At 35.5% G+C, this 144,179-nt stretch overlaps 6 protein-coding genes and 1 non-coding gene across 7 annotated transcripts; 1 reads left to right on the top strand and 6 right to left on the bottom strand.

The window, feature by feature from the left end:
- Positions 1 to 9,722: 9,722 nt before the first annotated feature.
- Positions 9,723 to 11,239, bottom strand: LOC112418297 (uncharacterized). The gene is made up of 7 exons (XM_039826655.1): positions 11,098 to 11,239; positions 10,830 to 11,006; positions 10,644 to 10,748; positions 10,488 to 10,551; positions 10,290 to 10,385; positions 10,087 to 10,189; positions 9,723 to 9,979 (listed from the first exon to the last, which is right to left on the bottom strand). The coding sequence occupies exons 2-6, from the start codon at positions 11,000 to 11,002 to the stop codon at positions 10,097 to 10,099; spliced, it is 531 nt and encodes a 176-aa protein (XP_039682589.1). The 5' UTR covers positions 11,003 to 11,006; positions 11,098 to 11,239; the 3' UTR covers positions 9,723 to 9,979; positions 10,087 to 10,096.
- Positions 11,240 to 12,935: 1,696 nt separating this feature from the next.
- LOC120575871 (uncharacterized) lies at positions 12,936 to 18,239 on the bottom strand. The gene is made up of 3 exons (XM_039826654.1): positions 17,711 to 18,239; positions 13,257 to 16,425; positions 12,936 to 13,074 (listed from the first exon to the last, which is right to left on the bottom strand). The coding sequence occupies exon 2, from the start codon at positions 16,414 to 16,416 to the stop codon at positions 13,261 to 13,263; it is 3,156 nt and encodes a 1,051-aa protein (XP_039682588.1). The 5' UTR covers positions 16,417 to 16,425; positions 17,711 to 18,239; the 3' UTR covers positions 12,936 to 13,074; positions 13,257 to 13,260.
- A 39,901-nt stretch (positions 18,240 to 58,140) lies between these two features.
- On the bottom strand, positions 58,141 to 59,244 carry LOC25481430 (albumin-2). The gene has a single exon (XM_013586084.3). The coding sequence runs from the start codon at positions 59,185 to 59,187 to the stop codon at positions 58,531 to 58,533; it is 657 nt and encodes a 218-aa protein (XP_013441538.1). The 5' UTR covers positions 59,188 to 59,244; the 3' UTR covers positions 58,141 to 58,530.
- A 5,278-nt stretch (positions 59,245 to 64,522) lies between these two features.
- Positions 64,523 to 110,123, bottom strand: LOC120580811 (albumin-2). Its single transcript, XM_039834929.1, has 2 exons — positions 109,366 to 110,123; positions 64,523 to 64,709 (listed from the first exon to the last, which is right to left on the bottom strand). Exon 1 carries the CDS (start codon positions 110,064 to 110,066, stop codon positions 109,410 to 109,412), a length of 657 nt encoding a protein of 218 aa, XP_039690863.1. The 5' UTR covers positions 110,067 to 110,123; the 3' UTR covers positions 64,523 to 64,709; positions 109,366 to 109,409.
- On the bottom strand, positions 64,718 to 65,648 carry LOC120580812 (albumin-2). Its single transcript, XM_039834930.1, has one exon. It carries the CDS (start codon positions 65,596 to 65,598, stop codon positions 64,942 to 64,944), a length of 657 nt encoding a protein of 218 aa, XP_039690864.1. The 5' UTR covers positions 65,599 to 65,648; the 3' UTR covers positions 64,718 to 64,941.
- Positions 110,124 to 123,652: 13,529 nt separating the features above from the next.
- Positions 123,653 to 124,804, bottom strand: LOC120580810 (albumin-2). The gene has a single exon (XM_039834928.1). It carries the CDS (start codon positions 124,724 to 124,726, stop codon positions 124,067 to 124,069), a length of 660 nt encoding a protein of 219 aa, XP_039690862.1. The 5' UTR covers positions 124,727 to 124,804; the 3' UTR covers positions 123,653 to 124,066.
- Positions 124,805 to 137,353: 12,549 nt separating this feature from the next.
- On the top strand, positions 137,354 to 137,460 carry LOC120576223 (small nucleolar RNA R71). Its single transcript, XR_005642300.1, has one exon. It is a non-coding gene; the product is annotated as a small nucleolar RNA R71 (small nucleolar RNA).
- The last annotated feature ends 6,719 nt before the right edge of the window (positions 137,461 to 144,179 follow it).

Here is a 144,179-nt window from a genome sequence, read left to right as displayed (position 1 = left end):
TTATCCCTCCGGTTTGGATTTTCGTCAACTAACAACCAGGAAGAGTACGAAGCCGTGATAGGTGGGCTCAACCTAGCCCGAGACCTTGGCGCCCGAGAAGTACAAGTGAAGACGGACTCCCAGCTGGTAGTGTCTCAAGTGAAAGGCAAGGCGTAAGTGAAAGAAGCGCTCCGACACAAATACTTGGATACGGTCAAAGAAAAGATTAACAACTTTGACTCAATAGAAAAAATGCACATCCCAATAGAGCAAAACACAAAGGTAGACGTCTTATCGAAGTTGGTAAGCACCAGAGCAACGGGGATAAACCATTCATTTATGCAAGAAACTCTAGAGAGGCCCAACTACGTAATGAACCTGGAGGTTACAGTGGCTATAGCCGAACATGATCCATGGACATGAATGACACCCATCAAGGCATACATCGAAGAGGGAAAACTCCTGAACGACCTAATGAAGGCGAAAAAGATTAAACGGAGAGCAACCAAACACACCATCATTGAAGGAAGGCTATTCAAAAGCGGGTTCTCTACCCCGCTCCTTAGCAGAAGTTCACAAAGGCATCAATGGGCAACACCTAGTTGGGCGCGCCCTGGAGAGGAAATTGTGAACGGGAGGATACTGTTAGCCCATAATGAAAAACGATGCAATGGAATAAGTGAAAAGGTGTGACAAATTCCAGAGGCACGAAGACGTATTCAAAACCCCATCTTCTTAACTTGGCGCCCTCACCACACCATGACCCTTTGTAACGCCCTCTTTGAATTATTTGATTTATTTGATTGTTTTAATAGGTTTAGAATATATTTATATGATTATGTGATTTATTAAGTGGCTTATTTTATTATTTAATAGAATAGGATTTGAAAATAAAATAAGATTAAGTTGTGGGGGCTGTTTTGGAAATTAGATAAGTGATATTTTGTTATGTTATATGTTGATATTTAGTAGTGAAATATATGTTATTTGTTGTAGAAATATATATGATTTGTTGTAGAAATATATGTTGTTTGTTGTGGAAATATATTCTTATTTGGTGTAGAAATATATATGTCATAGAAATATATTTGTTATAGAGATATATTCGTTATTCGTTATAGAGATATTTTATATTATATATATATATATTAGAATAGAATATTGAGACTTGGAGGACACATTTGGAAATAAGAGAAAATAAGTAGGTTAAGAATTTATATAAAAAAGGAGAGTTAGAATTAGAAAAGGAGGATTTCGTGAAAACTGCTTTTTGAAGAAAAAGGGAGAAAACAAGAGAAGAGGGGAACCAAGAGGGAGAGAGACTGCCGATCATCAATACTAAGGTAAGGGTGGGACTAACTTTCTCTAATTCTAAGTAATTTAATTCTGAAAACTGGATTTAACATGATGTAGGTGGTAATTTTGATGATTAGAGAAATTAGGTTTTGGTTTGGAATTGATTGTTAAAGAGTAGGTAATCCAATGAATTAACATAAGAATTGAAGTTCAGGCTGTAGAACAAATATAGGTTGAGTTTCCTATCAAATTTGGGATTTGGGTTGATGAAATTGGGGCTTTTGGAGTGAAAACTGGTCAGTTCCCGTAGATTTGTCCGTCGCAACTCGCCTGTCACACTGTGACAGCATCCCCTATTTCATGTTCTTTCGTATTTTGCACACGTTTCTGTTTTGAATTGGCCTTTGATGTAAACAAGAAAGTTGTAGGTAATTGTGTTAGCTTTCCAGTGGCTTTAGTTTGACTCGAAAATGATTTTTGGTGTTTGAGATATGATGAAAATACTCCAAGGAGGTCTTAGTGAAATCTTATGAAAATTCAGCATAACCATTTCTAAGTTAATCAAAAACTTATGAGATAATTCCAAAACTCAAAACTAGAAGTACTATAAGTTCAATTAAGGTGTTTAAGAGTATTTAACCTATGTTTTGAGTTGGTCCTTGGGGTAGAAACGAAGTTGTTTATAATATTAATGTTCTTCAGAGAGTCTGAAATTAAGATGATTAATGTTCTTGGTTATGTGAAATAATTATATGCCTTATGTGGAAAATATATGATGTTTAAGTTGTTGATGCTTTTCATTAATATTGTTATGTTGTGAATTGTTTGTGTTGTTTCTGTTGCATATTGATCAAGTTGCAGGTGTTGGTCTAAGTTGTAAAATTGTAAGTTGTCTTTCGAAAGTATTGGAGTCTTAAGTTGTTAATGTTGTCTAAGTTGTTGAAGTCGTAGTTGAAGTTGTTGTTGGTGACTGTTTATGTTCAGATGTTTTGTGAGAGGTGGTGTACTCTTACGTCGTTATTTTATAAGAGGTGGTGTACTCTTACGTTGTTGTTCTATAAGAGGTGGTGTACTCTTACGTCGTTGTTTTATAAGAGGTGGTGTACTCTGATGTCGTTGTTTCATAAGAGGTGGTGTACTCTCACGTGGTTATATTGACAGGTTGACGTTGTCGTCGTCGAATCGTTGAAGTTGTTGTTGATGACAAACCATGGAATGTTAATGATTATGTTGTGTTGCTTATATTATTATGAGATGATGACTATGTTGTGTTGTTTATATTGAATGAGATGATGATTATGTTGTGTTGTTTATGTTATTATGAGATGATGATTATGTTGTGTCGTTTATGTTATAAGATGATGATGTTTATGATGTGTGATTTATGATGTTATATGACGATGATTATGATTTGATTATTATGTGCTAAGTGATGATGTATATAATGCGATGAATATGAAGTTAATAATGATTAGAAGTTGATTGAGTTATTAATGAAATATTATAAGAAGATTTAATGTTATTAATTGACGAAGTTGAAGTTGTTAAATACTTTTGATGAATTATATGCTTATTATTATTGAATGTGAAATCTCACCCCTTCTGCTTGGAAATGTTGCTCTTCGTATGAGTAACTTGCAGGTGATCGAAAATAAGTTGTTGTTAGATTGTTGTCGTGAGTGGACTATCTTCCACGTGTGTCTTTAGGTGCTCTGATACGTAACGGGATGAGAACTTTGTTGCATGCTTTTCTATTCCTTACGTATTGCTTAATGAATTTTCATAAATAAGATGTTGATTGGATTTGTATGAGATATTAATGATGAGGCCTTCGTGCCAAAGAATAAGACTGTTTTAGATGTTTGAATAAATTCCACTGCGAAGTATTAATTATTATGTTGTTGAATTTTGAAGGATAATTAGTTAATTATTCCATTTATGATTTTAGGAAAAGAAGTGTAGCATTCCGTTTACGTGAATAACTCTGATTATTTTATGAAATTTTTATGTTGGGAACACGGGGTGTTACACCCTTCGCCGTGAGGGGGATGGACCTCCTGGGACCATTCCATAAGGGAGTCGATCAAGTGAAATTTCTGATCGTCGCCGTGGACTACTTCATAAGGTTATCCTGAATTTTCATAAGGTTTCACTAAGACCTCCTTGGACTATTTTCATCATATCTCAAAAACTAAAAATCATTTTCAAGTGAAACCAAAGCAATTGGAAAGCTAACTCAATTATCTACAACTTTCATGTTTACACCGAAAGCAAATTCAAAACAGAAAAGGGTGAAAATCGGTGGCCGATTTTCGTCGAACCAAAGCTAGAAAATCAGCTCAGAAATCGGTGGCCGATTTTGGGAACTCGGTGGCCGATTTTGAGCTTCACAGCAGATCAAAAATCAGTTTAACAATGCATTTTTCACTTAAGAATCGCTCTTATTTCACTAGACTCAAACACAAACTCCCAAATTTGTTAGAAAACTTAACCTATGATTATTCTACAACCTGAACATCAATTCTTAACACAATTATCATGGTTTCTACACTTTTCTAATCAAACTCAACAATGGAAAACCTAATTCCCAAAACTAAACCTCCAACATGTTAAACCTAATTATCAGAATCGTAGGCTTAAGAAGATTGAATGTTAGTCCCACCCTTACCTTAACAGAATGAAATCGCAGCCCCTCTAGTCTTCTCTCTTCTCTTGGCTTTTTCTCCCATTTTCTCCAAAATTGGTCGTACGTTCTATTTTTTCTAAACTAGGTCTTTCCTACTTATAACTCCACCATCTATCTTTTCTTATTTCTCTTTCTCCCCCCAAACTTTCTAAAATCTCATAACAACCCCTAAACTCAATATTCTATTCTAATATATATATATATATATATATATAATATAAAATATTTCTATAACATATATATTTCTAAACCAAATAGCATATATATTATACTAATAAATACCAACATATAACATAACAAAATATCACTCATCAAAATAAATCATATAATTCACACAAATCATATAAGTATATTCTAAACTCATTAAAATAATCAAACAATTAAAGAGGGCATTACAAACGGTCCTACCGCAATTCACCGTCCTGACCTAGCTCCGGAAAACCCTTCGACCAGTTAGTTTCCTCCTTTTCGTTACGAATCACCATGATAAGTGTGTGGGACCAACTCTCATAACCCAAGGAAAAAACCATCTCTCCTTCAAACTAAAACTTAGAAGAGGGATGAGAAATGCAAAAACTCAAAGGAAAGAAGATAAAACGTTTTCCAGCGATCAACACCAAGGGAAAAATGGCGAGTACAAAGAAAACAAGGGAAACTCCCCTTTAAATAACCTCGAAGTTGATAGAATCAATAGAAAAAGATGGAGCAGAAACGAAGAGACACGATCTAAACGACTAACAACAACTTTGGGAAAACTAAAAGCAGTCAAAGCTACGCGCGCGCAAACCACCTTCCACGGAGCGTGTGGAACTCACGAGGCTGACACATGGAGAGTAAAATTAATGACTATCCCATCGGGATGAAACATTTCAGTTTAAGGCATTAAATGCCAACTTCTCCCCCTAAATCACAATCGAGAGCCACCACCCTGCGGGCGGACTAAAAATTTCCTATCAAAATGCACGAATTAATTGCTACGGGGCCAATTAACGCGGGTACCCTTTCAAACACCTCATTACACAACTTAAAACATTGTGCCATAAAGGCATCAACGACTTGTGGGGGAAACAAACTGTTATGCACTAGTCAGAAGACCAATCACATGCTAACATGTCGTTTGACTTACACCACCTTTAGCCTCCGTGCTTGAGAGAACACGCCAGCACAACTGCACGTCCCAACCAGAAGCGCGCTCCCACGCGAGGATCATGATACACGTTTCCTATATCGTCCCTAATCATACGTATCATAACTCGGAGACGGTTATACCCAACACGCGCCTATATATTGGTGAACTTGCTTCACCCTGAAGGTATGATTTACTTTTCACAACACTTTCTACGCACTCTTTTTCAAATCCATTACTAATTTGAGCGTCAGAGTGCTAACATGCCTGAATGCACCTTTTGTTCCACCGCAAAGGCTCAACATCGCCGTGCCAGAAGCTGTTACCATCACACCGGAGCATGATCCGCCACTTATCCGTTCTCACCGGACAAATAAATTTGAGTATTTAAGAATTATGTAAATGATATGTGACCCTTACTCCCTGAATAAAACTACTATATATACTTACTAAGAAATAACCGAAAAATAACAGTCACAAACTAAAAGTCTTCGACACATATCTTGATATGCTTCGACGTGTCTTCGACCTTTTTATCTTGCCTCTTCGTAAGCAATTTGAATGTCTTTTGTCGAAGCTAAATGACTTGGTAATCTCCAGTATGCTAAGTACTAACATGATCTATCGAAGCTAGAAACCTTTCGGAAAATGCACACACTAACTCCAACTTGGCATAGTTTTTCCTTGTCGAATCATGCGTGTCGAAAATACAATCTAACAACTACCAAATCTCCAAGTATCATTTCTCTGAAATTGATTCAACTCTTCTTGCATTACAACAATCCATCTTGCATCTGATAAGGCTTCATTAACATAAGTTGTTTCAATCATTGACAATAGTCCACATCATAAAATGTTCATTTTTGAATGCTGATCTTGTCTTTAGGGATCTACTTTTGTTTCCAATGATCAAATCTTTCTGGATGTGATAACTTATACCTGAAGGATCTTCCAGATTTTGTTGCATTTTTTAATCCATCCTTCGCTTATTGAAAGTTATCTTCATCTTGTAGAGTATAAGAAGGTGCAACAAGTTCTGAGCCATTGTAAGTTTCAATTTGTTTTGAAGCATCATAAGTTCTTTATAGGACATAAGATGTTTCTGGTTCTGCAATGATATCAAGATATGCAAGACTATTCATCAACTCTAACAATTTATTGTCTGGATTTTTGACATCAAAATTAATGTGTATTTATTCTTCAAGTATACCAGTTTCAGAATTTTACACTCTGTATGCCTTAGAGCGTTCACAGTATCCCAATAATATACCGTTGAAAATAAGATATATTGGGTCTTATTCCATGAAAAAGCTCATACAATGTTTTGTTCAATATAGGTCTGATATATATATATATATATAGGGTTTTGCTAGAAGACGCTTTTTATTAAGGTGTCTTTTAGTAAAGTTATAACTAAAAAGTGGAAATCACACCTTGGGGTATGGGTTGCTAAAATACACCTTCATGGGTGGCTTCTAGCAAAATCCATATATATTATTTTGAACATAACATGTTGTTTCTACAACTTCTGCCTATAAGTTGCTTTGCCATATCAGTTTCATGAATCATGGTACATGCCATTTCTTATAAAGATATATTCTTTTTCTCTACAACTTCATTTTGATGTGGAGTTCTAGGACAAGAAAAGTCATGGAGAATTCATGTTTTTCAACAAAATTTTCAAATGGCTAATTTTCAAATTCACCACCATGATCACTTCTGATCTTCAAAATTTTCAAATATTTTTCATTTTGCACTTGAATACAGAAGGTTCTAAACACATCATATCACTCATCCTTAGTTATGAGAAACTTACCTAAGTCCATCTGCTATACTTATCGACTATGACTAACCCATACTACTTCCCACCATAAAGACAGTACTTAGTGGCCTCAATGGTCTTCAGGTTGAGACAATGTGTAACACCCCGAATTTTAATCCAAGACATTACTTAAATGTTACTTATTCTTTAGAAAATATGAGTAAATTTGCTTTTAAAAATAAACTAATAAAAGAAAATTAATAGAAAAGATGTTTAAAAGGTAACTATTAAAATAAAATATTAGAAATATTTCATTAAAATTTATTATTACCTAATAGAGAGAATCCACATCCTCATTTTATATGAAGTTAACAAGAAAACTAAAATAAACCACAATAATGTTTTAAATTACAATTTATGAAAAACCCAAATATATTCCCCGCGCGCGTACAAGCTAAACATCATTCTTGCTTCAAATCTTCAAACTCATCAATACCTAAAATGTTGGTTGTAAGGGGTCAGTATTCCTAATCCACAAAAATACAATTATATAGACATAAAGGCACAAGATAAAAAGAACAGTAAAACACTCACCACATAAGAGTCAAAGGCTCGATACAAATAACAGAAATCAAAATACGATCTTTATGCAAATGATGGATGAGATGCAACTTGACCATGATCCGGATATCGCCCCAATTGGCACAAGAATAAATCGTCCGTTCGGCACATAATAAATCGCCCTCTCGGCACAAGAGTAAATCGCCGTTTCGGCACCAGAGTAAATCGCCCTTTCGGCAACCTATGACACAACTACATGCCATGCCATGCATGATGCACACTCTTTGAAATCATCACCATTTTCACAACATCAACTAAAATATTCAAACTTTCTTTCAAAATATTCATCACATTCATCAAAGCATTTTCTCTAAAGCACAAGAGAGTCATATCATAATGCCCTGCTATGCCACAAAAGATGAGACCTTTTCATCAAACATGAAATGCAATAAAAATTATATATTCCATTCTTTTATTTATATTCAAGTCTTCTCATCTTATTTGGATAAGGGCTCTACGTTCAAGTTATCTTATGAGATTATGAATAGATAATTGTACGGAATACCGCCCTTACCTTTAAGTGATTCTCCTTCGACACAAGACGTCCTAGGATTGATTCCGAACGGAACACACAAGCAAGTCTTTAAGGCTCCTAAGACCTTCTAAAGAGTATAGTGGACCGAGACTTAGAATTTTGGTGAGATGATGTTGATGGCAATGATGATGGGCGTAAGCTTCCAAAGCTAAGGATATTTAGAAGGCTAGCTATGTGAGGTTTCGTTTTCTGATTTCTTACACATGCCCTATTGGAATTGACCAAGGGATTTTAAATATATGATAGGGTGTTGTAGAATAATTGAAAACGTATGACATATATTAAGGGTGAATAATTTGGAGTTATGAGGAAATCAAAATGGAGAATATTATAGTATTATGGTTGACTTCATCTAAATCAAGAAGACATTCAATGGCTTCTATTTGGTCAAAATCATAAGGATAGGAAAAGGAGTAAATAGTCAATTTCCTCCCTGAAATTGTAAGTTTCATCAATTACCCCTCTGAAATTAACAAAATTTCAATTACCCCCCTGAAATTTCACAACGTCAGTCAATTTACCCCCTCCGTCAAATTTTTCTGTTAGTGAACATGACGTTTTGCAAATACCCCCCCTGAAGTTTTGCACTTATGTGCAAAATGCCCCCAAACTTACAAATTTATATTATTTTTTTCTTAAAAACAAACAATTAATAGTTAAATATTAAAACTAACTATTAATTTTGGAATTTGGGAAAACTACATTCATATATACATCAAAATAGGGAAAAATGTGTATTTTTAAAGTGACAATAATGGTTATTTCTAATAGACAAATTATTATTTTTAGAGGTTTATAAACAAATTAATAATCAGATTTAAATTTATATTTTCTCCTTCACCATCTTAGTCTTTTAACTCCTCCAATTCCTTCAACAATTTGCTCATACCATTTAAACTACACAACCCCCAATATTAATCCACAAATCATCCCATTATTGTCACTTTAAAATACATATTTTTTCCCATAGGAAAAGATTATACACTTGTAATGAGGGAAAGAGAGAAACCGTTGGATGAAAGCCAACAAAAATGGTTTTCATGGGATTTTGTCAATAAGAGGTAAGAAATTGATCAATCTCTTTTATTTGACATAAATTACGTGGTGGAATAGATTTAAAATGGGGAAGGATTAATATTCTTAATTCAGGCAAGTAACTGTTCTTCAAACTTGGTCAAAGGATCAAGGCTATTTTTTTTTTTGACGGTAAACAATAGCTTAACATTTCATAAGGCAGAGAATATTACAAACAGTTAGTGTTAACATTGAAGGGGTATTTCCCAACAATTTTGAAGAGCCAATATAAGAGAAAAAGCCTACTAAATTGTGATTTGCAGTGCCACTACTAGAGAATGGAGTTTTTACATCAGTTGAAAATGAGTTTTCACATCAGTTTACCACCGATGTAAGGTGTCATGATGTGGTAAGTTCACACCCTTTCACATCAGGTCGCGGCTGATGTGAAATATTGAATTTCTACATCAGTTCCGCTTCCACTGTTGTAATAGACCCACTTTGAAATTTACCACTGAAGTTAAATATGTATATTTCACATCAGTTTTCAAAATCACTGTAGTGAAATAATTTTTTTTTTTTTTGGTGTAAATATTTCTATTAAATGGCTTATCAAATAAGCTTGACACCTGCTCTTTATTTTTTTTAGTAACAAAATGAAAACAAATTATGGATAATTTTAATGCAAAAAAAAAATTATATTATCTAATTGGATATTACATAATCAATCCTCTATTTTCCACGCCAATATTCCAATCTATAAAAGAGGGATATGAATACAATATAGCTATAAATAATCCAATAAAACAACTTTAGGCAGAAATTTCAAATAAAAAAAAAATCCACAGCAAAATCATCATTGTAAATATGCTAAGCTTCAGCTGCAAAAAGCATCTCATTTCATCTCAGTCGTAAGCACCGACAATGTCTCATCTCAGCAACATCATAATCAATTTTCATCTACAAAAAACAAAATCAATTGAAAAAGTTATCTCAACTGCATAAACGCACTTGACACACCAAAACCACCACACATTAAGACATATACAAGTCCGTTCAAAACATACCATGTAAATCCTACGCGTTATACAAGTCAAGAAAACAAGTTGCCCATTGGTTTCGCAAATCATATAAGTCATCTTCAGTTAATGCCGTTGGATCATTGAATACCTACAATGTGTAGGTTAATATAAGTAATTAATATTAATAAGGATATGTTTATATTTGGCAATACATATAGTATAAACATGTTATCATAAAATTAAAATACCTCCATCCAAGACTTAGTAATATTAGCAGAGATGATATCTAACATATTCTTCATCACATAGTATCCACAATCATTGCCATTAGGTTGCTTTCTTGGCTACAAATGAATGGCCATTTTTATATAGTGATTCGTTCATATAATAAAAAAAAAAATTCATTTATTAACGTAAAAAAATGACAGAATCTACACCATACTTACTTTGGGACGAAACCATTTAGCCTTCTTTCTATTGCCCTGACAAAGTTGATGAACCTCTAAAGCTCTGTGTCAACCAAATTAAAAAAATCATCAAAGTTATACATTTTAGTGTTGTAGGAAGTAATATATCAAATACAACGTAAAATATACACTTACTTTGAAACAATCTTAATCATTCCTTCATTAAGATCTCGGTGCATTGAACAAAGGACAACTAAACTATTGTCCTTGGGACAAATAATTATTAACTGCCAGTGTCCTCTGCACACGTAGAAGAACAATTATTAAGGTTTAAGCTATCAAAGATAAATAAGAAAAATATTAATTTAAATATGTACTTACTTAAATAGATATGGTGCTAAGTAACACACTTTGTTCAAATCACGCAACCTAGTTTGTATGTGTCCCTGAACTTTAGATTTAGTACTAGGATCAGTTGGATTAAAATCCAAGCATACTGGGTCCAAAATGCCAAACACTTTCGATCTATTTCTTGAGATACAGAGACGATGCATACACCTAGACAAATTTAAAATTAACACTTAAATATTGAATTGTGGATATACTACTAATCCATATTGATAATAGTAAAAAAGAAAAATGTACTTACGTGCACCACAGTTGTAGAATAGAAAAGTCAAGTCAAGCATTACCCACCAACAACTCTCTAATACACTTTGCTGGAATAAAAAACCTTGCGGTATTTGGCTCATGTTCTAATGGTATGCGTATATCTTCTTCACTTCTCAAAACCATGCATAGCAATTTTTGAACATTGTCGATGGTTAAGTCCTCCTTGTAATTTTCTTGTGCAGCGGTACAAGAACCTTTTGTGCTTCCATGCACATCAACTTTTTGAGGACTACTATGCTCAATTTCTTCATTTATTTGCAAGGTTTGGGTGAAACCCATAGTCTTAAGTTTATCCAGAAATGCTTGTTGCATCAACTCACGTTCAACGGCCATCTTTTGTTCAAACTCTGCATCAAATTTTTCTTTAATCCGTCTTTCGAGATTTGTTTGAAGTTGTGAGAGATGCTGGTTAACATCTATGGTTTGGGAAAGACGTGAAGACCTTCCAAAGTAATTGCTCAGAGTATAACCTGGTCCAACACCACGAACACGACCACCATGCTCTTTTGTCCCAATTGCCCTTGTTAAGATATCATCACGTCCTTGTGGAACAAAGGTGCCTTTGGCAGTCTCTTCAACTAGAGCATCCTACATATTTTGTAAAAAATTGATGGTTTAATTAATAACAAGTCATATCAAATAGAGAATCTAGATGACCACCACATCATCACCTACAATGCAGTAAGCTGCACCAAGAGAATCTAAACTAGATGTGTCAAGCCATATATCAGAAATATCTGCTTTAATCATCACACAATATTAGATATATGTAGCTGGTAATTCATCAGTGTTTAGCAAACTATGTTAACCCTTTAATCTATATACATGTTTTATTTTAGTCCAATTTAAAATATTTATATTTTAAAAGGACAGTGCGAACATGTCAACAAACTATGAGCAACATCATATGCAACTTCTGCCAACTAATTGATAGAGGTAGAGACAGACAGAGCGAACACTACATATGAACTGTGACATAAATATTAGAGAACACTAAAATCACCAACTTACAATTTTCTCAGCAACAACTTTTGCAGCCTCTGATGTATACTCTCCCCCTTTCTTTTGTCTTGCTCTCTTCCATGTATCATGACGTGATGGAGGAGATAGACTTAGATCATCATTTAATATATCATCTACATCTCCTGATTCTTCTAGCACTTTTCTCTTTTCCTTCATCATTTTCTCCTGAAGCAGTTCATATCCTCCACGAGATAATGTATGTCTATAAATATTTTTAGCCACACAGTCCCTGCCCTTTTGACTTTTTGCCTATTATAAATAAAAATCATTACTAAATTGATTTGATTAAATAAAAAAAATGTACAATAAAAATCAAATATAATTACTACAAACCTTAAATTCATCTGTATTTCGAGACTCAACGAACCTCTTCCATATATGTTCTTTAATAAAAGGATACCTAACATACGGAGGAGGGCGTTCGGGGTTGGGATATGCAATATATTCCGATGTGAGTTGTGCCTTAAACCCGTTCCACCGCACCCCCAAATACACCATCCAGTTTTTCTTCAATGGATCATTTTTTGGATCATCACTTTCTGGCATAACAAAATGCTTCTATATACATCAAAAATTTGGAGTTAGTACCTAAAGATCAATAGATACAATAATTAAATAGTAAATGCTGAATTAAAAATACAGCTATAATACCTGAAGATCAACCCAAATTGCATCTTTTGTGCTTGCATCTACCTGTTTCCATTCATCTATTAAAATACTACACTTACTTCGAGCAAGATATGCTGCATAACTCTTAAACTCTGCAGAATTTGGACCATAACACCTCCCAGTTTCTGGATTAAAGTTGACCAATGGTTTCACACCCGATTTCAGAACTTTGGTCATTTTTTTCATCTTGGTGGCACCTCTAACATTTCTTTTTGGAAGTTCACTAGACGAAGGAGGAAAGTTGGTTGAATCAGCCATGTATCTGTTGACAAAACAAGAAAACTTTTTCATAACATATAAAAAGGATGAAAGTTAGTTGAATCAACCATGTATCTATTTAACTCAATTCATTGAATTCATTTACCAAATATAATTTACATGTACACATACACAGATTTTAAAACATCTCATATTACAAATGTGACTATTAATAAAAATTAAAACCTTATTAGTCCTCCCATATCCCTTCTTCATGATCCGAACGAGTAGCGTGCACATCGTCTACTTCGTTCTCATCAATAGATGTAGTAACATTTGTTGAGCAAGAAGGAATCTCAGGGATATCAAGAGTTTCATCACTACCATGAGTATTTTTTGTTTGTAGAACCACTGACCACCTTTTGTTAGAAGGATCCGTGACATAAAACACTTGTTTTGCTTGGGATGCCATAATGAAGGGTTCGTCCCTATAAGCTGCCTTGGAAAGATCGACTAGTGTATATCCTAATTCATCAATTCTTACACCATTGTTAATATCAATCCATTTGCATTTAAATATAGGCACTGTAAATGTAGTATAACCAAGCTCCCAAATCTCTTCAATTATCCCATAGTATGGTGTAGATGCCATTATAGGGTTTTTATCTTTCGAACTAGAGAAGTGCATCGACTCAGCCACAACCATAACCCCACTATTTTGCATGGTACTTTTATCATCCTTTGCTTTTGTATAAAATGTAGTTTTATTAATATCATATGCACTCCAAGTTATAATGTTAAACTTAGGCGTACGTGCCAACCATTTAATTGTATCAGAGGCACTTTCATCATTAGCAAATCTTTCTGTAAACCAATCGGAAAAACTCTTATTATGCTCTCTTAACAACCCTTTCTCATTCATCTTGGGGTAATTTCTCTTTACAATATTTTTGTGAGTAGATAAGTAAGGTTGAACTTCATCAGTGTTATTCAATATAAACAAATGTGCTGGATGGATCACATCCCAAAACATGGTCTTAACATTTAAACCTTGTCCCGTACCTTCAAAACTTTCATCATGACGAGACTTGGGAACTCCTATAGAATCCACATTTGACAAATAGTCTGAACAATGCTCAATACCTTCTTCTGCAATGTACCTTTCAACAATTGATGCTTCTGGACGGTGTAGATTCATCGTATACCCTTTCAAGATCTTCATGTATCGCTCAACTGGATACATCCATCTTAAATAAACTGGACCACACTGTCTAATCTCCCTCACCAAATGAACAATCAAGTGTTCCATAATGTCAAAAAATGAAGGAGGAAAATACATCTCCAATTGACACAAGATAACTGCAGCCTCATGTTCCAACTCGTCTAACTTCAACGGATCAATGACTTTACTACATATTGCATTGAAGAATAAACACAGCTTAGTTATAGTTATTCTAACTTTGTTAGGCAATATTCCACGAATAGCAACCGGTAGTAATTGCTGCATCAAAACATGAGAGTCATGAGATTTTAAGCCAATTACCTTGAGATCATCCATTGATACAAGCCTCTTGATATTTGATGAGTAACCTTGCGGCACTTTGATACCTTGTAAACACTCACAAAAACTTCTTCTCTCTTTCTTAGACAAAGTGTGACATGCTGGAGGTAAAAATGTTCTATTACCTTTTTGTTGTGGAGTTAACTGCTGCCTTATACCCATCTCCTTCAAATCTAGACGAGCATTTAAACCATCTTTTGTCTTGCCTTTAATGTCGAGAAGTGTTCCAACTATACTATCACAAACATTTTTCTCTACATGCATCACATCAATACAATGTCTTACATCAAGACTAGACCAATATGCAAGCTCAAAGAACACCGACCTCTTTTTCCATATATTTTTCACAACAGGCTTCTTTTTTTTCTTTCCAAAGGTAACCTCCACATTTTGTTGTCGTTGATAAACTTCCTCTCCGGTCAAGGGCTTTGGAGCAAAACCAATCTCCGGTTCACCATTGAAAGCTTTCCTCATCTTACGATATGGATGATAACGATTTAGAAATTTTCGATGCCCAAGATAAACAGTCTTGCTTCCATGTTTCAGTTGATGATAACATGTTTCAGTCTCACATATAGGGCACGCTTTATGCCCTTTAACTGTGTACCCACTCAAATTACCGTATGCCGGAAAGTCATTGATGGTGCAAAACAACATGGCACGCATATTGAAATGTTCCCCGGAGTACGCGTCAAGAACATCAACTCCTTCTTCCCACAACAATCTTAAATCATCAATCAATGGACTTAGATAAACATCTATGTCGTTACCTGGTTGATATGGGCCCGAAATCATCATCGATAACATAATATATTTACGCTTCATGCACAACCAAGGAGGTAGGTTGTAAATTATCAAGAGAACGGGCCATGAAGTATGTTTACTACTTAGATTACCATATGGATTCATTCCATCAGTAGCAAGTCCAAGTCTAAGGTTTCTTTTCTCTTTGCCAAAAGATGGAAACAAAGAATCGATTTTCTTCCATTGCAAAGAATCAGCTACATGGCGAATTTTTCCATCACGTTTTCTCTCATCTGCGTGCCATCTAAGGTTCTTTGCGTCCTTTGGATTAGAGAACAATCTCTTGAACCTTGAAATTATTGGTAGGTACCAAAACACTTTGGCAGGAGGACCCTTTGTGCTCGCATCATCTCTAGAATCAACGTCTTTCTTTTTGTAGCGTGACAACTTGCACTTCGGACAATGATCATGTTTTTCAAACTCTTTTCTATATAAGATGCAGTCATTAGGGCATGCATGTATTTTTACATACTCCATACCCATCGGACACAATATTTTTTTGGCCTCGTAATAACGATTCGGCATTGTGTTACCTTCTGGAAGTATTGTTGTCAACAATTGAAGCAATTCTGTGAAACTTTTATCACTCCATCCATTTTTTGCCTTCAAATTAAACAATTTTAAAACAACTGACAAACGTGTAAACTTTGTGCATCCCGGGTACAAAGGTTCTTCCTTGTCTTTACATAATGTATCGTACATATGCGCTCTCTTAAAAGATTCTTCTCCAATATCGTGTATCATGTCTTCCAGTCGATCATCCATATCTGCACTAACGTTCTCTCTTTGGGATACACTTGGCAGTATTGCTTCACCATGCCATATCCATTGTGTATAAGTTTGACAAATCCCGTTCCAAACTAGATGGCCCCTTATTTCTTCCTTAGTAATGTTTGGCTCCCGGTTCCCACAAGAAACACAAGGACACGGGAAAAGTCCATCTTTGTTCGGAAGATTTTGTTCAGCAAACTGTAGAAATTCATTCATTCCATTATCAAACTCTTCACTTAATCGATTAGCTCTCATCCAACTACGATCCATATTGACGCACTGAAAATGAACACACGCTGAATCAAAGAATTGTGATGCCTACATAACTATTAGAACTTAGAAGACTTGGAGTTTGACCAAGTAAAAAACATGGTGCTTAAGCAACGTAAATACTTATGCGGAGGTACGAGATTACTACTAGCTAGAAATCTCTTAGAGGACACGCAAAAACTGCTATAATTTATTAAGCTGAACTAGGTGTAAGACACACCTAAGAACGCAAGGAACCAAGCAGATACAACCGGTAAAAATACGGCGATTCCCTAACGAAATGGAACATATGAATAAAGTGATAAAACACAAACACAAGCAATCAAATTAATCATATTACGATGTTGGGAATATTCATCATATATTTGTTTCAGTATGCTTACTTTCAATTTCATAATACTATGAATTATATCAATAATACAAAGTTTATTTGCTAAATAATAAGATCTGAAGCATTTGATAGTGTTAAGATCTATAACAGTAACATACTATTAAGAGTCGAGTTATATTATAAGGATTTTCATTGTAATTCATAACTTACATAAATTATGACATTCTATACAAGCTACTGTTAGAGCCATCAAACACCAATTAATTATATCAGGTCACAAATTATCAATGCAAGTAACCCCAAAAAGACTTCTACTTTATCTAACTTAAAAGATGTAATATTAATCACCACAAAGCACTGGCATGAACGGTACTACCACCCATGAAGTGCAGCAATGAGTAAAGTGGGTTTGGCTCCATAGAGTAAAGTGCACCCAAACAAATCATAAGACAGATAGAGCAGGTTGTGTAACAAATTTAGAAGGAAAGAAGGATAAGGAATCTTGACAACCTGTAATATCACTAATGTCCCCAAATAAACATAGCTTTAGTTCCAATGATTATAATATCACACCGCAAGAAATAACATAGTTAATTTACAAAAAGTTGCATTATGAATCTTGTAGTTTTTCTTTTCAATTTCAGTAATCTTGTAGTTTTTTCTTTTCAATTTAAGAAGAAAATCAAGTCTCTGGAACTGGAGTCAAAGTATGAATCTGGAACTGGAGTCAAAGTATGAAATCAATAATATCTCCAGAACTTACTATAAACTTAATTAAACACAAATTCTATAACAAGTAAACACATAATTATAAGTATAACATCACGATTTTGAAAAGGGTTAGGGTTTCAAGATTCTTTTTTTAACAGCAAAGGGGTTAGGTTTTCACGATTGAAAAGTCACCGAAGAGAGAGAGAGAGAGAGAGAGAGAGAGAGAGAGAGAGAGAGAGAGAGAGAACTCACGGGAGAGAGAGAGAGAGAATGAGCAGCGACGGTGAGAGGTTCTGATTCAGCAGCGACGGTGAGAGGTTCTGATTGAGCAGCGACGGTGAGAGAGATAACTCACCGGAGAGAGAGTGTTTGAGCAGCGATGGCGAGAGACAAAAACTCACCGGAGAGATTGAGAGAGAAAGCGATTGAGCAGCGACGTTGAGATGTTCAATTGTTTTTTGACTGAGAGTGAAAACTCATGTTTTTTTACAATTCACTGTATGTGTTTTACGATAGAGGGAGGAAGGGATAAGGTCAAAGTGAAAATGTGTTTTCCCTTCAGGCAGTTTTCACCACTGATGTGAAAAAAGTTAGCCATAGTTTTCACCTAAATTGCAAAAATGCCACCGCGTTTTTTTCCCTTCATTTCAATACTCCACTGATGTAAATGTTATATGCTATTAGGATTTCCCTTCATGCACTTATGTCAACTGATGTAAAAACTAACAGTGTGTATCTTTCCCTTCAGGTATTTTTCGTGCTGATGTGAAAACTAAAACACCTTTGATGTTAAATGTATATTTTGTAGTAGTGTGCACCTAAACTTTGGAGACAAATACGAGAATTTAAGCCAAATTACATAACCTAACAACCCATCCATCAACAGCTTCCATCTTCTATACCTGACAAAGGAGATGTGAGAATCCAGAGTCTTTTTTTCTATCCAATTACGGATCATATCTTCAACCACATCACGCCCATTTCGACTACACTTGGTCTCGGATTTGTTCACTTTGTCATGCTGGACAAAAATCAATTGATGAAGTGCAAAGGTAGTGAAACTGGATTCATTCCCATAGAGGCCAATAAAGCTTGTGTGATACCAGCAATTCAAATTCAGTAGAGACAGTGACTCAAAACAAAATAAACTTAAGAACATAACACAACACACAGACTAACATAAAAAACAGACAAGACCCACAACAAACACACAAATGGAAAAGCTGAATTCAAACAAAGCTAAACAAACCCAACCGAAAATCACCCATGGAGGTTTCCGCGGAGGCCTTTCGGTGCCGAGCTCCAGAGAAGAGAAACCAAACTCAGTTTTCTGCAAGGTGGATGGGAGTCGCAACAGTAACGGTCATTTCCGTATGTTCATGACAACTTGAGGGGGTGGCTCTGGTGGTGGCCGCTCCGCCGAGGTAGAGGAGATCGCAGGGAAGAATCTTGAAGGCTTCAACATCATAACACCAAGAGTGAAACTCATAGCCTTCTCCTTTAACAGCTCAAACTTTTTCCAAACCTCCATCAATGGCCAGATCTGGATCTAGAAACAACCACAGTAAAAAGAAAGGAAGAAAAACGAAAACTAGGAGGTGCTGGGGGAAGGCCAGGAGGTGCTGGGAGGAGACCAGGAGGTACTGGGGGGAGACCACCACTTAGCTGCATAGGAAAAACCTAAGCATCTCGGGAGGAGAAGGTAGAGAGAAGTCAGAGCTTCTCTCTCTAAGTTTTCCCCACAGTACCTGTGACATAATAGGATCAAGGCTAATTAAATTATGTTTAATGTTGGAAGGAAGTGCATAGACGGAGTCATTGAAAACAATCAAGGAGATAGAGATTTTTTTTTTTTCTTCTTTTTTTTTAATTTTTTTTTTTAACAATAACAAAATGATATTCATTCATTCAAATCGATAGAATGCATCAGGTACAAACATCGCTAAAAACGTAAAGGGTGAATCTGCGAACAAACTCATAACACCCAAGTTAATAACATACAACAGCAAAATGCCTACAAATAATATGATAAAACCTAAATCACCGAAATACTTATGTTTTCGGATCTGCAACGTTGACGCCCAAACCATTGGTTGAATTTGTAATTGACTAATGTAGATCTTTCAATAGGAACTAAAAAAACACCGCGACAAGATGCGAAATCAAACGCCACATAAGACGACGAACAACAAAATGCCGCACTTAGACGATGAAATCACAAAAACACAAAAGAAAAAACTTGATAGATGTGAAACCACTTATTTAGATTGAAAGAAAAAGGGGAAAAAAGATGTAGAGGGGTGATTCTAGATCAAAAAATGACTTAAAACCACTCCTCCTCGATGAACGAAGGAGAAAAAAAGTTTAGAGAGAAGTTGGAGTTTCTCTCTCTAAAAACCTAAGAGAATCATTGACGGAAATACAAGAGTTCAAGGAGAGAGATCAGGTTTAAAATTAGATTTTTAGGTGACAACGATCAAACTCATGTCAAATAATTGAAGGGTATAACTATAAGGCTTTACAATGTAAACTAATGTAGAAATCCTACTGGCAATTATAAGGAAGTTAAGGTAAATAAAATGCATTGGAATATGATAGAATAAACTATAATTATAAATAGTTAATTTAAAATCTCATAGGTTACATTTCAATAAATAATTAAACTTTAGATTATAAGAATTTAATTAAAAGAAGGGTACTATAATTTTTCTTAATTCTTTGCACATAAAATAAGTTATTTAATAAATAATAAGCCAAGAAAATTACTACAAAGAACATATATAATTTATATAAAATATTGGGTCGTTACACAATGTTCTTAGGTTTAAAAGATGTTTTATTTATCTTACCTTTTTTACATGCTCCGCGAAGAGCATACGAATGATACTTTAAATGTAGCAGGCTTTAAAAAGTTTTAACTTGATAAGTTTATAGAATAATCTCCAACTAGCATGTCCTAAACGTATATGCCATAACCATTTTTCATCATTCATTGATAGAAGGCAAACTACCTTATGATAAGAGAAATAAAAAATGTTTATCTTATTAACATTGTCTTTCCTATTTCCAATGAAGAATATGGACCTGTCAGTTGGATTGATTACGATGTAGTTGTTCTTATATCAAACACTACTTCTTAACAACTGTCACATAATTGACTTATGGTTACCAATAGACCCATAACTGTCACATTTTCAATAGAAGGAGGATAAGAGTTACCAATAGACCCATAAAAATTATATTTCGTCTCTGGTTTCCTCCAAATCCCACACTTTCTTCCTCTTTCTCAGTTAGGGTTTGGAACATATGTTTTTCTCCCGTCATGTGTCATGAGCAGCCCCTGTCTAGGTGCCATGACTGGTGCCTTCCAATCCCGTATATGAATTATCTTTTTCCCACTATCGCTAAACTAAAGTTTTCTTAGCTTTGTACTTGTTTCTTACCTATGTCCATATTTTATCTTTTTGAGTTGGTACTTGTTTCTTACCCGTGTCCACCTTGCTATCTTTCTAAGGGTACAATCAACGACAAGTAGAAGCACGGTGGATGATGATTTGACGGTGTGAACAAAAATCTGGAATTCACTCATAAACGACTTCAACATTAAATGCAAAGGTTTACATATTAACTAATAAACGAGCATAATGACCAAATGTGTAAATTACAACTTCAAGGGGCATACCCATTACATTTGCAATCTTGAATAAAGTGTAACTCCTCCAATATTATTGGGGAAACTCCATCATTTGTATCCAAACGTATACGTGTGTCTCACACTGTGTGTGAGCATTTAAATCCTTCGTCCATTGAAAAATATGAAGGACTCTTGAATTCATGTTATGTGTGCCTACTTCCCAAGCCAAACAGATATCCTCAAAGGTTGCAAAAGATAATTCATAAAAACTTCGTCAGAGGGAAGTTATCTTACAAGGATTGGTTGTTTTCCAATGCTTCAACGATTTAGAAATAATATCCTTGGTAGTGTAGTGCTTGTCTCCTCTATTCGAAACAAGCCTACCATGTAAACTTTGTTTGCAAGCATCAATGCATTTGATACACTGATCCTCTACAATTTCAATTCATAATGCATCTCCTTTGATCGCTCGTTGTGGTAGAGAATAAAAATTAAAAACTACCTTTGATGAAAGAGCTTGTGGGAAGAAATGAGGGTTGTGAATTGTATGTGGTGGAACTGGATGGTGATCCTCCACGCAAGGCAAGGAAACCTGAAGGTCATGTCAATGCAACTACCCTAAGCGACGAAACCTTGTCGGTACTCTCTGATTATTGTGAATCAGCATTTGCAACACATTGGAATCAACACGGTAGTGGTATCACAAGTTTATCAAACTCATGTGCAACACAGAATTTATGTTCATATAAAAATGGTATCAATGTAGAGGAACTGATAGATAATTAGCAAGTGTACTAACTTATATCGAAGTAATAAAATTTATAAGATTCGTATTCACAGGGACTGTTTCAACTTCTACTCGGTAGTAACGTTATTATTAAGGATGTTTGTAAAATGGGGGGTGCCCTGATGCAATTGGTTTGATTTGCAAGTTAAAATAAAATGGTTAAGGTAAAATTGGTTTAAAAAATAATATGGAGAGATGACTAGGTCAATCAATTCATCTGTTCATTGATGGGATAAAACCGCAAGTGCACGGTCTTACCGAAGTAGTAAAAAGATGAGTATCATTCCGACAGGGAGTTATGAATTAAATTAACTTTAGATAATGATTAGACGGAAGGTTTAGAAGGTAGAAAAGTTTGTATTTTTAATTAAAAGAAAATAATAAAAGAAAAGATAAATGCCTTGGAATTATTGGTTCATCCTAATGACAAGTCCTTCACAAACCAAACTATTAAACTTATAACCTTATGTTAGACCTAATTTCTCAAGACAGTTTCTCTTTTGTTCCTCTAGCAACCAAGCCTATTTCGCTGACTTGATTACTATTAGATTTTGGTTCCTCTAACAACCAAGCCTATTTCGCTGACTTGATCGTTATTAGTTCCCTTGAAGATCGAAACTATATGTCTCAAAGATTGTAAAGACTATTTCGCTGCCTTTACAATCTTTGTTTAAATTCACTTGTTCGAATATCAAAGCTCCACTTTCGTTTTATGAATTGATATTTGAGATGATGGATAAACAATTATCAAACCCTCCACTTTCGTTTCCACAGTTTGATAATGGTTGATCCATGTTAAAGCGGTGAATTTAGATAAGGAATCAGGGTTACATAGGATTAAGGTTTAAAGCTTGGTTTGATTAGGATTATGTCATTAGACTTATCCAACAATCCCAAGACAAGAGAAGTATACTCACTAATGTTCATCATAGACAAGGAGAAGAAGAGAGAAAGCATAAAAGTAAATAACAAGAAAGTAAAATGAACTTTTATTAGAAAGACAATTGTCACATATTGCATTCAAAGAAAAGATGAATATTTGTGATGGATGGCTACTCTATTTATAGCATTCAATCGACTTAAAATCTAAACTATTATATTTGGGCTAAAAATAGAGCTTAAAATCTAAGCAAAAGCAGCAAAAGCGACTCTGGAGGGTGGCACGGCCGTGCCAAGGCTAGCACGGGCCGTGCCAAGCTTCTGACTTGGGGGAGACATATTTTTGTCTCTCAATCTTCATATTTTTGCATCCAATCGGCTCCAAGTCCCTTTCTTTTGCTCCAAGACTCAACCAATCCAATATTCATTCCTGAAATATAATAAAATGCAATTTAAAATAAACTATCCTAAAAAGGAAATAATACTAATATAAAATCAAATAAAATCTAAATAAAACTAAACTAAAAAGCATATTAAAATAGTCAATAAATGACTCATCAAACTCCCCCACACTTGAATCTTTGCTTGTCCTCAAGCAAAAGGCATAAACGTAGTAGCTCAAACAATTTTATCAAATGACAATTCGATTAAAGCACATGTCTCCTCAAGGGCTTAAATCCCAAATGTACACTAATTACAAACTCAAGCATTTCTTGTAATTTTTATTCAACCCAACGATCAAGTTTTAAGTGAGTATGTGTGTGAAGTCCAACCCTTTTCTTGCTCCTGTATAAGATAGGCATTATGAGGAAACATGGTCTAATCCTAGCACTAAACCAACCAAGAAAGATTCCTTCTATAATTCATATAAGAAAGATGGGAGTATTTGAGAATCTTTGTTCTTTGCCATTTGCACATATAAGTTCTTTATTTAAGGAACAACATCTTCACATAGGAAGTCGGAGGGCCTACCCCCTTCCCCAATCTAGATTCAATGGTATCCCTTAAAACATCATCTTCACGTAGGAAGTCGGAGGGCCTACCTCCTTCCCCAATCTAGATTCAATGATGCTTTTTAATGTTTTTCCTCAAGATAACAATCATCTTCACGTAGGAAGTCCGAGGGCCTACCTCCTTCCCTAATCTAGATTCAATGATGAGATCTTGGAATTAATTTGGCTTTTTGGCTTTTTATGAACTCCCTTATACTAACTTATACTAGTGTCACTTTGAGAATCTTTAAAGGTTAATGCACCACTAAGATTAAAACGCGTTTCCTTAAAATACCTATTCATACATTTACTCAAGGGAAGCAACTTTGTGTTTTTCTCATTGGAGAATTTTATTCACTTTAAAACAAGATGTGGGTATATCAAGAAGACTTAAAACACAAGAGTTTGCTTTCATGTACAAGAATCAACCAAATAAGAGGAGACAATGAAAATTTTGTGTCATGATATTTTCAATAAAAATTAGCTACTTAACCATGCCTTTTACAATAAAACAAAACAAAAGAATAAAGTTCAAGGGAGTTTGGAAACACTACGACTAATGACACTTTATTAGGCTCCCCCCACACTTAGGAGAAGCATTGTCCTCAATGATTCAAGATAAAAGAAAAATAAAAGAGAAGGAGAGGTAGAAGAGTGAGATAGAGATTGAAGAGATAAGGTGAAAAAGAGGAAGAGGAAAGCTCACATTTTTATTGAGGTCCATAGGGAGGGCCTTGGAGGTTGAAGTGTTGCATCATGTTCCGAAGCATTTGGTTATTTTCTTCGGATATGCGGTTGCCCCTTAGGACATCATTTCTTAGCCCGGATAATTCAACACCTTGCCTTTGTTGCTCGGTGCTTATTGTAACGCCCTAGTAGTATTTTATTTATTTTAGAATTATTTAAGGTCTTTTGTGTGTTGTTTTTAAAGTATTATATATGATTTATGTGGTGTGTGGAATTTATTTATATAATTTATTTAATATAAATAGAGTAATAAGAGAAAATGAATTATTTTAGGAGATTAGGGATTAATTGGAAATTAATGGTAATTAGGAGGGGTTTAATGAAATAAGGGAAGTTACACTTTGAAGGAATAAGGAAAGAAAGATTAGGAAAAACAATAGTACGTGAAAACATTGTGTGTTGGGAGAAAAACTAGAGAAAGCAAGAGAAACCAAGAACAAGGGGAAAACTTAGGAGCTGATTTGCTGTGTTAATTCTTCCTACAATTCTAAGGTAAGGGTGAGACTATCTCTCAATAATCATAATCTGTAATTTCTACAATTGACCTAATTGAATAGTTTTGAGAATTAGGGTTTGATGATGATTCGGATGGAATGAATAAATATGATGTTAGTTTCTCGGAATTTAATGTTAAGAATGAAAGCTTAATCCATGATGTTGCTACAATCCATTAATTGATTGAAATTTTGATGAATTGTATGAATTGATGAATATGTGGATGATGGTAGAATGATTCTGTAATTGTTGCTGTTGATGGTTGAATTGTGTTTCTTTATAATGCCTAGTTGTATATAGGACTTGTAAACATCTGTTGGAAAACATTTTGGGTGATCAGGGGATTAAAATGGGGTGTTTGGAGTGAGAAGGAGTCTGAAACCGTAGGTTTTGCACTGCCCAGATGAATGGTCGCTTAAGCGAAGCATCCGTCGCTTAAGCGAGCATTCAAGCAAGCTGCCCAGAATGCGATTTTACCCGTTCGCTTAAGCGAACCGTGAGCGAACTGGTAAGCGAAAATTAAGTTTGGTTCTGCCAAGAATTCGCTTAAGCAAATGGTAAGCGACCCTGTGAGCGAAAAACCATTTTGATTCTGTCCAAATTTCGCTCAAGCGAACCGTGAGCGACCCGTAAGCGAACTGAGCCCAGAACCTACTGTAAGTTGGTCGCTTAAGCGAACTAGCCGTCGCTTAAGCGAAGTGAACCTTAGTCAGCCTTTTTCTGAACCTTGTTCGTGAGCTAGGTGACCCCTTTTAGTGCTTCTTGTGTGTTTTCTTAGCTTGTATAACTCTTGTTAGGGTAACTAATCCTACTTTAACATAATGATGAATGATTTGGTTGATTTCTGTGAATTTTTGAAGATATTGAAAAGGGTGAACTAGGTAAATGAACCTGTTACATTAAGAAGAGTAGTGAGTCATATGAATAAATATGTAATAGTAGAGTTGTATGTAGATATACACTGGTTGGGTAGTTGCATAATCATCAAGTGGGAGAGCTTCGGCTCTGGAACGCCTCGTCGTTCAAAGCGGTGGAACACTAGTTGTTCAAAGCGGTGTGGAGCGGTGAGGACTTAGGTCCTGCTGAGAATGCTTTAACCATTCGACAGCGGTGTGGGTCACGGCCCTGAATTATGGTACCACATGCATATTTGCATTTATTGAGGAGTATTAGATGGGGATGTCGGGTCATAACATGAGTTGCATTTTGTTGACTGGATTCTATTATGCATGACTGTTGTTGATTATAAAATAACTATGCTTATTGAATAATCTTTGATATTGTAAGGTGTTAGATTTTCAGTTGATGCTTTTATATATTATTTTTATTGATTGAGAATCTCACCCCTTCTGCTTGAAAATGTTGCCCTTCCTATGGGTAACTTGCAGGTGATCCTGAGTAGTAGGTGGTGGCTCAAGTGTCTAGGGCTCTGATACGTGGGATGGGATTTTATTGTTTTATTTCATTCTATGTATCAAATTTTGGTTAATGATGTTGTAGCCCTACGTTTGATGAATTATTCTGGTTGAGGCTTTTAAGCCAAGATATTGTTTGGAGCTTTAAATAGTTGTTGACGTTTCAATGATAATATTCCGCTGCATATCAAACGACGGTTTTTCCTTGGATATTTTATAAATAGATTTTTACATTCTATTTCAGAAATTTGAATTAGCAAGTGTGACATGCCCATGTGGATTTTTATGACTCTGATGTATGTTTATTTTATTTAAATAAAGTATATTTGGGAGTGGGGTGTTACAATTGGTATCAGAGCAGGTTGGTCCGTCCGACCGTGTAGTAGAGTCGTATTGAGCCACCTAGGTTAGAGTGTCAAACTCTAATTTTGTTTTGTTTTGTTCTGAATTGTTATTTCTTATGTAGAATTTAGAAATGCCTGGTCGTAATGATGCTGCTATCGCTGCTGCACTTGAGGCTGTTGCTCAAGCTGTAGGACAACAACCCGCTGTTGGTAACGGAGAGGCGAGAATGCTGGAGACCTTCTTGAGGAATCATCCACCGGTATTTAAGGGGAGGTATGACCCAGATGGTGCTTAGACTTGGCTGAATGAAGTGGAGAGGATCTTCAGGGTCATGCAATGCTCTGAAATTCAAAAGGTGCGGTTTGGGACGCACATGCTAGCTGAGGAGGCTGACGATTGGTGGGTAAGTCTGTTACCTGTACTTGAACAAGATGGTGCGGTGGTGACCTGGGCTGTGTTCAGGAGGGAACTCCTGAATAGGTATTTTCCGGAAGATGTCCGTGGCAAGAAAGAAATTGAGTTCCTAGAGTTGAAACAAGGTGACATGTCTGTCACGGAATATGCTGCTAAGTTCACGGAGCTGGCCAAGTTTTATCCTCACTATACTGCGGAGACGGCTGAATTCTCCAAGTGTATTAAGTTCGAGAATGGGTTGAGAGCTGACATCAAGAGGGCCATTGGCTATCAGAAGATCAGAACTCTTTCTGAGTTGATAAGTAGCTGCAGAATCTATGAGGAAGATTCAAAGGCTCATTACAAGGTGATGAGTGAACGGAGGGGCAAGGGACAACAGAGTCGTCCTAAGCCGTATAGTGCTCCTGCTGGTAAGGGAAAGCAACGACTGAATGATGAGAGAAGACCCAAGGGAAGAGACACTCCTGCTGAGATAGTTTGCTTTAAGTGTGGCGAGAAGGGCCACAAAAGTAATGTTTGTACCAAAGATGAGAAGAAGTGCTTCAGGTGTGGACAGAAGGGTCACGTGTTAGCTGATTGTAAACGTGGTGATATTGTATGCTACAACTGCAATGAGGAGGGTCATATCAGTTCTCAATGCACTCAACCGAAGAAGGTTAGAACCGGTGGGAAAGTGTTTGCCTTGGCTGGTACGTAAACCGCGAATGAAGATAGACTTATCAGAGGTACTTGTTTCTTTAATAGTATCCCTTTAATTGCTATTATAGACACTGGTGCTACACATTGTTTCATTGTTTTAGAGTGTGCTTATAAACTGGGTTTGATTGTGTCTGATATGAAAGGAGAAATGGTCGTTGAAACTCCAGCTAAGGGTTCAGTGACTACTTCTCTTGTTTGTTTGAGATGTCCTATATCTATGTTTGGTAGGGATTTTGAAGTAGACTTAGTTTGCTTACCACTGACGGGGATGGATGTTATATTTGGGATGAATTGGTTAGAGTATAACCGAGTTCATATCAACTGCTTTAACAAGACCGTGCATTTTTCTTCTGCTGAGGAAGAGAGTGGAGTTGAGATTTTATCTACAAAGGAGATGAAGCAGCTAGAACGAGATGGGATTCTGATGTATTCCGTAATGGCGTGTTTGTCGTTAGAAAACCGAGTTGGATCGACAGGTTACCTGTAGTGAATGAGTTTCCTGAAGTTTTTCCGAATGAGATCCCCGATGTACCACCAGAGAGGGAGGTTGAGTTCTCCATTGATCTAGTACCAGGAACGAAGCCGGTGTCGATGGCACCTTATCGTATGTCGGCATCTGAACTTGCTGAGTTGAAGAAACAGTTGGAGGATTTACTCGACAAGAAGTTTGTAAGACCAAGTGTTTCACCGTGGGGAGCGCCTGTGTTGTTGGTAAAGAAGAAGGATGGTAGTATGAGGTTGTGTATTGACTACCGTCAGTTGAATAAAGTTACGATAAAGAATAGATATCCGCTTCCGAGGATTGACGACCTGATGGATCAGTTGGTTGGTGCAAAGATTTTTAGTAAAATTGACTTGAGGTCAGGTTACCATCAAATCAAGGTGAAAGATGAAGACATGCAGAAGACTGCCTTTAGGACACGATATGGTCATTACGAATATAAGGTGATGCCTTTCGGTGTTACTAATGCTCCTGGTGTGTTCATGGAGTATATGAATAGAATTTTTCATGCTTATCTGGATAAATTTGTGGTTGTGTTCATTGATGACATTTTGATCTATTCGAGAACCGAGGAAGAGCATGCAGAACATCTGAGAATTGTGTTGCGAGTATTGAAAGAGAAGAAGTTGTATGCCAAATTGTCGAAGTGTGAATTCTAGTTAAGTGAAGTAAGTTTTCTTGGCCATATTATTTCTGGAAGTGGTATTGCAGTGGATCCTTCAAAGGTTGAGGCAGTGTCGCAATGGGAGACTCCGAAGTCGGTGACCGAGATCAGAAGTTTCTTGGGTTTGGCTGGTTATTACCGCAGGTTTATTGAGGGATTCTCAAAGTTAGCTTTGCCGTTGACTCAGTTAACCTGTAAGGGTAAGTCGTTTGTATGGGATGCTCAATGTGAGGGTAGCTTCAATGAGTTGAAAAGGAAGTTGACAACCGCGCCTGTTTTAATTTTGCCTAAGTCGGATGAACCGTTTGTTGTCTACTGTGACGCGTCTAAGCTGGGTCTAGGAGGTGTTTTGATGCAAGACGGTAAGGTAGTGGCGTATGCTTCTAGACAGCTGAGGGTGCATGAAAAGAATTATCCTACTCACGATTTAGAGTTGGCCGCGGTGGTTTTTGTTTTAAAGATTTGGAGGCACTACTTGTATGGTTCCAGGTTCGAAGTGTTCAGTGACCATAAGAGCTTGAAATATTTATTTGACCAGAAGGAGTTGAACATGAGACAGAGGAGATGGTTAGAGTTATTGAAGGATTATGATTTTGGGTTGAACTATCATCCGGGTAAAGCCAATGTAGTTGCAGATGCCTTGAGTAGAAAGACGTTACACATGTCGGCCATGATGGTGAAGGAATTTGAGTTACTTGAGCAGTTTAGAGATTTAAGTCTTGTTTGTGAATTGTTACCCCAGAGTGTGCAGTTGGGCATGTTGAAAATCAATAATGAATTCTTGAATAGTATCAGAGAAGCACAACAGGTTGATGTCAAGTTTGTGGATTTGATGGTTGATAGTAATCAGACTGAAGATAGTGATTTCAAAGTTGATGAACAAGGTGTGTTGAGGTTCAGAGGCAGAATTTGCATTCCTGACAACGATGAGATGAAAAGATTGATTTTGGAAGAAAGTCACAAGAGTAGCTTGAGTATCCATCCGGGAGCTACGAAGATGTACCACGACTTGAAAAAGCTGTTTTGGTGGGTTGGTTTGAAGCGTGATGTTGCTCAGTTTGTATATGCGTGTTTAACTTGTCAGAAGTCAAAGGTTGAACATCAGAGGCCTGCAGGGTTGTTGACACCATTGGATGTACCGGAGTGGAAATGGGATAGTATTTCTATGGATTTCGTGACGAGTTTACCAAACACTCCGAGAGGACATGATTCTATATGGGTTATAGTCGATAGATTGACGAAGTCGGCGCACTTTATTCCGATAAATATTAGTTTTCCGGTGGCGCAATTGGCAGAGATTTATATCCGGGATGTTGTGAAGTTGCATGGTGTTCCGTCGAGTATTGTATCAGATAGAGATCCGAGGTTCACATCTAGATTTTGGAAGAGTTTACAAGATGCTTTGGGTTCGAAGTTGAGGCTGAGTTCGGCTTATCATCCCCAGACAGATGGACAGTCAGAGAGAACGATACAATCCTTAGAAGATCTTTTGAGGGTATGTGTACTTGAGCAAGGTGGAGCGTGGGATAGTCACTTACCGTTGATAGAATTTACTTACAACAATAGTTACCATTCGAGTATTGGTATGGCACCGTTTGAAGCATTGTATGGTCGAAGATGCAGGACTCCTTTGTGTTGGTTTGAGTTGGGGGAAAGTGTGTTGTTGGGACCAGACATAGTTCAACAAACTACAGAAAAGGTTAAGTTGATAAGAGAACATATGAAGGCATCGCAGAGTCGACAGAAGAGCTATCATGACAAGCGTAGGAAGGACCTTGAGTTTCAAGAGGGAGATCATGTGTTCTTGAGGGTCACTCCCATGACAGGTGTAGGTCGTGCATTAAAATCTAAGAAGTTAACTCCAAAGTTTATTGGCCCATATCAGATATCTGAGAGAGTTGGAACTGTGGCGTATAGGATTGGATTACCACCTCATCTTTCGAACTTGCATGACGTGTTTCATGTGTCACAGTTGCGGAAGTATGTACCTGATCCTTCACATGTTATTCCAAAAGATGATGTGCAAGTTAGAGATAACCTTACGGTGGAGACCTTACCTCTAAGTTGGGGAGAGTTGTAACGCCCTAGTAGTATTTTATTTATTTTAGAATTATTTAAGGTCTTTTGTGTGTTGTTTTTAAAGTATTATATATGATTTATGTGGTGTGTGGAATTTATTTATATAATTTATTTAATATAAATAGAGTAATAAGAGAAAATGAATTATTTTAGGAGGTTAGGGATTAATTGGAAATTAATGGTAATTAGGAGGGGTTTAATGAAATAAGGGAAGTTACACTTTGAAGGAATAAGGAAAGAAAGATTAGGAAAAACAATAGTACGTGAAAACATTGTGTGTTGGGAGAAAAACCAGAGAAAGCAAGAGAAACCAAGAACAAGGGGAAAACTTAGGAGCTGATTTGCTGTGTTAATTCTTCCTACAATTCTAAGGTAAGGGTGAGACTATCTCTCAATAATCATAATCTGTAATTTCTACAATTGACCTAATTGAATAGTTTTGAGAATTAGGGTTTGATGATGATTCAGATGGAATGAATAAATATGATGTTAGTTTCTCGGAATTTAATGTTAAGAATGAAAGCTTAATCCATGTTGTTGCTACAATCCATTAATTGATTGAAATTTTGATGAATTGTATGAATTGATGAATATGTGGATGATGGTAGAATGATTCTGTAATTGTTGCTGTTGATGGTTGAATTGTGTTTCTTTATAATGTCTAGTTGTATATAGGACCTGTAAACATCTGTTGGAAAACATTTTGGGTGATCAGGGGATTAAAATGGGGTGTTTGGAGTGAGAAGGAGTCTGAAACCGTAGGTTTTGCACTACCCAGATGAATGGTCGCTTAAGCGAAGCATCCGTCGCTTAAGCGAGCATTCAAGCAAGCTTCCCAGAATGCGATTTTACCCGTTCGCTTAAGCGAACCGTGAGCGAACTGGTAAGCGAAAATTAAGTTTGGTTCTGCCAAGAATTCGCTTAAGCGAATGGTAAGCGACCCTGTGAGCGAAAAACCATTTTGATTCTGTCCAAATTTCGCTCAAGCGAACCGTGAGCGACCCGTAAGCGAACTGAGCCCAGAACCTACTGTAAGTTGGTCGCTTAAGCGAACTAGCCGTCGCTTAAGCGAAGTGAACCTTAGTCAGCCTTTTTCTGAACCTTGTTCGTGAGCTAGGTGACCCCTTTTAGTGCTTCTTGTGTGTTTTCTTAGCTTGTATAACTCTTGTTAGGGTAACTAATCCTACTTTAACATAATGATGAATGATTTGGTTGATTTCTGTGAATTTTTGAAGATATTGAAAAGGGTGAACTAGGTAAATGAACCTGTTACATTAAGAAGAGTAGTGAGTCATATGAATACATATGTAATAGTAGAGTTGTATGTAGATATACACTGGTTGGGTAGTTGCATAATCATCAAGTGGGAGAGCTTCGGCTCTGGAACGCCTCGTCGTTCAAAGCGGTGGAACACTAGTTGTTCAAAGCGGTGTGGAGCGGTGAGGACTTAGGTCCTGCTGAGAATGCTTTAACCATTCGACAGCGGTGTGGGTCACGGCCCTGAATTATGGTACCACATGCATATTTGCATTTATTGAGGAGTATTAGATGGGGATGTCGGGTCATAACATGAGTTGCATTTTGTTGACTGGATTCTATTATGCATGACTGTTGTTGATTATAAAATAACTATGCTTATTGAATAATCTTTGATATTGTAAGGTGTTAGATTTTCAGTTGATGCTTTTATATATTATTTTTATTGATTGAGAATCTCACCCCTTCTGCTTGAAAATGTTGTCCTTCCTATGGGTAACTTGCAGGTGATCCTGAGTAGTAGGTGGTGGCTCAAGTGTCTAGGGCTCTGATACGTGGGATGGGATTTTATTGTTTTATTTCATTCTATGTATCAAATTTTGGTTAATGATGTTGTAGCCCTACGTTTGATGAATTATTCTGGTTGAGGCTTTTAAGCCAAGATATTGTTTGGAGCTTTAAATAGTTGTTGACGTTTCAATGATAATATTCCGCTGCATATCAAACGACGGTTTTTCCTTGGATATTTTATAAATAGATTTTTACATTCTATTTCAGAAATTTGAATTAGCAAGTGTGACATGCCCATGTGGATTTTTATGACTCTGATGTATGTTTATTTTATTTAAATAAAGTATATTTGGGAGTTGGGTGTTACACTTATCCTTTGTACCTCGGTTTGCAGCCATGCCCATCTTTCATTGTTGTCGTTATGGTCATGGGGCTCCTCTTCATGGTGCATGTGTGCACCTTCTTCGTCACCTTGATTATGCTCTTCATGTACCTGTAATCCATCACCAACATACAACAAATTTTCCTCCACCTCGGGGTTAGTCCGAGATGGGTTAGGAAGTAGAAATAAAAGAGGTATGCGAAGTTGAAGTGCATAAGTCATGGGTGGGTGAATCTTAATGAAATTCATAGCAACAAGGGTTTCAATATTAAGCCTATTGCTGCCCTCAATTGGATTTATCCCATCTTCCTCACCCACTCCAAACTTTCTAGTGATGAAGGTAATGATACCACCGACTACTATCTCAGCTCTATTATCAGGTCTAGCTCCTATGGAGGAAAGGTAATCAAGTAGGTAGAAACAAGTATTAACGGGATTGTTACTAAGCATTGCCCAAAGCATAAAAAGTTCATCTGTCCTAGTTGTTCCTACCTCTTTTCTACCCCAAATGGTACAAGCCATGACTCTCTGGAGGTATCTAAGTACTGGGTTTGAATGTTACTAGCCTTATTGTTGCGAGGATTATATTGCCTTAACCCGGTAATGCGTTTCCAAAAGAGAGCGGGGTCATAGTTTTCCGACTTTAAATTTGGATTCCAAGAGTCATGGATGAACCCCGCATTTGCGAAGTCCATCTCTAAACAGAAATTTTCAAGAGACAGCTCATAATCCATATTCAAAAGTCGGAAAGAGACTCTATGGTCGGGGTTGTCAAAATTCACTTTATCCTTCGTAAATTCAATAGAACTTAAGAATTCATAAGTGAAATTTTCGAAACCTTTCATAGGTCTAAGCATATCAACCCATCCTAAATTTCCTAGTAAGCTAAACACATTATCCCTTAGTCCTAGCACACTCAAAGTATAAGGATCTAGATATCGACAAGGATGCAAAGGTTTAGAGAGAAGAATTTTATACATGTCCCTTTGCTTGGTGTCCTTGAAGATTATGCCATGATTCTTGGCTTGCGTTTTCTTCTTTGATTGTGGTCCTCCGGAAGAGCTTGCTCCGCCTTTCCTAGATGCCATTATCTTTAACCTTGGTTGACCTTTTGGTGATGGTGGTAGAAGTTGGTTTAGTGATGGGGTTAAGGCTTAAGTTAGTTTTAAGAGTTGGGTTGTGGATTTGGATGATGAATTTGTGGGTTTTGGGTTAGGTTAATGGGGGTGACAGATTTGGGTGATTTTGGTTTGGATGGATGAAAGTTGTTTTTGAATGGTGTATTATGATTGGGATGGTGTTTGTGATTGATGGGGCAAAGAAATGGTGTGAATTGGTGAAGTTTTGAGGGAGATATGGAGTTGTTGAGGTTTTGTGGTTATGGAGGTTTTAGAGAAAAATGGAAGGATGAGAGATGTTTGCGGTTGAAAATGGGGGATGAAGAAGATGAAAGGTGAGATAAAATTAAACCTGTGATCGGGCACGGCCGTGCCAACTTTCTGGATGTGGACTAGTTTTTTGGAAGGCAAGGTCTGGCACGGCCGTGCCAGTGTGAGCACGGACCGTGCCAAGGTTCTGGATGAATTGGCTTCAAAATTTATCCGTTTTCTCGAATCATACTCGGACAATTACCTACAAAACAATTAAAAACAAACAACAAAACAAAACAAAAGCGGTTAAATGCGTGGGTTGCCTCCCACGAAGCACTCGTTTAAAGTCATTAGCTTGACAATCAAGAGGTTTCTCTACCTGATACCCAATCTTTCCCAAAGGGATAACGGCGTCAACCTGGCATTCTCTCCCAAATTACACATGGCTTTCTCAATGCTTTCGGATCCTATGACACAAGGTATGGGAAAACTTTCTGGGTTCATAAGTTTAGATGGCAATTTGTTTGGAAGTATTTCAATAAAAATTCTAAATTGGTCATCTAACTTGGATTTGACAAAACCTTGTGTTAATGGATTTTTAGGCTCATGAGGTGGTTAAACAAATGGCTTTTCATTCTCTCCTATAGTTTTCTCACTTTGAGGCTCATCACTTCCTATCTTTCCCTCATTGTTCTTAATTTTCACAACGGGGTTCTTTAATTGGTTACCATCCCTAAGAGTAATAGAACTTATATGGCCTTTGGGGTTGGTTTCAGTTTGACCGGGAAAGATCCCGGTGGTTTGTGAGGAAGCAGTCACGTGTTGGGCCACTTGAGAGATTTGGGTTTCAAGTATCTCATTGTGAGTTGCTACGGAGTCTACCTTGGATGTGATTTTGGCAAGAGAGTCATTCAAAAATTCAGCTTGGTTTTTAAGTTCTTGGAGTTGCTTGGATTGATCTATAACATAATTCTCCATTAAAAGTTCCAAGCTGGATTTTTGAGGGACTCTTTGGTTGTATGCATAACTAGGTGTTGTTTGTTGTCCAAAAAGATTTTGAGGGGTTGGATAAAAAAATTGGTTGTTTCTAAACCCTCGATTATATTGAGCATAGTTTACTTGCTCATGACCTCTAACAACACTACTTAGTTGGTAATCAATGCCAATATGGCCAAATACACCACAAACTTCACAAGGAGGTGATACAGGAGCAGGTGTGACAACACTAGTACACCACAAATTTTTGTGTGACAACCTCTAGCAACCAAGCCTATTTCGCTGACTTGATTACTATTAGATTTTGGTTCCTCTAACAACCAAGCCTATTTCCCTGACTTGATCGTTATTAGTTCCCTTGAAGATCGAAACTATATGTCTCAAAGATTGTAAACACTATTTCGCTGCCTTTACAATCTTTGTCTAAATTCACTTGTTCGAATATCAAAGCTCCACTTTCGTTTTATGAATTGATATTTGAGATGATGGATAAACAATTATCAAACCCTCCACTTTCGTTTGCACAGTTTGATAATGGTTGATCCATGTTAAAGCGGTGAATTTAGATAAGGAATTAGGGTTACATAAGATTAAGGTTTAAAGCTTGGTTTGATTAGGATTATGTCATTAGACTTATCCAACAATCCCAAGACAAGAGAAGTCTACTCAGTAATGTTCATCGTAGACAAGGAGAAGAAGAGACAAAACATAAAAATAAATAACAAGAAAGTAAAATGAACTTTTATTAGAATGACAATTGTCACATATTGCATTCCAAGAAAAGATGAATATTTGTGATGGATGGCTACTCTATTTATAGCATTCAATCGACTTAAAATCTAAGCTATTACTGGGCTAAAAATAGAGTAGCTTAAAATCTAAGCAAAAGCAGCAAAAGCGACTCTGGAGGGTGGCACGGCCGTGCCAAGGCTAGCACAGGCCGTGCCAAGCTTCTAACTTGGGGGAGACATATTTTTGTCTCTCAATCTTCATATTTTTGCATCCAATCGGCTCCAAGTCCCTTTCTTTTGCTCCAAGACTCAATCCATCCAATATTCATTCCTGAAATATAATAAAATGCAATTTAAAGTAAACTATCCTAAAAAGGAAATAATACTGATATAAAATCAAATAAAATCTAAATAAAACTAAACTAAAAAGCATATTAAAATAGTCAATAAATGACTCATCATTCATCACTCATTAGCAACCTGTTTCTTAAGTTTATGAACGCTATAAAGTTAACGACAAATGAACAAAATAGCTTAGGTCAAACTTAAAATGTTGCTATCCCATGAGCAACCCCAAACTTAAGATCCTAAGGTCTCTAGGCTTGTAATATGGTTTGTCACCGAAACAACGGGGTCTAACCTATTCGCTCAAAATTGGCTTAAAAATGGGAAAAATTCAATGCAACAGGTAAGCTTCAAAGGCTCAAGGTACAAGCACTTTGCCTTTAGTGTGTAAAATATGTAACCAACTAACATGAAGAAAATTCGCAAAGAAATAGTATCAGCATGGAACACTCATATTTGTGAAAATTGTAAAACAAAAATTTGGCTTTGGAACTTACAAGCTGAGTTTATGGAAGTTGTCAAAATTCACATTGCTGACAAAGGAATCTCATGCAAGCTCTACCTCCTTTAACTTTTGCTAAACCATTGATGAACAAATGCTACTAGATTGGTAAAATTCAAGAAAAAAGAAAATTCATTAATAATAAACAAGTGCAGATGCAATTACAAAACATAGGGGAATACATAATTCATAACACTAGCAGCAGTCACATGCATTTTTTTTCTCTTTTTTTTGAAAAGAAATTACAGCCAAATAAACGAAGTTTGAAAATATGGCGGGTTACCTCCCATCAAGCGCTTTCTCTTACGTCATTAAGCTTGACGCCGCAGCCACTATTAGGGTGGCAAATAAGAAAGAAAGAATATATCATTTTTCTTCTTCCTCTTGTTTCGTAAGAATTCCATGAACTTCATACAATGTAACAGATGCTCCCATGATCCAACTGCTAGACTTTCGACATTTGAGCTCTCTCACCATAAAGAAGAATAGATATACCTTTGCAAAGGACTGGTTTCTTTTCAACTGCGTTGGTTGAGACTTCAGGTAGAGACCAACACTCCTCACTTGTGCATTTTCTTCCACCAGAACATGACACTCAGTCTCCATCTCAACCAACTGCTTCTCACATTCATTCGCTTTCCCAACAAGATCACCACACTGAACTTCAAATTTCTCAAATGAAACTTGATTTAATATCAAGAAATCATCTAAAATATTTTGAAGCTGAGTATTGTAATCGATGTTGATAAGCTCTTTCAGCCTTTCACAATCTGTACTCTGATGATTCACCTCATGAAGATCACATCTCACATTTAATCTTGAGATTTGACTGTCCTATTGTTTTATCTTCCAAGAAAGCAGATAATTTTCATACTCCAACGTAACAATCTCCTCTGTGTTATAAAAACGTAACCTGTCTACTAACCTGTCTATCATAGCTGCAAAACTTGGATAAACTTTTTAGCCGCAAAGTACAACGAGATAAACATAAAGAGCATAAATCATAATATTTTTCCAATATGACAAAAATCCTAAACAATAACGAAATTTCCAAGCTGAAATGATTCAACAGTCCCCAGCAGCGGCGCCAATAACTTGATAGATAATTATCAAGTGTACTAACTTATATCGAAGTAATAAAATTTATAAGATTTGTATCCACAGGGAGTGTTTCAACTTCTACTCGGTAGTAACGTTATTATTAAGGATGTTTGTAAAATGGGGGGTGCACTGAAGCAATTGGTTTGATTTGCATGTTAAAATAAAATGGTTAAGTTAAAATTGGTTTAAGAAATATTATGGAGAGATGACTAGGTCAATTAATTCATCTGTTCATCACTCATTAGCAACCTCTTTCTTAAGTTTATGAGTGCTATAAAGTTAACGACAAATTAACAAAATAGCTTAGATAAATCCCTTGATCCTAAGCCCTCTTTCCTGATTATAATTCTCTAATTCCTCAGGTGAACCTATATTCATTCAAGGTTTAAACACATTAATTTAAAAGTCACAACCTAACAACGTTCCATTCCTAGATTGTCCGTTAAGTTGAACAGTATAAATATGTTAGAGTTAAACGCTGGTGTCAGCAGTCATCTATGCTCTAGAATCGATTATATTGGGTCAGAATCATAAAAGCATTAAGAGCGATTTATACTGAATAAACTAGAATGACATTCATAAATATTAAGAGTTACGGGTTACATAAACATGAGCTAGAACAAAATCATCTCTTGACCTAATCACAATGGATCTAGCTACTCATGGCTAAAGCACAAATATAAAAACTAATATAAAAGAAGAATTCATTACATGAAATTGGTAACCGGATATGAGTTTTGATGGTCTCCCACCTTCTCTCTAGATCTCCAGCTCCAAAAGTCAGTTTCTTTCTCCAGCATTTCCAACCCTTCCTTCAGAAAACAACTTCCCTTTTATAGGAAAATTCTCAGATACGTCGTACTCCGATGCTGTAAATCGGAGCACGATTGCTTCATTAATCTCAGGTCACATGTGAAGCGTCTGCCAAATCGTAGCCCGATTTTGTTCCATCGGAGTCCGATTTTTTACAAGACCAAATGTCTCAAAATTGCACCAAAATCGTAGCGCGATGCCTTAAATCGGAGCACGATTTTCCTTTGTTTGCCAATATGATATGTGTCATTTTTAGATTCTTACTCATGCAAAATCACTTGAACTCAACTCAAAAGTACATAAAAACTATAACAAAAGTGCTATATGACCTAGTGTTATCAGGAACACTTGTGGGGAAGCTATGTTGTTAGAAAAGACGGTGGTCAGGGTAAGCCTCGGCAGGAGAAACCCTAACATAAGACATTAATCTCAAAATTATTGTTTAATAGTTTAGATGTTTTCATACTTATATTCTATGAATAAATATACAAATTTGCATTTTGTAAAGATTGAGTTCTAACTAAGTAGAATATGAATTATCTGGAAAATAGATTTTGAACTTTTAATTCAGAGGATGTTTGTTTTATCTTTTGAAAAAATAAATTACTTTTTTTTGTTGGAAAATATAATTAACCTTCAGAGTTTGTTTAATTAGGTAAATGGTCCTTATAAAAAAACTGCACTTTTTAGCCCTATAAAAAGTGTGATTTTATATGTAATAAAATGGTTATAGAATTATCAGTACTCTAAATTAAATGCATGATTCTTCTTATGTAATAAATAAAATAAAGTAGAAATAAACCTAAATTAAACTAGAATTTTAGATTTTTTCTTACATATTAGTATTGGAATTATGATTTCTCCTTATTTTCGCATGTGTCTCACATTTTCTCTCTACATTCTCTCTTAGATTCAAGACACTCTAAATTGATGTCATTGAAGATGCTTTTGAATTCATATACCTGTCCAAAGAAATAATACTTCACGTAGAGCTAAGAGTTTTATTTGAGAGGATCCATGGTTGTAGATAAGTAAGCTGAGCTTGTTTTGAATGATGTTTCCGTAGTATCTGCTGGATTCACGTTTGATCCAACTGATCATGAACTTGTAGATTATTATCTAACGAAGAAGGTCTATTAATAATTTATTCAATTTAATGACATTCTAGAATTTTATGTGTATCAAATTTAATCATGGAAAAATGTAATATCACAAATCTCTAGGCAACATCCATTGCATCAATTTGAAACACGTCAAATTCAAGAATGTCATGAAGTGGAAGAAGTTGATAATAGACCTTCGTTGTCAGGTAATAATCTACAATTTTATGATCAGTTGGATCGAACATGAATCCAACATGTAGTTTGGAACCATCTTCCAAAATAAGGTCGACATACTTATGTACACCCATGAATCCCCTCAAATAAAAGTCTTCACTACATATGAAGTAATAAATATTTGGAGTAATGATGAAGGATAGAAATTATATAGGAATAAAAGTAAAATAAAAAGATGGATTTGGGGAAAGAAATGGTGAAAGAATGCGTCACATTCACTTTCAATCCAAGAAGGAATGCTAAGCCTTGAGGAATCGCCACAATGGTAAGGAAGCCATTGATAAGATTCGATAAACTTGGTTCAATCCAGAACCAAAAAGAAGCAAAGCTTCACAACACACAAAGTGTATTTTTTTTTATCAAAATTCTACTTGTCCCTTCATTATTTTCGCCCCCTTTATATAGGAAATAGGCTTGGATGCTGAAATGCTTACAATCATAACATAATTAGTGTTATAACTCCTAGGTGGCTAGTTATTACAAAAGAGGTTACAGTTTAATTGGATCTTTAAAGTTGGTGGCTGATCAATGCATGAGAAGGTTACATATTCACTTGCACATTGATTTGTGAAGGCTTATTATGGCTAGACGTTACATTTCCACAAACACCACCTTTAATTCTTCAGCTAACATACTTTAACCACGTCTTCTACTTACAGCTCATTCTGCACCATTAAATATTCCGAATTTTCTCTTGACTCAAACAGATGAAATGTAGAGAATTTTGTAAGCTTTCCAACGAGTTAAAGATCACCTCAAACGGACATCCAGAGCTCCAGATATAGCCAAAACAAGATAGACATATCATGACCTACGAAAATAAGACTTTGAACCCAAAATTAATTTGGTTCTTTTATTCCACAATGACTTTATTATTCTTTTCAAGAGAGAGAATATTAGGATCACATCATACTCTCCCTCTTCAAGAGAATTCGACCTCGAATTTATAGCTTGAATACCTCCTGGGTCAAAAACAAATATATGGAATCCATCGCATGTAACTTTAACTTTAGAGGGCTCTTCACTTTTATTGGAAGAATTTGTTTTCTCTTCATCCACTTTTGATTTATGGACATGATAATCGTTCCAAATCTCATAATTTCCTTCCACCTGTTGAGAAAAAGTTTCTTCATTCTCTTTGTTTCCTTCATGACATAAAGAAATGTTAGGCAATTGAATAATATTAGAAGAAGAATCCCAACATTTGAAAACACAAACCAATTCAGAAGAAGGTACTAATGTAATAGTAGGACAAATCTTCTCAACATTTTTCTCTTCCTTTTCCATCTCATTCTCCTTTTCTTCTCCTTTCTCCTCTACTTCTTTTTCATCACTTTCTTTTGTCTCTTTTCTTTCCTTTTCACATTCTTCTTTGTGAGTTTCCTTTACAATGAGACTCTCTTTTTCAAGGAGATTTTCCTCTAGTATTTTAGAGATATCAGCCATGCCTCTATCAATTATTGCCATCATTTCCTTCTTTCTTTTTTGACTTTCCCTTTCTCTTTGCAATATTTTTTCTCCTTTCATCTTTTCTACCTTCTTTCTTTGAATTTCTCTAAGATGATAAGAAGGTGCATAACGCCTCCTCATCATTGTTTTGATTTCTTCCCAAGTTTCAATTGGTGGATCTCCATACCTCCTTCTTTCCTTGATAGTTTGATCCCACCACAACAATGCATATTCTTTAAATTCAAGAGCTGCAACCTGCACTTTTTGAACATTAGAGTAAGTTTTACATTGAAAAAATTGTTCAATCTTTGTTTCCCACTCTAAATATGCATCCGGGTCTCTTTGCCCTCGAAAAAATGGAACTTTGATTTTTTTGTCACTATATCTTTCCATTTTTTTCCTAGAATCATAGAGAGATTAAAATGAAGAAAAAAAAATGGTAACAATGAAAAGGGATTTCCAAATGGAAACAATTTTTTTCCCAAACAAAACCGTGCTCTGAATACCACTTGATGAAGGACAGAAATTATATAGGAATAAAAGTAAAATAAAAAGATGGATTTGGGGAAAGAAATGGTGAAAGAATGCGTCACATTCACTTCCAATCCAAGAAGGAATGCTAAGCCTTGAGGAATCGCCACAATGGTAAGGAAGCCATTGATAAGATTCGATAAACTTGGTTCAATCCAGAACCAAAAAGAAGCAAAGCTTCACAACACACAAAGTGTATTTTTTTTATCAAAATTCTACTTGTCCCTTCATTATTTTCGCCCCCTTTATATAGGAAATAGGCTTGGATGCTGAAATGCTTACAATCATAACATAATTAGTGTTATAACTCCTAGGTGGCTAGTTATTACAAAAGAGGTTACAGTTTAATTGGATCTTTAAAGTTGGTGGCTGATCAATGCATGAGAAGGTTACATATTCACTTGCACATTGATTTGTGAAGGCTTATTATGGCTAGACGTTACATTTCCACAAACACCACCTTTAATTCTTCAGCTAACATACTTTAACCACGTCTTCTACTTACAGCTCATTCTGCACCATTAAATATTCCGAATTTCCTCTTGACTCAAACAGCTGAAATGTAGAGAATTTTGTAAGCTTTCCAACGAGTTAAAGATCACCTCAAACGGACATCCAGAGCTCCAGATATAGCCAAAACAAGACAGACATATCATGACCTACGAAAATAAGACTTTGAACCCAAAATTAATTTGGTTCTTTTATTCCACAATGACTTTATTATTCTTTTCAAGAGAGAGAATATTAGGATCACATCAAGTAATATTTGAAGCAGGAGGATCTTAAAGGACTTCAATTTATAGGAAGTGTCTTGAATGTAAGAGAGACGGCATGTAGAGAGAGAAAATCTAGCACACAAACAAAAATTAGGTAATAAAGCCAATACTAATATGTAAAGAAATAATCTGAAATCCTAATATACTTTAGTTTTTTTTTTCATCTTCTTTATTTCATTTATTGTATCATAAGGATCATGAATTTTATTTATTTGAATAATGATAATTGTACAGCCGTTTTATTGCATAAAAATTTGATCATTTTATCAGGAATAAAAAGTGTGATTTTTTTATAGGGACGAAAAAAGAAGTTTTAATATTTATAAGGAAAATTTATTTAACTAAACAAACTCTTAAATTTGATTATATTTTTCAAACAATTGTAAAATGTAACAATCATCCTCTAAAAATGATAGTACAATTTTTATCTTTAGATAATTCGTATTCTAGTTAGACATAACTCAATTTTAACAAAATATATTCACATAATATAAGTATGAACAACATAACTATGAACATTAGCCCATAGAAAAAAAATATGATATGCATAAAAAAAAAATATAATGAAACATAAATTTTAACAAGATTGGAGATTTTGGTATTAATGACATACCTTTTGTACTTCGTTCTCTTGATAAAAGAAATTTATGATTATTTTCATAACATAATCTTCAACTCAATCTTAATCAATTCTTATACAAACCGGAATTGATCGAGAGAACATAATCGTTTGAGGAGAAACCAAACACATATCTGGGTTAACTAACCAGATCGAGAGTATCGCCAGCCTAACTTGATTCATAAAATCAGATCTAAAATGGATTTGATAAGTAATTGTAGGACTTACAGAGCAAATTTTATGTTTCAAGAAATTTATAAAAACAAAAACTAAGAATAATCAAGATAACATGAAATGGAATACCAAGTATATCAAGAAGAAAATGGAGAAGAAACGAGGTATAAAAAAAAAGTAGGAGAAGGAATAGGGGAAAATGAGATGCAACGGCGTCTAATATATATAATGAGTAGCAAGAGGTAATAGTGACTTTAGGGTTAGGAACCAGTATAGGCTTGGGCCTAGCAAACTCAATTTAACTAAAATAAATAAATATATGGGCTAGGGATTAGGCCTAGAGAATGTACATCGAATATAAACCTTTTTTATTGCTGGCTTTTTAGTTTTCTTCTGCTAGATTTTGCTAAAAATACCCTTATTTTTCAATTAGGAAAATGGTTTGTAAAAAAAATATTGTCTAGGAAAATGGTGTCCCTCTTTCAACATCCAATAGAAAATATTAACACAGATACCAATAAAATCATTGTGAGTTTGCAGCTACCTCATCAAAACAAGTCTTCAAGTCAGATCAAATAAAAGAATGAAAATTATAATTGATGGGAACTTATGATTGTGGATTCGCCGCCAACAAAGGAAAGCCCACTGGACATCACTAAACAAAAGCTTCAGAAGTAGAGAAGTATGAGAATTGCTTTTTTGACATAAAAACTTCACAATGATACAAGTAAAATACTTAAATGCCCCTAGCGGTAGTTAACTACCGTTGAGGACCCGGCAGCAGTTAACTACCGCTGGTCCTAGCGGTAGTTAACTGCCGCTGAAATCTTTTCTTGAATTCACTTCACACTACACAACACTTCTTCTTCTCCATCTTCGTTGCTTTTCTTCACTACCCAAATAAAATTCTTACATGATGCTTGAAATCTTATAGCAATTTCTTGAAGCTAGGAGCTAGAGCAGATTAACAACTTCCAAAACAAATAGTGTAACACCCCGTTTTCCCAACTTAAAAATTTCATAAACATTTATCAGAGTAAACAACATATAACGGGATATCACACTTCTTAAAATCTCAAAATAGATAAATCATAATTTATCCTTCAACATAAAATTCAACATAAAGCAGCGGAATTAAATTCAAATTCATAAATAGTCTTGGCACGCAGGCCTCATAATAGTCATCTCATAAATTCAGTTAAGTAACATGAAAACATAGCATATACGTAAAGGAAAGAGAAATAGCCACTAAAGATCCCCTCCCTTTACGTATCAGAGCAACTTAAGACTCAGTGAGGCAAGGCCACTCACGACAGCACAAACAGCAACCTACTCTGGATTACCTGCAAGTTACTCATACGAAGAGCAACATTTCCAAGCAGAAGGGGTGAGATTTCACAAAACAACAATATTAAGCATATAATTCAACAATTATATTTAACAACATAAAACATCTTATTAATTCAACATTGATAATAATATATCATAAATCACTTCATAATAATCTCAACTTAATCATTTTATCATCATCGACTCGACAAATGCAACTATGCAACTTAGACCTCTTATATGCATGTGGTACCAATACAGGGCATCAAGCCCCCATCGCTATTTGAGTATTAATATACTTCCAGGGCATCAAGCCCCCATCGTTAATTTTAAGCTAATGCTCCAACGTGGTGAGTACAAAGCTCCAAGGGATCAAGCCCCCAACAATGAATGCTAATGCATGGACTCGACCTCTTAAACAACTTAATTCGACAACCTCTTATATTATTCCAGTAATTTGGAACATCATCATCTTTAACATCTTAGACCGACTCATGCAGCTTAGTTAAATAACAACAGCAACATAGGCAGTAAACAAACAACATGACATAATAATATCAATTTCAATTCATCAACATCTTAGGTATACAAATATTCTTCAAGTAATGCATAAACATTATATCACATCATAATCATCAACAACATATTTTATACAGCTTCACAGATTATAATTAACCTTATTATTAAGTCTTAATCCTACCCAAGGGTCCAACTCTCGACAACTCGTGCAACAAAGGTCGCAAAATCTAACAAGTCACTCTGTTTATGGGTCACTCGCGAGGCGAGAGCCTCTGCTAGCCGTGGCGGGTTCAGGTCAGAATCCCACAAGTTTAATTCCAGGTTTAATCTCATCCTACATTCTTTCCTAATCATTATTAGACATGTTCAGGCACTCAAAAGCATCTAAAGTTCAACTCAAAAGTCAAAAATACGAAATCTTGCATGCTCTCTGGTCTAGCTCGCTAGGCGAGTTCATCTGTTCGCTATGGCGAGGGGAACTAGTTTGCGTGGTGAGCGATGAACTTCATCACTCGCGAGGCGAGGATCATCGTTCGCGAGGGCGAGCGATGAATGTAGGCTCGGGCAGAAGCGCAGTTTTCACGAAAATTCATCTTTTCTCATGGTTTTAAGCTTAACATTGATTCCAGAATTCATCCTACACATTATCTAAGGTCTAGGAACAGTTTCTACATCAATCTAACAACTTTTCACCGTTTAATCATCAATTCACTCAATTTGACCTAATTTCCGATTCTTCTTAAACTCATCCTAATTCATGTTAAATGTAACCATTGATTCATAGACTTAATAAGATTGCAAAGTTAGTCTAACCCTTACCTTATAATCAGAAAATCGTAGCACTCCTTGGTGGTTCTCCCTTCTCTTGACTTTTTCTCCCTTTTCCCAAAACTGATCGTACGTACGTTATGTTTTTCTAAAACTAGGTTTCCCTATTTATACCTCCTCCAATTATCTTATCTTATTTCTCTTTCTCCCCCAAAACTCTCTAAAATATCAAAACAACCCCTAAACTCAATATGTATTTTATTTTCAAATCTTATTTTATTAAACAATAAAATAAGTCACAACTCCTCATAAAAATCATAAAAACCACCTCAATCATATAAATCGCATAAATCACAGATATATTATATAAATATAATATAAACTCATCTAAAATAACTCTAGACTCAATTAAATAATTAAATAATTCGAAACGGGCGTTACAACTAGATTACTCATGAATTTCTCAATTTCTCAAAAATGTTTTTCATCTTTGTTGATTTGTTGAAAAACAATCATAAATTAATTACTCAAAAACTTATGTTATTCACTTATCAAAACTTGGAGGATATTGATTGCTGCAACATACAAATGAAAAGAGGAACTCAAAACAAAATTCCAATGTTTATGTTATTTATGGATATGAAGAAAAAAAACAAAAGCTTGGCCATGGAGAAAGAGGCAATTCTTCAATAGATTGATGATGATTTTTTTTTTTGGTGAAGCTGTATAATTGGTGAAACAAGAGTATTGTAGTGAAAGTATGATGTATAATTGCTGCCAGCAGTAGGTAGTGTGAATTGAAGAAAAGTAACAAAGATGGAGAAGAAGAAGTGCTGTGTAGTGTGAATTGAAGAAAAGATTTCAGCGGCAGTTAACTACCGCTGGCACCAGCGGCAGTTAACTGTTGCCGGTATTTCCAACGGTAGTTAACCACCGTTGGGGGCTATTAGGTATTTTACTTGTGTCAATGTGAATTTATCAATGTCAGAAAAGCAATTTTCGAGAAGTATTGATATGTCTAACTGAGCGAGCATCTAATAATCAAAAGGTTCATAGATCTTTGCCCAAGAAACCATGCAAACTTTTCTTTTTAGGGAAGCAAGCTCAATGCATTTGATTTATAATAATAGATTCAATACAAGATGGGATACTAAAATAAGTAGCGGGACTAGGTAGAAATGTTGCCTCTCCTGCAAGCGCATGAGTTGCTGCATTTGCTTGTTGCCTAGAAAACTCCAACCTAGAGTTTGTAAGGAAAACGGTAAATAGAGATTTTCAAGAGGCGAAAATATGACCAAACTCAGAGACATCTTCTATACGAGAATGGAAAGCATCACGGGTAATTTTAGAATCAATTTCAACATCGACATTGTCAAAGGACATGTCGCTAAGCCATTGGAGAGCTTCAAAGAAGCCCAACGCTACGCCAACCTCAACTGAAAAAACACTAGGAAAATTTACCATCCGTGCTGTAACGCCCTATTTTAATATTTATTTATTTTATTGAGTTTAGAGTCTATTTTTATGACTTATGTGATTTATATGATTTTTGTGATGTGTTGTTGATTTATTAAGTGGCTTATTTTATTATTTAATAGAATAAAATTTGAAAATAAAATAAAATTAAGTTGTGGGGCTGTTTTGGAAATTAGAAGAGTTTAGTGGAATAAGTGGAAATATTATGTTATTTGGTGTAGAAATATATATGTTATTTGGTGTAGAAAAGGTATGATGTAGAAAATAATGTTGTTATACCATTTAAGTTGTTATCATTAATGATGCTATGTTGTGAAATTGTTGTATGTTGTTGTCTCAATTGTATTGATTATTAAATCATTAAGTTGCATATGTTGGTCAAGTTGTTAAAGTTGTAAGTTGTTGTCAATGTCGTTAAAGTTTTAAGTTGTTGTCGATGTCGTTGAAGTTGTTGGTTGTCGTTGCATTAGTTGTTGAGTCTATGCATACTCATTCATGTTGAGTGTAACGCCCTCTTTAATTATTTGATTATTTTAATGAGTTTAGAATATACTTATATGATTTGTGTGATTTATATGATTTATTTTGATGAGTGGTATTTTGTTATGTTATATGTTAGTATTTATTAGTATAATATATATGCTATTTGGTTCAGAAATATATATGTTATAGAAATATATTTGTTATAGAGATATGTTTGTTATAGAAATATATTATATATATATATTAGAATAGAATATTGAGACTGGTAGGACAGATTTGGAAATAAGAGAAAATAAGTAGGTTAATGATTTATATAAAAATGGAGAGTTAGAATTAGAAAATAAGGATTACCTGAAACCTGTTTTTGGAGAAAAAGGGAGAAAGTGAGAAGTAAGTGAAGAGAAGAACAAAGAGAGGCTGCCTGATCGATTTATTAAGGTAAGGGTGGGACTAACATTCAATAATCTTTAAGTCTATGATTCTAAAAATTGGATTTAACATGTTGTAGGTTATAGTTTTTGAGAATTTGGGAATTAGGGTTAAAAGTGATTACTTGATGATTTTCTAAAATAATATTTTGGGTCAATTTTTATATGGTTTTGAGTCTCTTTTGATGTATATAAATGTTTAGACAAACTTTGGGATCAAATTTGGGCATAGGGAAGTTAAAATTGGGATTTTGGGGTGAAAAGTGGGTTTTTCCCGAGTTTCTCTTTGACAGCATGTCTTGTTTCATGTTCTTGCGTCTTTTTCACACGTTTGTGTTTGGAATTAGCCTTTGGGGTAAACATGAAAATTGTAGATAATTGTGTTAGCTTTCCAGTGGCGTCGGTTTGACTTGAAAATACTCCAAGGAGGTCGTAGTGAAATTTTATGAAAATTCAGCATAACCGTTTCTAAGTTAATCCAAAACTTAGGGAATAATTCCAAACCTCAAAACTAGAAGTACTAGGAGTTTAATTAAGGTGTTTAAGAGTATCTAACCTATGTTGTGATGAATCTAATTTGGTTTGACGTGAATATCTTTGTTGGATAATTTGAAATACATATATTATGTGAATGTTGTTGTTGAATAATTTGAGATACATATATTATGTGAATATTGTATGATATAGAAATAATGTTGTTATACCATCCAAGTGGTTATTATTAATGTTGCTATGATTCAAGTTGTTGTATGTTGTTGTCTCTGTTGTTATTGATTATTAAATCATTAAGTTGCATAAGTTGGTCAAAGTTGTCAAGTCGTAAGATGTTGAGTCCATTGCATACTCATTTAAGTTGAGGGCTTGATGCCCTGTAATGTATATTTATACATATTATGTTGAGGGCTTGATGCCCTGTAAGTTGAGGGCTTGATGCCCTGTGAGCCTATTTACATTTATACGTTGAGGGCTTGATGCCCTAGTTGGTATCACATGCATGATTAAGAAGTCGAAGTTGCATTGTCGAGTCAAAGTCGTTCTTGATGAATTATCATCCATGAGTTGTTAAGTTGTTGTTGAGTTGTCTTCTATCCATGTGTTGTTAATGAAGTACTTATGAATAATTATGATTATGACATTGTTATGTTGTTTATGATATTGATTATGATGATGTTTACGATGTGATGATTATGTTGTTATGATGCTTATAAATATCGATTATGATACATCTCAAAATCTTATTAGTGCAATCATGGTTTGAAATGTCCTTACCAAGGTTTTGAAACTTGTTGACAATATAAGTGAATCTCATTTGCATGGAGAAGATGGATTCACCATCCTCCATACGAAAAAGCTGATATTGTTGAACAGGGGTATTAATTTTTTATTTTAACATCATTGGTGTTGGAATAAGCCCTAATAGCCAATCTATATTGATTGGGTTTGGCTTTGTATCATGATATTGATATAAATATATATTGTGAATATATAATAACAAGGCATTTCTTTATTGATTTTGTTTTGTTTCAAAATAATAAAGTCCCTAGAATAGTTAGTCCGTTTAATGGAACATTAAGTATAACTTAATTGTGAGACCCCATTAAACATAAGGAAACTATTCTCAAAGTATCCGTAGTCAAGCTTTGTTGAGAAGTGGGATATCATTAAAGCATAGAGACTATTATGTAGGTAGACTGATGATCACATCTCACAGATCATGGATAAAGAGTTATCAAGTCTTCACTTAGATATAAATATTAGGAGTAATATTTATATTGGATTGATCCGCCATGAGAATACTACATAGTAAAAGTTATGAAAAGTGTCATAAGATATTCTCATAGTGATAGTGGTGTATTCCACCCTTCGACCTGAAACCACTATGTACCCTAGATGTTGGAGTCGAGTGCTTTGTCACCATTCAAACATTGTCCGTAATAGGATGACTATAAAGTTGGTTGATGGGTACTCCATGAATCATGCTGAGGGACATGAGTGACCTAGATGGAATTTGCCCCTCCTACATAACAGGAGAAATGTCTACGGGCCCAATATTGAACTAGACAAGGATGACACGGTCTATGCCTTGTGTTCAATATAGACATGAGTGCAAAAGGGTAATTATACACATGATCATTATCACAGAAAGGTTTCGTCAGATCACATGACATTCTCGTCACTTGGGTAGCAGTAATGTGTTGCTAGATACCGCTCACTGTTTATAATATTAAATATTTGATTTAATATTATTGCCAACGTTACGGGAACCTATAGGGTCACACACAAAGGACAGATAGATGAGAGAAATAAATAAGTAAGACTTATTTATAAAATAATAAGTGAGACTTATTATTAATTAAATAATTAAATATGACTTTATTATTTAATTTACGAAAAAATAGAGAAACGCGGTCCACCGTAAGGTACGGTGTATTTAGGTGTTGTCTTGTTGTCCACACAAGTGATTCTATAAATAGAACCCTTGTGTTGAAACATTACCAACCTTTTGTGAGTGCTTAACCTAATTCACAAAAGTTGTGAAACCCTAGCCGCCGCTCTGAAAACATAGTTCTCTCTGAATCTCCGTTGGAATTGGCTAGCACCGGTCATCGGAGAAGTTCTGTTCGTGTGGACTGAGTAGAGGCATCGCTGCTTTGCTTTGCTCGTGATCAGAAATATTTCTTCTACAAAGGTTCTGCTCTTCAAGAGGTAAACACATGAATCTTAAAGTGTTTAAGTTTCTATTTGATTTGTGATTAATGATTTAATCAAGATCCGTTTCAATGGGATTTCTTCCGCAAAGAGAATTAAATTTTTGAAAAACCCCTCTTAAAATCCCTTCAATTGGTTCCTTCATGAAGGGTTTCCAATGCATCCCACATAGCTTTAGCGGTCTTACAATGAGAGATGGAATGATACTCATTAGTTCCAAGAGAGGAAATAAGAATATTTCGTGCCTTCAAATCATATTGGACCTCCTTTTTGTCATCATCTCTCCAAACGACTTTTGGTTTTTCGTGTGCTACACCGTTGGCAACAACTTGCAGTTAAAACCGCCTGTTGACCACGACGTCCCACACATCCATGTCTACCGATTGGATATGAATTCTCATGCATTCTTTACAATAGTCGTAATTTTCTCCGTCAAAAATAGGTTCTCTATTATACGCCCTCTTGGGCTCCTTATTTTCCATATGGGTCAACTTTTCCGGTAGTTAGCCGGTTAGAAGAGACCAAGATCTATGATACCATTTATTGGTCTATATGGCCAATAAGATTATAAGTTAGAGAGGGGGGGGGGGGGGGGGGGGTTGAATTTAAATTGACTATTGGAAACACGTCTGAACAATCAAAACAATAAGTAAAAAGATATAAAACTATGTGGTTCAATAAGATTAAATGTAGAATTGAGTGATTCACAATACAAATCTTATTACAAAGGCAAATCTTTGTAAGAGCCCCCCTCAAGACCATTCAATTGTTATAGTTGTGGTATGTCTGGTCATTTTTGCAGGAATTGTCGAAGGAAAGGTCAGCCTGCTCCAAAGGCAAACCTTACTGAGGACCAATTTATTGCTATGATTTCTGAAATCATTGTTGTTGGTGGATCCGAGGGATGGTGGGTAGACACTAGCGCAACTCGTCATGTCTGCTATGATAGATCTATGTTCAAAACTTATTTTGTGGCTGAAAATCAGAAAGTCTGATTAGGAGATTCCCACACCACAATTGTTGCTGGAACAGGAGATGTGGAATTAAAGTTTACCTCTGGAAAGACCATGGATTTTAAAAATGTTATGCATACTCCAGAGATGAGAAAGAACTTAGTTTCTGTCTATATATTGTTGTGTGTTTCCCTTCAAAATCAAATAAAGAAGTTTTTGTTACGTTCAACAATTTTATTGTTCTTGCCATTCTATATATATTTATGTTATCTTGAAAGTAAATGTAATTATGATTGCATTTGTATTTTTTTCTCAATTTTTTGCTGCGGATGGAAGTGAAGTTACACTGATTTTTTTCATTCCATGATATTACACAGTTTGAATGCCATATAAATATTTTATTATTGCTGTAATCAATACTTATTTTTGAATTGAAATGCTTTGATTTTATGAAATTATTTTCACGTCAATTGAAAAAAAAGTGGGGGATCTTTTCAACAATTTCCAAATTTAGAAATTCAAGTCTATATGAAAAACGTGCTGCACTAAGGGAAATTTTGAATTGGAGAAATTTGATGATTGTGAATTTAGCCTTTTCAAAATTAAAAGTTGCCTTGCAAATTAATGATATTTAGAAAGTCCTGAAGATTTTTTTTTTTAAAGTAGGATCATAAACTAAAATATCATGCTACAAAATGTCTTCCACTTTATTTATAAGTTAAAGTGATTCATCTTCAAACCTAGCTATTCAAGCTTGCACTCCTGCCAGAAAAAATGTCCCTTCTCCACCTACCCTGTTTCTAGATTCTACTATACTAGCAGATATGTCTGAGAACATATTTCAGGAGCTGAACAAGCTAGTTCAAGCAAGGAACAATCTGGTTCATGAAGACAGCTATGAGAAATAGTTGGTAATTTTCAAGAAGTAGATTTCAGAAAGACTCTAGTGAAAACTCCTCTATGCTTAAGAGCCAGGAATGCTACTGATTTTATTCCATCTGGAATACATCCTAGAGAGTTGGATATCTCTTGGTTATCAAAGTTAAATTTCAAGCCTGTTTCTACAGAGTTAGCCTTATTGCAAAGGAATGTTGAACTGAAAAGAGAGAACAAGCTGCTGAAGAAAGATCTCTTAGAACAGAAGCTGTTACTGCTTGAGTACAAGGCATCTTCAGAAGCTAAGCAAGGATTAGAGAGGAAAACTTGATTAAGAGAAACAATGAGTTCAAGGAAGAGATGAAGAAGCAATCTGAACAAACAAACAAGTTACTTCAAGAGCTGAAGGAATTGTATCAGAAACAAACCAAGCCTTAGTTGCACACCTTCTTTGTTAGCTTGTTTAGTTTTAATCTTGAGTTTCTATGATTACACGCTTCTGAACTATTTGCTTCTGAATTAAAATTTTGCCTTTGAACTATTTGCTTCTGAACTAGTTATGCGCTACTGATCTAATTTTATGCTTCTGAACAAGTTTTAATTTTTTTTTTTGTCTTCTGTAGAATTTTCTCACTATTTTTTCTCATCTTTTTCTTTTTGTCTTTATATTTTAACTTTTTGTTGATGAAAAAAAGGGGAGTAGATGTATAGTATTTTTTAGGCTCTGAGCCCCATAAATTTAATTGTAATCAAGTTAAATTAATAGGACACTCTTCTTATCTCCTAGTCTATTTAATGTGAGATCAATTATGAGTGTTATTTCGTTTTTAATGATGAATTTAATTAACGTGGATAGAACTCACGGGGAGCTTACAAACCTCACCTTAAAGTACTATTGGACTTAGGGGGAGTTTACAAACCTCATACCTTAAAGTCAACTTGTTAATTAGATTAACAACAATTGAACCTTTTTAAATACTAACTGTTTGTCATCATCAAAAAGGGGGAGATTGTTGGAACAAAATGTGTTTAACGTTACCCTTTAAGAGTTTTGATGATAACAAGGTATTAAAATTGTCAACTGGATATGCTAATATTTGTTCAAGTGTGCAGAACCATATATACAAGGTTAAGTATATTTTACAGGTTCTGGAAGAACAAATTAAGAGCTATGGAATCAACAAAAAGAAAGCTTGAAGAATCTGAAGCTACATCACCAGAAGCAACTTCTCATCTGGAGCTGAAGATCATCAGAAGATGAAAGAGTTAAAGTTTCAAAGGTTGTTCAGAGGATTTAATCATGTCTAGCATTGCAGAAGACCAGAAGACTGAAGCAACAACTATTTTGAAAGGATTTGAAGGCATTAGATGCTTGTTCTTTTGAGAGCGTTGAAAAAGGATAATTATATTGTATGAAGTGTACAACCACTATCCCCACTACTCTGTTTTGTGTCTGCAATAAGACAAGAATAACAGCTATGTCTGCAACGATGTTCCTCCAGACTTGGAATGGATTTGAAATTGATCATTCATAGGACAATAAACAAATCAGGCAAAAGATCATTGGTGATTGATCAAGCTCAAACGACTCTATTTTGATGTGCTGACAATTCACAACGTCTCTCCCATACCTCTATATAAAGGAGTGAAGACATAGAGAATGGCAAGGAGTCTACAACAATTTGAAAGCGCCAAAACTCTGCTGAAATTGTTCTACCTTGAAAGTTCACTTAGAATTTCTTATCAAAGTTCATATCTTAGAAATTCTAGAATCTTAAGAGTCAGTATCTGATTTGTATTGTGAACACCACTGATTGTAGATCAAGTGTTCAACCTCAAACATATTTCTTTGTAATTTTGTTTGATTAGAATTTTCTTGCTTATGTGGTTGAGCATAGAGGTCTCTTGATTGTGTTCAGGAGCATAGGAAATCTCTTGCAGTTATGCTTGAGTATTTTAAAGTCTCTTGCTAGTTTTAGTAGTGAGCAATTGTAATCAGATATTACTTTTTAGTGAACTCTCCTTGGAAGTGCAAGGGGATATGACTACTTCCGGTTTGTGGAAGGAACTTGTATAATTGCTTTGTGTTCTTCCTCTCTCTCTCTCTCTCTCTCTCTCTCTCTCTCTCTCTCTCTCTCTCTCTCTCTCTCTCTCTCTCTCTCTCTCTCTCTCTCTCTCTCTCTCTCTCTCTCTCTCTCTTTATCCGCTGCATTTAGAATCTGAACTTCACTTCAGAAGTTGTACTCTAACTGATTCTGACTAGTGACTTCAGTAGGAGAAAACGAAGAAAAATCAAACACAATTCAACCCCCCTTCTTGTGTTTTGCTCACCTTCAATGTTGACAGACTATAATAAAATCTATGCTCCTCTTTAATGTAATGGCCTAAATTTACTTTCCAATAGTGGGAAAATCTTTCCCTCATCCACCCTAAATGTCACCTCTTATTTATTCCTTTGATCATGTTTAGCTATTTTCTTTTTATTGGGTCTTAGTTGATTTTAATTTAAACTATTAAACCATGTGATTGTATAAACTCTTTTCAATGCAATTATAATCCTAGTTTTATTCAGAATTATTTGTTCTTACTGCCTTTTGTATATTGATCACGTATAAAATGATTTCAAATGTCAATTGATTACTGATACTAACTATTGAATTGGATCTAATAATTCTGGTTAATCTAACGGGTCAGTCTAGGGATAGATGATTGTTAGGTTATGACATAGAAATTAACGTTCTCATCAAACCTTCAACGGTTATGTACTTACCTAAGGGATTAGGTTGTTGTTGCTTAAGAAAAGGGTTTTGATCAGAACTATTTTGTTAATTTGTCGTAAATTTAGGAGAATAATTGTAGAGACTAGGTGCAATTTACCAAACATCGAGAATTAATTGATTCGAAGGACCTGATCACTTTTTATCTCTGACATTTTTCAAAACCATTTATTTTAATTTATATTTGCTATTGAAATCAATCAAATATATCCTCTACATACCCGCTATTTTTTAAATCCTTATTATAATTAAATTACCGAGTTGAGATTGAAACAATCTTTGTGGAGACGAACTTATAAATTTTATTACTTCGATGCATTTTTAATACACTTGCTAAAATTCTATCACAACCAATTTCACCCCATGTAACAACCGGCTGCAGGGCTACTTTTGCCTAAAAATGATGATTTTCAAAGTGCAACCGGTTGCACTTTTAAGCAACCGAGTGCACAGTGTTCGAACTCTCAAATTGGCTTATGAATAGCGTGCATTGGTTACATATATGCATAGTAATTTACCATGTTCTGCCATTTTAAAATACCTAAGACAAAGCCCTAATTTACAATGCATTGACACGAGCGTATGGGTTAGCACTTAAATAAGATAAATAAGTGGAATATGTTTATGCAAATACCTTGATAAGTACTCGAACATATACGATTGATGCACACAAAATGATAATACTCAGTTAAAATGTACATAGTCATCTATATATATCAAAGAAGAACTTGTTGTATCCTGTGAGAGATATATATTATTTTGACCATATGTTATACTTAGTCAAAGTTGTAAATGTGGGTTGATACTAGTTCTTGAAATTAGCCTTATTTGTAGTTCTTCTCTATCAACATTTACATTTATGTTTGCTTTGACCATTTGTGAATTACTTCCTAATTACAAGGAACCACCAACCCTGCTCACAATAAGAAACTCACAGTCCTTTATTTTTCACAGTAGAAAAAGCACACTTGTTAGAGAGAACTCACCTCTACACAAACAAATTAATTTTCTATTTTTTAGAAAATAAAGTTTAGATTTCTTGGGTGCATCTCATGTGTTTATTAAATTCAAGTTGTTTTGTCACCTCTTATATGATTCGAAAAATTTGCTGTATCCTGGGATGATATGCGCTTTTGAGACAGATAAATCGTTAAAGTTATTAATTTGTTTGTGTGGTGGTTGCTTTTGAATCACATTTCGACTAATGATAATCTATTTCGAAGAAGTGTTGTTCCTCTTGATGACATAAATAACTTATTTGTCCAATGTGATATCTTTGGTAGATTATGGAACTTCGTGGCCTCTTGGATGAGATACGAATATGTGGAGCATGGCTTTTTTTAGGAGCATCGAGCTCATTTTTGTGCTTTAGGTGGTTTCTCTAAAAGAGATCAACTTAGGATGTCTATTTTATGGGCATCTACAGTTTGGTATATTTGGAAAGAATGTAATGGTCGAATTTTAGAGCAAAAGGTGGATTGTACGCAAACTTTACATGAAAGAATCAAACTTCAAACTTATTGGTGGTTGAAATCAAAACTCGCTACTTTTTATTTTGATTATCAGGTTTGGAGGTTGAAACATCGTCATTGTTTGATGTATGTAATTTAGCTTTTGTTTTGGCGCTTGGCGCTTAATTATGTTGTCTGAAAAGATTATGGTTTCTTTTAATTCCATTTTGCCTTGTTAAAAAAAATGCATTTGATAAGTTAACATTTCATACCGCTTTAAAAAGGCATTGGATAAGTTAAAAAAAATGAATTAGATTAATGTTGGCAATGCAAACATAAGATATATTTTTCTAATTTGAAAGTAGATATAGGTCGGATATTTATTAAATCATTACATGAAGAAAGGAACCAAACAACAACACACACATCTTACATTAATTTGTTGAAATGAAACATTAGAATTGAAATAACAATACAACAAAGACATGATCGTCTAAAAAAAACACAGGATTATAACATGAACGACATATATTGAACAACAATAGCATGAGTTTCGGCATATATTGAACCATATTAAGACCATATACGCACAACTAGAAAAAAACTATATTAATGAAGAAGATCTAGAAAGAATAAGATATGAAATTTGTTTCTCTAATTAATCACAATTTAGTGAGATTTAGAGAGATATTTCATATTTTTTCTGTCACTAATCTTTGTCACTATTTCATTTGTTCTAGAAGTGATGCATGATAGTATTATATTATGCCACGAAGAGTGGGCCAATCAGCATCGATTCGTTTGATACCACCAATAAATTGACCGAAAAGATTAACACGTGCACAATGTTCTCCTTTGAAAATGAAAATTTCATTCCCACCATGAGCACAAAAAGCTGCATCAATACCCTCTTCAAAGACTGTATCGACAAATGTCGGATAATGATAAGTAATGTTTTCAACCTCGTAAACATGATTGTACTTAAAGTCTAAAATACCGCACATATTTCCTTTGAATAAAACAGCATCTTTCGAACCGGGGAACCTCAATGCCGCATCTATTCCATTTGCAAACGGTGTTGTCACGAGAGAAGGAAACATCTCAACAATTTCAATAGGACCTATAACTATTCTGGCAGCTGCAGGACCAGAACGTGGAGCATAATCTGTTTTTACACATTGACTTTTAGAGAAAAAGTATGCAACATTGCCTTCGGTTTCAAATGAAGAATCTATTCCCCTTTTAAATATCGTTTTGGAAAACATTGGAAATCCTGCATCAATTTCAACCGGACCACTGATAAGATCTTTCCTTAAAGTATAATAATCTAAAATCACATACCTTTCTTTCACGAAAAGGTAACATTCATTAGGCTTGGATGAACGGAATGCAGCACCTATGAGACTAGCTGGCATTTTTCTTGAATGATTGTTTTTTATTTCTGTATTCTATTTAACAAAAAGGATATGAGATGTTTTTCTTTCAGTTTGTAAAGGTCTATGCTAGCTTATATAGATGCTACGGTAATGTGAACACAAAATGTCAAATTTGAAATTGAAGTCCAAAACACGTCATTTAGACACTTAACCCGCAATGAATATGGGAGATATTGAACATGTTTGCATGTTTCCAACTAACAAAGACAGGTTTAATGTAGTTAAATACAACTTTCTCAATATATAGTTGATACATGACCAAGAAAATTAATAAAGTCTTCTCTTGTATTTGGACTACTTTACGTTGGCTATTCAAATTATGAAATCCATGAAGTTTTATTAAGAATCATGAAATTGGAGTCCAGTGGGATCATCAATATTTGGCAGAGAGCAACCACATAAATGATTTGGATATCATACTTTAACTTAAACCTTAAGGCAATGAGTTTATTGATGCTCTCACTTATAAAGTGTATAACCTCCACTTTTCTAAATATTGTGACACTAATTCTAACCCACAATTGTTACTAAACAATCTCCCCTCCCTCACAAGTGTCTCTCAAGTGTCAGTCCATTAATTCATCATATTCACCCCTCATGTGGAAGCCCTTTCACTCACATACACTTGCTTAGGCCGTTATTCTATTGGTTTATGGATCCTCTTAGATATAAAGTGTTCAACCTTTACATTTTTAAACAATGTGAAACTTATAACTCATACTTGCAATCCAATAAATTTCATATCTAAAACTAAATTATTAGTCCCGGCCCGAAGAAGACCATTGATGACATGTAGGGTATTGTAATTTTTTTTGAATAAAAATGTGTTTATAGTTCTAGATTTAACAATGAAGTTTTTTTTGTTTAGACTAAAATATAACAAATCTTTATACTAACAAAGGTTACGATTTTAGGCACATTTTTGTGCCTATTTAAGCTGAAGTCTATTCCAAAGATAAGGGTTACGATTTGACAAGAGCAAAGTGCGATTTTGAGACTACAAGACGGCTAGGAGGGAGATTTCTTCATCCTTTTACCTGTTCGTGAATGTATTGATTATTCTAATGATTATGTTATTTGTAAACACCATTATGAGTAGCTAAGTCCATTAGAGGTTAGGTCTGAGATGATTCTTTGTAACCCTAATTGAACCATGTTGCTGTGAAACTCTATTTATTGTGAATGACAATCTAATGTTTATTCAATTCAATTGTTCTTAATGCTTTTTGCATCCTGATCAAATATAAATATGATTTATTGAGAACGAATTACTACTGGCCCTAGATTTCGACTTAGACCTAATTGAATTGTTCTAATAAACATGGTTAATCTAGGAATGGATAATCCTTTATTAGTGATATTAGGTTAACGTGCTTAAACCTTCGAAGATTATTAGACCACCTAAGAAATTACGGGCTGTAATCCTAGAAGAGAGTCCCAACTCAAGGGATTGATTAGGGCTATTTTGTTAAGTATCGTGGAATTAGAAAATCATTCATAAGAATAGGTGCAATATACCAATTCGGAGAACATAGATGATTCTAAAGACCTAAGCTCATATCTCTCTTATTCTTTAAAACCAACTTTACTTTATGTCGTTACATTTATGCAAACAAACCAATCAACCGCCTAGTGGCAATCAAAACAACTTTTAAACATCCTAACTTACAACGTAATTGAATTATTGAGATTAAAATCAGTTCTTGTGGGAACGATATTTTTACCACTTCGATAGTATTTGGTACACTTGCCAAACTTCTATCAATGAACAAAAAAACAAACACAGCAGACTCGTTAGTAAATGCACCTCTGTAAGTTGACAATTTAAAAAATATATATATATTTCTTAGAGAAGTAAATATTATATCAATTTCAGAACACTAGAAAAGGAGGCATCCATGGCGAGTTCCCTAATTTCATCACTTATATGAGAACCTCTCAATACAATCTGTCTCTGTTGTTTGCAGTTTTCCACGACATCTTTCACTCCTTTCTCTATGACCCAATCACAATTTATCAGTCTTAGTTCCAAAATCCCTGAACAATTCTTTGAGATCACATAGAGTGTTTCATCATCATCAACATTTGTATTTGACAAGTCCAACACCTCTAGCTTAGGAACTACAAAGTTCATTTCAAATAGGTCCACAGATGAACACCAGGCTAAGTTCAAATGTCTAATCTTATAACATCTCCTTAAAACTTGACAAATAACTTAAAATTACTAAAAAAATTACTAATCTTTATAAAATATAAGTATATCTGTAATAAAGTCATTTTTTTTATCATTCTTACTTTCTAATGATTTTTCTTTAATGAGTGGGCTCGATCTTGACTCTTTATATCCTTTTAGTTTCGAGGACGAAACTGTTTTAAGGGGGTAATAATGTAACGACCCAAAATTTTATATACTTTATAAATATTCTTCCTAGTAATTTTATTTTTGCTTTATTATTTATTCAATAAATTATTTTATGTGTAAAGAACTAAGAAAGTTTTAGCACTTTTCCTTTATTTAAATCATTGTAATTTAAAGTTTATGCCAATATATTTTACTTATCTTAACTACCTTAGAATTACTACTAGCATTTCTACATTAGTTCACGTGCTCATTGATTTTTCTCCAATTACACCGTCTGTGCAGTTTCTTCCAGCACTAAAGACAATTTAATTTTCTTTGATACCTTTGACCAGGATGATTCTTTCTTGATACTTTCATTCCCATTAATTTCTACCTTAAATTCACTTTGATCTTGTAAGGTAACGTGCTCTTGTCACTTCAACATCATCTTGTTTTTCAAAGTCTTTAACAAGACATTAATAGGCTTGTATAGCATGGTCTCCCTCCATTCATCCCCTCATAAGTCTCCTACGTCAATACATGTTGGTCCCTTTCCACTTGTATTTTGAGATATATGTCCATTAAAATGATAATAAACATTTCTTGTTGACTAAATTAATTAACTACAAGGATTAATTCCAATTTATTCCTCCTTAAATCATGTCATACGTTTTCATTTCTTCTACCACATTTCTATTACTACATATATTCAAAACCCCTTAGTACCAAGATTTCATGCGTACAGATTCATAAAACAAACCTCACATAGCCTTTTAAATATAAATATCCTTACATTTAGAAAACTCACGCCCATAATCCTCCTTCTCATCATCACCTTGCTCATCAAAATTATAAATCCCCGTTCACTCTACTCTTTAGAAGGTCCTAAAGAGCCCCAATGACTTGTTTGTGCGTTTGGTTCGAAATCAATCTTAGGGACGTCTTGCGTCGAAGGAAAAGCATCTAATTCCAAAGGTAAGGGCGGTATTCCGTACAATTATATATTCATAATCTCATAAGCTAATTTGAACGTACAGCCCTTATCCTAATAAGATGAGAAGACTTGAATATAAATAAAAGAATGCAATAGATAACTTTTATTGCATTTCATGTTTGATGAAAAGGTCTCATCTTCTGTGGCATAGCATGACATTATGATTTGACTCTCTTGTGCGTTAGAGAAAATGCTTTCATGAATGTGATGAATATTTTGAAAGAAAGTTTGAATATCTTAATCGATGTTGTGAAAACGGTGATGATTTCAAAGAGTGTGCATCATGCATGGCATGGCATGTAGTTGTGTCATAGGGTGCCGTAAGGGTGATTTACTATGGTGCCGTAAGGGCGATTTACTCTTCTGCCGAGAGGGCCATTTATTATGTGCCGTAAGGGCGATTTACTTTCGTGCCGTAAGGGCGATTTACTCTTGTGCCGAGAGGGACATTTATTAGGTGCCGAAAGGGCGATTTATTCTTGTGCCAATTGGGGCGATATCCGAATCATGGTCAAGTTGCATCTCATGCATCATTCATCATTTGCATAAAGATCGTATTTATATTTATTTATTTGTATTGAGCTTTTGACTCTTATGTGGTGAGTGTTTTACTGTTCTTCTTATCTTGTGTCTTTATGTTTATATAATTGTATTTTTGTGGTTTAGGAATACTTACCCCTTACAACCAACATTTTTGGTATTGATGAGTTTGAAGATTTGAAGAAATATTGATGTTTAGCTTGTACGCGCGCGAGAAATAAATTTATGTTTTTCTTAAATTGAAATTTTAAAATAATTATTGTAAGCTTATTATTTTTGGTGTAATTTATTCAGTGAAATTAAAGAAGTTAATCTTCTTAAAATTAACGGCGCCGGTTTATTGTGTTTTAGGGTTTATTAGATAATGGGCTTTCTCTTATGGACAATCATCTTTTCAGTATATAGGTATACTAGATCCCCTACCCGTGCTAACGAAGGACATTTATAGTGTGGATTAAAATATAGTAGAATATAACACATAATATATGTACACGTTGATAAATAGTTCCAAACCAGTCTTATATAGTTTCCAAATAAAATTAAGTATAATATGAAAATACAATTAATGAAAATGTTATATAAAGTAAATTACAAAATAAGCAAAATGATTCTTATATTGTATTTAGAAGTTCATACATTCTGAAATATTTCCTTGTATACGACATTGGTTGTGTTATCAATGCAATCACAATTTTCATCAGTTATCAGTATTTTCATCAGATAATTGGCCGTCAGAGAATACAGATTGTGGTAGGTGGAGGCCGCACGGGTCATATACGTTGAAAATGGAAATTCACATCAAGTAGTTGATCGTCTAATTACATGTCTCCCTTAAAACTCGAAAAAAATTCTTTTGTCAAAAGGTATTGTATAGATAACAATGGTACATTTGAAGTATGATACTTTTTTGCAGTTTGAAAATTTATTTATATGATAAACATATAAATCCTAGTTATTTGAAGGGATTCGTAAGCCTAGCTCAGCTTGGATTTTGCAAATGTGTTATGAGTTTTAGGTTGTGTTTGCATTCTCATCTACATATAAAAAAAGATTAAAACAATTCACAAAAGATTAAGCTTGCAATAATTGTCTCGGAATATGAGATTTGGAATTGTGAAATTTAACTATAACTTTTGAGTGAAAAAGATTGTATTACACTGCTAAATGAAAAAGACTGTATCACACTACTTAATGAAATGAGCTGAACAAAGGCCACCTAAATAACACTTCATATACATATAATTTATATTTTCTTTCTTTTTCTTCTTTCCTTCTTATTAGATTAGTGTTGGCAAAGCAAACATAAGATCTATTTTTCTGATTTGAAAGTAGATAGAGATCGGATATTTATGAAATCATTACATTAAGAAAGAAACCAAACAACAACACACACCTTGTACATTGATTTGTTGAAAACAAACATTAAAATCACAATAAAGTAAATAGAGATTGGATATTTATTAAATCATCACATGAAGATAGGAACCAAACAACAACACACACATCTTACATTAATTTGTTGAAAGAAAACATTAAAATTAAAATAACAATACAACAAAGACATGATCGTCTAAAAAAAACACAAGATATATGGGGCAAACAACCAAGTGTCAGCCTACGACATATATTGAACAACAATAACATGAGTTTTGGCATATATTGAACCATATTGAGACCATATATGCACAATTAGAAAAAACTGATTTAATGAAAAAGATCTAGAAAGAACAAGATATGAAATTTGTTTCTCTAATTAATCACAATTTAGTGAGATTTATAGAGATTTCTTATTTTTTCTGTTACTAATCTTTGTCACTATTTCATTTGTTCTAAAAGTGATGCATGATCATATATAGTATTATATTATGCCATGAAGAGTGGGCCAATCTTCATTGATTCGTTTGATACCACCAATAAATTGACCGGAAAGATTAACACGTGCACAATGTTCTCCTTTGAAAATGAAAATTTCATTCCCACCATGAGCACAAAAAGCTGCATCAATACCCTCTTCAAAGACTGTATCGACAAATATCGGATAACAATTGGTAATGTTTTGAACCTGATAAATATAATTGTTGTTAACGTCTAAAATACCGCACATATTTCCTTTCAATAAAACAGCATGTTTCGAACCGGGTAACCTCCATGCCGCATCTATTCCATTTGCAAACGGTGTTGTCACGAGAGAAGGAAACATCTCAACAATTTCAATCGGACCTATAACTATTCTGGCAGCTGCAGGACCAGAACGTGGAGCATAATCTGTTTTGACACATTGACTTTTAGAGAAAAAGTATGCAACATTGCCTTCGGTTTCAAATGAAGAATCTATTCCCCTTTTAAATATTGTTTTGGAAAACATTGGAAATCCTGCATCAATATCAACCGGACCACTGATAAGATCTTTCCTTAAAGTATAATAATCTAAAATCACATACCTTTCTTTCACGAAAAGGTAACATTCATATGGCCTGGATGAACGGAATGCAGCGCCAATGACACTAGCTGACATTTTTCTTGAATGATTGTTTATTTATTTCTGTATTCTATTTAACAAAAAGGATATGAGATGTTTTTCTTTCAGTTTGTAAAGGTCTATGCTTATATAGATGCTACGGTAATGTGAACACAAAATGTCAAATTTGAAATTGAAGTCCAAAACACGTAATTTAGACACTTAACCCGCAATGAATATGGGAGATATTGAACATGTTTGCATGTTTCCAACTAACAAAGACAGGTTTAATGTAGTTAAATACAACTTTCTCAATATATAGTTGATACATGACCAAGAAAATTAATAAAGTCTTCTCTTGTATTTGGACTACTTTACGTTGGCTATTCAAATTATGAAATCCATGAAGTTTTATTAAGAATCATGAAATTGGAGTCCAGTGGGATCATCAATATTTGACAGAGAGCAACCACATAAATGATTTGGATATCATACTTTAACTTAAACCTTAAGGCAATGAGTTTATTGATGCTGTCACTTATAAAGTGTATAACCTCTACTTTTCTAAATATCGTGACACTAATTCTAACCCACAATTGTTACAAAACAATCTCCCTCTCAAGTGTCTCTCAAGTGTCAGTCGATTAATTCATCATATTCACGCCTCATGTGGAAGCCCTTTCACTCACATACACTTGCTTAGGCCGTTATTCTATTGGTTTATGGATCCTCTCACATATAAAGTGTTCAACCTTTACATTTTTAAACAATGTGAAACTTATAATTCATCCATGCGATCCAATAAATTTCATATCTAAAACTAAATTATTAGTCCCGGCCCAAAGAAAATCATTGATGACATGTAGGGTATTGTAATTTTTTTTGAATAAAAATGTGTTTATAGTTCTAGATTTAACAATGAAGTTTTTTTGGTTTACACTAAAATATAACAAATCTTTATCTTTATACTAACAATTTAGAGTTTTTAGAAATAGTCTATTTCAAAATCCTCTCCTCTAGAGATGTCCACATCATCATAATCCTACTTGGCATTTGTTCTAAAAATTTCTCCTAATTTTTATAATAAGCTTAATAATTATAATTATTATTAAAAACCGTTTTTATTAATCATTAAATTGTACATAAAATACACAGTTGGTTACAATCAAATAATTATTAATATAATAATTGTTTCGATTGAAATTTATATGTTACATTAAAAATTTGTACGTTACAATCAAATGATTATAAATATAATTATTATTAGATTAACATTTATATGGTACGTTAAAAATTTGGTAGGTTACAAAAATTATAATAAATAACTTGAATAAATTATATTTTAAATTTTGGTCCGTTACACTATGACAGTAAACTGCTAATTAAAAACTTAATTGTAGTAATTAGTTTTTAAGGTTATATAATTAATTTTTATTCGTTACAAAATTATATCACTTAATATTAATAAGATATTATTGAATTTTAAATGTTATGAAGTTAATTTTTTGTAGGTTACATGAAATATAATCTAAGTGTTTAATGCACATTTTATAATATTAAATATGTTGATAATATTAATTTTAAAACGGTCAAATTAATAATTAATAGATATTAACCGTTATGGTACTATTTTTCTATATAAATAGTAGCGCTTTTGGGTACGAATACATAAAAATCACAAAAAAAATTCTTTTTTTTCTGTTCTCTGGTTCTCTGATATCTATGTTATAAGTAATTTCTTTCATTTTTTTCTATTGCAAAGAAAAACGTCTATGAAACACAACTTCATATCTGATGTTTCACCATGAAAATAATCGTGGACATTGGTTGTGAGGGTTGTTCGTGCTTGGTTTGTTCAAGACTACAAAAATAAAAAACTACCATTTTCTATGGAGTTGGTTCTAATGGATCGAATGGTACTTTTTTCATACCGTTTTTGTTTTTTTTGTTTGTTTAAAGTATAGTGTTTTAATCTTTGTTATCTAGGGTGATCGAATAGGTGCATTTATTCGAAGAACATTGATCTACAAGTTCAAGGAGTAGCTCCAAGAGGGAATGGTGTTCACGATTTCCTCATTTGATTTTGCTTGCAACCGTGGTTCGTATAGACCATCACACAACGAATACAAACTGAATTTTACAATTAACACAAAAGTCAAAATATCTAAATCTTCTTTGGTCCCTACAAACATGTATTTGTTTACACTGCATATGACGTTTTCAATGATTCTTACGACATGAAATGTAATTTGAATCATATTTTTATCATCAAACTAATGTCAAACCCCCATCCCTTTCTAACAACATGAAATAAATTATATATTGATGTAGTTGGTGTCTTGACTGGGGTGGATTTTGTTTGTATGAAGACCTCAAATCAATTATATTAAAAACCCTTCAAGCACCATATGTTCACAATAAAGGAAAATACAAAGTTCAAGATGCATAGATACAAAAGAACCAAATCATGATGTAGAATAACCAAGACAAGTAGAAAGATTATTCCACCAATATTTCAACTCAAAATACATACATGATTTCTTAGCATTTTGTATCCAGTAAACGAGAAATGTAAATTTATCTAACAACACCATAAACTGGTTCTTGCGACTTTATTTGAATTCAGATATTCAAGAGCCTCCACGAAAAGAGAGAGACATTGAAAGGAGCTACTTTGTTCCTAATGAGATTTTTTAGAGTCTTAGGTTCATCATGCTCCACTTGCAACTAGATGATATACCCCTTTGTCAGGGTACCTTTCACCATGATCAAATTTAAAGAAACTTATAAAAAAACTCTAGCCTTAAAAATAATGTTGTCCAACAAATAACAACAATATATCCCCTACACCTCATTCCAAGAAAATTTCTATGACATCGTATGTATTTTGAGATGAAATGTTGGTGGAATAATCTTTCTACTTGTCTTGGTTATTCTACCTCATGATTTGGTTTTTTTTGTATTTATGCATCTTGAACTTTGTATTTTCCTTTATTGTGAACATCTGGTACTTGAAGGGATTTTAATATAATTGATTTGAGGTCTTCATACAAACAAAATCCATCCCAGTCAAGACACGAACTACATAAATATATAATTTATTTCATGTTGTTAGAAAGGGATGGGGGTTTGAAATTAGTTTGATGATAAAAATATGATTCAAATTACATTTCATGTCCTAAGAATCATTGAAAACATCATATGCAGTGTAAACGAATACATGTTTGTAGGGACCAAAGAAGATTTAGATATTTTCACTTTTGTGCTAATTGTAAAATTCAGTTTGTATTCGTTGTGTGATGGTCTATACAAACCACGGTTGCAGGCAAAATCAAATGAGGAAACGTGAACACCATTCCTTCTTAGTGCTGCTCCTTGAACTTGTAGATCAGTGTTCTTTGTATAAACTCAACTATTTGATCACCTTAGAAAACAAAGATTAAAACACTATACTTTAAACAAAAAAATACTAAAAAAAAACGGTATGAAAAAAGTACCTTTCGATCCATTATAACCAACTCCTTAGAAACTGGTAGTTTTTTATTTTTGTAGTCTTGAGACGAACAACCCTCACAACCAATGTCCACGATTATTTTCTTAGGGAAACATCAGAGATGAAGTAGTGTTTTGTAGACATATTTCTTTGCAATAGAAAAAATTACAGAAATTGCTTAGAATAGATATCAGAGAACAGAAAAAGAAGAACTATATTTTGTGATTGTTGTGTACTCGTTCTCAAAAGCGCTACTATTTATATAGAAAAATAGTACCATAACGGTTAATATCTATTAATTATTAATTTGGCAGTTTTAAAATTAATATTATCAACGTATTTAATATGATAAAATGTGCATTAAACGATTAGATTATATTTCATGTAACCTAGAAAAAATTAACTTCATAACATTTAAAATTTAATAATATCTTATTAATATTAAGTAATATAATTTTGTAACGAATAAAAATTAATTATATAACTAATTAGTACAATTAAATTTTATATTAGTAGGTTACTGTCATAATTTAACTGACCAAAATTCAAAATGTAATTTATTCAAGTTATTTATTATAATTTTGTAACCTACGAAATTTTTAATGTATCATATAAATGTTAATTGAATAATAATTATATTAATAATCATTTGATTCTAACAAACAAATTTTTAATGTAGCATATAAATGTTAATTGAATAATAATTATATTAATAATTATTTGATTGTAACCAACTATGTATTTTATGTACAATTTAAAAATTAGGACAATTTTTTGAACAAATGTCAAGTAGGATTATGATGATGTAGACATCTTTAGAGGAGAGGATTTTAGAATAAGCTATTTCTAAAAAGTCTTAATTGTTAGATGGTACTTTTCATAAATTTATCTTTTGTTAGATGGTACATTTATTAAATTTATCTTTTTTAATATTTTTTTTTATAATTGAAATCCGATCGAGAGAGTATTGTGATTAAATAAAAAAAGTAATCGCTTTATTCAAAGTGGTAGATTTTTTATTATATTTTTATAAGACAAGAGCAAAAAGAATAATCTCAATTAAGTTAGTACCCTACTTTATTCGATTGTCAGTTGCTCATATATATTATTAAAAAAAGAAAAAAAAATTATGAAATTTGGGAGGACAAAAAATCTGATCCAGCCAATCCAAGTGGATCCACCCTAATGGGCAATACATAAAAGAAAAAAAAAAGATCAACAAAGTAGATTCAACCCTAATTAATTCTAACAAACGAATACTATTAACGATAGACGTTTGTGAGGGCAAATCGGGTCTATAATTTGGCGAATTGATCGATCTTTCACACAAAATCGGATCACGTGCCATCAACTCCCGGCAACAACGGCAACAAACATTAACGACTCTTTCAAGTCCACACAGTCTCATATCAATCAAGGTTAATGCGATACGAAAACACATACATATTCTTGAGAGTGGGGAATAGATTCAACCACCAGCACGCTAATTAACAAATTCATACGCACTAACTGTTTACTGCTATGATCAACATCAAATTAATAGTCATTTCTGGCCCAACATAGAACCGCAACTGTAACACCCCATTTTCCCAACATAAAAATTTCATAAAATAATCAGAGTAAAACATCACTAATACGGGATATCACACTTCTTAAAAAGCTTAAACAAATAATTAACTAATTATCCTTCATCAACATAATAGCAGCGGATTTAATTCAACATCATAAAAAATCTTGGCACGCATGCCTCATCAAAATATCTCATAAATTCAGTTAAACAACTTATTCATAATTCAAATACGTAAAGGAATAAGAAATAGCCACAAAAGATCCCATCGTGTTACGTATCAGAGCACCTAAAGACACAGTGAGGGATAACAACTCATGACAGCAACTCCAGCTACTTAAACTTGATCACCTACAAGTTACTCATACGAAGAGCAACATTTCCAAGCAGAAGGGGTGAGATTTCACAAAACAATAATATTAAGCATATAATTCAACAATTATATTTAACAACATAAAACATCTTAATTATTCATCTTGATATAAAGGAGTGAAGACTTGAAGATTAAAAAAACAGAGATATACAAGTTCAAAAGCGCCAAAACTCTGTCAAATTGATTCTACAAAGCACACTGAATTTCTGCACTGATTTGATACATCTTAGAAATTCAAAGTCGAGAGTCTTTATTGTTTTGTATTGAGAACACCACTGATTGTATATCAAGTGTTCAAGTCAAACTTAATTCTCTGTATTTTTTGTTTGATCAGAAGTCTCTTGCCTGCGTGCTTGAGCATTAGAAGTCTCTTGCTTAGTGCTTGAGCATTGGAAGACTCTTGCGTGTGTGCTTGAGCATTTTTTTGTGAAGTCTCATACTTAGAAAGTATTGAGCATTTGTAATCTTTGTAATTATAGTGAAATCTCCTTGGAAGTGCAAGGGGGACTGGACTACTTCCGTGTTGTGGAAGGAACCAGGATAACTGCTTGTGTCTTTGTCTTTCTTTTCTCTGCTCTGTTCTTTTCCGCTGCATATCTAATTCTGATCATTTCATCAGAAGCACTCACAAACTGCTTCTGAAGGTTTATCAGAAGAAGATTTTTAGAGAGAAAAAGAAAACACAATTCAACCCCCCCCCCCCCTTCTTGTGTTTTTCTCACCTTCAATTGGTATCAGAGCTTGCTCTGTTATCACAGCACTTAACCGTGTTACAGTTCAAGATCTATTAGAAAAACATGTCTGGAGGAGAGGAATCAACTACATCCTTAAAATACACAAGTGTCAAACATGACTATGATACGGCTGACAAAAAAACAGACTCTGGTAAAGCTCCAAAGTTTAATGGAGATCCAGAAGAGTTTTCATGGTGGAAAACAAATATGTATAGCTTTATCATGGGATTGGATGAAGAGCTATGGGACATATTGGAAGATGGAGTTGATGACTGGATTTAAATGAAGAAGGAGCTACTGTAGACAGAAAAATACATACTCCTGCTCAGAAGAAGCTTTACAAGAAGCACCACAAAATCAGAGGGATTATTGTGGCTTCTATACCTCGCACTGAATACATGAAGATGAGTGACAAATCCACTACGAAGGCTATGTTTGCGTCACTATGTGCCAACTTTGAAGGCAGCAAGAAGGTGAAAGAGGCTAAAGCTTTGATGCTAGTTCATCAGTATGAACTATTCAGAATGAAGGATGATGAGAGTATTGAAGAAATGTACTCAAGATTTCAAACTTTGGTTTCTGGATTGCAAATACTGAAGAAAAGCTATGTTGCTTCTGATCATGTTAGTAAGATTTTGAGAAGCTTACCTTCAAGATGGAGACCCAAAGTAACTGCTATTGAGGAAGCTAAGGATCTAAACACTTTAAGTGTTGAAGATCTTGTTAGCTCACTCAAAGTGCATGAAATGAGTTTAAATGAGCATGAATCCTCTAAGAAGAGTAAATCCATTGCTTTACCATCTAAAGGAAAGACTTCAAAATCTTCTAAAGCCTACAAAGCCAGTGAATCTGAAGAAGAATCACCTGATGGAGATTCTGATGAAGATCAATCTGTAAAGATGGCTATGTTGTCCAACAAACTTGAGTATCTGGCAAGGAAGCAAAAGAAATTTTTGAGCAAGAGAGGTGGCTACAAGAACTCAAAGAAAGAAGATCAGAAGGGGTGCTTCAACTGCAAGAAGCCTGGTCATTTCATTGCTGATTGCCCTGATCTTCAGAAGGAGAAGTCTAAAAGCAAATCAAAGAAATCAAGCTTCAGCTCCAGTAAATTCAGAAAACAAATCAAAAAGAGCTTGATGGCAACCTGGGAAGATTTGGACAGTGAATCTGGTTCTGATAAAGAAGAAGCAGATGATGATGCAAAAGCAGCCATGGGGTTAGTGGCAACAGTATCATCAGAAGCAGTATCAGAAGCTGAATCAGATTCAGAAGATGAAAATGAGGTATATTCCAAAATTCCTAGACAAGAACTTGTGGATTCTCTAAAAGAACTTTTATCACTATTTGAGCACAGAACCAATGAGTTGACAGATTTAAAAGAAAAATATGTTGATTTAATGAAACAACAAAAGTCAACTCTATTGGAGCTGAAAGCTTCTGAAGAAGAACTAAAAGGGTTTAACCTCATATCAACAACATATGAAGATAGACTCAAAATTCTTTGTCAGAAGCTACAAGAAAAATGTGATAAAGGTTCAGGCAATAAACATGAGATTGCCTTGGATGATTTTATTATGGCTGGAATAGACAGAAGCAAAGTTGCTTCTATGATCTACAGCACATACAAGAACAATGGCAAAGGGATTGGATATTCTGAGGAGAAATCCAAAGAATACAGTCTCAAGAGCTACTGTGATTGTATCAAGGATGGATTGAAATCCACCTTTATGCCTGAAGGTACTGATGCTTTAACTACTGTTCAGTTAGAACCTGAAGCTTCTGGTTCTAAGGCTAAGATCACATCAAAGCCAGAAAACCTCAAGACTAAGGTTATGACAAAATCTGATCCTAAGACTCAAAAGATTAAAATTCTGAAAAGATCAGAACCTGTTCCTCAGAATCTGATTAAACCAGAATCTAAAATCCCAAAGCCAAAGGATCAGAAGAACAAAGCAGTTATTGCTTCTGAGAAAACAATACCTAAAGGTGTTAAACCTAAAGTATTGAATGATCAGAAGTCATTCTGCATTCACCCCAAGGTGCAAGGGAGGAAAAGTAAAACCTCCAGAACTAACCCAAAAGGACCCATGAAGATATGGGTACCTAAATCTGAATTGGTTAAAACTGCAGGTGTGCCTAAGGGCAAGAGAGAAACAAAGGTCATGGTACCTAGACAGCGGATGTTCAAGGCACATGACTGGAGAGAAAGCTTTGTTCCTTACCCTTACAATGAAAGATGGAGGAGAAGTGAAGTTTGGTGGCAACCAGACTGGAAAAATCATTGGTACAGGTACTATTGGTAATTCCTCCATCTCAATTAATAATGTGTGGCTTGTAGATGGTCTGAAGCATAACCTATTGAGCATTAGTCAATTTTGTGACAATGGGTATGATGTAATGTTCAGTAAGACCAACTGCACACTAGTCAACAAGGATGACAAATCCATTACATTCAAGGGAAAGAGAGTTGAGAATGTCTATAAAATAAATTTCTCTGATCTGGCTGATCAGAAGGTAGTTTGCCTTCTGTCAATGAATGATAAAAAATGGGTATGGCATAGAAGGTTGGGACATGCTAATTGGAGATTAATTTCTAAAATTAGCAAGTTACGACTTGTCAAAGGATTGCCTAGCATTGATTATCATTCAGATGCACTTTGTGGTGCATGTCAGAAAGGAAAAATTGTGAAAAGTTCTTTTAAATCTAAAGACATTGTATCAACCTCCAGACCCTTAGAATTACTCCATATTGATCTTTTTGGTCCAGTTAATACTGCATCTTTATATGGAAGTAAATATGGATTAGTCATTATTGATGATTACAGTAGATGGACTTGGGTAAAATTCATTAAAAGTAAAGATTATGCTTGTGAAGTGTTTAGCAGCTTCTGCACTCAAATACAATCTGAAAAAGAATTGAAAATTTTGAAAGTCAGAAGTGATCATGGTGGAGAATTTGAAAATGAGCCATTTGAATCTTTTTGTGAAAAACATGGGATTCTCCATGAATTTTCTTCTCCTAGAACTCCACAACAAAATGGGGTTGTAGAGAGAAAGAACAGAACCTTACAAGAAATGGCCAGAACCATGATCCATGAAAACAATTTAGCTAAACATTTCTGGGCAGAAGCAGTTAATACTTCATGTTATATTCAAAATAGGATCTATATCAGACCTATGTTGGAGAAAACTGCATATGAACTCTTTAAAGGAAGAAGACCCAATATCTCTTACTTTCATCAGTTTGGATGTACTTGTTACATCTTAAACACTAAAGACTATCTGAAGAAATTTGATGCCAAGGCTCAAAGAGGAATATTTTTAGGTTACTCTGAAAGGTCAAAGGCGTACAGAGTGTATAATTCAGAAACACATTGTGTTGAAGAATCTATGCATGTTAAATTTGATGATAGAGAGCCTGGAAGTAAAACTCCAGAGCCAAGTGAAAGTAATGCAGGTACAACTGATTCTGAAGATGCATCAGAATCTGATCAACCTTCTGATTCTGAAAAGCATTCAGAAGTTGAATCTAGTCCAGAAGCTGAAATCACTCCAGAAGCTGAGTCTAATTCAGAAGCAGAACCTAGTCCAGTAGTACAGAATGAAAATGCTTCTGAGGATATTCAAGATAATACTCAGCAGGTTATTCAACCTAAATTCAAGCACAAATCTTCACACCCTGAGGAGCTAATCATTGGAAGCAAAGATAGTCCTAGAAGAACAAGATCACACTTCAGACAAGAAGAATCTTTGATAGCACTGCTTTCAATAATTGAGCCTAAAACTGTTGAAGAAGCTCTCTCAGATGATGGATGGATATTAGCTATGCAAGAAGAGCTAAATCAGTTTCAAAGGAATGATGTGTGGGATCTGGTACCCAAACCTTTTCAGAAGAACATTATTGGAACAAAATGGGTATTCAGAAACAAGCTGAATGAACAAGGAGAAGTAACCAGAAACAAAGCCAGACTTGTTGCTCAAGGTTACAGTCAACAAGAAGGCATTGATTACACTGAAACATTTGCTCCAGTTGCAAGATTGGAAGCAATCAGGTTACTTCTATCCTACGCAATTAATCATGGCATAATATTGTATCAAATGGATGTCAAAAGTGTTTTTCTTAATGGTGTCATTGAAGAAGAAGTGTATGTTAAACAACCTCCTGGGTTTGAGGATCTTAAGCATCCTGACCATGTTTATAAACTCAAGAAATCACTATATGGCTTGAAACAAGCTCCCAGAGCTTGGTATGATAGACTAAGTAATTTCTTAATTAAAAATGATTTTGAAAGAGGACAGGTTGACACAACACTATTCAGAAGGACTCTTAAGAAGGACATTTTGATTGTACAAATATATGTTGATGATATAATTTTTGGTTCTACTAATGCATCTTTTTGCAAAGAATTTTCTAAGTTAATGCAGGATGAATTTGAAATGAGCATGATGGGAGAATTGAAGTTCTTTCTTGGAATTCAAATCAACCAAAGTAAAGAAGGAGTATATGTTCATCAAACAAAATATACAAAGGAGCTTCTGAAGAAGTTCAAGCTAGAAGACTGTAAAGTGATGAACACTCCAATGCATCCAACCTGCACCTTAAGCAAAGAAGATACTGGAACTGTAGTAGACCAGAAGCTATACAGAGGTATGATTGGTTCTCTGTTATACCTCACTGCATCTAGACCTGATATTTTATTCAGTGTATGCTTGTGTGCAAGATTTCAATCAGATCCTAGAGAATCTCATTTAACTGCAGTTAAGAGAATCTTCAGGTATCTGAAAGGAACAACTAATCTTGGACTCCTGTATAGGAAATCCCTAGACTATAAGTTCATTGGATTCTGTGATGCTGATTATGCTGGTGACAGGATTGAAAGAAAATCAACCAGTGGAAATTGTCAATTCCTGGGAGAGAATCTGATATCCTGGGCAAGCAAAAGACAAGCAACTATTGCTATGTCTACAGCAGAAGCAGAATACATTTCAGCTGCAAGTTGTTGTACACAACTACTTTGGATGAAACATCAGTTGGAAGACTATCACATTAATGCTAACAGTATTCCCATCTTTTGTGATAATACTGCTGCTATTTGTTTGTCAAAGAATCCAATTCTACATTCTAGAGCCAAGCATATTGAAATCAAACACCATTTTATCAGAGATTATGTTCAAAAAGGAATTTTAGATATACAGTTCATTGATACTGAACATCAATGGGCTGACATATTTACAAAACCTTTATCTGTTGAAAGATTTGATTTTATCAAGAAAAATTTGAACATGCACTTTGTGTCTGATTGAAAAATTGCCTGCCTCTGAATAAGAAGTTCAGTTCTGAAGTCTATTCAGAAGCATCTAGTCCATCAGAAGCTCTTAACTGAGGTTCTGAGGAAAATGTGCTTCTGAAGATGATGTCAGCACTAAGACTTCAGAAGCGGTATTCTTTACTTCTGAATAGCAAGGCTAGTGGGAACGTTGGCAGTTACTTTTTATAACAGCTGTCCCATTGCCCAAAGGTTAGTTTTCTGAAAAGTCTCTGACGTGGTCTATTTGTATTGGAGTATAACAAAAAGGGCAATGATGTTTGTTTCTTCTCAACCCTCTGCGAAGTAAGCGCATTCACTCTCTCTCAATCACCTTAGAACTCTAAAACTCCTTCGAATCAATGGAAAGTTCAAGTTCTGCTCTGGATTCATCTTCAAACATGGAAATAGATACTCCTGCGTATGAGATAAAAGGAAGAACCATGTCTATTGAAGAATGAGAGTTAATCATTCAAGCAGAAAACCCAGTGGATTTCGCCTCTTTAACCCACCATGGATGCGACCTGGTAAAGTTCTATAAGAAACAGAAGTTAATGGATTTTAGTCTTCTCAATGGTCCAACGTATGAAGTTCTTGTCAGTCAATTCTTGGTAAGGGCTTCAATCTTTGACGCTGATGCTGCTAAACAGGAAGAAGCTCAAATGATTTTGGTTGATCCTACTCTGAAGGGAAAAACCAGAGAATAAATGGGTCTACTCTCCTTCACTAGTACAGAAATTAGATCAAATGTCATGGGTATTCCTGTAACCATAAATGAACAGATTATTGCTCAAGCCATGGGAAGGGATACCTCTGGCAAATACTTTGGAGAAGAGATTCCTAATCCAAGAACCAGCTCCTGGAAGGAAATTGTAAATGAAACCATCTATGGATCTAAGGTTGTTCAACCTTACAGCACCTTAAGCATGGAAAAGAAGTTGCTGCTGAAAATACAAAGTGAGAACATCTTTTCCAAAGGTGGAGGAACTGATCAACCTTCACTTGGACACAAGGTTTTCCTGCATCATACCATCACTCAAGAGACCACGATGAACGTTCCTAAGTACATGTTCAAGTACATGATCAAGGAACTTAGAAAGAGTAAGATGGAAAACAGGAAATTTGTTCCTTATGGAAGGCTGCTCTCCGTGATTTTTCAAGAAGGAGGAATTCTAAGTGCCTTGAAGGATGTTGGCATTTATGATAACCAGAAGCTGGGAGCAGTCACTAGAAAAATAATCAATGGATCAACTCTTGTCAAGATGAAGTTGATCCCAGCAGAAGCCCACAAGAAACTAGATATGCATGAATCTGATGCCATATCTGATCTGGTCACTCATCTCATCCCTATTTGCAAGAAAGATCCCCTGGAGGTGCAAAGGGTTTACATCATGGACTTCTACAAAACTTACAACAAGAAGATTGACTTGAAAGATGTCCCTGAGGAGATGTATGATGGTGCATTGCCTGTGGCCAAAGGCAGAAAATCCAAGAAAAAGCTGATCACCAAGGAGGAATATCTTGCTGGTGATGCTTCTGAGAAGGGTGCTCAGAAGCACCAGAAAGTTAAGAAGGAAAAACCAGCTATTTTCACCATTCAAGAAGAAGTGGAGGACTTGGATGAAGTCCCACTGATCAGGAAAAGGACAAGGAGTGCTCAAGAAACAGCAGAACAGCCTGCATCTAAACAAGCTGCATCTGAACAAGCTGCTTCTGAAAAACCTCAGAGTCCTAAGAAGAAAAAAGAAGCTGCTCTTCAAACCATTAAAAGGAAGAGATCTTCAAGTTCAAGAAATCTGAAGACAGCTGAAGGACGCAAGGAGAAAATGATGGAAGAGCTTCAAGAAAACTGGGATGAAGACTCTAGTCCTAAGAAAGCAAAGAGAACTACTAATACTGGGCCTGTAGTCTTGCCCAGGTTTGAAGCTTCTGAGGCTCAACTGAGAGAAGCTGATGAATCTGCAACAGCTAAGATACAGGAGAAGAAACAGATGAAGAAACAGTATGAGAAGGAAAGGGATGAGCGTCTCAAGGCTGCAGGGTATGTACTAGATCCTGAGATTGCTGCTTTAGCTGCTGAGTTAGAGCAAGAAACTGTTCAGTATGGAACAACATTGCTTTCTCAAGCCCTGAAGAACAAGCAAGCCTCAGGAGCTACTTCTGCAGGACCTGCTTCAAAGGTTCCAGAAGCAGCTCATCCAGAAGCTAACTCATCAGGTATTTCATCACAGGCTGACATCTCTACTCAGATTCCTTTTCTACCCTCTTCACACTCATCATCTTCAACCGACTCAGATGACAAACCCTTGAGCCAACACATAAATAACCTTCTAAATACCAAACCCACCAAACTAACAGACTTTGGAACATTTGACTATGAGCAAACTCAAATTGAATTTTCTAAGAACAGGATTAAACTCTGTGAGAAATTCAATTTACCTGCTACTCATCCTCTTTATCCAGAAATTCCAGAAGCTGTTAGTATACAACACCCTGAACCTAACCAAGAACCTAACCAAACAAACCCACAAAATGACCAAACTCCACAAAGAGCATCTGAAGCAGTTTCAGAAGAAACTACTTCAGAAATCCCCCAACAACAAGAATCCCCAACCCTTCACAACCTAGAAAGACATCTAGGTGGTGAAATGCAACCTACACCCAAAAAGGCCTCTAAGACAGTCCCTGAAAAGATTGTTTTGGAAACCCAATCAGAAACCCAAACTGAAACCATCCCTGAGCAAACTGTTCAGGAACAAACTGTTTCTGAACAAGTTGCTTCTGACCAAGAGCTAGGTGCTTCTGAACAAACTGTTCATGAACATCATGTCTCTGACCAACAAACAACCAACAACAAAACAACAACAACCAGCATCACCCACTATAATAGACTTAACCTCTGACCAACCCTCCACATCTCACACAACTCAACCTGAACCCTCACCCATCCCTGACTCTATCCTAGAATCTGAGTATATAGATGAACAACTAATCAGGCTTAGTGATGAGATTCAGACACTGATTCTTCGCAGAACAGTTCCTGTACCTCCCATTCACTATCTTGATCAGTGGATGGATCTGAAGAAGAGTTTCAATGAGCTGTTGGATCAACTAAGCACAAAGTGTGTCTCATCTCACTCTGAAATCTTGAAAAGGATGTTGGATGATATGCATGAAGCAGCTAGAGTGAAAGAGCTGACCTTTGTGCCTCTGCTAGACAACACTCCTTTCTATCCATAAGAAGAGTACATTACAAGGGCTGCTAGAATTCATGCTGGATTTAAAAGAAGAATGAGAGAAAAGGATGAGCTACTTCAGAAGAAGGATGAGCAAATTAAGTACCTTTTGGAACAAATGTATAAGCAAGCCAAACCTTAGTTGCACACCCATCTTCTTTGCTTGTTTAATTTTTGTTCTAAGTATTTTAGTAGCTTTGCCTTGTATCTTGACTTATCTTTATAAATGTTATCATTGCTTCTGAATCATATGTTTTACAAGCTTTGTACTCTGATAATATTTGCTGCATTTTAATGATGTTTGCTCTGATACACTGTATTTTAAGGTTTATATGTTTATTGCTCTGCTACTCTTTCTTTTGTTTTTATTCTTTTTGTTGATGACAAAAGGGGGAGTAAATGTATAGTATTTTAAGGCACTGAGCTCCACTATAACCACTTCTAAACTTTTTTAAATACCTCTGATATTTTTTTTTATGAGTATTTTATTGAAATTTAATTAATAAGAATAGAACTCAGGGGGAGCTTACAAACCTCACCTTAAAGATCTATTAGACTCAGGGGGAGCTTACAAACCTCTATCCCAGTGGTCAACTTATTAATTAGATCAACAACAATTGAACATTTTAAATACTATTGTTTGTCATCATCAAAAAGGGGGAGATTGTTGGAACAAAATGTGTTTCACAATGAACCTTAATGAGTTTTGATGATAACAAGGTATTAAAAATTGTCAATTGGTAATTACTAATTATTGTTCAAGTGTACAGGACCAAAGGCTAGTCAAGTAATTTCAACAGGTCTTGGAAGAACAATGAAAAGCAAAAGAATTCCAAGCATCTGAAGAAAACTGCTCCTGAAGTTGAAGTGCTTCTGAAGTGATGACGTCATCAGAAGCAAGGTTTTCATCAGAAGCTATATCTTCACCAGAAGCTACATTTGATCCTTTAATCAATCTGAAGATTCAAAGTAGCTAGTTCTCAATTCAATCTTATCTAAGAAGAACGAAGAATTGAAAGGGAGGTACCAACGGTCATATGGATAGCACTGAGCATTTGTCCCTCGTTAACAGAGTTGACAAAGTACAAGTGTACAACCACTACCTCCACTACTCTGTTTTTGTCCACGCTACAAGACAAGACAACAGCTATGCCTGCAGAATTTGTGCCCTCAAGATGGGAATGAATTTGAAGCTTATTCTTCAAAGGAGTACACCCAAATCAGGCAAAGGATTACTGGTGGATGATCAAAGGATTTCAAACGACTCTTTAGACGTGCTGATTATCTCAACGTCTCTTTCACGCCTCTATATAAAGGAGTGAAGACTTGAAGATTAAAAAAACAGAGATATACAAGTTCAAAAGCGCCAAAACTCTGTCAAATTGATTCTTCAAAGCACACTGAATTTCTGCACTGATTTGATACATCTTAGAAATTCAAAGTCTAGAGTCTTTATTGTTTTGTATTGAGAACACCACTTATTGTATATCAAGTGTTCAAGCCAAACTTAATTCTCTGTATTTTTTAATCTTCAAGTCTTCACTCCTTTATATAGAGGCGTGAAAGAGACGTTGAGATAATCAGCACGTCTAAAGAGTCATTTGAAATCCTTTGATCATCCACCAGTAATCCTTTGCCTGATTTGGGTGTACTCCTTTGAAGAATAAGCTTCAAATTCATTCCCATCTTGAGGGCACAAATTCTGCAGGCATAGCTGTTGTCTTGTCTTGTAGCGTGGACAAAAACAGAGTAGTGGAGGTAGTGGTTGTACACTTGTACTTTGTCAACTCTGTTAACGAGGGACAAATGCTCAGTGCTATCCATATGACCGTTGGTACCTCCCTTTCAATTCTTCGTTCTTCTTAGATAAGATTGAATTGAGAACCAGCTACTTTGAATCTTCAGATTGATTAAAGGATCAAATGTAGCTTCTGGTGAAGATATAGCTTCTGATGAAAACCTTGCTTCTGATGACGTCATCACTTCAGAAGCACTTCAACTTCAGGAGCAGTTTTCTTCAGATGCTTGGAATTCTTTTGCTTTTCATTGTTCTTCCAAGACCTGTTGAAAATACCTGACTAGCCTTTGGTCCTGTACACTTGAACAATAATTAGTAATAACCAGTTGACAATTTTTAATACCTTGTTATCATCAAAACTCATTAAGGTTTATTGTGAAACACATTTTGTTCCAACAAATAATATATCATATCACTTCAATAACAATTCATATAAGTAATCACAACTTCACATCTTAATCATCATCGACTCAACAAATGCAACTATGCAACTTAGACCTCTTATATGCATGTGGAACCAATACAGGGCATCAAGCCCCCATCGCTATTTGAGTATTAATATACTTCCAGGGCATCAAGCCCCATCGCTAATTTGAGCTAAAGCTCCAACATGGTGAGTACAAAGCTCCAAGGCATCAAGCCCCCAACAATGAAATGCTAATGCATGGACTCGACTTCTTAAACATCTTAATTCGACAACCTCTTATATTAGTCCAATAATTTGGAACATCAACATCATCAACGACTTAAACCGACTCATGCAGCTTAGTTAATTAACAATCAGCAACATAGGCAGTATGCAAAAACAACATGACATAATAATATCAATTGCAATTCAACAACATCTTATATATTTAAATGTTCTTCAAGTAATGCATAAAACATTATATCACATCATAATCAGCATCAACACATCTTAAACAGCTTCACAGGTTATAATTAACATCTTCATTAAGTCTTAATACTACCCAAAGGTTCAACTCTGATCAACTTGTGCAACAAAGGTCGCAAAACTCAACAAGTCACTCTGTTTTTGGGTCACTCGCGAGGCGAGAGCCTCTGTTCGCCGTGGCGAGTTCAGGTCATAATCCCACAAGTTTCATTCCAGGTACAATCTCATCCTACATTCTTTCATAATCATTATTAGACATGTTCAGGCACTCAAAAACATCTAAGGTTCAACTCAAATGTTAAAATTACGAAATCTTGCATGCTCTCTAGTCAAGCTCGCTAGGCGAGTTCATCTCCTCGCTATGGCGAGCAGCAACGTGCAACTCGCGAGGCGGGGAAAATTTACTCGCGTGGCGAGCGATGAAGTTCATCCCTCGTCGTGGCGAGGATCGTAGCTCGGGAGGCGAGCGATGAATGTCGCTACGGGTAGAAGTGCAGTTTTACCTAAAAATCATCAACTCTCATGGTTTTAAGCCTAATCTCGATTCTAGAATTCATCATAAACATTATATAAGGTCTAGGAACAATTTCTACATCAATCTAACAACTTTTCACCGTTTAATCAACAATTCTATCAATTTGACCTAATTTCCGATTCCTATTAAAGTCATCCTAATTCATGTTAAATGTAACCGTTGATTCACATACTTAATAGAATTGCAAAGTTATTCTCACCCATACCTTATTATGTGAAAATCGCAGCTTTCCTAGGTCTTCTCCCTTCTCTTGGCTTTTTCTCCCTTTTTCCAAAACTAATCGTATGTACGTTATGTTTTTTTTTTCTTCTAAACTAGGTTTTCCTATTTATATCTCCTCCAATTATCTTATCTTATTTCTTTTTCTCCCCCAAAACTCTCTAAAATCTCAAAACAACCCCTAAACTCAATAATTATATTATTTTCAAATCTTATTTTATTAAACAATAAAATAAGTCACAACTCCTGATTAAATCATATAAAACCACATCAATCATATAAATCACACATATATTATATAAATATAATATAAACTCATCTAAATAACTTCTAGACTCAATTAAATAATTAAATAATTCGAAACGGGCGTTACAGCAACCACCTCCAAAGAAAGGGAGGAGACGACAGATTCGAACGACCCACCATAACCAATCCACACGGCGGCGAAAAAGGTCTAAAACGGTGGCAAAGTAGAGGATAAAGAACGGACCCTTTCGGGTTTCAACCAAACCAACGCGGGGTTCTGCCATTGAGAAGCCAACACACAGAACAAAACAAGATCGCCGGTGACAACCATTAATTTACGAATACCAACAACTAAGCAACCACCACCCGTAGCAGATGCGCTACTGGTTGAATCGGAAACCAACGACACGAATTGTTGTAGGAACCGGAAAAAGGGTGGTGCGAGGGGATGACACCACTCATCGCACCATTGTTGCATGTTGGTACATCGTAAGTGATGAAGGTTTCGAAAAAAAAGGGGCAAGGTGGCGGAAGATTTCTAAAGAGAGGACAAAGCCATAATGCTAGATTATAACAGAGGTAATCATACCTCTTATTAATTAGATATAATTTTTAAGAATATAGTAATTATTTATAGTAATTTTATATTTTAAGCATAGTTGTATTTTTTCTCACTATTTTAAGCAGAGTTGGCATGTCCCTGCCAAATCTGTCTCAATTTCAAATATGAAGATAAAGTACTAGATAATATCAAAATTCTGAATGAAATCAAACTAAAAAAACTTATTCATGTGTATCCCGTGCTTGGCACAGGGCGTTACACTAGTTTAATAACAAATGAATTGAATATGACTCTTTGGTTTCATGTACGTTCACTTTCAATACAAGAAAATATGTCTTTCTACAAGGGAGAAGCCCCTGCGAACCGCATGAAAAACTCTAGCAAACAGATATTTGACAGGGTTTTGCGAAGAGCACCATCCCATGCAAAACATGCCATCTTAACAAACTCAAAGCAATTTTCAAGAACATTCCAATTCGACTTAGTAGCTAAAACGTCTCACACATATAGATAATTTAAAGTAAGAAGACCCTTCAAACAAGTGTTTATTAATTTCACTCTGCAATTAGCATAACAAGCGACGCCAGCTAACATCCGTGTATTTGAAAACCTCATCAACAACAAAACTCGTAGAAGAAAACCCACAAAAAACATAACCACCATTAGCCACCACAAGCACCACACCAAAACAACCACTAACCACAAAAAAAAAAAAAAACCACCAGTAATCCTCACCAAAAACCAGCACCCGCCACCTTGAAAACCAATATAAACCCAACTGAACCTCCCATCAGCCACCACCACACACCCCTAGCCACCACACAACCACCATGAAAACAGCTACGGCGTTTTTGATGCTCTCTCTCACCACTTAGTCACCACCACCACACAAATCCACCATCACACCACAGATCCACCACCACTCCACCATAAGTCAGATTCTTCTCTCCACCGATCCACCAAAACAGCATCATCGACACCACTGCAAAACCACCACGTCATCACCCTCTTCACCTTCTATCAACGCCAAAATCGTGCCCTACTCCACCACAACACACCAATAGAAAATAAAACACGCAACAGGTCGAAACGAAAAAAGTCGTCGTCGTTTCGAAGAGGAACAAAAACAACCAAACCACACAAGACCATCGGAGAACAACAACCTTAACGTTGGCCCCGACAGATCTGGCGTTTAGAGGTGGTGCAGAGGACTGGTGTCACTAGTCGCACCACCACCCTAACCGGCTACATCTTGTGAATTGAGGGTTTGGATTGGGGTGGAAGAATGTGTAAGATATGATTGCATAGGGATTATCCTTTTCTTGAAAAATGATAATTTTCTCTATCATATTAATCATTCACTATTTTATTAAGCACATAGAAGAAAATTATCCATGAATTAAATGGAACGCTAAGTGCATAGAAGAAAATTTATTTAGATATAGAAGGCAGAAATTTTTTTAGCGCAAAAGCTTATGAAAGCAACAATTTATGGAAGGACTTAGATAGCAAAGACCAAATTTAAATCCAAAAGTCTGAAGAAAAAAAAAAACAAATAGAAAAGATGAAAGAAAAAGTCTACCAAAGGCAATAAAAAAAAAAGGTGTAAATGACTAATTTTCATTAACCATCGAAATGTAGACACTGTTTCATTTCGAATGAGCGCGCAACCAAACAATATTGTCCTTCCGTGATTGTCGATTCCAACAAAAATGCCAAAAAGCATATTATAAAAATTCACCCTGTAGGTATTATCAAATGCAACAACATCTCCATACTCTTGGTACAACTCAAAGCAATGAGGTGGAGACCAAAATATATTCTCTAGTCTTTTTTCTTTATCAACATGAAAATGCAATTTCGCTTCTCATCTTCCTCAGAAATGTTGCGGTAAAATGCAAGGAAGCGCACTTGGTCTGGAGGTAGTAAATCATGATTGTGGTTGGATTTAAGTTCAATAACTTTCCATTCTTTTGGAAAAATCTCAAAGGATTTCTTCAATTTGATTGCCATGCTCGCTTTGCATGCACACCTTGAAGATTGTCTATTTCGTTGTTCTTTAGATGTGAATCATGATTTTTTTTTTCTTCTTCTGGAAATCCTTCTCGGTGACAGAAAAAATCCCTCCTATATGTATCATCCCATTTTTTTTTTTAAGAAATCGATCTTTCCGGATTGAGAACCCACTCCTTTTGCATAATTCTCATAAAATCCGAAAGCTTCTTCCTCATTTAGAACACATTGCCGAATAAAAGGTTCAAAACAATTTTTGATAGTAATTGTTTCCTGCTCGTCGTTGCTCAAATCAATTACTTCATTCTGAATTATCACATGATTCATTATTTGGAACATTGTTCAAATCAATTAAATCTGTGACTACACAAATAAATTCATATTACTACTACATAGCTAAAAAGTAAAATGATAACACCGTTATTTATCCACAAAATATTATTATTGAATTCGTATATAAGGAATTAGGTGTGAAATATTTATAGAGCAATAATACGCATGTCTGACATAAGGAATTAGTACAGACATGAGAAAAAGGTGAAAAAATTGAAAGAGTAATTATATTACTTACTGTGCTATAACTGTCACATGAGAACAATTGATTAAGTTTTGAGCACTTGTCATATCCATGAGAAAAAATGCAACGCAGAAGGAGGGAATAGTGGAGGGAAAAAATGTAACAATTGAGGAGGGAATTCCGTAAATTGAGGAGGGAATACACATTGAGTTGTATTAGGAAGGTGACTATTTAATTTTTCATAAAATACAATAAATAGAGTGGTTAATAGTGGAGAGAGATGGAGGGAAAATAAAATTATTAATCATTTTTCAAGAAAATGATAATTTTTATTTTTTCGATACGGCCAAGAGAAAATGAAAATTAATATGATAGTTTTTGTTGAAAAAAGAGGTACATTTATTGCAGCTTATCTTATGCAATGTTGCATAGGATAGAAAAACCCATGATAAAATTATTAATAGGTTTTGACAAAATGTTGACATCTAATTATATGGTTAATGTACTATAAATATATTCAAGTCAATAAATTTTGAAAAGTGTTGTAGATAATTATTGTGTATTTGAACATTCGAAATAATTAGAAATTGAAGAGTTGAATTATCTTTTTTTTTTTTTTTTTTTTAATATAATTAGAGAGAGAAATACATATAAATATAAATAGTAATTGTGCAACATTTATAATTAAAGGAACTAAAGTTGTAAATATTTGTAATTCAAATTATGAAAGTTAAATAAAAACACTTAACTTTTTTTTAATATAAAAAAGGAGTGATGTGTCATAGTTAAATATAGAAACATATTTTTTTTCTTTGGCATATGCAATCCCCTTTAATTCAGTGTGAAATACAAAAAATATAACTTTATACATCTATTATATAAAAATATATAAAGAAAATATTATTATTATTATTATTATTATTATTATTAATTGGTTATTATTTATTTTTTTGTTTAAGTTGTTTGAATTATTGAGTTTGTTGAGTTTTATTATAATTTGAGGAATTAAGGGTATTTTTGTGATTTGAGAGCGAAGGGCATGTTAGTAATTTAGGAGTTGAGGATTATTTAATGAGGGTAACTTTGAGGAATTAAAAGAAGGGTTAATAGGTCTTTACCCCCTGTAATGTAGGACACTTTTGGTTTTGCCCCCTGTAAAAAATTTTTTTTTGATTCGGTCCTTGTAAAAAAATTTTGTTTTGGAAAACCCCCCTAGACCAGCTGACTGTGCATTTTTGCTGATGTGGCATGTTGCGTCACCTTTTTCTGATTACGTGGCGCGCTGACTGTATAATTTTTTTTTTATAGGGTACATGTGGCATTTATGATTTTTTTTTTTAAAAAAAATTAAAAAAAATCTGAAATAAATTAAAATTAAAAAAAATCAAAATTCTGTAAAAAAAAATTAATATATATCGAAATTCTATTCTTCATGATATAATGTTATGTTCTTTTAATTATGAATATACTTTCCAATATTTTGATTTTCTGTATAAAAAATCAAAAAACAAACTTTTTAATTTCGAAAGAAAAATCTGAACTTTCATTTTTAATTGTATTCTTATTAGATTCATAAATTTTGAAATATTTTAAGTTGATGAATTTTTTATTTTTTTTATAAATTAAAACTCCTTAATTTTGAAAAAAAATATATGAATTTTTTTTTATTTTTTCCAGAATTTTTAAATTTTTCCTCTATTAAAAATAATATGGATATATGAATTTTTTAAAATATATTACCAAATTTTTTAAATTATTACAGAATTTTTTTTACTAAATATTCTAGATTTTTTCATTATTTTTCATTTACCAGATTTTTATTAATTTTTCCATAATTATTTTCGTTTTCTTAATCATTTTTATTAATATTTTTATTTTTCTAGAATTTATTTCAATTTTTTATAATATTTTTTCGTTTTTTTTTTTTTAAGAAATTTTTTAAATTTTTTAAAAAAAAAATCATAAGTGCCACGTGTACCCCATAAAAAAATAAAAAATACAAATAATTATACAGTCAGCGCGCCACGTCACTGAAAAAGGTGACGGAGCATGCCACATCAGCAAAAATGCACAGTCAGCTGATCTAGGTGGGTTTTCCAAAACAAAAAAATTTTACAAGGACCGAATCAAAAAAAAAAAATTTACAGGGGGCAAAACCAAAAGTGACCTATATTACAGGGGGGGTAAAGACTTATTAACCCTTAAAAGAATAAAGGTAATTAGTAAAAAGGGAGTTTAAGTGAAGTAAATATGTAGAATTCTTAAGCTATCAATGCCAAATCATCAAATTTTGTAAGTACAATTTATCACCCATTTTAGTTATTAGGATCAGAAAACCACATCCTTCATCCATTTTTAACAATTTTTAAATCTTCAATATTCAATTTTTAAGTGTCAAAATTTGAATTTCTACATTTTCCTCCGAGAAATGGGTGTTTCAATATCAAAGATCGTAGAGACTACATTCTTATTCAAGTACTAAATATCGGAACTAAGCAAAGGCAATCCCCTCATCTCAACCTTGTAAAACGTCCTAAAGCTACTCCTCGTCAACCTAAGTATCTGTACTCAAAGTACAGCGACCATACGGAAAATAACACAACAAAAATTGACCGGAAAGCTGTCGCTGGTTCCATAGGTGGTTAGCTACCGACAATTCATTAATTCTTCGGCAGTTAACTGCTTCCGGGGATTTTGAGTCATTTACGTGTGCTTTTAAGCCATTGATGATGTGTCAACAACATTTTTCAGACTAGGTTATAGAAGGCTATGTAAGGAGGAAGCAGAAGCAACATGAAAGGAAATTTTGGAAGGTATAAATAGTTCATCACGCAACACGAGACATAATAGAAGAGAGAAGCACATGAAAATTGGAAAATAACAGCCACACCAATTGAAAAGAAACTGAGTGTAACGCCGGCAGCAACAGAATTCTATCGGTTTATCTTTGTTTAGGTGGTATTTAGGATGGGTGAAGGAAAGATTTTCCCACCATGAGAAAGTAGATTTTGGTCATTAGATTAAAGAGGAGCACATATTTTATTATGGTCTGTCAACACTATATCTTTTTTCATGTTGTCTTCAACCTCACTGTCATCGATTTCCATGAAACTACAATTGACCCACCACCTTTAGTTTGATTATTCAACACCAAGCTATTATTGTATGAAGTATATATGAACCCCTTATTTTTCCAGGTTCTGTAAAACACCATTTGTGGTTGGAGTATCAAAAATTAAATTGAAATGTATAAAAGTTATAATACTACAAGGTAACTGTTACCCATATCTTTCACAACTTTTTATGAATTATTACTGTCTCAAAGGGGAATATAACACTCGAAAAGAAAAAGAAAAGTAGCACATGAAGAGAAAATATAGAGCATGTGTTGAACTTCCATCGCTACATCTTCCTCATCCACTCTCCGATGTGGTGGTTTCGCCGACATCTACTATAACTAGTCGATGACGATGGTTTAAGTATGAGCACAATTGGGAAAGTGTAATCAGATATGACTTTTTAGTGAACTTTTCTTGAAAGTGTAAGGAGGACATGAACTACTATTTTCTTGCGACATTTGATTTGAGTAAATGGTGATTTGAGTAACTTTTGATCGAGTGACTTCGTAAATGCCTTGTGATACAGTGCTAGTGTATTCTCTTATATTGAATGACTTGTGGTCATGATTGGTCTGAATTATTTTTCTTCTTCTTGTAATATGAATCTAGTTCTCAGTGATAATTTGTTTTAGAAAAAAAAAAAATACATTATTTTTTATGATTATTATTGTTATTATTATTATTATTTTTATTATTATTATTATTATTTTGTTTGTTTTTTGTTTTGAGATTACTGGTTTTTATAGTTTTTTCTCTTAGGGACTAAAATCGCAACTTGTTGAAACTTAGGGGGCTAAAACTGCTATTAAGCCTAAAATTTATACAGGAGGCAATTGGTTGTTAGCATTTCTTTTCCTTTCTCTGTAGCAATGGAATCTTAACTTAATACTTGGGTTTTCCTTAACTGATAAAAAAACTAACTTCATGAAAGAAGCATTCTTGAAATTTTGTTAGGCCAGAGGTATTGGGTGTTCTGTTGGGAGATTGGATGTTGATCTGTCCGGAGCGGTTGAGAATTCTCCGATGTGAAGGTAACGGCTTCTGTAACACCCTATTTCTATTAAAGCGATAAAACACGCGAATAAAGCATATATTCAAGAAATAGACGCTACATCTTCAGCAAAACCAAACATACATGCATATATAAAAAATTTCAACAGTCGCAGTGGATATGAAATCATATATCTCCAAAATATACATGTCATAAGATCAAAATACATCATCATATAAATTCTCCAAATTCCGACATATGGATAAAATCTCAATAATAAATAAATCCAACAAAGACATAAAGACCAACGTTCTAATCAGAGCCTAAATTTAAGACTCCAAAAAACGATAACGAAGATAACTCCCGCTATCCAAGCAATCACCAAGCAACTCACCACTTCGTCTACCCATCCATACAGACATGTAGGCGGTCAAAACCACTAGGGGTAAGCTTTACATCAATCATAATCAACATAAACAAACATAGGCATTCAAGGATTCATGCATAGCACATATACATAACCATCTCTCCTAGAATACTAGCATCATTATCACATGATTATTTTCCCCCATCTCATACATTTCAAGCTATTAAATTACTAACATAGCATAGCAACATATTCAATTACTAATAAAATCGACATAAGCTCATCATTCATCAACAACAATTCAAGAAAGGATTATTGTAACGCCCTATTTTAATATTTATTTATTCTATTGAGTTTAGAGTCTATTTATATGATTATGTGGTGTGTTGTTATTTTATTAAGTGGTGTTACTTTATTATTTAATAGAATAAGATTTGAAATAAAATAAGATTAAGTTGTGGGGGCTGTTTTGAGAATTTAGAGAGTTTAATAGAATAAGTGAGAATTAGGATTTAATTGGAGCTTTGGGGTTAAATGAGAATTAAGTGGGAGTTAATTAAATATTGGAAGATTATATTTACTGAGAAAAAGGAGAAAATAGGGTTAGAAGCAGTTTCACGTACAAACAGTTTTTGGGAGAAAAACCAAGAGAAAGTTAGGAGAAGAGCCAAGTGAGGAGAATCATAGGTAAGGGTGAGACTAACTCTCAATAATTATAGATTATATAACTTCTGATTTTGATTTAACATAAGGGTGTTGGTTAAATTGAGATTTTGGATTTAGGTTTTGATTATAGATTGTTGAATTGAAAGTGTAAAAACCATGAAAATGATGAGAGATTGCGTACAGATCAATAGTATAATCATATAACAATGCTGTAATCAGATTTGGGGATTGAATTGGGGAAAATTGGAACTTTTGGTGAAAAACTGTAGAATTCACGTAGTCTGGTCTGTCGCGATTCGCCATGGCAGAGAGATATTTTGCCTGGCAGATATTTTCGCCATTTCCTCGCCAGTAGTTCGCCTGGCGAAACATCACAGTAGCCACTCGCCTTAAGCTCGCCATTAGTTCGCCTAGCGAAATTTTCAGTGGCAGACTGCCCTGTTTCGTGTTCTTGCGTCTTTTACACACGTTTCTGTTTTGAATTGGCCTTTTGTGTAAACATGAAAGTTGTAGATAATTTTGTTAGCTTTCCAATGGCTTTGGTTTGACTTGAAAATGATATTTGGTTTTTGAGATATGATGAAAATACTCCAAGGAGGTCTTAGTGAAATTTTATGAAAATTCAGCATAACCGTTTCTAAGTTAATCCAAAACTTATGAGATAATTCCAACCCTCAAAACTAGAAGTACTATGAGTTCAATTAAGGTTTTTAAGAGTATTTAACCCATGTTGTTAGATTGATTCTTTGGGTTGTACTAATGATTATATATGATTATATTACCTTACCAAGAGCATGATTGATTATGATTGTTTGATTTATGTATAATTTCACTCAAACAAATTATACAAGTTGTTGGAATTCATTGTCGAATGTTGTTGTGTCATAGTTGACCATGGTGATGATAAGTCATATTCATATATGCATTACTTTGTATCAGTTGTTGTGTCGTTGAGTTGTATGTTGATATACACAAATGTTGAGTCCATTGCATAAACATAAAGCGGTGAGGGCTCATGCCCTGGAACACCTTGTCATTCAATTGGTGAGGGCTTATGCCCTGGAACACCTTGTCATTCAATTGGTGAGGGCTCATGCCCTGGAACACCTTGTCATTCAATTGGTGAGGGCTTATGCCCTGTGAATGCTTTAACCTTTCAAATCTAGGAGGGCTCATGTCCTAGAATGCTTTGTCATTCAACTGTTGAGGGCTTATGCCCTAGAATGTTTATCATTCCATTATGTTCATTCAAGACTTGTTTCATTTTTTGAAAGCATGACACGCGATGAAAATAAGGTTCATATTGAGGTGAAAACAGGTATATAAAAGTGGTATGCATTTGAGTACACGGTTCAATATACTAGCGCGAAATCTCTAAAATACTGAATACAATGTAAAGTTGTTTTTCAATAATTTTATACAAAACTTTGAAAACATAAGCAATGTGAAAACAGATGGTATTGTTATAAGCAAAAGGTTTCTAAAGTTTGTTCTTAATCCAATGCCTGTTTGATTTGTGAAAAGATGTTTATGTAGGAAACGATGAAGACAATTTATTTTTCACAAAGCAGTTTTTTTCAAACCAAACAGGCTTTGTTGTTGTCGTCATCGTTGTTGTTGTTGCGGTTGCTTGTTGTTTTCATTCCGTTTTTAAGCATTTGTGTAGGAAACGGTGAAGACAATTTTTTTACACGTTACTTTGTACAAATATTATAAATTACTCCCTCCGTCCCTAAATAAGTGACCTATTTGTAAAAAATATTTGTCCCACAATACTTGACCTTCTCAAATTTCTAAGCAAAATTTGACAGATTTACCTCTTATAAATACTTTTTGTGGTCCCCATTACTTAAAAGTGAAAAAGTTTCAAAATAATGACAAGGGCAACTCAGTAAAAGTATCACTCTCTTTCTTTCATCTTTACATTTTTCTTAATCTGTGTGAAATGATCAAATAAGTCACTTATTGAGGGACGGAGGGAGTAGTGAATAAAAACAGAAGTTTTTTCAAACCAATCAGGCTTAGTTTTCTTTTCTACATTAAGTCTTCGTGACTTTTGTTCTTGGTTTCAGTGACCGGAAAACTGTGGCCAGAGTTGTATGAAATCAAAGTTACACCCATAAAGTCAACAATTGAGGAAGGAATGGTTGAGAAGCTTTGCTTGCCCAAGCCTTTCAATTCTGCATGATTTAGAAGAATGGGCAGCCAAATTGAAACAATGAAGATGTCATGACATGATCCTATTCGAAACAAAGCCTCTGCTACGATTTTATAGTAGCATTTTCCTGCAGCAGGTGAATTAATCTTTCTGTATTATATAGCTAAGGTTGTCAGTAACTGGAAATTGCAAGACTAAATACATTTGAGATGTCATGTGTGCTGAACAAGAATGAAAATGAAACCCCAAAATAATGTGGAGTTTTAAGTCACATTGCAAAAAATTTGACCAGTTTTTTTTTTTTTTTTGTCAGAAAATTGTCTAAAGTTACAAAGTCATTTTTTTTTGTGGTGTCTGGGGTTTGAATCCCGGACCTTGCATATATTATGCATTGTCTGAGTAATTTTTATGAAAAAAAGAGTTTACAAGGAATCAAACCAGGTACTATATGCTCACACTTTACAACTATATCCACTATGCCACTTCTATTTTTGTTGAAATATTGTTTCTTCCAAAAATGAAATACATGACTAAAACATTTTTGTTAAAACCCCAACCACCCTAACGGTTTCCTCTCTCATCACAGTTATTTTTTTTATTATTAGCGGTACCTTTATTGATAGTAGTTCTTTTTCATTATTATTATATTTTTTATTTGGTGTACGCTAACTACGTGTTACGATATTAAAGTTGTATATTCAAAATTGTAGATAATTTGACTGATCGAGATGATAATTTTTTCATTAGAAACTTCACTTTTTCATGTAATTTTGTCGGCCTATTTGTTTCCCCTATATTATATCACATGAAGTTTTTGTTCTTACTTTTTATTTGCAAAAATCACTACAGTAGACGATAACATTACATTGTTTTGGCAAAGTAATGACTTTGATTCCATATTCATTTTTGTTGATTTCCATATTAATTTTTTTTTATGCAAACTAAATGTTGTTAATTTGCTTCTTTGAGATTGTGCTCACTCTCAATTGTCACTTAGTTTGATTGTTTATGAGTTTAAATGTAACTTTACCATTAATAATATATCCAGTTTCATATTTTATATATAAAATTCTACTAAAATCTGTGCATCGCACGAGCTAGTATGTTTAATGTAACATAAATGTTTATTTTTCTTAAAACTAATTTAACTTCTCTTTCTTATACCATGAATGAAGGATAATTTTATAATGTCACTCTTAATATTTTTTTCCATGCAAAATTAATCATATTTTTTTTAATTTGTGAGATTGTTAAAAGGACTTATAATTTAAGACAGGTCTATTATTTCTATACTTTTAAGGTGCAAAATTGTTTATCAAAGTTTAATGGTTTAGTATTTTATTCTTAATGTGAGTGTGACAATAGGTAACATGACCAGTCCATTCTATGTTGTTAAAAACTATGTTTTATTTACAATAGGTAATGTGACTAGTCCATTCAATGGTTAAGAAGTAATTCACATATTTTTATGAGATTTTTTCTTAACATTATTATTAATCAAATTTCACTCTAAAATATAGAATTAACGAGTAAAAGTAGATATTGGTAAATAAATATTCCCCAATTTCAGCGTCATTTAGGGTGGTTTCGACTTTAAAAAAAAAAAAAAAGATTTTGGGTTAAAAATTTTAGAGATTTTTTAAAAAAATCTGAAGCTATTTCTGTTTGTTTACCATTATAAAAATCATTTTTTTAAGATTTGAAACTCTTATACTTGAATTCCTTGTATTTAAAAAAAAAAATAGATTTTGGAAAAGCTACTTGAAATAGCTTGTCATTTTAAGGCTAAAAATGATTTTTTTAGCAAAATGGATTTTTTATTATGGGGTAAAACAAACACTGCAAAAATAAAAAACTGATTTTTTAGTTAAACCATATAAAACAATGGAAAGCCACACTTTTATTACATCAAGGAACGAAAACAAACCATGAGTAAACTAGAATGACATTCATAAATATTTAGAGTTACATGTTACATAAACATGAGCTAGAACAAAATCATCTCTTGACCTAATCACAATGGATCTAACTACTCATGGCTAAAGCACAAATAACTAATATAAAAGAAGGATTCATTACATGAAATTGGCAACCAGATATGAGTTTTGATGGTCTCCCACCTTCTCTCAAGATCTCCATCTTCAAAAGTCAATTTCTTTCTCCAAAGTTTCCAACCCTTCCTTCAGAAAACAACTTCTCTTTTATAGGAAAATTCTCAGATACGCTAAAATCGTACTCCGATGTTGTAAATCGGAGCACGATTGCTTCATTAATCTCAGGTCACATGTGGAGCGTCTGCCAAATTGTAGCCCGATTTGGTTCCATCGGAGTCCGATTTTTTACAAGACCAAATGTCTTATAATTGCACCAAAATCGTAGCCCGATGCCTTAAATCGAAGCACAATTTTTCCTTTGTTTGCCAACATGAAATGTGTCATTTGTAGATTCTTACTCATGCAAAATCACCTGAACTCAGCTCAAAAGTACATAAAAACTATAACAAAGTGCTAGGAACAACTGTGGGGAAGCTATGTTGTTAGAAAAGACGGTGGCCAGGGTAACCCTCGGCAGGAGAAACCCTAACATAACAACTTAATCTCAAAATTATTGTTTAATAGTTTAGATGTTTTCATACTTATATTCTATGAATAAATATACAAATTTGCATTGTGTAAAGATTGAGTTCTAACTAAGTAGAATATGAATTATCTGGAAAAATAGATTTTGAACTTTTAATTCAAAGGATGTTTGTTTTATCTTTTGAAAAAATAAATTACCTTTTTTTTTGAAAAATATAATTAACCTTAAGAGTTTGTTTAATTAGGTAAACGGTCCTTATAAAAAAACTGCACTTTTTTAGCCCTATAAAAAGTGTGATTTTATATGTAATAAAATGGTTATAGAATTATCAGTACTCTAAATTAAATGCATGATTCTTCTTATGTAATAATTAAAATAAAGTAGAAATAAACCTAAATCCTACTAGAATTTTAGATTTTTTCTTACATATTAGTATTGGAATTATGATTTCTCCTTATTTTCGCATGTGTCTCACATTTTCACTCTCTATATTCTCTCTTAGATTCAAGACACTCTAAATTGATGTCATTGAAGATGCTTGCTTTTGATTCAGATACTTGTCCAAAGAAATAATACTTCACATAGGGCTAAGAGTTTTATTTGAGAGGATCCATGGTTGTAGATAAGTAAGCTGAGCTTGTTTTGAATGATGTTTCCGTAGTACCTGTTGGATTCACGTTTGATCCAACTGATCATGAACTTGTAAATTATTATCTAACGAAGAAGGTCTATTAATAATTTATTAAATTTAATGACATTCTAGAATTTTATGTGTTTCAAATTTAATCATGGAAAAATGTAATATCACAAATCTCTAAGCAACATCCATTGCATCAATTTGAAACACGTCAAATTCAAGAATATCATGAAGTGAAAGAAGTTGATAATAGACCTTCGTTGTCAGGTAATAATCTACAATTTCATGATCAGTTGGATCGAACATGAATCCAACATGTAGTTTGGAACCATCTTCCAAAATAAGGTCGACATACTTATATACACCCATGAATCCCCTCAAATAAAAGTCTTCACTCCATATGAAGTAATAGATATTTGGAGTAATATTTGAAGCAGGAGGATCTTAAAGGACTTCAATTTATAGGAAGTGTCTTGAATGTAAGAGACGGCATGTAGAGAGAGAAAATCTAGCACAAAAACAAAAATTAGGTAATAAAGCCAATACTAATATGTAAAGAAATAATCTGAAATCCTAATATACTTTAGTTTTTTTCTTCACCTTCTTTATTTCATTTATTGTATCATAAGGATCATGAATTTTATTTCTTCGAATAATGATAATTAATTGTACAACCGTTTTATTGCATAAAAATTTGCTCTTTTTATAAGGAATAAAAAGAGTGATTTTTTTATAGGGACTAAAAACGAAGTTTTAATATTTATAAGGAAAATTTATTTAACTAAACAAACTCTTAAATTTGATTATATTTTTCAAACAATTGTAAAATGTAACAATCATCCTCTAAAAATGAAAGTACAATTTTTATCTTGAGATAATTCGTATTCTAGTTAGATATAACTCAACTTTAACAAAATATATTCACATAATATAAGTATGAACAACATCATAACTATGAACATTAACCCATAGAAAAAAATATGATATGCATAAAAAAAATATATAATGAAACATAAATTTTAACAAGATTGGAGATTTTGGTATTAATGACATACCTTTTGTACTTCGTTCTCTTGATAAAAGAAATTTATGATTATTTTCATAACATAATCTTCAACTCAATCTTAATCAATTCTTATACAAACCGGAATTGATCGAGAGAACATAGCCGTTTGAGGAGAAACCAAACACATATATGGGTCAACTAACCAGATCGAGAGTATCGCCAGCCTAACTTGATTCATAAAATCAGATCTAAAATGGATTTGATAAGTAATTGTAGTAATTGTCGGACTTACAGAGCAAATTTGATGTTTCAAGAAATTTATAAAAACAAAAACTAAGAATAATCAAGATAACATGAAATGGAATACCAAGTATATCAAGAAGAAAATGGAGAAGAAACGAGGTATAAAAAAAAGTAGGAGAAGGAATAGGGGAAAATGAGATGCAACGGCGTCTAATATATATAATGAGTTGCAAGAGGTAATAGTGACTTTAGGGTTAGGAACTAGTATAGGCTTGGGCCTAGCAAACTCAATTTAACTAAAATAAATAAATATATGGGCTTGGAATTAGGCCTAGAGAATGTACATCGAATATAAACCTTTTTTATTGCTGGCTTTTTAGTTTTCTTCTGCTAGATTTTGCTAAAAATACCCTTATTTTTCAATTAGGAAAATGGTTTGTAAAAAAAATATTGTCTAGGAAAATGGTGTCCCTCTTTCAACATCCAATAGAAAATATTAACACAGATACCAATAAAATCATTGAGAGTTTGCAGTTACCTCATCAAAACAAGTCTTCAAGTCAGATCAAATAAAAGAATGAAAATTATAATTGATGGGAACTTATGATTGTGGATTCGCCGCCAACAAAGGAAAGCTCACTGGACATCACTAAACAAAAGCTTCAGAAGTAGAGAAGCACGAGAATTGCTTTTTTGACATAAAAACTTCACAATGACACAAGTAAAATACTTAAATGCCCCCAGCGGTAGTTAACTACCGTTGAGGACCCGGCAGTAGTTAACTACCGCTAGTCCTAACGGTAGTTAACTACCGCTGAATTCTTTTCTTGAATTCACTTCACACTACACAACACTTCTTCTTCTCCATCTTCGTTGCTTTTCTTCACTACCCAAATAAAATTCTTACATGATGCTTGAAATCTTATAGCAATTTCTTGAAGCTAGGAGCTAGAGCAGATTAACAACCTCCAAAACAACTAGTGTAACACCCCGTTTTCCCAACTTAAAAATTTCATAAACATTTATCATAGTAAACAACATATAACGGGATATCACACTTCTTAAAATCTCAAAATAGATAAATCATAATTTATCCTTCAACATAAACTTGAACATAAAGCAGCAAAATTAAATTCAAATTCATAAATAGTCTTGACACGCAGGCCTCATAATAGTCATCTCATAAATTCAGTTAAGTAACATGAAAACATAGCATATACGTAAAGGAAAGAGAAATAACCACTAAAGATCTCCTCCCTTTACGTATCAGAGCAACTTAAGATTCAGTGAGGCAAGGCCACTCACGACAGCACAAACAGCAACCTACTCTGGATTACCTGCAAGTTACTCATACGAAGAGCAACATTTCCAAGCAGAAGGGGTGAGATTTCACAAAACAACAATATTAAGCATATAATTCAACAATTATATTTAACAACATAAAATATCTTATTAATTCAACATTGATAATAATATATCATAAATCACTTCATAATAATCTCAACTTAATCATTTTATCATCATCGACTCGACAAATGCAACTATGCAACTATGCAACTTAGACCTCTTATATGCATGTGGTACCAATACAGGGCATCAAGCCCCCATCGCTATTTGAGTATTAATATACTTCCAGGGCCTCAAGCCCCCATCGCTAATTTTGAGCTAATGCTCCAACGTGGTGAGTACAAAGCTTCAGGGCACCAAGCCCCCAACAATGAATGCTAATGCCTGGACTCGACCTCTTAAACAACTTAATTCGACAACCTCTTATATTAGTCCAATAATTTGGAACATCATCATCTTCAACATCTTAGACCGACTCATGCAGCTTAGTTAATAACAACAGCAACATAGGCAGTAAACAAACAACATGACATAATAATATCAATTTCAATTCATCAACATCTTAGGTATACAAATATTCTTCAAGTAATGCATAAACATTATATCACATCATAATCATCAACTACATATTTTATACAGCTTCACAAATTATAATTAACCTTATTATTAAGTCTTAATCCTACCCAAGGGTCCAACTCTCGACAACTCGTGCAACAAAAGTCGCAAAATCTAACAAGTCACTATGTTTCTAGGTCACTCGCGAAGCGAGAGCCTTTGCTAGCCGTGGCGGGTTCAGGTCAGAATGCCACAAGTTTAATTCCAGGTTTAATCTCATCCTACATTCTTTCCTAATCATTATTAGACATGTTAAGGCACTCAAAAGCATCTAAGGTTCAACTCAAAAGTCAAAAATATGAAATCTTGCATGCTCTCTGGTCTAGGTCGCTAGGCGAGTTCATCTGTTCGCTATGGCGAGCTGCGACGTGCAACTCGCGAGGCGAGGGGAAATGGTTCGCGTGGCAAGCGATGAACTTCATCACTCGCGAGGCGAGGATCATCGTTCGCGAGGGCGAGCGATGAATGTAGGCTCGGGCAGAAGTGCAGTTTTCACGAAAATTCATCTTTTCTCATGGTTTTAAGCCTAACATTGATTCCAGAATTCATCCTACACATTATCTAAGGTCTAGGAACAGTTTCTACATCAATCTAACAACTTTTCATTGTTTAATCATCAATTCACTCAATTTGACCTAATTTCTGATTCTTCTTAAACTCATCCTAATTCATGTTAAATGTAACCATTGATTCATAGACTTAATAAGATTGCAAAGTTAGTCTCACCGTTACCTTATAATTAGAAAATCGCAGCACTCCTTGGTGGTTCTCCCTTCTCTTGGCTTTTTCTCCCTTTTTCCAAAACTAATCGTACGTACGTTATGTTTTTCTAAAACTAGGTTTCCCTATTTATACCTCCTTCAATTATCTTATCTTATTTCTCTTTCTCCCCCAAAACTCTTTAAAATATCAAAACAGCCCTGAAACTCAATATTTATTTTATTTTCAAATCTTATTTTATTAAACAATAAAATAAGTCACAACTCCTCATAAAAATCATAAAAACCACCTCAATCATATAAATCGCATAAATCACAGATATATTATATAAATATAATATAAACTCATCTAAAATAACTCTAGACTCAATTAAATAATTCAAAACGGGCGTTACAACTAGATTACTCATGAATTTCTCAATTTCTCAAAAATGTTTTTCATCTTTGTTGATTTGTTGAAAAACAATCATAAATTAATTACTCAAAAACTTATGTTATTTACTTATCAAAACTTGGAGGATATGAATTGCTGCAACATACAAATGAAAAGAGGAACTCAAAACAAAATTCCAATGTTTATGTTATTTATGGATATGAAGAAAAAAAAACAAAAGCTTGGCCATGGAGAAAGAGGCAATTCTTCAATAGATTGATGAGGAATTTTTTTTTTGGTGAAGCTGTATAATTGGTGAAACAAGAGTATTGTAGTGAAAGTATGATGTATAATTGCTGCCAGCAGTAGGTAGTGTGAATTGAAGAAAAGTAACAAAGATGGAGAAGAAGAAGTGCTGTGTAGTGTGAATTGAAGAAAATATTTCAGCGGCAGTTAACTCCCGCTGACACCAGCGGCAGTTAACTGTTGCCGGTATTTCCAACGGTAGTTAACCACCGTTGGAGGTTATTAGGTATTTTACTTGTGTCAATGTGAACTTATCAATGTCAAAAAAGAAATTTTCGAGAAGTATTGATATGTCTAACTGAGCGAGCATCTAATAATCGAAAGGTTCGTAGATCTTTGCCCAAGAAACCATGCAAACTTTTCTTTGTAGTGAAGCAAGCTCAATGCATTTCATTTATAATAATAGATTCAATACAAGATGGGATACTAAAATAAGTAGCGGGACTAGGTAGAAATGTTGCCTCTCCTGCAAGCGCAAGAGTTGCTGCATTTGCTTGTTGCCTAGAAAACTCCACCCTAGAGTTTGTAAGGAAAACGGTAAAGAGAGATTTGCAAGAGGCGAAAATATGACCAAACTCAGAGACATCTTCTCTACGAGAATGGAAAGCATCACGGGTAATTTTAGAATCAATTTCAAAATCGACATTGTCAAAGGACATGTCGCTAAGCCATTGGAGTGCTTCAAAGAAGCCCAACGCTACGCCAACCTCAACTGAAAAAACACTAGGAAAATTTACCATCCGTGCTGTAACGCCCTATTTTAATATTTATTTATTTTATTGAGTTTAGAGTCTATTGTTATGACTTATGTGATTTATATGATTTTTGTGATGTGTTGTTGATTTATTAAGTGGCTTATTTTCTTATTTAATAGAATAAGATTTGAAAATAAAATAAAATTAAGTTGTGGGGTTGTTTTGGAAATTAGAAGAGTTTAGTGGAATAAGTGGAAATATTATGTTATTTGGTGTAGAAATATATATGTTATTTGGTGTGGAAATATTACGTTATTTGGTGTATAAATATTACGTTATTTGGTGTGGAAATATTATGTTATTTGGTGTAGAAATATATATGATATTTGATATAGAAATATATTTGTTATTTGGTGTAGAAATACATATGTTATAGAAATATATTTGTTATAGAGATATATTTGTTATTTGTTATAGAAATATTATATATATATATATATATATATATATATATATATATATATAGAATTATGAGACTTGAAGGGCAGATTTGGAAATAAGAGAAAATAAGTAGGTTAAGGATTTATATAAAAGGGGAGAGTTAGAATTAGAAAACAAGGATTACGTGAAACCTGTTTTTGGAGAAAAAGGGGGAAAACCAAGAGAAGAGAGAAGTCAGAGAAGAGAAGAAGCTTGTGAGAAGAGGAACAATCTTGTAGAGTCCGATCAGCTAATTTAAGATGAGGGTGTGACTAACTTTCTCTAATTCTAAGTTGTATAATTCTGAAATTGAGTTTAGCATGTTGTAGGTTGTAGTTATGAGAATTTGGGAATTAGGTTTTGAAGTTGTAATTGGTTGTTAATAGAGTAGAAAATCCGTTAAATTTGTGTAGAAGTGATGTTCAAATCATAGGTTATTTTTAATGAAATATTTTATATGGTTTTGAATGCTTTAACATGTATAGAAATGGTTAGACAAGTTTTTGGATCAAATTTGGGCATAGGGAAGTTAAAATTGGGATTTTGGGGTGAAAAGTGGGTTTTTCCCGAGTTGCTCTCTGACATCACGTCCTGTTTTATGTTCTTGCGTCTTTTTCACACGTTTCTGTTTTGAATTGGCCTTTGGTGTAAACATGAAAATTGTAGATAATTGAGTTAGCTTTCCAGTGGTATTGGTTTGACGTGAAAATGATTTTTGGTTCTTGAGATATGATGAAAATACTCCAAGGAGGTCTTAGTGAAATCTTATGAAAATTCAGCATAATCGTTTCTAAGTTAATCCAAAACTTAAGGAATAATTCCAAACCTCAAAACTAGAAGTACTATGAGTTCAACTAGGGTGTTTAAGGGTATTTAACCTATGTTGTGATGGATCTAATTTGGTTTGACGTGAATATCTTTGTAGGATCATTTGAAATACATATATTATGTGAATGTTGTTGTTGAATAATTTGAGTTACATATATTTATGTGGAAAAGGTATGATATAGAAAATAATGTTGTTATACCATTTAAGTTGTTATTATTAATGATGCTATGTTGTGAAATTGTTGTATGTTGTTGTCTCTACTGTATTGATTATTAAATCATTAAGTTGCATATGTTGGTCATGTTTTAAAGTTGTAAGTTGTTGTCAATGTAGTTAAAGTTTTAAGTTGTTGTCGATGTCGTTGAAGTTGTTGGTTGTCGTTGCATTAGTTGTTGAGTCGATGCATACTCATTCACGTTGAGTGTAACGCCCTCTTTAATTATTTGATTATTTTAATGAGTTTAGAATATACTTATTTGATTTGTGTGATTTATACGATTTATTTTGACGAGTGATATTTTGTTATGTTATATGTTGGTATTATTAGTATAATATGTATGCTATTTGGTTCAGAAATATATATATTATTTGGTGTAGAAATATATATATTATAGAAATATATTTGTTATAGAGATATATTTGTTATATGTTATAGAGATATATTTGTTATTTGTTATAAAAATATTATATATATATATATATATATATATATATATATATATATATATATTAGAATAGAATATTGAGACTGGTAGGACAAATTTGGAAATAAGAGAAAATAAGTAGGTTAAGGATTTATATAAGTGACAATATAAGTGAATCTCATTTGCATGGAGAAGATGGATTCACCATCCTCCATACGAAAAAGCTGATATTGTTGCACAAGGGTATTAATTTTTTATTGTAACATCATTGGTTCCTTCATGAAGGGTTTCCAATGCATCCCACATAGCTTTAGCGGTCTTACAATGAGAGATGGAATGATACTGATTAGTTCCAAGAGAGGAAATAAGAATATTTCGTGCCTTCAAATCATATTGGACCTCCTTTTTGTCATCATCTCTCCAAACGACTTTTGGTTTTTCGTGTGCTACACCGTTGGGCTCCTTATTTTCCATATGGGTCAACTTTTCTGGTAGTTAGCCGGTTAGAAGAGACCAAGTTCTATGATACCATTTATTGGTCTATATGGCCAATAAGATTATAAACACGTCTGAACAATCAAAACAATAAGTAAAAAGATATAAAACTATGTGGTTCAATAAGATTAAATGTAGAATAATCAAAACAATAAGTAAAAAGATATAAAACTATGTGGTTCAATAAGATTAAATGTAGAATTGAGTGATTCACAATACAAATCTTATTACAAAGGCAAATCTTTGTAAGAGCCTCCCTCAAGACCATTGGGGGGGGGGGGGGGGGGGTGTTGAATTTAAATTGACTATTGGAAAACACTGAACAATCAAAACAATAAGTAAAAAGATATAAAACTATGTGGTTCAATAAGATTAAATGTAGAATTGAGTGATTCACAATACAAATCTTTGTAAGAGCCTCCCTCAAGACCATTTAATTGTTATAGTGTCATCTTGCCAGGAATTGTCGAAGGAAAGGTCAGCCTGCTCCAAAAGCAAAACTTACTGAGGACCAATTTATTGCTATGATTTCTGAAATCATTGTTGTTGGTGGATCCGAGGGATGGTGGGTAGACACTAGCGCAACTCGTCATGTCTGCTATGATAGATCTATGTTCAAAACTGATTTTGTGGCTGAAAATCAGAAAGTCTGATTAGGAGATTCCCACACCACAATTGTTGCTGGAACAGGAGATGTGGAATTAAAGTTTACCTCTGGAAAGACCATGGTTTTTAAAAATGTTATGCATACTCCAGAGATGAGAAAGAACTTAGTTTCTGTCTATATATTGTTGTGTGTTTCCCTTCAAAATCAAATAAAGAAGTTTTTGTTACGTTCAACAATTTTATTGTTTTTGCCATTCTATATCTATGTATATTTATGTATTAGAAATTCAAGTCTATATGAAAAACGTGCTGCACTAAGGGAAATTTTGAATTGGAGAAATTTGATGATCTGTGAATTTAGCCTTTTCAAAATTAAAAGTTGCCTTGCAAATTAATGATATTTAGAAAGTCCTGAAGATTTTTTTTTAATCTTGAGTTGCACACCTTCTTTGTTAGCTTGTTTAGTTTTAATCTTGAGTTTCTATGATTACATGCTTCTGAACTATTTGCTTCTGAATTAAAATTTTGCCTTTGAACTATTTGCTTCTGAACTAGTTATGCGCTACTGATCTAATTTTATGCTTCTGAACAAGTTTTAATTTTTTTTTTTATGTCTTCTGTAGAATTTTCTCACTATTTTTTCTCATCTTTTTCTTTTTGTCTTTATATTTTAACATTTTGTTGATGAAAAAAAGGGGAGTAGATGTATAGTATTTTTTAGGCTCTGAGCCCAATTAATTTAATTGTAATCAAGTTAAATTAATAGGACACTCTTCTTATCTCTTAGTCTATTTAATGTGACATCAATTATGAGTGTTATTTCGTTTTTAATGATGAATTTAATTAGCGTGGATAGAACTCACGGGGAGCTTACAAACCTCATCTTAAAGTACTATTGGACTTAGGGGGAGTTTACAAACCTCATACCTTAAAGTCAACTTGTTAATTAGATTAACAACAATTGAACCTTTTTAAATACTAACTGTTTGTGATCATCAAAAAGGGGGAGATTGTTGGAACAAAATGTGTTTAACGTTACCCTTTAAGAGTTTTGATGATAACAAGGTATTAAAAATTGTCAACTGGATATGCTAATATTTGTTCAAGTGTGCAGAACCATATACAAGGTTAAGTATATTTTACAGGTTCTGGAAGAACAAATTAAGAGCTATGGAATCAACAAAAAGAAAGCTTGAAGAATCTGAAGAATAGTGATTCTGAAGTCAAGTGCTCTTGAAGTGATGACATCATCAGAAGCAAGTTCATCAGAACCACTTCATCAGAAGCTACATCACCAGAAGCAACTTCTCATCTGGAGCTGAAGATCATCAGAAGATGAAAGAGTTAAAGTTTCAAAGGTTGTTCAGAGGATTTAATCATGTCTAGCATTGCAGAAGACCAGAAGACTGAAGCAACAACTATTTTGAAAGAATTTGAAGGCATTAGATGCTTGTTCTTTTGAGAGCGTTGAAAAAGGACAATTTTATTGTATGAAGTGTACAACCACTATCCCCACTACTCTGTTTTGTGTCTGCAATAAGACAAGAATAACAGCTATGCCTGCAATGATGTTCCTCCAGACTTGGAATGGATTTGAAATTGATCATTCATAGGACAATAAACAAATCAGGCAAAAGATCATTGGTGATTGATCAAGCTCAAACGACTCTATTTTGATGTGCTGACAATTCACAACGTCTCTCCCACACCTCTATATAAAGGAGTGAAGACATAGAGAATGGCAAGGAGTCTACAACAATTTGAAAGCGCCAAAATTCTGCTGAAATTGTTCTACCTTGAAAGTTCACTTAGAATTTCTTATCAAAGTTCATATCTTAGAAATTCTAGAATCTTAAGAGTCAGCATCTGATTTGTATTGTGAACACCATTTTAAGATAAATAAGTGGAATATGTTTATGCAAATAACTTGATAAGTACTCGAACATATACGACTGATGCACACAAAATGATAATACTCAGTTAAAATGTACATAGTCATCTATATATATCAAAGAAGAACTTGTTGTATCCTGTGAGAGATATATATTATTTTGACCATATGTTATACTTAGTTAAAGTTGTAAATGTGGGTTGATACTAGTTCTTGAAATTAGCCTTATTTGTAGTTCTTCTCTATCAACATTTACATTTATGTTTGCTTTGACCATTTGTGAATTACTTCCTAATTACAAGGAACCACCAACCCTGCTCACAATAAGAAACTCACAGTCCTTTATTTTTCACAGTAGAAAAAGCACACTTGTTAGAGAGAACTCACCTCTACACAAACAAATTAATTTTCTATTTTTTAGAAAATAAAGTTTAGATTTCTTGGGTGCATCTCATGTGTTTATTAGATTCAAGTTGTTTTGTCACCTCTTATATGATTCGAAGAATTTGCTGTATCCTGGGATGATATACGCTTCTGAGACAGATAAATCGTTAAAGTTATTAATTTGTTTGTGTGGTGGTTGCTTTTGAATCAAATTTCGACTAATGATAATCTATTTCGAAGAAGTGTTGTTCCTCTTGATGATATAAATCACTTATTTGTCCAATGTGATATCTTTGGTAGATTATGGAACTTGGTGGCCTCTTGGAAGAGATACGAATATGTGGAGCATGGCTTTTTTTAGGAGCATCGAGATCATTTTTGTGCTTTAGGTGGTTTCTCTAAAAGAGATCAACTTAGGATGTCTATTTTATGGGCATCTACAGTTTGGTATATTTGGAAAGAATGTAATGGTCGAATTTTAGAGCAAAAGGTGGATTGTACGCAAACTTTACATGAAAGAATCAAACTTCAAACTTATTGGTGGTTGAAATCAAAACTCGCTACTTTTTATTTTGATTATCAGGTTTGGAGGTTGAAACATCGTCATTGTTTGATGTATGTAATTTAGCTTTTGTTTTGGCGCTTGGCGCTTAATTATGTTGTCTGAAAAGATTATGGTTTCTTTTAATTCCATTTTGCCTTGTTAAAAAAAATGCATTTGATAAGTTAACATTTCATACCGCTTTAAAAAGGCATTGGATAAGTTAAAAAAAATGAATTAGATTAATGTTGGCAATGCAAACATAAGATATATTTTTCTAATTTGAAAGTAGATATAGGTCGGATATTTATTAAATCATTACATGAAGAAAGGAACCAAACAACAACACACACATCTTACATTAATTTGTTGAAATGAAACATTAGAATTGAAATAACAATACAACAAAGACATGATCGTCTAAAAAAAACACAGGATTATAACATGAACGACATATATTGAACAACAATAGCATGAGTTTCGGCATATATTGAACCATATTAAGACCATATACGCACAACTAGAAAAAAACTATATTAATGAAGAAGATCTAGAAAGAATAAGATATGAAATTTGTTTCTCTAATTAATCACAATTTAGTGAGATTTAGAGAGATATTTCATATTTTTTCTGTCACTAATCTTTGTCACTATTTCATTTGTTCTAGAAGTGATGCATGATAGTATTATATTATGCCACGAAGAGTGGGCCAATCAGCATCGATTCGTTTGATACCACCAATAAATTGACCGAAAAGATTAACACGTGCACAATGTTCTCCTTTGAAAATGAAAATTTCATTCCCACCATGAGCACAAAAAGCTGCATCAATACCCTCTTCAAAGACTGTATCGACAAATGTCGGATAATGATAAGTAATGTTTTCAACCTCGTAAACATGATTGTACTTAAAGTCTAAAATACCGCACATATTTCCTTTGAATAAAACAGCATCTTTCGAACCGGGGAACCTCAATGCCGCATCTATTCCATTTGCAAACGGTGTTGTCACGAGAGAAGGAAACATCTCAACAATTTCAATAGGACCTATAACTATTCTGGCAGCTGCAGGACCAGAACGTGGAGCATAATCTGTTTTTACACATTGACTTTTAGAGAAAAAGTATGCAACATTGCCTTCGGTTTCAAATGAAGAATCTATTCCCCTTTTAAATATCGTTTTGGAAAACATTGGAAATCCTGCATCAATTTCAACCGGACCACTGATAAGATCTTTCCTTAAAGTATAATAATCTAAAATCACATACCTTTCTTTCACGAAAAGGTAACATTCATTAGGCTTGGATGAACGGAATGCAGCACCTATGAGACTAGCTGGCATTTTTCTTGAATGATTGTTTTTTATTTCTGTATTCTATTTAACAAAAAGGATATGAGATGTTTTTCTTTCAGTTTGTAAAGGTCTATGCTAGCTTATATAGATGCTACGGTAATGTGAACACAAAATGTCAAATTTGAAATTGAAGTCCAAAACACGTAATTTAGACACTTAACCTCTGTAGACCCGCAATGAATATGGGAAATATTGAACATGTTTGCATGTTTCCAACTAACAAAGACAGGTTTAATGTATTTAAACAATTATTAAGTCACCGGTGTAATTATTAGTTAAATACAACTTTCTCAATATATAGTTGATACATGACCAAGAAAATTAATAAAGTCTTCTCTTGTATTTGGACTACTTTACTTGGCTATTCAAATTATGAAATCCATGTTTTTGTAACACCCCGTTTTCCCAACATAAAAATTTCATAAAAATAATTAGAGTATTCACATAAAACGAAATGTCACATTCTTTTCTTAAAATCATAAACTGAATAAATAACTATTTATCCTTTAAAATTCAAAAACAAAATCTTTAATACTTCGCAGCGGAACTTATTCAATAACTAAACAGTCTTTGGCACGAAGTTCTCTTCATAAATGTCTCATAAAAATCTAATCTAAAAACATAGTCATAAATCTTCAAAAACAATACGTAAGGAATAGAAAAGCAATAACAAAAGATCCCATCCCGTTACTTATCAGAGCACCTAAGACACACGAGAGAGAAAGATCACACGACATCAACTATTCTTGGTTACCTACAAGTTACTCATACGAAGAGCAACATTTCCAAGCAGAAAGGGTGAGATTTCACAAAACAATAATATCAAGCATATAATTCATTAATTATATTTAACAACATAAATAACTTCATCTATTAGTAATAATAATTCTTCATGTAATAATTCTTAATAGTTCAACCAACTTCTAATCATCATTTCATAATAACATAGCAACACAACTTAATCATCAGTTAATAATAATAATCATATACAACATGACATAATCATCACTTAATGATAATAATCATATAAACAAACAACATATTCATCTTAATCATAATCATGTAAACAAACAACATATTCATCATCTTATATTGATATAACAACAACATAAACAGCAACGATTAATAAATATTAATACTTCACTTAGTTCTTTATTAACAACTCATTGACAAATGATAACTCAACGACAACGACAACGTAATTTCTACAACTTATCAACTCGACAACTTGACAACTTGACTATGCAACTTAATCTTCTAATCATGCATGTGGTACCAATCTTTGAGCGTAAATAGGCTCCCAGGGCATCAACCCCTCAACTTTATTTGAGCGTAAAAAGGCTCCCAGGGCATCAAGCCCTCAACTTAATTGAGCAAAGGCTCCAGGGCATCAAGTCCCCAACAATGAAATGTTAGTGCATGGACTCGACCTCTTAATATCTTAAATCGACAACCTCTTATATAATCCAATAATTTGGAACTTCATCATCTTAATCAACTTAGACCGACTCATGCAGCTTAGTTAAATAACAACAGCAACACAACAGTATACAAAAACAGCATGACATAATAATATCAAATGCAAGTCAACAACGTCTCAATTATTCACATATAATTCAAGTAATGCATATACAATTATATCACAATATAACAACATCAAATAATAATCAACATATTGAAACATCATATATACATATAACACTTCATCAATCATGGACAATATCGTATTCACAACATATACATTCATATACTAATTCATCAATCATATTCAATTATTCACTGTGACCTACCTGCAGTAATTTGACTATAACTCAAATTCTATAAATCCTTTTGAAGTCAAACCAATGGCATTAGAAAGCTAACATTTATCCCTACAACTTTCGTGGGTACATCTAAGACCAGTTATGTACCAATCAATACCGATTTTCATTTCAAATTCGGACAAAGTTGTGCTGAAATTCATAAAAATTCACTGTGACCTACGTGCAGTGATTTGACCATAACTCATAAACGGAAAATCATTTTCAAGTCAAACTGACGCCACAAGAAAGCTAACACAATTATCTACAACTTTCATGTTTAAACCAAAGGCTAATTCAAAACAGAAACGTATGAAAAAGACGCAATAACATGAAACAGGACATGCTGTCAGAGAGCAATTCTGGAAAAACACACTTTTCACCCCAAAATCCCAATTTTAACTTCCCTATGCCCAAATTTGATCGCAAAGTTTGTCTAAACATTTATATACATCAAAAGAGACTCAAAACCATATAAAACTTGACCCAAAACATTATTTTAGAAAAAAATCATCAAATAATCACTTTTAACCCTAATTCCCAAATTCTCAAAAACTAAAACCTACAACATGTTAAATCCAATTTTCAGTATCAATGACTTAAGATTATTTAATGTTAGTCCCACCCTTACCTTATAACTCAAAATCGCCGCTTTCTAGGTCTTTCTCCCTTCTCTTGGCTTTTTCTCCCTTTTCTCCAAAATTGATCGTACGTTATGTTTTTTTCTAAACTAGGTTTCTCCTATTTATCACCCTTTATTCTATTTTATCTTATTTGTCTTTCTCCCCAAAACTCTCTCAAATCTCATAACAACCCTTAAACTCAATATTATTTTATTTTCAAATCTTATTCTATTAAATAATATAATAAGCTACCTAATAAATCATATAATATATTCTAAACTCTTCTTAATAAATTCTAGACTCAATTAAACAATTAAATAAAACAAATAATTCAAAGAGGGCGTTACATTTTTTATTAAGAATCATGAAATTGGAGTCTAGTGGGATCATCAATATTTAGCTGTACTTGCATAAAAAGTACAATAAGGATTCTAGGGTTAAGAATCGTCTATTAAGGTTTATACTGAATATTCGATACTTGGGAGTGCTCCCAAGGGTGGTATTTATAGCCTTCTATGGGCTTGGGTTTTGGTTGCTTAGTCTCCAAGTAATAGGGGTATTTAGGCCTTTTGGGCGATTTCTAGAAGGTTCTAGAGGTTTAGAAAGGCGGCTTCTGCGCCTTGGGCTTTTGGGCTCCCTTCAAGGACGCTAAGCCCTTTTTGAGGGTCTAAGAAGCCCTTTTAAAGGTCTTTTAGGTCCCTAGAATATTATGACGGTCCATAGCCCCCAAGCACAAGTCTTGGCACAAGACGTGGTGCTTTTTAAGCTGAAGAGATCATTTCGTTTTCATGGACGGGCATAAAATGTCATCTCATCATCCGACAGTTCACATCATGAGATTTTTATTATTCTTGTATCGCGCGTTAATCTTCCAAGATAAGTTACACGTGCCTTTGACCGACTAAATCAGCGCGTCTTCCCAGGTCACCAAGTGCAGAGCCTTTAATAAGGTTGATGGCAATCTCTCGGATTTTTTCGACCGGGCGCCAAGTACAGAGCCTCTAATAAGGTTGGTGGCGAACTTTCGGATTTTTTTTCAACCGGGCGCCAAGTACAGAGCCTTTAATAAGGTTGGTGGCGAACTCTCGGATTTTTTCAACCGGGCGCCAAGTACAGAGCCTTTAATAAGGTTGGTGGCGATCTCTCGGATTTTTTCGACCGGGCGCCAAGTACAGAGCCTTTAATAAGGTTGGTGGCGAACTCTCGGATTTTTTTTGAACCGGGCGCCAAGTACAGAGCCTTTAATAAGGTAGGTGGCGAACTCTCGGATTTTTTCCACCGGGCGCCAAGTACAGAGCCTTTAATAAGGTTGGTGGCGAACACTCGGATTTTTTCAATCGGGCGCCAAGTACAGAGCCTTTAATAAGGTTGGTGGCGAACTCTCGGATTTTTTCAACCGGGCGCCAAGTACAGAGCCTTTAATAAGGTTGGTGGCGAACTCTCGGATTTTTTTTTAATTGGGCGCCAAGTACAGAGCCTTTAATAAGATTGGTGGCGAACTCTCGGATTTTTTCAACAGGGCGCCATGTACAAAGCCTTTAATAAGGTTGGTGGCGAACTCTCGGATTTTTTCGACCGGGCGCCAAGTACACAACCAATTTCACCCCATGTAACAACCGGCTGCAGGGCTACTTTTGCCTGAAAATGATGATTTTCAAAGTGCAACCGGTTGCGCTTCTGAGACAGATAAATCGTTAAAGTTATTAATTTGTTTGTGCGGCGGTTGCTTTTGAATCACATTTCGACTAATGATAATCTATTTTGAAGAAGTGTTTTTCCTCTTGATGACATAAATCACTTATTTGTCCAATGTGATATCTTTGGTAGATTATGAAACTTGGTGGCCTCTTGGATAAGATACGAATATGTGGAACATGGCTTTTTTTAGGAGCATCGATATCATTTTTGTGCTGTAGGTGGTTTCTCTAAAAGAGATCAACTTAGGATGTCTATTTTATGGGCATCTATGTAACACCCCGTTTTCCCAATATGAAAATTTCTTAAAACATTTATCAGAGTATGAATCATAAACAACGGGATATCACATAAACGTAATCCAAAACAGTTAAATAATGATTTAACCAAATATCTTAAACATCGCAGCGGAAATTATGTCATAATCATAAAACGTTTTGGCACGCAGGCCTCATCATAAAACTTAAAAGAAATTAGTTCATAATCATAAACAGCATAAAAGTCACGTAATAGAATGAAGCATGCATAATCATAAAACCCCATCCCGTTACGTATCAGAGCGACCTAGACGACACAGTGAAGGCAAGGCCACTCACGACGGAAACAACACACTAAGCTCGATCACCTGCACGTTACCCACGGTCGAGGTAACATTCAAACAGAAGGGGTGAGATTTCATAACAGAATAACATTTATCAATGCAATTAAGAATCATAAGTTAACATCCTAATCAGTCTTGATCATAATCAATTTAAACCATAATCATCATTGTGTATTTAACAAGCATTTATCACGTAATCACATAATTAAATCATCTTCAACAAATATAACGTTATCACGTAATCACATAATCAATCATCATCAACATAGCATAATAGACATGACAATGTGACAATGCTCCTAGACTCCGTATATGCATGTGGTACCAATCGTCATCATAAGTATAAATATACTTTAATCGTGCGGAGGACAAAGCTCCTAATAATCGTGCGGAGGACAAAGCTCCTAATAAAACGTGGTGAGGACTAAGCTCAATGATATGCTATGCATGGACTCTTAACAACAAAACATCGTAATCATGTGCATTCAATAACTTGAAGCGAAACGTCATCATTTTCATTATATTCATAAATAAACATTGCATACTCAGTTAAATAACAGCAGCAGCATAGTCAAGTCACATAACAGTAGGGAGATATCAATATATCAACAGCAAATCAATAGAATCATAATCATTTCATTATATCTCACATATTGTATAATACATTAATCATGCTCAATTAATATCAACATATCTTAATAGCTTTACAGATTGCATTAAACGTTATCATTAGGTTTCATTACCAATTAGGGGTTCACTCTTGATCAAAAGGTGCGACACAGATCGCACAACCACTCAACAACTACATTCTGGACTTGCTCGCGAGGCGAGAGTTCTCACTCGCCATGGCGAGTACCACTCAAATTCCCAACTAAAGTTGTTTTGTGTTCAATCCTGTCCTAAAATCATTCCTAATCTTCTATAGGTATGTTTAGGCACTTAAAGGCACTCAAGGTCCAACTAAAAAGTCGAAACTACAAAATATGACATGCACTCTGCCTAAGCTCGCGAGGCGAGGAAGGGTTGCTCGCCATGGCGGGTTGCACCAAACAACTCGCGAGGCGAAGGGAAAAGGCTCGCGTGGCGAGCGATGAACTTCATCCCTCGCGAGGCGAGGATCATAGCTCGCCGTGGCGAGCGATGAATGTCGCTACGGCCAGGCTTCCTAAAAACACAACAATCCGTCGATTCACATGGTTCTAAGCTTGGTTTTGATTCCAGAATTCATCCTAAACATATTCTAAGGTTAAAGGACGGTTCTTTCATCAATCTAAACAAGTTTTACCGTTTATTCTCAAATTTTAGGGTTTTGACCTAATTCCAAAACTTCTCTAAATCAATCCTAACTTTGTCAACTAATCATCAGAATTACAGAGATTAATGTTACTGAGTTATTAGTCCCACCCTTACCTGGTTATGAAGAAATCGCAGCCCTCTTTGGTCTCTTGCTCCTCTCTAAGCTTTTTCTCCCTTTTCCAAATGTTTTCACGTACAAAAGTGTTTTTTTTCTAAACCTAGGTCTATTCTTTTATATCTCCTCTTAAAATACTTATCTTATTTCACTTTCTCCCCCAGAACTATCCAAAATATCAAAACAGCCCTCAACTAAATATTTTATATTATTTTCAAATCTTTATTCTATTTATCAATAAAATAATTCTCATATCATAATCAAATCCTTCAAAACTCATAATTTATCACGTTATCAATCAAATCACTAAATTCACCACAAATCATCAAAACATATCAAAATCTTGCATATACTATATAATTATAATATAATGGCCTAAACTCGATTAAATAACGATTAAACGAAAGTGGGCGTTACAACTCTCCCCCATTTAAAAGATTTTCGTCCTCGAAAATTTACCTCATGCAAACAACTCTGGATAAGACTCCAGCATCTTACTCTCAAGCTCCCACGTCAAGCTTTCACCAGTCGCTCCCGTCCAAACGACTCTCACGAGAGGTATCTCCTTGCCTCTCAACGTCTTCACTTTACGATCATCAATCCTCAACGGTCAAGTTTCTACCGTAAGGTTGTCTCTAACTTGCACATCGTCACTTTGGATTACATGAGATGGATCCGGAACATACTTTCGAAGTTGCGACACATGGAAAACATTGTGCAAATTCGAAAGATGCGGCGGTAAACCCACTCGGTAAGCCACCGTTCCAACCCTTTCCAGTATCTGATATGGACCAATGAACTTCGGGGTCAACTTCTTTGACCTCAAAGCACGTCCTACACCAGTCATAGGAGTGACTCTCAAAAACACGTGGTCTCCTCCCTGAAATTCAAGATCTTTTCTACGCTTATCATGATAACTCTTTTGTCGACTCTGCGACGCCTTCATTTTCTCTCGGATCATCTGAACCTTCTCAGTAGTTTGCTGTACAATCTCTGGTCCTAAGACCACTCTTTCTCCTGATTCAAACCAGCACAACGGAGTTCTGCATCTCCGACCATACAAAGCCTCGAAAGGTGCCATTCCAATACTAGAATGATAGCTATTATTGTATGTGAACTCGATCAACGGAAGATGACTATCCCAAGTTCCTCCTTGCTCAAGAACACAAATTCTCAACAAATCCTCTAGCGACTGAATTGTCCTCTCCGACTGACTGTCTGTCTGCGGATGATACGCTGAACTCAATCTCAGTTTCGAACCCAAGGCCTCTTGCAAACTTTTCCAAAATCTAGAAGTAAATCTTGGATCTCTATCTGATACAATGCTCGAAGGAACACCATGCAACTTCACAATCTCCTTGATGTAAATCTCTGCCAACTGGGCAACAGGGAAACTAATATTGATAGGTAGAAAATGAGCTGACTTCGTCAATCTATCAACAATAACCCAGATTGCGTCGTTCCCTCTAGGAGTATTCGGCAAACTCGTCACAAAATCCATCGATATACTATCCCATTTCCATTCTGGCACATCTAAAGGTACCATCATCCCAGCGGGTTTCTGATGCTCAACTTTCGACTTCTGACAAACTAAACAGGAATACACAAACTGTGCCACATCTCGTTTCAAACCAGACCACCAGAAAATCTTCTTCAAATCATGATACATCTTCGTAGCTCCTGGGTGAATACTCAAACTACTTCTATGACTCTCTTCAAGGATCATCTTCTTAATCTCTTCATTGTCTGGAATACAAATTCTTCCTCGGAATCTCAACACATCTTGATCATCGATTTTAAAATCACTGTCTTCAGTCTGATCTCTAGCAACCAACAAGTCCACAAACTTTACATCAACTTTCTGTGCTTCTTTGATGCTTCTCAGAAAATCACTATCAATCTTCAGCATACCCAGTTTCACGCTCTGAGGTGACCATTCACAAACCAAACTCATATCTCGAAACTGTTCAAGTAATTCGAATTCTCTGACCATCATGGCGGACATATGCAATGTCTTCCTACTCAAGGCACCCGCAACAACATTAGCTTTACCTGGATGATAATTCAAACCAAAGTCATAATCTTTCAGCAACTCTAGCCATCTGCGCTGCCTCATATTCAATTCCTTCTGATCGAACAAATACTTCAAACTCTTGTGATCACTAAACACCTCAAACCTCGAACCATACAAGTAATGTCTCCATATCTTCAACACGAAGACTACGGCCGCCAACTTGAGATCATGCGTAGGATAATTCTTCTCATGAACTCTCAACTGTCTTGAAGCATAAGCTACCACTTTACCTTCTTGCATAAGCACACCTCCTAAACCCAACTTGGACGCATCACAATACACCACAAAAGGTTCATCTGACTTCGGAAAAATCAAAACTGGAGCAGTCGTCAAACGTTTCTTCAATTCACCGAAACTCCTCTCACAATGGACGTCCCACACAAAAGTTTTACCCTTACAAGTCAACTGTGTAAGCGGAAGAGCTAACTTGGAAAACCCTTCAATAAATCTTCTGTAGTAACCAGCCAAACCCAAAAAGCTTCTAATCTCTGTAACGGACTTAGGAGTATCCCATTGCGATACAGCTTCGACTTTAGACGGATCCACAGCAATACCATCACCAGAAATGACATGGCCTAGAAAACTCACTTCATTCAACCAAAATTCGCACTTAGACAATTTAGCATAAAGTTTCTTCTCTTTCAACACTTGTAAGACAATCTTCAGATGCTCTGCATGTTCTTCTTCAGTCTTGGAGTAAATCAAAATATCATCGATGAACACAACTACGAACCGATCCAAAAATGCATGGAAGATGCAATTCATATACTCCATAAACACTCCAGGTGCATTGGTCACACCGAAAGGCATAACTTTATATTCATAGTGACCATAACGCGTTCTGAAAGCTGTCTTCTGGATATCCTCATCCTTTACTTTAATCTGGTGATAACCTGATCTCAAATCAATCTTGCTGAAAACTCGTGCACCCACTAACTGATCCATCAAATCATCAATTCTCGGAAGTGGATACCTATTCTTGATAGTTACCTTGTTCAACTGCCGATAATCAATACACAACCGCATACTACCGTCCTTTTTCTTTACTAACAAAACCGGCGCTCCCCAAGGTGAAACACTTGGCCTAACAAACTTCTTTTCAAGCAAGTCCTCCAACTGTTTCTTCAACTCAGATAACTCGGAAGCAGACATACGATAAGGTGCCATCGAGACCGGCTTCGTTCCAGGAACAAGATCAATAGAAAACTCGACTTCTCTCTCTGGAGGCACATCAGGAATCTCATCTGGAAAAACTTCAGGAAATTCACACACCACCGGTAGCCTATCAATCACTGCTTGATTCTCAACAGATAAAGAAGCCATCAATGAAAACATCAATATACCATCGCGTTCCAGTTGTTTCAGCTGCTTAGTAGACAAAAACTCTGCACCACTTTCCTCTTCGACGGAAGAGAAATGTACTGACTTGCTAAAACAATTAATAAGAACGTGGTTGTACTCTAACCAGTTCATACCCAGAATCACATCCATGCCGCTCAAAGGTAGACAAACTAAATCCATTTCGAAATCACGACCAAACATAGACAAATGACATTTCAAACATACGAGAGAAGTAGTCACCGAACCCTTAGCTGGAGTTTCGACAACCATCTCTCCATTCATATCAGACAACTCAAGACCCAAAGCAGAAACACAATCGAAAGCAATAAAGCAATGCGTAGCACCAGTATCAATAATAGCAACTAAAGGAGTATTATTAATATAGCAAGTACCTCTGATCAAACGATCCTCGTTCTCTGTCTGAGTACCAGTCAAAGCAAAGACTCTACTAGTAGTCGGCGCCCTCTTAGGCTGAGTACACTGGGAACTAATGTGACCTTCTCCATTGCAATTAAAGCACACAATGTCTGTACGATTGCAATCAGCTACAACATGACCCTTCTTACCACACCGGACACACTTCTTGATTTCCTCAGGACAGGCGTTGCTCTTGTGGCGTTTCTCACCACAATTGAAGCACACAATCTCTGCAGCATCCTTCTTCTTAGGCCGGCTAACATCGACCATCTTCTGTTTCCCTTTATCAGCGGGAGCACTGTACGGCTTAGGACGACTCTGCTGTCCCTTGCCCTTCCTCTCATTCACTACTTTGTAGTGAGCCTTCGTATCCTCTTCATAGATCCTGCAGCTATTAACCAAATCCTGAAAAACTCTCAGCTGTTGGTATCCAATCGCCCTCTTGATGTCGGGCCTCAAACCGTTCTCGAACTTGATGCATCTCGAGAACTCAGCATTCTCAGCAGTGTAGTGCGGGTAGAACTTTGACAGCTCCACAAACTTGGCAGCATACTCTGTCACAGACATGTTTCCTTGCTTCAACTCAAGGAACTCGATCTCCTTCTTCCCGCGAACATCTTCCGGAAAGTATCTTCTCAGGAACTCCCTCCTGAAAACAGCCCAAGTCACAACAGCTCCCTCCTGCTCAAGGGTAGGCAGAATAGCAACCCACCAGTCATCAGCTTCATCAGCCAACTGATGAGTACCAAACCGCACTTTCTGATCCTCCGGGCACTGCATAACCCGGAAAATCCTCTCAATCTCCTTAAGCCACGTCTAGGCTCCATTAGGGTCATAACGTCCTTTGAAAGCCGGAGGGTTCTTCTTCATGAACGTCTCCAACATCCTAGCTTCAGCATTCGCGATAGCATTCACGTTAGGTTGTTGTCCCACAGCTTGGGCAACAGCTTGTAGAGCAGCAGCTAACGCAGCATCGTTTCTTCCAGCCATTTATGAGATTCTACAAAAGTAGCAACAACAACATAAGATAGTAATATAAATATTACTAAGACTCGACACGACTCTCTAATGGACCGGACGGACCGACCTGCTCTGATACCAATTGTAACACCCCGTTTTCCCAATATGAAAATTTCTTAAAACATTTATCAGAGTATGAATCATAAACAACGGGATATCACATAAACGTAATCCAAAACAGTTAAATAATGATTTAACCAAATATCTTAAACATCGCAGCGGAAATTATGTCATAATCATAAAACGTTTTGGCACGCAGGCCTCATCATAAAACTTAAAAGAAATTAGTTCATAATCATAAACAGCATAAAAGTCACGTAATAGAATGAAGCATGCATAATCATAAAACCCCATCCCGTTACGTATCAGAGCGACCTAGACGACACAGTGAAGGCAAGGCCACTCACGACGAAAACAGCACACTAAGCTCGATCACCTGCACGTTACCCACGGTCGAGGTAACATTCAAACAGAAGGGGTGAGATTTCATAACAGAATAACATTTATCAATGCAATTAAGAATCATAAGTTAACATCCTAATCAGTCTTGATCATAATCAATTTAAACCATAATCATCATTGTGTATTTAACAAGCATTTATCACGTAATCACATAATTAAATCATCTTCAACAAATATAACGTTATCACGTAATCACATAATCAATCATCATCAACATAGCATAATAGACATGACAATGTGACAATGCTCCTAGACTTCGTATATGCATGTGGTACCAATCGTCATCATAAGTATAAATATACTTTAATCGTGCGGAGGACAAAGCTCCTAATAAAACATGGTGAGGACTAAGCTCAATGATATGCTATGCATGGACTCTTAACAACAAAACATCGTAATCATGTGCATTCAATAACTTGAAGCGAAACGTCATCATTTTCATTATATTCATAAATAAACATTGCATACTCAGTTAAATAACTGCAGCAGCATAGTCAAGTCACATAACAGTAGGGAGATATCAATATATCAACAGCAAATCAATAGAATCATAATCATTTCATTATATCTCACATATTGTATAATACATTAATCATGCTCAATTAATATCAACATATCTTAATAGCTTTACAGATTGCATTAAACGTTATCATTAGGTTTCATTACCAATTAGGGGTTCACTCTTGATCAAAAGGTGCGACACAGATCGCACAACCACTCAACAGCTACATTCTGGACTTGCTCGCGAGGCGAGAGTTCTCACTCGCCATGGCGAGTACCACTCAAATTCCCAACTAAAGTTGTTTTGTGTTCAATCCTGTCCTAAAATCATTCCTAATCTTCTATAGGTATGTTTAGGCACTTAAAGGCACTCAAGGTCCAACTAAAAAGTCGAAACTACAAAATATGACATGCACTCTGCCTAAGCTCGCGAGGCGAGGAAAGGTTGCTCGCCATGGCGGGTTGCACCAAACAACTCGCGAGGCGAAGGGAAAAGGCTCGCGTGGCGAGCGATGAACTTCATCCCTCGCGAGGCGAGGATCATAGCTCGCCGTGGCGAGCGATGAATGTCGCTACGGCCAGGCTTCCTAAAAACACAACAATCCGTCGATTCACATGGTTCTAAGCTTGGTTTTGATTCCAGAATTCATCCTAAACATATTCTAAGGTTAAAGGACGGTTCTTTCATCAATCTAAACAAGTTTTACCGTTTATTCTCAAATTTTAGGGTTTTGACCTAATTCCAAAACTTCTCTAAATCAATCCTAACTTTGTCAACTAATCATCAGAATTACAGAGATTAATGCTACTGAGTTATTAGTCCCACCCTTACCTGGTTATGAAGAAATCGCAGCCCTCTTTGGTCTCTTGCTCCTCTCTAAGCTTTTTCTCCCTTTTACAAAAGTTTTCACGTACAAAAGTGTTTTTTTTTCTAAACCTAGGTCTATTCTTTTATATCTCCTCTTAAAATACTTATCTTATCTCACTTTCTCCCCCAGAACTATCTAAAATATCAAAACAGCCCTCAACTAAATATTTTATATTATTTTCAAATCTTTATTCTATTTATCAATAAAATAATTCTCATATCATAATCAAATCCTCCAAAACTCATAACTTATCACGTCATCAATCAAATCACTAAATTCACCACAAATCATCAAAACATATCAAAATCTTGCATATACTATATAATTATAATATAGTGGCCTAAACTCGATTAAATAACGATTAAACGAAAGTGAGCGTTACAATCTACATTTTGGTATATTTTGAAAGAACGTAATGGTTGAATTTTTGAGCAAAAGGTGGATTATACGCAAACTTTACATGAAAGAATCAAACTTCAAATTTATTGGTGGTTGAAATCAAAACTCGCTACTTTTTATTTTGATTATCAGGTTTGGAGGTTGAAACATCGTCATTGTTTGATGTATGTAATTTAGCTTTTGTTTTGGCGCTTGGCGCTTTATTATGTTGTCTGAAAAGAATATGGTTTCTTTTAATTCCATTTTGCCTTGTTAAAAAAAATGAATTGGATAAGTTAACATTTCATACCGCTTTAAAAAGGCATTGGATAAGTTAAAAAAAATGAATTAGATTAATGTTGGCAATGCAAACATAAGATATATTTTTCTAATTTGAAAGTAGATATAGGTCGGATATTTATTAAATCATTACATGAAGAAAGGAACCAAACAACAACACACACATCTTACATTAATTTGTTGAAATGAAACATTAGAATTGAAATAACAATACAACAAAGACATGATCGTCTAAAAAAAACACAGGATTATAACATGAACGACATATATTGAACAACAATAGCATGAGTTTCGGCATATATTGAACCATATTAAGACCATATACGCAAAACTAGAAAAAAAACTATATTAATGAAGAAGATCTAGAAAGAATAAGATATGAAATTTGTTTCTCTAATTAATCACAATTTAGTGAGATTTAGAGAGATATTTCATATTTTTTCTGTCACTAATCTTTGTCACTATTTCATTTGTTCTAGAAGTGATGCATGATAGTATTATATTATGCCACGAAGAGTGGGCCAATCATCATGGATTCGTTTGATACCACCAATAAATTCTCCGGCAAGATTAATACGTGCACAATGTTCTCCTTTGAAAATGAAAATTTCACTCCCACTATGAGAAGTAAAAGCTGCATCAATACCGTCTTTAAAGACTGTATTGAAAAATGCCGGATAATGATAGGTAATGTTTATAAGATTATAAACATCATTGGACTTATAGTCTAAAATACAGCACATATTTCCTTTGAATAAATAAACCTCGCTCGAACCGTTGTGCCTGATCAATGCCGCATCTATTCCATTTGCAAACGGTGTTGTCACGAGAGAAGGAAACATCTCAACAATTTCAATAGGACCTATAACTATTCTGGCAGCTGCAGGACCAGAACGTGGAGCATAATCTGTTTTGACACATTGACTTTTAGAGAAAAAGTATGCAACATTGCCATCGGTTTCAAATGAAGAATCTATTCCCCTTTTAAATATCGTTTTGGAAAACATTGGAAATCCTGCATCAATATCAACCGGACCACTGATAAGATCTTTCCTTAATGTATTATAATCTAAAATCACATACCTTTCTTTCACGAAAAGGTAACATTCATTAAGCTTGGATGAACGGAATGCAGCACCTATGAGACTAGCTGGCATTTTTCTTGAATGATTGTTTTTTATTTCTGTAATGTATTTAACAAAAAGGATATGAGATGTTTTTCTTTCAGTTTGTAAAGGTCTATGTTTATATAGAACTTACGGTAAATGTGAACACAAAATGTCAAATTTGAAATTGAAGTCCAAAACACGTAATTTAGACACTTAACCTCTGTAGACCCGCAATGAATATGGGAAATATTGAACATGTTTGCATGTTTCCAACTAACAAAGACAGGTTTAATGTATTTAAACAATTATTAAGTCACCGGTGTAATTATTAGTTAAATACAACTTTCTCAATATATAGTTGATACATGACCAAGAATATTAATTAAGTCTTCTCTTGTATTTGGACTACTTTACGTTGGCTATTCAAATTATGAAATCCATGAAGTTTTTTATTAAGGATCATGAAATTGGAGTCTAGTGGGAGCATCAATATTTAGCTGTACTTGCATAAAAAGTACAATAAGGATTCTAGGGTTAAGAATCGTCTATTAGGGTTTATACTGAATATTCGATACTTGGGAGTGCTCCCAAGGGTGGTATTTATAGCCTTCTATGGGCTTGGGTTTTGGTTGCTTAGTCTCCAAGTAATAGGGGTATTTAGGCCTTTTGGGCGATTTCTAGAAGGTTCTAGAGGTTTAGAAAGGCGGCTTCTGCGCCTTGGGCTTTTGGGCTCCCTTCAAGGAAGCTAAGCCCTTTTTGAGGGTCTAAGAAGCCCTTTTGGAGGTCTTTTAGGTCCCTAGAATATTATGACGGTCCATAGCCCCCAAGCACAAGTCTTGGCACAAGACGTGGTGCTTTTTAAGCTGAAGAGATCATTTCGTTTTCATGAGCGGGCATAAAATGTCATCTCATCATCCGACGGTTCACATCATGAGATTTTTATTATTCTTGTATCGCGGGTTAATCTTCCAAGATGAGTTACACGTGCCTTTGACCGACTAAATCAGCGCGTCTTCCCGGGTCACCAAGTGTAGAGCCTTTAATAAGGTTGGTGGCGAACTCTCGGATTTTTTTTGAACCGGGCGCCAAGTACAGAGCCTTTAATAAGGTTGGTGGCGAACTCTCGGATTTTATTTGTACCGGGCGCCTAGTACAGAGCCTTTAATAAGGTTGGTGGCGAACTCTCGGATTTTTTCAACCAGGCGCCAAGTACAGAGCCTTTAATAAGGTTGGTGGCGAACTCTCGGATTTTTTCAATCGGGCGCCAAGTACAGAGCCTTTAATAAGGTTGGTGGCGAACTCTCGGATTTTTTTTTAACCGGGCGCCAAGTACAGAGCCTTTAATAAGGTTGGTGGCGAACTCTCGGATTTTTTCAACCGGGCGCCAAGTACAGAGCCTTTAATAAGGTTGGTGGCAAACTCTCGGTAGTCTTCTCATTAAAAACCTGCCTTTAATAAGGATATAACTCCGCGTTTCATCCTTATGTTTTCCATGGCGGGACTATTGCTTCCATGCTTGTTTAATTATGGCGTGTTGATTGGCGAGTTCTCTCCTTTTATTCATCTAGCCCTTGGCGGGCTTGTTAATATCCCAACCTTGATTTATCTGAAATATAACAATTCTTCCAAATCTCCAAAGTAATCAGTATCATAAATAAACGAGTCCTTAATCATATGCAATCATATTCAATGGAAACTAACTACTCTTTGTCTTCTTTTACGGGATACCTAGAGTAGTTAAATAATTTTCCTAATAATTCTTTCGTTTAGTTATGTTGTTTACTACCTGTGTTTGCCTCTGAGTCTTCTCGACTTGTTTTGCAAAACATTGTTGAGTCTTTGTTTAAAAAAACATTTCAAAATTGCGTCTGAGTCTGTCTAAGTCAGTTTGAGTCAGTTTAGTCCCTAGGGGCATTTTAGTCTTTTCCTGTCAAAATTTCGACAGAGAGGTATTTTAAAATACCTCATTGTTGTAATTGGTTCGTTTTAGTCCTTTTGTTGGTTTTATTTTAGATTTCACTTTACTTTTTTTTTTTTTTCCAATTTTAATTCAATTTTATTTTTAATTGCATTCTGGTCCCTCAAGCAAGTTTCCAGAATTGCACTTTAGTCCAAAGCTTTTTAAAATTGCATTTTTAGTCCATATTATTAATTGCGGTTTAGTCCTCAATTTTACATTTTTTGCAGAAAGGTCCTTAGGTCACAACAAGTCCAAGGCCGAGCCATTTTTCATACAAGTCCAGGTGTCACCATTTCATTGGGTCTCAAGTACAAGTGGCGGCTTATAAATAGTGCACAGTGTCAGAGAAAATCGACACAGACCCATTCAACCTGTGCCACATCACAAACACGTGAAAATCTCTCTCTCTTGGCAGTTAGGATCAAAACAGAAAATCCACCAAGAACAATTCACAAACCCTAATTTCCAGAACCAAATTTCATCAACAAATTCACTGAAATTACATCAATTCTCAGAGATTCATGGATGAATCTTCATCACTGAACTGAAGTCTCTGCAATTCAAGGCGCGAATTCCTCACCGGAGGTGAGAAACTCAAGCACCGATCACAGAGAGCTTGAGAAGAAGAAGAAAAGGAAAAGAAGAAGAGTTTCAAACCGGCGAAGAAGATGAAGAAAGTGAACCGGTGAAGACACCGATTTATTTTCGGTTTCCAAGCAAAATCAACAAAACAGAGCCAAGAATCAAGTTTTTCCAATGAATCTCGTAAAATCTCCGATTAAAAACTCAGGTAAAACTCAAACTTCATCTTTCTTTCTCAATAACAGTAACAAAGACGAAACAATGTATATCTGTAGGAGTTTGAACGGTTTCATTCAAAAGGTTGAAAAACCTAAAAATAATTTTCAAAACCGTATGAAAATTCTTAGATCTACGTTGTTTCAAGCCTTGTTTGTGAAAATAAGTGTTAGATTCGTGTTTAGGGTTTAAAGACGAGTAGAATGATGTAAAATTTTTGAAGTTCTGGTGAGGTTAGAGGTTGCCGGAAACTGAAGATCTCACCGGAGAAGATGAAGATTTCGGCGGACCTATGAAGGTTCCGGCCAGATCTTCATCTTCTCCGGCCGTTCATTCATGAGTCCGGCGGAGTGAGAAGTTAGAGAGAGATGAGAGAAGTGAGAAGTTAGAGAGAGAAAGAGCAATGGCAAATGAATAAACCGGTGATTCCTTCCTTGTGTAGGCCAGTGAACCGGACCGGTCCAAGACCGGTCCAATTCCCTTCAATCCTGGCCGTTTAATCTAGGGATTGATCCCCTGGATCAATCATGTGGTTCCTGTGCGTCCAGGCCCCTTAGGCTTGGGCTTGGGCCTGTTCCCTTTCATTTCGCTGCGTTTTTGCTATTTTCTTGCTATTCACACCATGTTTTCTTGCTGTTTGAATTACTGTTCGTTCTAATTTTCTCGTAAAAATTCCTAAAAAATTTCTATGTGTTTCTTGATACATTTTTTGACTTTTTTTGTGATGTTTTACATGTTATAAAATTGATAAAAATATATGTGTTGCTTTCTTGATTATTTTTTTTCTTTCTTTAATTGAATTTCATGCAATTTCTCGTTTTTTCGTTCGTGATATCTTGGTCTATGGTATGAATGTTCGATGTGCAATTTCATGATGAGAATGCCACTGTTTGTGTGTGTGTTTCGCTGTTTTCAACATGATTTGTTAATTTCTTGCATTGAAAGTATTGCATTTCCCTTTGTATTGTGGTTATTGTCGTTATTTTACCGTTTACCATACATTCCTTTGTTTGCTCTCTTTGCCATATTTTCATGCCTTATTTTACTAACCATTTTTTGTTCTATGTCTCATCCATCTTATAGAATTTCATTATTTCATTCCTATCTATTTCTATGTTAAGTGGACATGTAATAGTTCTAGGTAGTTTAATTTCCTTTTAATTTCTTGCAAGACCATAGCATGTAAACTAGGGCAAAGTGTAAAGGACAATGGACTCTCTATAATGATGTACACCGACACAAGCACCGACACGCACAAACGTTGTATGTTTACCGCTTAGATGTATGTTTAGGAAACGCAATACTTAGAAAAAAATATCATTTTCCCGGAAATAACTCCATAACTCAAACTTTTTTTCTCTAATAAACCTTGGAGTCAACACTCCATTGTATTTTCCTTTATTTTCTTAATCAAAACTTCAATGAATCTTAATTTCTACTTAGACACTCTTTCTTTAATAATTGAACCAACCATTCACTATTGTCTTGTCTCATGCCTTTACGGCCTCCTTCTCTTCTTCAAAACCATTTTCAAAACTTAAAATCAATCAAACACACAAAACAATTTTTTGAGAGAACTACATGGAATTTTGATCCCTAAAAAGGGTATGTAGGCAAGAGGTCAAAACCTCTCCAAGTCCAATAAAATAAAATCTCAAAAATTTCCTCCCTCCATTCTTAAACTAAATAAACTTTATTTTCAATAAATAAGCATAAAAATAAAGCGTAGTCATAAACTTAGGAAAACGGTTCCTATAGAATACTATAGTCGTTCCGGGTGCTTAACACCTTCCCGTAACGAAAACGACCCCCGAACTTAGAGTTTCAAAGGGTTTTCTCAATTTTCCCCTTCCCAAGAAAAAATAGAGAATATCAAAGATTGAAAGGTTCAAGCCTAATTAATGACTTGACACCCCAAAATCCAGATAACAGAAATGGCGACTTCACTGGGGATTCTTTAAGCGGGTCACACCTAGTTTTCCGTAGTTTATGTTTACGCTTTGTTTTATTGCTTACATATGTGAATATTTGCTTATTTTCGTGTAACGTGTGGGGTGAGAATATCAAAAGTCCTACACCCGGGCTGAGTGAACTTAAGAATAGGTAGAGATATAATCGACAATTCAATCCAGGGGTTGCCTCGTGTATTGGGTTATGCGATCAATCTCACATAGTTGAGGCATTTTGGAGGTGATGTTGTCGGCGTGTGTTGTCATGCTTAGGCACTTTGCTTTCAATTGTTCGACGATGCTATGGACCGTAGTTACCAAACCCATCCTTGGCCTTTTTAGGGCGTAGTGCGGTGGCTAAACCGAGGGTTGTCTCGAGTTTTAGTCGTCACGCGATACTACACTCAAACTAGACCTTCTTGCGAATAAACATGGAACGGACGTTGTCCCATGCTACCATGATATGCGTAGGAGAGGTCGCAGTTTGGGAACTTCATTAGAACCTTGGTTACTATTATCCTAAGCCCTAGTTTCACCGGACGCCGTACCCACCCGTGGCTCCTTGACCTTGAATCTCAACCCACCATGTTTTCTCTGTAACTGAAAAACAATCGCGCATACATGCATTCATTCATAAACCTTTTCCATGCATTCATCGAAGGGTTTAGACAAGTTAAAATTTTGTAAATAATCGCAGGTATGAAGAAAACTAAGTCCTACAAATTCAAGGAAGTGGATTTGGTCAGCTTAAGGGAGTTGGCACTCAAGGTTAAAAGTCCAACCGGTTTCCGACTCCGATATGGTGGTTTGCTTAGCATTCTCCGGACCAATGTTGAAGAGAAGTTGGTACACACTCTGGTGCAATTCTATGACCCGGACTTCTGTTGCTTCACTTTCCCGGACTTTCAGTTGGTTCCTACTCTCGAGGCTTATTCCGATTTGGTGGGTTTACGTATAGCCGAGTGGACGCCCTTCACCGGTCCCGGGTCTTCTCTTACTCCTTTGGTTATCGCTAAGGATCTCTATCTCAAGACTTCCGATGTCTCCAACTATCTCGTCACCAAATCTCACATCCGAGGGTTCACTTCAAAGTATCTACTAGAGAAGGCTAATCTCGACACTACTTGTCAAGACACTCGTGAGGCTACTCTTGCATTACTTATCTATGGGCTCGTTCTCTTTCCAAATCTTGACAACTTCGTGGATATGAATGCTATTGAGATCTTCCATTCCAAGAATCTGGTTCCTACTTTGCTAGCTAACACATACCATGCCATCCATGATCGGACTCTCAAAGGTCGTGGATATATCCTTTGCTGCGTGCCTCTCCTATATAGGTGTTTTATTTCTCACCTTCCGAGCTCTTTCCATACCAACCTGGAGAATTGGTCTTACTCACAGCGGATTATGGCTCTCGCTCCTAATGAGGTGATCTGGCTCACTCCCGCCGCTCAGGCTAAGGAGATCATTACTGGTTGTGGGGATTTCCTCAACGTACCTCTCCTTGGTACCCGTGGAGGAATCAATTACAATCCTGAACTTGCTATGAGACAATTTGGTTTCCCGATGAAGGCAAAGCCCATCAATCTTGCTACATCTCAGGAGTTCTTCTACTATTCAAATGCCCCCACCGGACAAAGGGCGGCTTTCGTGGATGCTTGGTCCAAAGTTCGTAGGAAGAGTGTGAATCATTTGGGTGTGAGATCTGGCATTGCTCATGAGGCCTATACCTAGTGGCCGATAGATCCGGCCGAGGAGATTGGTATGCCTTACCCTGCTATGAGATATGTGTCTGCATCTGCTCCATCTATGCCTTTACCTCTACCTCCCGCGACTCAGGGGATGTATCAGGAGCATCTAGCCATGGAGAGTCACGAGAAGCGGGTGTGGAAAGCTCGATACAATAAAGCTGAGAATCTGATTATGACTTTGGATGGTAAGGATGAGCATAAGACTCATAAAAACCTGATGTTGAAAAGAGAGTTAGCTAAGGTCCGGAAGGAACTTGAGGAGAAAGATGAGTTGCTCATGCGGGACTCCAAGAGAGCTAGAGGACGACGTGTGATGAGATAAAACCGCAAGTGCACGGTCTTACCGAAGTAGTATAAAAGAGTATCGTTCCGACAGGGAGTAGTTCAATTCAATTATCTTTTTAGAGATGATTAGAAGAGAGGAGAGAATTGTAAGTTGGGGGTTTTCAAGCGTTTGAAAGAATATAATAATAAAAGGAGCCTTGGGATCGTTGGTTTCCTCTAAATGACAAGTCCTTCTCAAACCAAAACCATAAGCTTATAATGTTATGTTAGACCTAATTTCTCAAGATAGTTTCTCTTATGTTCCTCTAGCAACCAAGCCTATTTCGCTGACTTGATTACTATTAGATTTTGGTTCCTCTAACAACCAAGCCTATTTCGCTGACTTGATTGTTATTAGTTCCCTTGAAGATCGAAACTATATGTCTCAAAGATTGCAAAGCCTATTTCGCTGACTTTGCAATCCTTGTCTGAATTCACTTGTTCGAATATCAAAGCTCCACTTTCGTTTTATGAATTGATATTTGGAATAATGGATAAACAATTATCAAACCCTCCACTTTCGTTTCCACAGTTTGATAATGGTTGATCCATGTTAAGACGGTGAATCCAGATAAGAAATTAGGGTTACATAAGATTAAGGCTTAGGACTTGGTTTGATTAGGATTATGTCATTTAGACTTATCCAACAATCCCAAGACAAGGAGAAGTCTACTAACTCATGTTCATCGTAGACACGGGGGAGAAGAGAGAAAGCATAAAAGTAAAAGACAAGAAAATAAAGGAAAATAAAAGAACTTTAATTAGAAAAGCAATTGTCACTTATTGTATTCCAAGTAAAGATGAATATTTATGATGGCTAGCTACTCTATTTATAGTACACATTTGACTTAAAATCTAAGCAAGTATATTCCAAGAATATTCCACGGTAGATTGTGCGCCAAAATAGAATAGCTCAGAATCCAAGCAAAAACAGCAAAAGGTGTTCTGGAGGGTGGCACGGCCGTGCCAAGGCTAGCACGGGCCGTGCCAGGCTTCTGACTTGTGGGAGACATATTTTGTCTCTCAATCTTTATATTTTTGTGTCCAATTTGCTCCAAATCCCTTTCTTTTGCTCCAAGACTCAATCCATCCAATATTCTTCCCTGAAATATAATAAATTGCAATTTAAAGTAAAACTAAACTAAAAAGCATATTAAAATAGACAATAAATGACTCATTAAACTCCCCCACACTTGAATCTTTACTTGTCCTCAAGTAAAAGGCATAAACATAGTAGCACCAACAGTTATATCAAATGACGATTCAATTAAAGCACATGTCTCCTCAAGGGCTTAAATTCCAAATGTACACTAATCACAAACTCAAGCATTTCTTGTAATTTTTATTCAACCCAACGATCAAGTTTCAAGTGGGTGTGTGTGTGAAGTCCAACCCTTTTCTTGCTCCTGTATAAGATAGGCATTATGAGGAAACATGGTCTAATCCTAGTACTAAACCAACCAAGAAAGAGTCCTTCTATAATTCATATAAGAGAGATGGGAGTATTTGAGAATCTTTGTTCTTTGCCATTTGCACATTTTAAGTTCTTTATTTAAGGAACAACATCTTCACGTAGGAGGTCGGAGGGCCTACCCCCTTCCCCAATCTAGATTCAATGGTATGCCTTAAAAAATCATCTTCACGTAGGAAGTCGGAGGGCCTACCTTCTTCCCCAATCTAGATTCAATGATGCCTTTTAAAGTTTTTCTCAAGATAACAATCACCTTCACGTAGGAAGTCGGAGGGCCTACCTCCTTCCCCAATCTAGATTCAGTGATGAGATCTGGGAATTTATTTGGCTTTTTGGCTTTTTATGAACTCCCTTATACTAACTTATACTACTGGCACTTTGAGAATCTTTAAAGGTTAATGCACCACTAAGATTAAAACGCGTTTCCTTAAAATACCTATTCATACATTTACTCAAGGGAAGCAACTTTGTGTTTTTCTCATTGGAGAATTTTATTCACTTTAAAACAAGATGTGGGTATATCAAGAAGACTTAAAACACAAGAGTTTGCTTTCATGTACAAGAATCAACAAAATAAGAGGAGGCAATGAAAAATTTTGTGTCATGATATTTTTAATAAAAATTAGCTACTTAACCATGCCTTTCACAATAAAACGAAACAAAAGAATAAAGTTCAAGGAAGTTTGGAAACACTACGACTAAAGACACTTTATTAGGCTCCCCCCACACTTAGGAGAAGCATTGTCCTTAATGATTCAAGATAAAAGAAAAGTAGAAGAGAAGGAGAGGTAGAAGAGTGAGATAGAGATTGAAGAGATAAGGTGAAAAAGAGGAAGAGGAAAGCTCACATTTTTATTGAGGTCCATAGGGAGGGCCTTGGAGGTGGAAGTGTTGCATCATGTTCCGAAGCATTTGGTTATTTTCTTCGGATATGCGGTTGCCCCGTAGGACATCATTTCTTAGCTCAGATAATTCAACACCTTGCCTTTGTTGCTCGGTGCTTATCCTTTGTACCTCGGTTTGCATCCATGCCCATCTTTCATTGTTGTCGTTATGGTCATGGGGCTCTTCTTCATGGTGCATGTGTGCACCTTCTTCGTCACCTTGATTATGCTCTTCATGTACCTGTAATCCATCACCAACATACAACAAATTTTCCTCCACCTCGGGGTTAGTCCGAGATGGGTTAGGAAGTAGAAATAAAAGTGGTATGCGAAGTTGAAGTGCATAAGTCATGGGTGGGTGAATCTTAATGAAGTTCATAGCAACAAGGGTTTCAATATTAAGTCTATTGTTGCCCTCAATTGGATTTATCCCATCTTCCTCACCCACTCCAAACTTCCTAGCGATGAAGGTAATGATACCACCGACTACTATCTCAGCTCTATTGTCAGGTCTAGCTCCTATGGAGGAAAGGTAGTCAAGTAGGTAGAAACAAGTATTAACGGGATTGTTACTAAGCATTGCCCAAAGCATAAAAAGTTCATCCGTCTTAGTTGTTCCTACTTCTTTTCTACCCCAAATGGTACAAGCCATGACTCTTTGGAGGTATGTAAGCACTGGGTTGTGAATGTTACTAGCTTTGTTGTTGCGAGGATTATATTGCCTTAACCCGGTAATGCGTTTCCAAAAGAGAGCGGGGTCATAGTGTTCCGACTTTAAAATTGGATTCCAAGAGTCATGGATGAACCCCACATTTGCAAAGTCCATCTCTAAACAGAAATTTTCAAGAGACATCTCATAATCCATATTCAAAAGTCGGAAAGAGACTCTATGATCGGGGTTGTCAAAATTCACCTTATCCTTCGTAAATTCAATAGAACTTAAGAATTGATAAGTGAAATTTTCGAAGCTTTTCATAGGTCTAAGCATATCAACCCATCCTAAATTTCCTAGTAAGCTAAACACATTATCCCTTAGTCCTAGCACACTCAAAGTATAAGGATCTGGATATCGACAAGGATGCAAAGGTTTAGAGAGAAGAATTTTATACCTGTTCCTTTGCTTGGTGTCCTTGAAGATTATGCCATGATTCTTGGCTTGCGTTTTCTTCTTTGGTTGTGGTCCTCTGGAAGAGCTTGCACCACCTTTCCTAGATGCCATTAATCCGGAACCTTGGTTGACCTTTTGTGTTTTGGGTGAAGGTTGGGTTTTGGGAGATGTTTTGGGTAGAAAAGGTTGGTTGGGTGATGGGGTTGGGGTTTGAGTAAGTGTTAGGAGTTGGGTTGGGTGAATTTGTGAAGAATTTGTGGGTTTTGTAGTTGGTTGAATGGGGGCTACGAATTTGGTGTTTTTTGGTTGGGATGGAAGAAAGTTGTTTTTGATGGAAGGGTTATGATTGAAATGTGGATTGTGGTTAATGGGGTGAAGAAATTTTGAGAATTGGTGAGGTTTTGAGGGAGGTATGGGTATGGAGGTTTTAGAGAAAAATGGGAGGATGAGGGATGTGAGTGGTTGAGAATGGGGGATGAAGAAGATGGAAAGTTAGATAAAACTGAACCTGGGATCGGGCACGGCTGTGCCAAACTTAGCACGGGTCGTGCCAAATTTCTGGATTGTGGGTCAGTTTTTGGATAGCAAGGTCTGGCACGGCCGTGCCAGTGTGAGCACGGGCCGTGCCAAGGTTCTGGACATGGGGCCTCAAAATTTTTCTCGTTTTCTTGAATCACCTTCGGACAATTACCTACAAAATAACTTAAAAACAAAAAACAAATAAAACGAAAGCAGTTAAATACGTGGGTTGCCTCCCACGAAGCGCTTCTTTATAGTCATTAGCTTGACATTATAAGAAAGTGTCCTTAGAATGGATCAAAGAGGTCATATTGTGTAGATGGCGCTAATAAGCGTTCTTTCACTTTATGACCCTTAATCATATTACAATAATAGAGTGCGGGACCTTTCATATAATTCTCCAACTCAAATCCTATCATCTCATCACTCACTTGAAAAACAATCCTACCGTTTTGAACATCTACTATAGCACCCGCAGTGGCGAGAAAGGGTCGTCCTAAGATTATAGGGCACGCATTGTCCTCATCTATATCAAGAACCATGAAATCAGTTGGGATTTCTATCCCTTCTATTTTAACGGGGATGTCCTCGACATATCCGACAGGTTGGATATCAGAACGATCGGCTAACTTCAATGTTGTTTCGGTAGGCTTTAGCTTGCCCAACCCCAGCCTTGTAAAGAGGGGTAAGGGCAACAGACTAACACTAGCTCCTAAGTCACACAAGGCTCGATTGAAGGTTTCATTCCCTATCATACAAGGGATGGCAAAACTTCCTGGATCTCTAAGCTTTGTAGGTGGCTTCTTGATGATTGTACTATTGTCCTTTGTCAAAGCTATTGTTTCATTATGATTTATAGCCTTTTTCTTTGAAAAAATTTCTTTTAAAAACTTGGCGTATAGAGGCATACGAGACAAAGCTTCAGCAGAGGGGATTTTAATGCAAATCTTTCGAATTATGTTAAAGAGTTTAGTGAATTGAGCCTCCAAGTTGAGCTTAGTAAGCCTTAAAGGTGTTAGGGCTTTGTTCTTATCAAGCGGTTTCTCACTTTTTATCACACCATTCTTACCTAGACACCTGACACCCTCCCTCTTGACATTTTTGGCCTTAGTAACAGTCTCTTCTATCTTACTACCCCCTAGAAAAATAGCGTTGACATGGGCTTTGGGGTTTGTTTCAGGTTGACCAGGAAAGACTCCTGGTGTTTGAGAAGAGGTGGCCACTTGTTGGGCCACTTGGGAGATTTGGGTCTCATGCATTTTGGTGTGCGTGGCGATGGAATCAACCTTGGTATTGAGTTTGGAGAGAGAGTCGTTCAGAAATCCTATCTGGTTTTTCAATTCTTGAAGATTTTTATTTTGATTTGCAATGCAATTTTCCAGTAAAATCTCCAAACTTGATTTCTAAGCCACTCTCTGGTTGTTTGTATAGCCAGGTGGTGCTGCTTGTCCATAGGAACCTTGAGGATTTTTGTAAAAATTTGGGTTTGGCCTCATTCCTTGGTTGTATTGAGCGTAATTCAGTTGCTCAATATTGGCAGCACTACCTAACTGACAATCAACACCTATATGACCAGTTATACCACAGACTTTACAAGGAGGGGGTGCAGAAGAAGGTGGGATAACATTAACATTAAGTTTTTCAATTTTTTGGGTTAATGCCTCAACCTTAGCAGCAAGGTGGTTATATTCAGAGACTTCGTATATACCTGCCTCTTTCTTAGAGGGAGTAGGAGTAGTGACGGCTCTCTCGTTGGTCCATTGGTAGTGATTCTGAGCCATGTCCTCAATTAAAGCATAAGCCGCCGTGTAGTTTTTGTTCATTAGAGCTCCACCTGCAGCTGCATCAACAGACATCTTAGTGGTATATGACAAGCCATTATAAAACGTGTGGACTATAAGCCACATCTCTAGGCCATGGTGGGGACAAAGTCTAAGCATTTCCTTGAAACGCTCCCACGCCTCATAGAGAGACTCCCCATCTTTTTGATTAAAACGCGTGATTTGGTCTCTAAGCTTAGCGGTTTTAGATGGAGGGAAAAATCGGGCGAGGAATGCTTGCCTCATATCGTCCCATGAAGTAATGGAACCGACTTCTAGGGAATGGAACCAAGCGCTAGCTCTATCCCTTAAGGAAAAGGGAAAGAGATGAAGTCTTACGGCTTCTTGGTTTTCTTTTATGGTGCCACTGAGTCTAAGGAAGGAAGAAATATGGAGATTTGGATCCTCAGTGGTTAATCCAGAAAACTGATTCTGCTGCACTAAATTGAGTAGTGCAGGCTTGATTTCGAAGTTATTACCCGCAACCGTTGGGTACACGATAATAGCTTGTGGCTCTTCCGTTGAAGGAGTAGCATACTCTTTGAGAGTGCGTTCAGCCATAGCGGTATTATTTTGTGCCTCTCTCTTTTTCTTATGCAAAAATCTTTTGATCTCAGGAATCAATTCTCCGAGACTTTTACTTCTTCGCATAAGAAACCGAGAACCCAAGAAGTTAGTGGTAAAACAAAAGAAAGAGGTAGAAGAAAAGAGGAAGAGAAGAGAGTTCTAATCACAAGGAATGCCAGATACTGCGGTTCTAATCACAATAAATGACTCATCAACGTGATTTCTATGCTAGATACTGCGGTTCGGATTCAAAGTCCGAGTCCGACGAACATCCCACCGCTTCCTATGCTTGAGAGTTTTATTTGCCTGTATTGTTAAAATTTCAAAGTCTGCCCTTGGCTTAGCACTTTAAAGGGATTTACCTTGTAAAACTTGGTATTGCTTTGCTCGTTAAATAATGTTTACAAAGTTTCTAATTTGTCTAAAACCCTTCGATGACAAAAAGAGTCATTTTTGCATCTGCATTTGTACATATCATGCATCATATGCATCATTCATCGGTCACAAAAAGCTTCCAAGTGCTCATCGCCTCCTGGTTCTTCTGCCACAGTTTGAAAGGTGGCTCGTGCCCGAAAGATTTATCAACCTACCAGAGTTCACCAGACTAGATCATACAGAAGAAGGACTAAGGTAGCCATGGAAGAAGAAAATGCTCAGCTCCGTACCGAGTTAGCTTCTCTGAGGGAAGAATTGGATAAGGCCAATGACACCATGACTGCTCTGCTAGCCGCCCAGGAACAACCGGCCACATCCATACCGGCATCTACAGGTTTGATCCCAATTGCATCTCCCAACGCTCAATTTGCTATGCCAAACGGGTTTCCTTATGGACTGTCACCATATTACTCTCCTAATACTGCAGCTGGCGTTTCTGGTACTGTCAATAATGGCCAGATTCCTGGGACGAACCTTGTCTCTATCAATACCACCTTGCCTCAGACAACGGCCACTGTCACTGAGCCCATTGTGCATGCCATATCTCAAGATGTTAACATCAACGCGCATCGCGGAAGCATCCCCGTGATTAGAACCATGGAAGAAAGGATGGAGGAACTTGATAAGGAACTCCGTCGGCAAATTAAAGCTAATCGGGGAAGCAGTGATACTGTTAAGACTCATGATCTCTGCTTGGTACCGAAGGTGGATATCCCTAAGAAGTTCAAGGTTCCGGATTTCGACCGATACAATGGGCTAACTTGTCCACAGAATCACATCATCAAATATGTCCGGAAGATGGCTAACTACTCAGACAATGATTCACTCATGATCCACTGCTTTCAGGATAGTCTAATGGAAGATGCTGCAGAATGGTATACCAGCTTGAGCTGAGACGACATTCACACTTTTGATGAATTGGCTGCTGCTTTGAAAAGCCACTATGGGTTCAACACCAGGCTGAAACCAAACAGGGAATTCCTCAGGTCCCTTTTCCAGAAGAAAGATGAAAGCTTCCGCGAGTATGCACAGAGATGGAGGGGGGCAGCTGCCCGTGTTACTCCTACACTTAATGAAGAGGAGATGACTCAGACATTCCTGAAGACTCTGAAAAAGGATTATGTCGAAAGAATGATCATCGCTGCTCGAAGTGACTTCTCTGAGATGGTCACCATGGCAACCCGCTTAGAAGAGGCTGTCAGAGACGACATTATTGTGTTTGAGAAAGGTGAATCATCTGCAAATGCATCAAGGAAGTATGGTAATGGTCATCATAAGAAGAAAGAGACAGAAGTAGGGATGGTATCTGCCGGAACCAGTCAATCCATGGCTACTATTGCCCCCATCAATGCTGCTCAGCTACCTCCGCCGTACCAGTACATGCAATACTCTCAACATCCTTTCTTCCCACCATTCTATCACCAGTATCCTCCACCGCCAGGTCAACCTCATGTACCCGTCAATGCCATTGCTCAGCAAATGCAACAACAGCCGTTGGCTCAACAACAGCAGCAACAAACCAGACCAACCTTTCCTCCGATACCAATGTTGTATGCTGAGCTGCTCCCGACTTTGCTTCTCAAAGGGCACTGCACAACCAGGCAGGGCAAGCCTCCACCTAACCCGTTGCCTCCCAGGTTCCGTTCTGACCTCAAGTGCGATTTCCATCAAGGTGCTCTGGGCCATGATGTTGAAGGATGTTACGCTTTGAAGTACATTGTAAAGAAGCTCATTGATCAGGGAAAGTTAACTTTTGAGAACAATGTCCCTCATATTCTTGACAATCCTCTTCCGAATCACGCTGCTGTGAACATGATCAAGACTTATGAAGAAGTTCCCAGTCTTGACGTCCGTAATGTTGCAACTCCTCTGGTACCGCTACACATCAAGCTATGCCAAGCCTCCTTGTTTGACCATGATCATGCCAATTGCCCAGAATGCCGCCATAATCCTTGGGGTTGCTACGTTGTTCAGAATGACATCCAGAGCCTGATGAACGACAATTATCTGATTGTCAGCGACGTTTGTGTGATTGTGCCAGTCTTTCATGATCCGCCTGTCAAGAGTATGCCTCCAAAAGGGAATATCGAGGCTCTAGTGATAAGACTGCCCGGACCAGTACCTTACACTTCTACAAAGGCTATTCCTTACAAGTACAATGCCACCATGATTGAGAATGGAGTAGAGGTGCCCCTGGCGTCCTCAACCGTGATAAACAACATTGCCGAGGAGACTACAACTCTGAGGAGCGGAAAAGTCCGCCTGCCGCTGTTCCAAAAGAAGACCGCTATACCTACCGCTATACCTAGTGATAAAGTGCCCCTACCAAATGTTTCCCGGCCAGGCCAGTCTATCGAGGATTCCAACTTAGATGAGATTTTGAGGTTAATCAAGAGAAGTGACTACAAGATTGTGGATCAGCTGTTACAAACTCCGTCAAAGATATCCATCTTGTCTCTACTTCTGAGTTCTGCAGCTCACAGAAACACCCTCTTGAAAGTACTAGAACAAGCCTATGTGGACAACGAGGTCACTGTGGACCACTTCGGCAGCATAGTGGGGAATATCACTGCTTGCAATAATCTGTGGTTTGGCGAGGATGAGCTTCCTGAAGGAGGGAAATACCACAATCTGGCTCTACACATCTCTATGAATTGCAAATCTTACATGCTATCGAATGTACTGGTGGACACTGGCTCGTCCTTGAATGTAATGCCTAAATCGACTCTGGATCAGTTGAGCTATCGGGGAACTCCCTTGAGAAGGAGCACCCTTCTAGTTAAAGCCTTCGACGGATCCCGAAAGAACATTCTTGGGGAGATAGATCTGCCAATAACTATCGGTCCTGAAACCTTTCTGATCACGATCCAGGTCATGGACATCAATGCTTCTTATAGCTGTCTCCTGGGAAGACCATGGATACATGACGCTGGGGCAGTGACCTCTACCCTGCAGCAGAAGTTAAAGTTTGTAAAGAATGGAAAGCTCGTTACAGTCCATGGAGAGGAAGCATATTTGGTTAGCCAGCTATCATTTTTCTCTTGCATTGAAACAGGGTCTGCGGAAGGAACCGCTTTTCAGGGTTTGACTATCGAAGGTACGGAGCCCAAGAGGGCTGGAGCTGCTATGGCCTCTTTGAAGGATGCTCAGAGGGCTGTCCAAGAAGGTCAAGCTGCCGGCTGGGGCAAGTTAATACAACTCCTTGAGAATAAGCACAAAGAGGGTCTCGGATATTCCCCAACTTCAGGAGTCTCCACAGGAACCTTCTACAGTGCTGGGTTTGTCAATGCAATTATTGAAGCCGCAACTGAATGTAGTCCTAGGCCTATGTTTGTTATACCAGGAGGCATTGCGAGAAATTGGGATGCCATCAACATTGCTTCAATCATGCATAATTCCGAGTAATGTGTCTTGTTGCTTAAGTGTTTTGTTTTTCAAAATAACAATCCTCTCGCTCTGCCCGAAGCGAAAGTGATATTTCTAGAAGGGCGTGTTTGTTTCGGCATCGCCGTTATTAATAAAAATCGTCGTTTCTTTCACGGCTTTTATTTTTAGTGCTTTTTTCCTTGGAAATAATGGTAATGCCAGAAAAAACCAAAACATCTTTATTTTTCTTATTAATTTCAAAGATCTGCATAAAAGAAAAAAAAACCCTTTTCTAAAATCATTCAACCATTCTACGCAGTTTGAACTATAATAAACCCGTTGAACACAGTAACCCTACGGTTCCTCCAAATTTTGAATTCCGAAGATGAAGAGGATGATGATATACCATATGAGATCACTCGACTGCTTGAGCAAGAGGGAAAAGCCAATCATCCTCACCAGGAAGAGATCGAGATCATCAACTTGGGTACCGAAGAAAACAAGCGAGAGATCAAGGTCGGTGCTGCTCTTGAGGAGAGGGTTAAAAAGAAGATCTTCCAACTTCTCCGAGAGTATCCGGATATTTTTGCATGGTCATACGAAGATATGCCGGGTCTAGATCCTAAGATTATGGAACATCGAATACCGACAAAGCCTGAATGCCCTCCCGTTAGACAGAAATTGAGAAGGACTCGTCCAGATATGGCTCTCAGGATTAAGAGTGAGGTTCAAAAACAGATTGATGCGGGTTTTCTCATGACAGTCGAGTATCCTGAATGGGTTGCCAACATTGTACCCGTGCCAAAGAAAGATGGGAAAGTCCGGACGTGTGTTGATTACAGGGATTTGAATAAAGCTAGTCTCAAAGACAACTTCCATTTGCCTCACATTGATGTGCTTGTCGATAGCACTGCTCAGTCCAAAGTGTTCCCCTTCATGGACGGCTTCTCCGGTTATAACCAGATCAAAATGTCGCATGAAGACAGGGAAAAGACATCGTTCATTACCCCATGGGGCACCTTCTGTTGCAAAGCAATGCCGTTCGGCCTGATAAATGCGGGGGCTACCTATCAAAGAGGAATGACTACTTTGTTTCATGATATGATTCATAAGGAAGTTGAAGTATATGTGGATGATATGATTGTGAAGTCAAAAGATGAGGAGCAGCATGTTGAGTATTTGACAAAAATGTTCGAAAGGTTGAGAAAGTACAAGCTTCGGCTGAACCCCAACAAGTGTACGTTCGGTGTCAGATCCGGAAAACTGCTAGGCTTCATTGTCAGCCAAAAGGGCATTGAAGTCGATCCTGAGAAAGTCCGGGCCATCAGAGAGATGCCGGCACCACAAACCGAAAAGCAAGTCCGAGGTTTCCTCGGGCGTTTGAATTACATCTCCCGATTCATATCTCATATGACCGCAACCTGTGGGCCAATTTTCAAATTACTCAGAAAGAATCAACCTATTGTGTGGAATAATGAATGCTAGGAAGCTTTTGATAGCATCAAAGATTATCTGCTGGAACCACCTATCCTTGTCCCGCCAGTGGAAGGAAGGCCCTTGATTATGTACTTGACAGTGTTAGATGAATCCATGGGATGTGTACTTGGTCAATAAGACGAGACTGGAAAGAAAGAGCATGCTATCTACTATCTGAGCAAGAAGTTTACCGACTGCGAAGCCCGGTATACGATGCTTGAGAAGACTTGTTGTGCTCTAGCTTGGGCTGCCAAACGCCTGCGCCACTATTTGATGAATCATACAACTTGGGTGATATCCAGGATGGATCCAATCAAGTATATCTTTGAGAAAGCTGCTGTTACTGGAAAAATTGCGCGTTGGCAAATGCTCTTGTCTGAATATGATATTGTGTTCAAAACTCAAAAGGCAATCAAAGGTAGCATTCTTGCTGATCACCTTGCCTATCAACCTCTTGATGAGTACTAGCCGACTAAGTTTGATTTCCCTGATGAGGAGATCATGTATTTGAAATCAAAAGACTGTGAAGAACCGCTGATTGGTGAAGGACCAGATCCTAATAGCAAATGGGGATTAGTCTTCGATGGTGCTGTCAACGCTTATGGCAAAGGAATCAGAGCAGTCATTGTATCCCCGCAGGGGCATCACATTCCTTTTACCGCCCGGATTCTATTCGACTGTACAAACAACATGGCTGAATACGAAGCATGTATCTTTGGGATCGAGGAAGCAATTGACATGAGAATCAAACACCTCGACATCTATGGAGATTCTGCACTTGTTATCAACCAGATAAAGGGTGAATGGGTGACCCATCATGACAAGCTGGTTCCTTACCGTGATTATGCGAGACGTCTGTTGTCATATTTCACAAAGGTTGAGTTGCACCATATCCCCCGTGATGAGAACCAAATGCCTGATGCTCTTGCTACTCTATCCTCCATGTTTCGAGTAAACCATTGGAATGATGTGCCAATAATCAAAGTGCAACGCCTTGAAAGACCTTCGCATGTGTTCGCTATTCGGGATGTGATCGATCAGACTGGTGAAAATGTGGTTGACAATAAACCCTG

Source organism: Medicago truncatula, chromosome 6 (assembly GCF_003473485.1).
Source record: "Medicago truncatula cultivar Jemalong A17 chromosome 6, MtrunA17r5.0-ANR, whole genome shotgun sequence".
NCBI classification, from domain to species: Eukaryota; Viridiplantae; Streptophyta; class Magnoliopsida; order Fabales; family Fabaceae; genus Medicago; species Medicago truncatula.
The sequence above is the reverse complement of the archived record's forward strand: the minus strand, read 5'-3'. Positions and strand labels throughout refer to the sequence as shown.

Coding starts and splice junctions, on each gene's coding strand:
- LOC112418297 (XM_039826655.1), bottom strand. CDS start 11,002: ATGCATCGTCTCTGTATCTCAAGAAATAGATCGAAAGTGTTTGGCATT. Junction 10,749..10,829: donor TTAGCACCATATCTATTTAA/GTAAGTACATAT, acceptor CTACGTGTGCAG/AGGACACTGGCAGTTAATAA. Junction 10,552..10,643: donor ATGATTAAGATTGTTTCAAA/GTAAGTGTATAT, acceptor TGGTTGACACAG/AGCTTTAGAGGTTCATCAAC.
- LOC120575871 (XM_039826654.1), bottom strand. CDS start 16,416: ATGGATCGTAGTTGGATGAGAGCTAATCGATTAAGTGAAGAGTTTGAT.
- LOC25481430 (XM_013586084.3), bottom strand. CDS start 59,187: ATGCCAGCTAGTCTCATAGGTGCTGCATTCCGTTCATCCAAGCCTAAT.
- LOC120580812 (XM_039834930.1), bottom strand. CDS start 65,598: ATGTCAGCTAGTGTCATTGGCGCTGCATTCCGTTCATCCAGGCCATAT.
- LOC120580811 (XM_039834929.1), bottom strand. CDS start 110,066: ATGCCAGCTAGTCTCATAGGTGCTGCATTCCGTTCATCCAAGCCTAAT.
- LOC120580810 (XM_039834928.1), bottom strand. CDS start 124,726: ATGCCAGCTAGTCTCATAGGTGCTGCATTCCGTTCATCCAAGCTTAAT.